Source organism: Mobula hypostoma, chromosome 12 (assembly GCF_963921235.1).
Source record: "Mobula hypostoma chromosome 12, sMobHyp1.1, whole genome shotgun sequence".
Classification (NCBI taxonomy): domain Eukaryota; kingdom Metazoa; phylum Chordata; class Chondrichthyes; order Myliobatiformes; family Myliobatidae; genus Mobula; species Mobula hypostoma.
Genome location: NC_086108.1, coordinates 46,268,621 through 46,412,799, shown reverse-complemented (window position 1 = coordinate 46,412,799; position 144,179 = coordinate 46,268,621). Strand labels below are relative to the sequence as shown.

Below are 144,179 nucleotides of genomic sequence, written 5' to 3'. Positions count from 1 at the left end.
AAGTTGCTGATGGTGGATCATTCTTGATCTTTTACCTTCACAGCTGGGTGTCTCTGCTGTCCACTGTCCTGCCGCCGTGCACTGGAGACTCTGTGACCCTTGCAGTGTGAACCCTGGAATGCAGTGGAAGTCACAGGTGGAGTTGAAGCTGAAGTTTCCAAGAGGGTGGTTGCACAGCATTTTTGCTTGGACAGGAGCACTCAAAGTGTCACATTGCTTAACTGGCCAGGAAATATGGCAATAATATATCAGTTATGGAATGAAATAATAAAAGTCAATGATAAAAAAATTGCTGTGATCTAACATCTAAGTATTCAGATTAATATCTTATTCAAGGACAGATCAACAATTTTTATCCAGACAAGCATAGATTTCAAGATCTACAATGATGACTGGAGCCATAAGCCTTGAGATGTTTTAGAGAGTTTTGCTCACTGTCAAAGAACCAAACTGACCATTCATAACCTGAACGCGCTGTTTCATCATTGGATTACCTCCCAATTCCAACACAAAGACTGTCTAAGTGGTACCACCCTCCTGATAAAACCTGGCCAATGACCTCACTGCCACATTCCAAATTTGATTTGGCCGACCCTCTTCTAATCAGCTTCCAGAGGTCTGTTTTCCATAAATGTTAGCAGTCGATGTTTTTACTCCTCACCCTGACCTCCCCGATCCACGAGCATCTAATTTAGTCTTCTCATTGTTGTTCGGCTGAGTTGCTGACGGAAATCATCCCGATATCTGAACTCTATCAGGTAAATAATCCTCCTCTGTATCCCATTATTTCTTTTACATCAGTCTTCAGTCTTCACTCCCTCTTGGCCGTCCACCTGGAGCTCCAACTCGAGGGAACCCGGGTCACACTGTCTGATTCCCTCGAGGCCTCAGAATGTTGAACGCAATAGCTAGAGTGAGATTCAACAATGTTCACCTGTTCAACAACTCACCCAATTCACACCGCAAACCGTAGAACCCTTCGTCGCAACGGCATTTGTAATATCCGACAGTTTCCACACATTCTCCTCGATTATTACAGGAGTTAGGCTTGCACGAGGCTATCGAAAAAAGCAACACAGTCTCAGAATGATCGCTCACTAAAATATTTACATGATTTTCCTCACATTATCGTCGTTTACATCAGCCAGACACGCTGGTCCTCTAGCACAGCACCTTAAGTGTTCTACCTTTCGAGGACAGCCGCGGCGCCAGCGATCTCAGCCTCCCACAGCCTGCCCGGGTGCACAACGCCCCGGCCCTACAGTGTGAGGTGAGCTGCCCCGCTCTGCCCGCCGGACAGCATCATCGCTCCTCCACCCAGCCACCAGCCTGCCGGCGAATACTCCGGCCCATCAATCCAGAAGTTAATTCTGGAAAAAAAAACCGACAAGTCTTCGGCCGCTGATATAGTGTAAATTTGTACACATTTTGTCACAACCATGGACTCTGCCGCGGGGTCTGTGCGCCCTTGCAGGAGTGTTCGGAACGAGGTCGATTAGTGTTTCATTGTGGTTTTATTTAACTCCCCTCCTTTCGTTTCTGTCTTGTCGAAACTTGACCAAAACCACAGCAATGTCAACGCTTCCTGCTCACCTTAGTCCTTGCTCCGGGAAAGAAGACTACCATTTAGATTCACGCTGTAAAGGAGCGGTATTTATTTCGTATTAAGTTACTGGTTCCGAGCCGCATTGTCGATGTTAGCTTTCGATCCGAGAGTTTTAGTTAAAGGCCCTGTTGGCCTCGCGTTTATTGTTTTTATTCTTTTAATTCTGCGCATTTCTTATTAAAAGTCGGTGAACTGTTTATCTGCTTCGGCGTTTCTCCTTCTGCACTCGGGCCAGAACCAAACATCCTTGTCATAAATACTGGATTTTGGTATTACCTCTATTTTAGTGATGTGGTATAAACCTACAAAATTTGCTTAAGGATGTGAAAATGACTGATAATGGATTGTTGTGAATTTGTTTTGCTACATAAACAAAAGAACGAATTTATTTAAGCAAAACTGGTTTAATACCCAAATGAAAACAGCATAAACCGGTGTCTCCTTCGGAGGTTCGTGGTACTAGATGCCCAGCTGGAGGATAAGGATGGCATTTATTTGCTATGATTCACAGAACAGAGTTCTCTGTTTTATTTTGGCACCATTGTGTTAGGCTGGAAATTGGGGAACGGAGGAAAGTTCTGCATAAAGCCCAAGAATGTGACAACTGCGTCTCCTGCATTGATTTAGGTAAAAGGAAAACAGTGAGGATTCCTGCTTTCTACCCTGGCTCTCCTGGTGTCTGTGCGCAGGGGTCCATATTCTTTGGAGTCATTGTGACGATAGCCCCATTCAGCCCATCCGCTCTAGGCTACCACCTACAGGGATCACGATTTTATTCTCCGCCACCCCCCCCCCCCCTTCCCAGTATTTCCATCGTGATTCTATCAACCATCTACACAGTTGAAGCCATTTACAGTGGCCGATTAGCTCACAGTCCACAATCCTTGGGATGTGGGAAAGAAAGAGAGAACCCACATTCGCAGACAGCACCAAGGGTGAGGATTGAACCCATATTGCGGCAGCAGCTTTACTAACTGCAGCAAGCAGCTGAAGCTGGCTGGCAGTATGAGATGCCTCTGCAGTTCACCGGGAAGGTTTTGTAACAGCAACATGATATTCAGTTATTCTATTTAGGAATTCATGTCATCTGCTAGGTTCACTGTAGCGTCAGATTGTAAGGATTTATCACTGCAAGCTGAACCCACTGTCTCTTCTAAACAGGGATCTCACCATTTGTGTTCTGACATTCATTGCCTCAGAGTCCAGTCATAGACCAGGAACTCACAGCTCCTGAAGCTGTGATGTGTTAAATCAGGATAGAGAGGGGCAGTAAGTTCAGTGTACTGGTGGATTGGTAGCTTACATACCTCCAAATTTATTTAGATTAGGTAATTGGGTTTTTTTGTTTCATTGCTTTTTAAATATATTTTCAATTTTCCTTTGGAACATTCAAAACCCTTCATGATTCTGACAGCCACCAAAGCTTATGGCAGGTCTTAGTAGGCTGTCAAAAGTTTCACTTACACGCATTTCATGGATGAGGTGTGTTCTAGTCTGCCCAGATACTGTACCTTGCAAAGTCCCCTGCCTCCCAGGACAGAGTCTGTGGAAAGGGTAAACTGGTACTTAAAATGCAGGTTAACAGCAACTGGGCGGCTGCCAACTGGCCTCTCATAACAATGCGGAGAAAGCTTCCCTCAGAAATGTGCAAGTTTATTTAACTGCCTCAGGGGTTTCACTTCGTAGCAGGGTGCAACAAAGATATACATCTGGATTGATTACTTCATTTATAAATAAATCCCTTGCATATTCTTGAATGTACAGTGGTTTCACTCACCAATGACTTTAAGAATATTTTTTCCAGAAAGATTAAGCATTGATTTCTCCTATTCAGACATGATGTGCAGTAACCACAAAGCAAAATGGTTGAAAATGATTAACTATTTCCTCACTTTACTGAAAATGAACTGATAATCAGGCTGTAGTCAATCAGATTGTGGTAAATAAGCTTTAGAAGATAATTTATTATGAACTTAGAGATTAGCCCTGCTTCATGGTGATTTTATTATAATAAGACCTCACGATGAAGTTGTCAGCAGGCACTATCTTAAAAATTTTAACTTGCTCCACAGAGACCGATAGATATTTATAAATGTGCTGTCTTAGCACTTCAAATAATTTATTTGCTTTATTCATAGATTTAGACAATATCTAACTTTTTAGTCAAAGATGATAGTCTCAATAATATGGTATCTGTTATAACATGAGGTGTAGATTCAATTTTTAGGTAAATTTTCAGGTAAAGTGGTATGTAAAAAGGACTGCTGAGTTGCTCTCGTTTATTTTTCATGATAGTAAATGTCCAGATTAGTGCCCCCAGAGAGATGAGGAAAGAGAATCAGGATCAGAAACAGGTTTAATATCACTGGCATATGTCGTAAAATCTGTTGCCTTTGCGGCAGCAGTACAATGGAATACATAATAATAGAGAGAAAAAAGCTGTGAATTATATATACTGTATACATATATATAATGAATTAAATAATAGTGCAAATATAAAGATGGAATCACTTCTAGTCACCTGGCTTCTTGACCAACATTCCCTATAAAGAGACAAGAAGCGAATATTCTTAAGTAGAATTTCTATCTGTTTGCTGTCAGTGTTCTATACCCACTTCGTCCGAATCAGTTTTAAAATCACCGGCATATATTGTGAAATTAGTTAACTTTGTTACAGCAGTACAATGCAATGCATAAAAATAGAGAGAAACCATGAAATACAGAAAGAATATATATAATTGTTTAATTAAATAAGAAGTGCAATAAACAGAAATAAAGAAAAGAAGTAGTGAGGTAGTGTTCATGGGTTCAATGTCCATTCAGAAATCGGGTGGCAGAGGGGAAGAAGCTGTTCCTGAATCATTAAGAGTGAGGTAGTGTTCATGGGTTCAATGTCCATTCAGAAATCGGGTGGCAGAGGGGAAGAAGCTGTTCCTGAATCATTAAGAGTGAGGTAGTGTTCATGGGTTCAATGTCCATTCAGAAATCGGGTGGCAGAGGGAAAGAAGCTGTTCCTGAATCATTAAGAGTGAGGTAGTGTTCATGGGTTCAATGTCCATTCAGAAATCGGGTGGCAGAGGGGAAGAAGCTGTTCCTGAATCATTAAGAGTGAGGTAGTGTTCATGGGTTCAATGTCCATACAGAAATCGGGTGGCAGAGGGGAAGAAGCTGTTCCTGAATCATTAAGAGTGAGGTAGTGTTCATGGGTTCAATGTCCATACAGAAATCGGGTGGCAGAGGGGAAGAAGCTGTTCCTGAATCATTAAGAGTGAGGTAGTGTTCATGGGTTCAATGTCCATTCAGAAATCGGGTGGCAGAGGGGAAGAAGCTGTTCCTGAATCATTAAGAGTGAGGTAGTGTTCATGGGTTCAATGTCCATTCAGAAATCGGGTGGCAGAGGGGAAGAAGCTGTTCCTGAATCATTAAGAGTGAGGTAGTGTTCATGGGTTCAATGTCCATACAGAAATCGGGTGGCAGAGGGGAAGAAGCTGTTCTTGAATCATTAAGAGTGAGGTAGTGTTCATGGGTTCAATGTCCATACAGAAATCGGGTGGCAGAGGGGAAGAAGCTGTTCCTGAATCATTAAGAGTGAGGTGGTGTTCATGGGTTCAATGTATTTTTAGAAATCAGAAAAGACAACTTTACTGTTCCAGGACTTTTCATCGAGTATGTCAGTTGTGCTTGGAGTTGTACAGATGTTAAATTCTTAGGAAGCACTCATCACATTCACCAAACTCTGAGAACATTTTTATCTTACCTAAATAGCAAATTGCCACTTTCATTTTGTTGCAGCTATGATTGTTCCATTTTCCTGCTTCTTTTTGTCACTTTATATAGATTTTCACACAATCCTCTCCCCCAGAAGTTGGTTCTCCTTCCGCCCAGTTTTCTGCTTTCTTGTCCAGTGATATATTTGTTCCAACCCAGGTCCAAACACCAGCAATCTTCCTTATTCCAATCCAGTAGTAAGTTGGATTTCTTGGTAATACCTGATTTAGATGATTAATTTCTTCTTGGTTCTGAATTGCAACCAGGTCAGTGAAGGATTTTTGGCAGTATTCCCTGGCATCTGCCCATGTCATGTTTGTATCTGAGTAGTTATATGTCCAAGTGTCAACTCCTTCCCAAATTACCAGCTCTGTGAAGAAAATTATAGTTCTTTGTGATGCCTGAACTAGTTTGGTAATAAACAAAGTGCAATTGACTTTATGGTCCCTATAGACTAGTAGAGCTGCTCTGTCGCAGCGTCAGTGATCCGGATTCAATCCTGATCTCTGATGCCATCAATGAAGAATTTACATCATTGACTCTGTGGTTTCTTCCCAGTGACTCAGTTTATTCCCTCATCCCAAAGGTGTGTGGGTTAAAGATTGCCTGTAGCATGTAAGGGAGCGCTAGAACCTGGAGGGAGTTGATCGATACGTTAGGAGAATGAAATGAGATTTTTGTATTTGGGTCTTTGATTGTCAACAAGGAATCTGTGGGCTGAAGAGCCCTTTTCTGTGCTGTGCAAATCTGATTCAAGCAGAATTCCATGAACTTGAACCCAGATCTTGACTGCATTGAGATTTCCAGCATTAGCATTAGAATATGCCAGAAGAATGTTACAATTAGAAGCAAGAGCAGGCCTTTTTCTCCCTCAAGCTTGCTCTGCCATTTACAACAAGATCTTTGATGAACTTCTACCTCAACAAAATTCTCCTGCCCAATCCCAATATCTCTCAATTGCCTTAATGTACAGTATCCTATGATTGTCGTCAATGACTAACTTTCCTCTGCCTCTGTGGGAGAGAAATCCAAAGATTCATCATCCTTTGACTGAAGAAATTCCTTTTCATTTTGGTCCCAAGTGGTCTTTTCCTTTGAGACAATGACCTCTAGTTCTGATTCCTTAGCCAAGGGAGGTAGTTTCTTGAGTCAACAGGTCATTATGTAAGCTTCGCCTCTCTTCCTTCCAAATTCTACATGATACTATCTTAGCCTTCACTAGTAGGCTAAGCTGAGACCCACCATCTCAAGAACCAGTCTGATACTTCATTGCTGTAAACCCTGTAATCCCAACTATCAGGTATATCTTTCTATATTCTCCAAGTAAAGGATCAAACTTGAACACAGCACTCACCAGAGCACTATATAATTATGGGGAACTCTCATGCAGATTAAAACGTAAAAACTACCGAAGAGGTGCCAGGCAGGCAAACATTAAAGTGCAAGATCATAATGAGGTAGATTGTGAGGTTAAGAGTCCATTTTATCATACAAGGGGTCTATTCAAGAATCTGATAACAGTGGAATAGAAGCTGTCCTTGAGCCTTGGTAGAATATGCTTTCAGGATTTTGTATCTTCTGCCAGATGGGAGAGGGGAGATGTGAGACCATCATTTTAGAATCAGTGAAATTGAATATCCTCAGTGGTGTACTAAAATGCAATTGATTGGGAAGTCTAAGCATATAGTTCAACATGCACAGACCCACACTACACTGACGTACAATGCATTGCCCATAATGCCAGAAAGGAACTAAAATGCAAAGCTCCTTCCCTGTACATCTGCTAGCTTGGAAAAACAGAAGCATGGAATAATGCAAGGGGCTCAAAAACTTGTATCTACTACCAGTAGATTCTGGTGAACTCAGGAACAGATCCTGACCTGAACAGAGTTAATGCAAAGTCCTTCAGTCACCCGAACGTGGACACTCATTCTAACAACAGGACAACCAAGACTTTTACAATCACACTCCCTCAACCCACCATCCCCCAGATCATTAAGGAAATATTTTACAAACTACTAATCAAAGCAGCTTTAATTTTTGCTATTGAATCCTCTTGGTAACCACTTCTGATGTTTTTGATTTGGGGAATAATTAGAGGTAATTTTTGTTTTAGAGGGGTAAATGTGATCTCGGCACATCCACTTTTGCAAGTTTTATTATTTTTGTGGTCGGTAGGATTTCAACGGTGAAAAGGTGTTCAGTAATTCCTTGTTACTGCTGTTGCTACCTGTGGACAGGCTTCAATATTTCATCCCAGTCTTCATTCCAGTGAAAACAGTCTAAGTATAAATTGAGTTGGTTCCTAAACTAACTGCAAAGCAATTGCCAGAACTACTGTCACAATGGGGTAATGGCCTGGAAATCATACTGTACCGTAGATGAAAACTAGAATCCAGAAATGATGGGTTGTTCTCTGAGGCTGTTGATGCCCCCATTGGCAATCGTAAGTTTCAGTGCAAGATACCTGTAGAAGGGAAATTCACCGTTATTCAATTAGAAAAATCTAGTATCCTGCATTAAAAAATATCCTCTACATGTCTTTATAGAACAGAGAAAACTTTTAGAAACATTTGTGCTTGAAGCTCCTGCTGTAATGTTTTTTACATTTGTTATTATGGCGTGTTCTAAAACAGAAAACGTATTGCCCAGTTTTCTCAGTGTTTGTGTTAAAGATTTATAGAAGGAACATGATGACTGTGAAAGATTAAAATTAAATATTAACTGAGAAATTAGCACTGCTGATAACTGCTTAAACAGCGCAATTCATGAATTTCCCTACATTGGATAAGATATTAACTTTGTTTAGATGGGCTACTACATGCATTAAAATTGCAGATAAAAATACTGTACAAAAGTATTAAGTTTAATGTGGTATAAATATTGCCACATATTTTCTAAGTTTTAGACATAACAAAGCTGACGGGTGGGTGTAATATTGCCCGATACATTTAATAATTGATTCTATTTGTTTGCATTTTTGTTTCCTCATCTCATAAATATCAATGTTGTTGCCACATACTCCAGAAATCAGTTCTGGGGATTCCTGCAGATATATGGTTAGTACCCGAAAGGTGCTTCGCACTTTTACGCATTTTACTCGAATAAAACACACAACTCCATTGTGATTTACATGTCAAGATATTATTCCTAATCTTATCATATTGAAATGCAGATCTAAATTATATTTATACAATGCTGCAGTGTTTTAAGTACATTTATTTTGTACTTCCATGTGTACAGTATGCATATATTTTAAAATATTGTGCTTTATGAATGAGCGTTTTTCCAATAAAAAATGCCTTACCATATTTTTTGTACTGCAAAATTTTGTTCTTGCTTCCTCCAATTTTCTATGCAGCTATCCACTGGGAAAGAAATAGAACAGAACTTATCACTTGCACCATGATTCTGTGGAGAACGTTTCTTTATAAACCAAGTCCTTCATTGTTATTCTTAGCCTTATCTACTTGGCACCAATATTCTGATGATGTTGTCAATGTTAGGTAACTCCGTGCTGCTAGTTATACTCCCAAGGCTTACAAAAAATAAACAAAGGAGATTTTATCAGCCGTCAGCATCCTATTCACATTAAAAGTTTTTTTTCTATGTGAAATTAAAGAATTTAAGAGAACTTTTATACCAGTGTTAAATGGAGGCACTGTTGGAAAGATCTCTGAAGGAGAAAACAAAGTTAAGATTAATTTTTTCATTAAATGTGCTAAATGCAAAGCACTTTGGGATCAGAAGGTTTAAGTTCCACATTAGCACTCCAGTAGAATATTAAGGGTATGCTGCATCGTTGGGAGATCTCTTTCTTTGTATGTGTTGTTTACCTGAAATTTAACCTGTCCGTTTAGGTGAACAAGAACAATAGACTTATAAGTAAGTAGGGTTGGACATTCCAGGGGGATATGATTGGATGGGTCTTCATTTGTGTGATCTTGCATCATTATTGTAGTTTTTTGAATGGATTTGCTATTCAGGAGATGACAATGTAGCACAGCATGTTAGAGAGGCAATCCTAAATATCATGGAATCACTTCTGCTCACCTGGCTTCTTAGCCAAAGTTTCCTATAAAGAGACAAGAGATGAATATTCTTAAGTAGAATTTCTATCTGTTCGCTGTCAGTGTTCTACACCCACCCACTTTCAGGTGCTTCGTCTGAATCAGAATCAGTTTTAAAATCACTGGCACATGTTGTGAAATTAGTTAACGTTGTTGCAGCAGTACAAAGCAAGACATAATAACAGAGGAAAAAAATGTGAATTACAGTAAATATCATTCTTTCCACTTCTGATCCCTCTATGAGGACTGGTGTGTGCTCCCTCAACTTGCCCTTTCTGAAGTCCACATTTAATTCTTTGTTCTTACCGACATTGAGTGCAAGGTTTTTTGCTGCAATACCATTCAACTAGCTGCTATACCTTGCTCCTGTACGCTTTATCGTCATCATCCGAAATTCTGCCAGCAATGTTTGTATCATCAGCAAATTTATAGATGGCATTTGAGCTGTGCCTAGCCACACAGTCATGAGTGTAGAGAGGGTAGAACTGTGGGCTAAGTACATATCCCTGAGGTGCGCTGGTGTTGATTGGCAGTGAGGTCAGTTGATTGTCTTAGGACAGAAGTGTTTTCTGATAACTACACAATAAGGGTCTAACATCCTAGATATTCAAATGCATTCCAATCAAACAGCCCCCTCTTCTCCCACCATCAGCATCCTAGAAGTCATTGTTGATGAGAAACAGGAACAGCCACCAAGAAGGACCATGACCTCAAGGCTTGATGTATCAAGTTAATTGCATCTAGACATGCACAGCTTATCAGAATCAGAATCGGGTCTATTATCACTGGCATGTGTTGTGAAATTTGTTAACTTAGCAGCAGCAGTTCAATGTAATACGTGATAATAATATAGAAAGAAAAAGGTAAATAAGTAAATCAATTGCAGTAAGTGTGTGTGTATATACAGTGTGCGTGTGTGTGTGTGTATATATATATATATATATATATATAATCAGTTAGATTAAAAATAGTGCAAAACAGAAATAATATATTTTTTAAAATGAGGTAGTGTTCATGGGTTCGATGTCCATTTAACATTGGCAGAGGAGAAGAATCTGTTCATGAATCCCTGAGTATGTGCTTTCAGGCTTCTGTACCTTCTTCCTGATGGTAAAAATGAGAAGACAGCATGTCCTGGGTGGTTGGAGTGCTAAGTAATGGACACCGCCTTTCTGTGGCACAACTCCTTGAAGATGTCTTAGATTCTATGGAGGCTAGTACCCATGATGGAGCTGACTAATTTTACAACTTTCTGTAGCTTCTTTCAGTCCTGTGCAGTACCCCCCCTCCCCACCTCCCATAGCAGACTGTCAGAATGCTCTCCACAGTACATCTATAGAACTGTTCAAATGTTTTAGGTGACAAACCAAATCTCCTCAAACTCCTAATGAAATATAGTCCCAATATATCAATGCTGCATTGATATATTGGGACTAGGTTAAATCCTTAGAGATCTTGACACCCAGGAGTTGCTCACTCTCTCCACTTCTGATCCTATTGCGAGGATTAGCTTGTGTTCTCTCATCTCACCCTTTCTGAAATCCACAATCAGCTCTTTCATCTTACTGACATGGTGTCCAAGTTTGTCGTCGTAACACCACTCAACTAGCTGGTATATCTCACTTCTGCACACCCTCTCCTCTCCTTCTGAGATTCTGCCAACTATAGTTGTATCATCAGTAAATTTAGAGATGGTATTTGAGTTGTACCTAGCCGCACAGTCATGGCTTTAGAGAGAGTAAAGCAGTGGGCTAAGCACACACCCCTGAGGAGCACCAGTGTTCATCATCAGCGAGGAGCATGTATTATCACCAATATGCACAGATTGTAGTCTCCTGGTAAGGAAGTCAAGGATCTAATTGCAGAGGGAAGAACAGAGGCTCAGGTTTTGTCACAAAATGATCAGGACTGTGGGACTGATGATGTTAAACACTGAGCTATAGTCAATGAACAGTATCCTGACATAGGTGTTTGTATTGTCCAGGAGGTCTAAGGCCATGTGAAGAGCCATTGCGATTGCATCTGCCATAAACCCAGTGTGGCGATAGGCAAATTGCAATGGGTCCAGGTCCTTGCTGAGGCAAGAGTTCAGTCTAGTCATGACCGACTTCTCAAAGCATTTCATCAATATAGATGTTAAGTGCTACTGGGCGATAGTCATTAAGGCAGCTCACACTAATCTTCTTGGGCACTGGATTAACTTTTGCCTTTTTGAAGCAGGTGGGAACTTCTGGCGGTAACAGTGAGAGTTGAAAACGTCCTTGAATACTCCTTCTAGTTGGTTGGCACAAGTTTTCGGAGCCTTACCAGGTACTCCATCAGGGCCTTCCACCTTGTGATGTTCAACCTCCTGAACGACGGCCTAACATTGGCTTCCAAGACAGAGATCCCAGGGTCACCGGGTGCGGCAGAGATATTCACAGCTATAGTTATATTCTCCCTTTCAAAGTGGGCATAGTAGGCGTTGAGCTCATCTGGTAGTGAAGCATTGCTGCCATTCATGCTATTGGGTTTCACTTTGTAGGAATGTCCTGCAAACCCTGCCAGGGTTGATGTGCATCCGACATCGCATTCAACCTCACTTGGAATTGTTCCATTGCTCTTGAAGTGGCCCTCTACAAGTCATACCTGGTTTTCTTGTATAGACCTGATATAAGATATCAGATATAAATCACTGATTTTCATGACCCGACTAGGAGTTGAGGATGCCATCGTCTACCTGCTGAACTGTGTCTACACCCATCTGGGCAAGCCAGCGAGCACTGTGAGGGTCATGTTTTTTGACTTCTCCAGTGCGTTCAGCACCGTCCGTCCTGCGATGCAGGTGGATGCTTCCCTGGTATCATGGATTCTTGATTACCTGACTGGCAGACCACAGTACGTGTGCTTGCAACACTGTGTGTCCAACAGAGTAATCAGTAGCACTGGGGCTCCACAGGGGACTGTCTTGTCTCCCTTTCTCTTCACCATTTACACCTCGGACTTCAATTACTGCACAGAGTCTTGTCATCTTCAGAAGTTTTCTGATGACTCTGCCACAGTTGGATGCATCAGTAAAGGAGATGAAGCTGAGTACAGGGTTACGGTAGGAAACTTTGTCACATGGTGTGAGCAGAATTATCTGCAGCTTAATGTGAAAAAGACTAAGGAGCTGGTAGTAGACCTGAGGAGAGCTAAGGTACCGGTGACCCCTGTTTCCATCCAGGGGGTCAGTGTGGACATGGTGGAGGATTACAAACGCCTGGGGATACGAATTGACAATAAACTGGACTGGTTAAAGAACACTGAAGCTGTCTACAAGAAGAGTCAGAGCCGTCTCTATTTCCTGAGGAGACTGAGGTCCTTTAACATCTGCCGGACGATGCTGAGGATGTTCTACGAGTCTGTGGTGGCCAGTGCTATCATGTTTGCTGTTGTGTGCTGGGGCAGCAGGCTGAGGGTAGCAGACACCAACAGAATCAACAAACTCATTCGTAAGGCCAGTGATGTTGTGGGGATGGAACTGGACTCTCTCACGGTGGTGTCTAAAAAGAGGATGCTGTCCAAGTTGCATGCCATCTTGGTCAATGTCTCCCATCCACTACATAATGTACTGGGTGGGCACAGGAGTACATTCAGCCAGAGACTCATTCCTCCGAGATGCAACACAGAGCGTCACAGGAAGTCATTCCTGCCTGTGGCCATCAAACTTTACAACTCCTCCCTTGGAGGGTCAGACACCCTGAGCCAATAGGCTGGTCCTGGACTTATTTCCTGGCATAATTTACATATTACTATTTAACTATTTACGGTTCTATTACTATTTATTATTTATGGTGCAACTGTAACGAAAACCAGTTCCCCCCTGGGATCAATAAAGTATGACTAATAATAACAACTTGTGTACAAAGCAGAACTAAGGAGTATGAAAATTTTAAACAACTGCAGATTTTGGAAATTTGAAGTAAAAAAACAGGAAGTTTTGGAAGATTACCAATTTCATATACAGTCAAGGGACCTTAACGTCCCTTTAATAGCCACCGTATTTCAGTCGATTAGAGAAATTCTCTTGTTTTCCTCTATTGACCACTCCCACCTTGTCCTCGATCTAAATTGATGGTGTTCTTTCTCAGTTTTTATGAAGAGTCCCAAATCTGAAACATCAGTTGTTTCCCGTTCGAGAGATGCTGCTGAACTTGCTGAGTTTTCCCAGCTCTGCGTGGGTACATAGTTCATCAGCAGCCCGGCCAACATCTAAATATTGATTTCCAGTACCACCGGTGCACAGTGGCTGCAGTCTGTGCAGCATCTACAAAACTCACTGCAGTTACTCATGAGGCTATTCTGAAAGTACCTCTCAAACCTGCCACCTCTACCATTTGGAAGAATACGGTCATCAATACATGAGAACACTACACCAACAAGTTCCCCTCCAAACTGTGCACCATCCTAATTTGGAAATACATTGCTTCATCATCTGTGGGTCTTAATCCTTGAACATCCTGCCCAATAATGCCATGGCGGTAGCTTCACAGTGGTTCAGGACCTCTCTGGGGCATCCAGCAATGCCCAGATGCCAAATAATCCCTTTTCAGGATAATCCCATCTCATAGCAGTCTCAAGAACAGCATTAGTGTGGAGATACAAGATGGTCAGAATTCTAAGGACCAAGAAGGGCTCTGCGACAAGAAGCAAAGTGGGGTCAAAGAGGGATCTTTGGTTTAAATGCTTTTGATGGTGATTTGAAAGTGAGTCAAAAATCAGCTTTTGTTTTGTAATATCTCACTCACTAAAGGAACAAAAATCCCTTTGGAACCTTGGATTGTGTTAGAAAGGAAATGGCTTGCCAGCAACATTAATATGAATTCAATTTTTGGAACCATTTGTTAGCTGTTGACAAATGCCTGTCAACATATTAACGTATCAATGCATCTAACATTCTAAAATGAATTTACATTTTAATGCTCTTGGTAAGCAGAGCAATTTTAGTCGGCAGAAATCAGACATCTGCGTTTTACTCACACAATCATTTTGCTCTTGGTTTTGTGTCTGTAGTGTTCGGCAAGAGGAGGTCTTTCATTTCCAGTTCGTTAAATGCAGATTAGAGGTTGTTCTTGATAATGGAGCCAAACATGTTGCAAGAATTGATAGCTATTTCTAGATTTCTCTGCTCAATATTTTATGCCGAGACTGTCAGATTGTTCTTCCTTTAAATAAAGTAGTTGTTACATTCTGTGGTTCATGATAAGCCATGTTCTAAGTTGCCTTTTAACTTCTCACACTTCTCTCATTGTAGTTGTCCTCGATCATGGCAGAATTCCCCGATCTCTTATTTCAAAATACTTGATACTTACTATCACCATGAGATGGCGTTAGATGATGTTTCATCTCTTGCATCCTTTATTTATTGAGATACAATGCAGGCTCGGCCCTTCCAGAACTTCAAGCTGCACTGCCCAGCAACCCCAGATTTAACCCCAGCCTAATCGCAGGACAATTTACAATGACCGGTTAACCTATCAACCGTTATGTGTGGGAGGAAACCTGAGCGGTCACAGGGAGAACGTACAAACCCCTTACGGGCAGTTAATAAGTTTCAAATTTAAATGTAGTAGAGACTCCACACTCCTAGTGTTCTTATGCGTTCTTGACGCATATTGAAATGCTTTATGATTGTGTTTTCAGCGTAAACATTAAACAAGCTCCGGTGCTGGTTGGGGCACCGGTCTCCAGACCTGCTCACTGTTTATTTGGGCCTGACTGAGCAGGTGCACTCTTGTTCTGCAGCAAAGGCGGTAGCACATTGTCCGTATTTGGATTTGGTCTCCTGAACCTCTTGTGTAGTCTTCCTCAGATGACATCTATTTTCATGATAATTTCCCCTTATAAAGTCCAGGTTGTGACAGTTCTCTGAAGATCATTTGCCACCTTTCTCTTGGGAGCAAAGTTCAATTGGTCTTCTGACTTATAGCATTTTCTCAGCTGTCCCATTCGTCTCTTTCTCTATCCATTTATTCCAGCAGGGATTCTAGATATCAGCTAGCTTGGAGCAGTTTTATTCTTGCTCAGGGCTTCATCAGTCATTTAGAAGTGAGCCCACCTAATATTGAGATGTTTCTAAGTGCAAGAGCCTGTGGCGTGATTCAGTGCATGCTTCCGTTACCCTTCGCAGAAGGCAACATGACTGGTTTTTAGAGCAGGCCCAGCCTTTCCATTGGATTGGGAATTGTGTGGCGATGATATCGTCTCAACTTAGACACTGAGTGCAAACCCATCTGCAACAAATTTTAGGCCATAGAGTGTTGCAGCCACACCTGGAGTGCTGTATTTAGCAAACTGAACCTTTACCTTGTGAATGACAGCTGATAATGTAGTTGAATCTATTTCCAGCAAGTTGAGAAAGTAAGCATCCATCCCCAGACTAGTTTGTACCTTCTGCTATGAAGGGAGTCCATTGTCCAAAGTACATCCAGCACCTTCTCCCTTCGTGGATTTTTGCACCTCTGCTCTGGAAAGCAATCGGTGGGAAGAATTGAGCTCAGCGCAAATGTGAAAGTGCCCAACAAGACCATGTCAGAATTCCTCTGTTTCTCTGGCCTCTCGTAACAAATATGTACAATTATCATTAGAGTATCCCTTCCTGCAGTTTTTTCATCATGGTTTTGTAATAGACAGATTTTTGGGCATATTTACACTCTGTTTCTTTTTGTTTGCAGTCTGTCTTTACTGCAGGAAGATGTTTACAACACAGTGTGCCAGCAATCCTACAGTTTAGATGGTGGTCAATCTAGCAAAAGAACCACTTATAGTTTATTTAGTGTGTGGTTGAAATTCTTCATCACAAAGTATTCAAGATCTGCTTGAACAACTATACATCTCCATAATTGCCTTCATCCTTCCTGTATACCTGTTTGAGCTGCAGTAACCAGATGACACTTGAAGGCAACGTTTTTGCTTCCTTTGGACTTTGATTACTTTCCTTTACATCTGTACGTGAAGGCGCTCATCTATCACTTTCTTTCTCCTCTGACGTCTAATCTTCTTCAAAGCTAAACGTATCACCAGCTTTGCTCCTTGCTCCAGGAAATCTTTCATGCAGCTGAACTAACCTTCTCTAAACTCTGGGTACAGTGTTAATCCCAAGGGGTATCCTTGACCACCAATATCTCCTAAAAGATGTTGAAGGTCATTAGAATTGAACACCCACTATCCATATCTACATCCTAGAATTATACACACTTTCACCCACTGTTTTCACATAGAGTTTCTCAAAGAACAGTAATTATTCTAGGCAAAGCCTCATTTAAGATCAATATAACATGCTCATCTTGTTTTCTAACACATTGTTATATTCGGCTCTAGGAGCTCATTTGCCATTTTAATAAAGTAAGCCTTGTAGAAAAGTATTCATGTCATTGTTGGGGTCACATCATATGATGTCTTTGTGCTACTTTACAAGATGGGGCAGCAGGCTGAGGGTAGCAGACATGAACAGAATCAACAAACTCATTCGTAAGGCCAGTGATGTTGTGGGGATGGAACTGGACTCTCTGACGGTGGTGTCTGAAAAGAGGATGCTGTCCAAGTTGCATGCCATCTTGGACAATGTCTCCCATCCACTTCATAATGTACTGGGTGGGCACAGGAGTACATTCAGCCAGAGACTCATTCCACCGAGATACAACACAGAGCATCATAGGAAGTCATTCCTGCCTGTGGCCATCAAACTTTACAACTCTTCCCTTGGAAGGTCAGGCACCCTGAGCCAATAGGCTGGTCCTGGACTTATTTCATAATTTACTGGCATAATTTACATATTACTATTTAACTATTTATGGTTTTATTACTACTTAATTATTTATGGTGCAACTGTAATGAAAACCAATTTCTCTCGGGATCAATAAAGTATGACTAGGACTACGACTATGACTAAGATGCACCCAGGTTTCTCCGTCTTTATGAAGAATTCTGAAACTTGCCCTCGCTGTCTGATATTTACAATCACTGTAGTGGCATGGGAAGACACTAGGTGGTGCTACACTCCATAATTGTCATGGTTTTGCTGAACAGCTTACTTTAGAACAAATATTGAATTGAATTGAATTGACTTTATTTCTTACGTCCTTCACATACACGAGGAGTAAACATATTCATGTTACGTCTCCATCTAAATGTGCAATGTGCAATCATAATAATTTATAATAAATACAACAGTCAAAGTAACATAGAACTACACTTAAATCAGTGTGAGTTAATCAGTCTGATGGCCTGGTGGAAGAAGTTGTCCTGGAGCCTGTTAGTCCTGGCTTTTTCCCATTTCCCGGATGGTAACAGCTGGAACAGTTTGTGGTTGGGGTGACTCGGGTCCCCAATGAGCCTTCAGGCCCTTTTTTCACACCTGTCTTTGTAAATGTCCTGAATGATGGGAAGTTCACATCTGCAGATGTGCTGGGCTGTCTGCACCACTCTCTGCAGAGACCTGCGATTAAGGGAGGTTCAGTTCCCATACCAGGCAGTGATGCAGCCAGTCAGGATGCTCTCAGTTGTGCCCCTGTAGAAAGTTCTTAGGATTTTGGGGCCCATACCAAACTTCCTCAACCATCTGAGGTGAAAGAGGTGCTGTTGTGCCTTTTTCACCACACAGCTGGTGTGTACAGACCACGTGAGGTCCTCAGTGATGTTTACGCCGAATAACTTAAAGCGGTTCACCCTCTCAACCCCAGATCCATTGATGTCAATAGGGGTTAGCCCGTCTCTATTCCTCCTGTAGTCCACAACCAGCTCCTTTGTTTTTGCGACGTTGAGGGAGAGATTGTCTTCTTGACACCACTGTGTCAGTGTGATGACTTCTTCCCTGTTGGCCACCTGGTTATTGTTTGAGATTAGGCCAATGAATGCAGTTTCTTTGGATGATTTTTTTTCTTTCACTATCTGCTTGAAATGTGCCTGTAAGTGACAGAGCTGAAGGTGAGATGTGTACCTTCTCACTCTCCTAATTTGCTGAATTGATTGGGAACTCTGTTGACAGAGTATATGAGTAAAACCCAGTGTGCTGCTGGAAGCTGCGAGACTGGGTCATGTTTTATCCAACCAGTCACCCACTAAAATTCTGTGGCTGTGATGGTGAACCAGCCTGAACATTGGGTTATTTCAGAGTACAGCAATGGGAATGTATACAACCAGAGCCACGTTTATACTAGATTATGAAGAAGTACAGGTTTTCTCCTGCAAGCAAAACCAAAGTAGTCTGATAGTTTAACTTGCTTCATTATCCAGGATGCTCACATCACTTACAGCAAAATACTCATTCCCCGACCACTCCTAGTGCTTTGTGTTTGACTCTAAACCACTTGTTTTGGGCAACTGTGACCTTCAAGATGTTAATGCTAGGTTATTTGATACTTCTAATGGCTTTGACTGTCAAAGGAGGCAGCTGGTTCAGTCTTGTTAGAGAGATGTCTGCTTGGCATCTGTGACATCAAGATTACCTGCAACCAGAGCCGAATTTAGTGGGGTCAGGGCCCCTGGGCTGGAGGCCCTGATGGGCCCCTACCGACATCGTAAAATGCTGCTGTACCAAGCAAAACAAGGCAAGAACAAGAGCAAAGGTTGTACTGGTCTAAATATCAAAGCTGTGGACCAAGACATTGGTTTAGTACAATACGTAGGCTATAAACTTACAGGCCTTAAAGGGGAGGACAGAAAGTAATACAGGTTCTTAGTTTGAAGGACAGCATCTAAGGCACTCAAAAATTGACCTAGGCTTAGTTGGCTTAGTAAAGTTATGAGGGAGACGAAGTATGATGTACCCAATCTTAAATCTTTATTTAGCTGTTGCTGCACATAGCATAGGCCTTATTTCTCAAACAATGCCAAAGCATTTTTATCCAGTATTTTTCTCAACCGTGTGTTCTGAGAAAGTAAAATGGAAATGAGAGACAAAAAGGCCAAGAGAGATGGCACTATAGCAAACTAGGAAACTTGGCAATACTCCAACAATCTTTTCGAGAAATGAGATCTAGCACGTACTAACCTATTGCTGTGCTGTGTGGCTTGCAGAGTAAAGACCACTTGTTACTTACTAGGTTTGTAAACAGTCAACTGTTAGCCTATTGCCACAAAAACAGGAACAGCACTGACACACAAGCCTAGATATTTACAAAGTCAGATGCTTGTTTTTCAAAATTAAAGCCTAGTTCTTCTGGATTTCTTCGCAGCAAAGTCCTTGATCAGATCACTAAAATCCAGTTTCCGAACAAGATCCCTTTCAAGTGACATCAGAGTAAGATGATTCAGCCTGTCCTGTCCCATTGTGGATCTGAGCCTGTTCTTCACTAGCCTGAGCTTGGCGAAAGATCACTCACCACTTGCACTTGTGACAGGATAAAGCCTCAAAGCAATGCTTACATTTGGGAAGATGACCTGCAAGTTTTTTTCTCTGAGGAAGCATAAAAGTTCTGTTGCGAATGAAATATCTTTTCCACTTACAAATTCCCTGAAATGGACAATCTCCTCCACGCAGTTTAACTCTAGGTCAGCTGAATATCTGCTTTGGAGATCAGATGCTCTCTTGCGCAGATCTTGTACAGAGAGAGAAGTAGGGTTGCCAACTTTCTCACTCCCAAATAAGGGACAAAAGTAGCAGTCAAATACGGGACACTTGTGAAAGACTACCATGACCAAGAAGCCTTGCGCGGGCACCTCTGTGCACATGCGTGAGATGCGCCTATGTGACATGCGCATGTGCGTACATGCCAATCTTTTCCCCCTACAAATCGGTTTTGGCTTAATCTTCCCGACTACACTGTACATACATTATTTCTATTTTATATGGGCTGTGTATTTAACATATCATTCCTGCTGTTACTATATGTTAGTGTTATTTTAGGTTTTATGTGTTCTTTGGAACGATTTGGTAGGTAATTTTTTGGGTCTGGGAACGCTCAAAAGTTTTTCGCATATAAATTACTGGTAATTGCTTCTTCGCTTTACACCATTTCAGCACGAAAGGTTTCATAGGAACCCTCTACCTTAGCGGGGGAAATATGGGACAAGGGCGGTCGTGTATGGGACAAACCAATTTAGCCCAATATACGGAATGTCCCAGCAAATACGGGACAGTTGGCAACCCTAGAGAGAAAGGATATTGTTTAGGATGCCAAATGTGTTGTTAAGGTCATTATATGATGCCAATCTGCAATCAATTTCTGCAAGTAATCTATCCATCACGACCAAAAAAACAGTAGCTGAAAAATTTTCTCTGGCTGACAAGCCAACATCAGGTGTTGTGGATTCACCCAGAAAGGCTTTACGTTTTCTTTGTCATTGGGTGTCTTCTTTGTACACTTGTGAGACTGTTGGAGACATAGTTTTAGCCTGGGTCTCAAAAGTATAAAATTGATCACGCAAGATTGCTAAGTATCCCCGTAGTGATCTCACCAAGTCCACAGCATTATACAGGTCTAGATTTACAGCTTGCAATGCAACACTTGCACTTCCAAAGTGCTGAAGAATGCACAGCCGGTGGAAGGGGAATATAAGAGTCATTGCCTCGATATGTACTCACCAGTTACGAGCTTGCATTTGAAGTGAAATTTGGAGAAAAAACGTCTCTGTTGTCTGTATACTCGTTCCGAAGCTTTGATATCCACATCCTTATTCTGGCAGGACTCCGGCCCTTTCTTAGCCCAGTATGCTCGGACTGAATTATCTAACGTTTTCTTTCCCCAGTGAGCAGGATCAGTGCTGTAACGATCCTCAGTAGCGGTTACGTTAACATTAATGGCGGCCCGACTTGGTTGTTCGGAGGCCTGTGTGGTTGGGAATCCCAAAGTCATGCTCTCTGCCTCTTCAACGTTAGCTGCTGACTGTGGCAAGGACGGTGGTCCTGTGCTAACGCTGGTGCTAGCACTAGCTGTTGAACAAGTCTCCATTTGTCCACTGGTCTCAGACTGTGACAAGAGCGATGGTACTGCTGCATCATCGAGAACAGGTTTAAAAAAATTCTGTCAATTTGAATGGCTTTTTAATGCTTCTTTCTCACGGTCCTCTTTCTCTTGTTTCTTTTTTCTTTTCTGTGCTCCGCTCTCGTATTTTTTTTGTCTGCCATTATGATAGCTACCTATTTTGGGCCCCTCTGCAGCTTGGGCCCCTGGGCTGCAGCCCAGCCTAGCCCTGCCTAAAGTCTGGCCCTGCTTGCAACTCTCAGTCTAAGCCTGATGATGACAAGATGGATATGGACTGCTTTATTACTGCAGGAGTTCAGCTCAGGATGAAAAGTTGGAAGCAATACTTTCAGATGAAGAGAATTCATCAGTGAAGCAGTTGAATCTGGTTAGGCTCTGGACATGACTCTGAGAAATTCCTGCAGTGATATCTTGGGCGATGAGATGATTGGCTCCATCAGCCAGAACTATGTTCTCCATTGGTAGCTAAAACTTCTAGCCAATGGGAGCTTTCACATTGAACTCAAACTTATTAGGTTTCCTTAAAACTATACAAATACAATTGCCCTGGTGCCAAGTGAAATGTTATACTTGCAGTACCATTGCAGGCACATCAGTAGAGACAACACAAAGAAATAAACAATATATAAATTATACCTTAGTAAACAAGACTGTGAAGAGAAAGAGAGGAAAAAAGCCTGTGCAAAAATTACCTTAATGCAAAAAGAGACACCATCAGATACAAGTCTAAGGTAGTGCAAGATTTGACTCGTAATGTTCCATACTGATGTAGGGTCAGGCTTGTGCATTTGGTTTAAGAACCTTTTGTTCACAGGAAAGTAGCTTTTCTTAAACCAGATGATAGTGGGCTTCTGTACCTCATGTCTGAAGGTGGGAATCCTTAGTGACAGATGCCACTTGCTAGAGACAGCAGCACTTAAAGATGCTGTCATTGGTGAGGGATGGCTGTGCCTGTGATGGACGAGGCTGTTTTGACATATTTTTGCAGTCACTTGTGTTCCCGTGTGTTGGAATTGCTGGATCAGGCCAGGATACTTTCAACAATGCATCGGTAGAGATTTAGTAGAGTATCTGATGACACACCAGACCTCCTCAAGTTTCCGAGAAAACAAAGGTGTTAGCATGCCTTTCTCGTGAGTGTTGGACGGCTCACATCCAGGAATTCAAAGTGGCTTTTCCTCTCTACTTCTTACCCACCAATTAGAATTGGCACGTGTTCTACTATCTTTTCCTTTCCGAAGTGAGTAATAAGATCCTTGGTTTTGTTTATGTTAAGAGTGAGATTGTTGTGGGACTACTCAACTACATGTTCTGTCTCCTGTGCACTGATTCATCACAACACACAACTCAGCCAACAATACTAATATCATTGCCAAATTTATAGATGGTACTGGAGCTGTGCTTAGCCACACAGTTGTAAATATAAAGAGAGTGGGGGCTACGTGCGCAGTCTTGGGATGCATCTGCATTGTTGATCAGTGAAGGGGAGGTATAGTTAGCAATCTCTACTAATTGAGGTCTGCCAGTGATATTTGTGAAAGGATGCAGAAAGGCCCAGATCTTGGAGCTTAGTGATAAGTTAGGAGGAGAAGATATTGTTGAACATTGAGCTGTAGTTGATGAACAACAGCCTGACATATATGTACCTGTTGTTGAGACGATCCAGTTCTGAGTCAAGAGCCAGAGAAATAGCATCTTCTATTGACCTGTTGCGAGAGGTAAACTGAAAGGAATCTGGGTAATTTCTGAGGCTGGAAATACTGGCTCAGGTAGGCATGTTATAAAGAACGACTGCATAGGTTGGGGCTTTCATTCCTAGAGGGCTGAGCTTATAGAAGTACATAAAATCATGTGATAAAGTCATAAAATCAAAGATAAAGTGAATGTCACAGTCTTTTTCTCAGTGTAGGTGAGTCTAAAACAAAAGTGCATTGGTTTAATGTGAGAGGGGAGGCACTGAAAGGAGACCTGAGGGGTAACTTCTTCACACAGTGAGTGGTGGGTATGTGGAATGAGCCATATGCTAGAGGAAGATGTAGAAGTGAGTACAACTGCAGTGTGTAAAAGACATTTGGACAGATAGGAAAGGTTTAGAGGGATATGGGACAAATGTAAGCAAGTAGGACTAGTTCAGGGAAGTGAGTTGATAGGCTTGGATGAGTTGGGCTGTAGGGTCTGTTTCTGTGCTGTTTAACTCTATGCCTCAGAATCATGGCGATATCAAGGACTGAAACAGGTTTTCTGCCCGTTTACATGTCATCTCATATACCTGCAGTAGGTCCGTATCCTCCGTGCCTTGCCTGTTACGTACTTGTCTAAATGTCCATAGAATATAGGGAACATACATCAAAGTTGCTGGTGAATGCAACAGGCCAGGCAGCATCTCTAGGAAGAGGTACAGTCGACATTTCAGGCCGAGACACTTCATCACGACTAAATGAAGGAAGAGCTAGTAAGAGATTTGAGAGGGGGAGGGGGAGGGGGAGATCCGAAATGATAGGAGAAGACAGGAGGGGGAGGGATGGAGCCAAGAGCTGGACAGGTGATTGGCAAAAGGGATATGAGAGGATCATGGGAAAGGAGGCCCAGGGAGAAGGAAAAGGGGGAGGGGGGGAAAACCCAGAGGATGGGCAAGGGGTATAGTGAGAGGGACAGAAGGAGAAAAAGGAGAGAGAGAAAGAATATGTGTATATAAATAAATAACGGATGGGGTACGAGGGGGAGGTGGGGCATTAGCGGAAGTTAGAGAAGTCAATGTTAATGCCATCAGGTTGGAGTCTACCCAGATGGGATATAAGGTGTTGTTCCTCCAACCTGAGTGTGGCTTCATCTTTACAGTAGAGGAGGCCGTGGATAGACATATCAGAATGGGAATGGGATGTGGAATTAAAATGTGTGGCCACTGGGAGATCCTGCTGACCTCTACCTTGCCGAAACACAGCGACAACTCGCGGATACCTCCTCTTATTTACCCCTCGATCGTGACCCCACTAAGGAGCACCAGGCCATCGTCTCCCACACCATCACCGACTTTATCTGCTCAGGGGATCTCCCATCCACTGCTACCAATCTTATAGTTCCCAAACCTCGCACTTCCCGTTTCTACCTCCTACCCAAGATCCACAAACCTGCCTGTCCTGGCAGACCTATTGTCTCAGCTTGCTCCTGCCCCACCGAACTCGTTTCTGCATACCCCGACACGGTTTTATCCCCCTTGTTCAATCCCTTCCTACCTATGTTCGTGACACTTCTCACGCTCTTAAACTTTTCAATGATTTTAAGTTCCCTGGCCCCCACCGCCTTGTTTTTTTACCATGGATGTCCGGTCCTTATATATTTCCATCCCCTATCGGGAAGGTCTCAAAGCTCTCTGCTTCTTTTTGGATTCCAGATCTAATCAGTTCCTCTCTACCACCTCTCTGCTCCGTCTAGCGGAATTAGTCCTTACTCTTAACCATTTTTCCTTTGACTCCTCCCACTTCCTCCAAACTAAACGTGTAGCTATGGGCACCCGTATGGGTCCTAGCTACGCCTGCCTTTTTGTTGGCTTTGTGGAACGATCTATGTTCCAAACCTATTCTGGTATCTGTCCCCCACTCTTCCTTCACTACATTGACGACTGCATTGGCGCTGCTTCCTGCACGCATGCTGAGCTCGTTGACTTCATTAACTTTGCCTCCAACTTTCACCCTGCCCTCAAGTTTACCTGGTCCATTTCCAACACCTCCCTCCCCTTTCTAGATCTTTCTGTCTCTATCTCTGGAAACAGCTTATCCACTGATGTCTACTATCAGCCTACTGACTCTCACAGCTATCTGGACTATTCCTCTTCTCACCCTGTCTCTTGCAAAAATGCCATCCCTTCTCGCAATTCCTCCATCTCCGCCGCATCTGCTCTCAGGATGAGGCTTTTCATTCCAGGATGAGGGAGATGTTTTCCTTTTTTAAAGAAAGGGGCTTCCCTTCCTCCACCATCAACTCTGCTCTCAAACGCATCTCTCCCATTTCATGCACATCTGCTCTCACTCCATCCTCCCGTCACCCCACTAGGAATAGGGTTCCCCTGGTCCTCACCTACCACCCCACCAGCCTCTGGGTCCAACATATTATTCTCCGTAACTTCTGCCACCTCCAACGGGATCCCACCACTAAGCACATCTTTCCCTCCCCCCCCCCCGCATTCCGCAGGGATTGCTCCCTACACGACTCCCTTGTCCATTCGTCCCCCCCATCCCTCCCCACTGATCTTCCTCCTGTCACTTATCCTTGTAAGCGGAACAAGTGCTACACATGCCCTTACACTTCCTCCCTTACCACCATTCAGGGCTCCAGACAGTACTTCCAGGTGAGGTGACACTTCACCTGTGAGTCGGCTGGGGAGATATACTGCGTCTGGTGCTCCCGATGTGGCCTTCTATATATTGGCGAGACCCAGTGCAGACTGGGAGATCATTTTGCTGTACGCCTACGCTCTGTCCGCCAGAGAAAGCAGGATCTCCCAGTGGCCACACATTTTAATTCCATATCCCATTCCCATTCTGATATGTCTATCCACGGCCTCCTCTACTGTAAAGATGAAGCCACACTCAAGTTGGAGGAACAACATCTTATATTCCGTCTGGGTAGCCTCCAACCTGATGGCATGAACATTGACTTCTCTAACTTCCGCTAATGCCCCACCTCCCCCTCGTACCCCATCTGTTATTTATTTATATACACACATTCTTTCTCTCTCTCTCTCTCCTTTTTCTCCCTCTGTCCCTCTGACTATACCCCTTGCCCATCCTCTGGGTTTTCCCTCCCCTCCCCCATCTCCTTCTCCCTGGGCCTCCTGTCCCATGATCCTCTCATATCCCTTTTGCCAATCACCTGTCCAGCTCTTGGCTCCATCCCTCCCCCTCCTGTCTTCTCCTATCATTTTGGATCTCCCCCTCCCCCTCCCACTTTCAAATCTCTTACTAGCTCTTCCTTCAGTTAGTCCTGACGAAGAGTCTCGGCCTGAAACGTCGACTGTACCTCTTCCTAGAGATGCTGCCTGGCCTGCTGCGTTCACCAGCAACTTTTATGTGTGTTGCTTGAATTTCCAGCATCTGCAGAATTCCTCGTGTTTACATAGAATATAGGGATTTGGATTAGTTATGTGGACAGACAGGTGAGTTTTGTTTTATTGTTGAAACAAGCATCTGGGATCTAATCATCATTATCTTTATGATGTGGCTGATCATGGTGTTACCTACGATCATGATCATTCTTGGCAAGTTTTTCTACAGAAGTGGTTTGTCATTGCCTTCTTCTGGGCAAGATTGGTTACCCCAGCCATTATCAATACTCTTTAGGGATTGTCTGCCTGGTGTCAGTGGTCACATAACCAGGGCTTGTGATTTGCACCAGCTGTTCATATGACCATCCACCACTTGTTCCCATGGCTTCACATGACTCCGATCAGGGGTCTAAGACGGTGCTACCACTTGCCCAAGGGTGACCTGCAGGCAAATAGAGAGAAGGAGCATCTTAATCCTCCTTTGAAAATGATGTGTCTCCACCCCAGCACTCATGGGATCTAATCAAGATCTTTAAGATCATGAAAGGCATTGATAACAGACAGCAATGATGCAACAGTAGCACAGCGTTAACACAACACTATTACAGCTCCAGAATTCTGGAGTTCAGAGTTCAAATCCGGTGCTGCTCTGTAAGGAAACACTGTACATCCTCTCTGTGGAATGTGTGGCTGTCCTTATGTTTCCTCCCACAGTCCAAAGGTGTACCAGGTTTGACCGGTGGGGGTGGGGAAGGGGTGTTGGGGAGGCATGGCTCGAAGGGACAGAAGGGCCTTCTCCGTGTTGTATTGCTGAAAGAATAAGGGTGGTTGGCAAGGGAACCAGGAGTTACATGAGGAGACCACACGGAATGGAATGCCAGGGGTGATGCACAAATGGGTTCAATTGTGATATTCATAAGGGAGCACGATAAGTATATGGAAGGTAAGAATTTTCAGGATTCTGGGGATAGGGTAGGGAGATGGCACTCTCCTCGTTGCTTTTACACACAGTTGGTACAGATTTGAAATACCTTTATCCTGTATCTTTCAGGTCTTTATCCTGAATATTACAATTGCATCTATCTCCACATCGCCTCTATCAATCCGTTCCAGGCTCCAACCATTTTTTGTACAAAAATAGCTTTCCCCCAATCAAATGGCCTCCCTCCTAGCGGCCATCATACTGCCATTCCCATTTTAGTATAGATCTGATTTTCCCTTTAGATACACATGACATTAAATGTAATAACATGTTTAAAACAGTAACACACAGCTAACTATCTAAGCAGTGGTCAAGCTTGCAAATCATGTGAATGATTGCTATTCAGATGAAGATGACAACAGTGTGAATGAGTTTACCAGCGTTCATACTTCTCAGGCAGTGAGACTTTGTGTGTTTCGGCCATCGATGAGCTTGGCAGTGCGGCAAAACTCAAACTTGTCATGGCAATCAGTACATTTATGACCCTCTTTTGCTTTCTCCGTCTACCATCTGTTCATTGTGTGAAGTTCACTTTTTGTTGGAGCACTCATATTTTCTGCCTTTGCTGACGTTGCAGGAGGCCAAGCAAGTTTGGCTCACAGAACAATCCCATTTCCCCCATTAATTTTCCTTGTAGCCCATGCTCCCTCCAATCCCACCTGTTCTCCCAGTTTTACCACACATCTACAATTAGAGTAATACACTAAACTAACAGCCTGCACTTTGGGATGTAGGAGGGAAACAGAGCACCCGGAGGAAACCCCTGTAGTCACAGGGAGAATGTGTGAACCTTACACAGAGAGCACCAGCATTCAAGTTGAACTTGTATTGGTAGAACTATGAAGATGAAGCATTTCACCTAAACCAGACATCCCACCTCTCCTGGAAGTTCTGGGAGTCTCCCGCAAATTAATAGTGGCTCCCTGATGCCCTCAAATTATATACAATGTCCCGGAAATTGATTTTTTTGAGAGCGAGCATGAGAGAGCGCGTGAGAGAGAGCGAGCGCAAGAGCAAGAAAGCAAGCGCGAGAGAGCGAGCGCGAGAGAGCGAGCGCGAGTGAGAGCAACCACGAGAAAGCAAGTGCGAGAGAGAGAGAGAGCGAGAGAGAGCGAGAAAGCAAGCGCGAGTGAGAGCGACTACGAGCGAGAGAGCACATGCGATAGAGAGACAGAGAGCGAGAGCAAGAGAGTTCCAAAAAAAGTCAGACTGGCAGAACGTTCCAAAAAAAAGAAAATATGAAACGTACATCACCCCAGACTACACTAAAGTGTATCCCTGCCTAATAGGGGTCAAAATAATGACAGTGTTGCTCGCTGCGCTGTTTGCAACAATGACTTTTCTATTGCCCATGGTGGGTTAAGACTGTAAAGGACATGTTGAGGTGAGTTTAACGGGTGTCATTCGGTCATTAGCATAACTAATGTTATTTAAACTAGCTGACTAGTTGCTAAGGAGCTACTCTATTGCAAACATCCTACCTCTCCTGGAAGTTCGGGGAGTCTCCTGCAAATTGATGGTGCTACCTCCCTGAAGTGAGTTTTTGCAGTGTGGGATGTCTGCCTAAACTTAATCTTTCCCTTTAGAAACAGTATAGCTTCCAGCTAACTGCAGACATATCTCCCTATCTTCTGTCCTCTCCTATCAGATTCTCCCTTCCCCAGCCCTTTATCTCTTTCACCAATCAATTTCCCAGCTCTTTACTTCACCTCCACCCCCCCATTTCACCTATTATCTACTACCTTGTACTTCTTCCTCCCCTCCCCCCCACCTTATTACTGTGACTTCTCTTTCTTTCCAGTCCTGGTGAAGAGTCTTGGCCTGAAACATCGACTGTTTACTTTTTCCATAGATGATAGACAATAGGTGCAGGAGTAGACTATTCAGCCCTTCGAGCCAGCACCGCCATTCACTGTGATCATGGCTGATCATCCACAATCAGTACCCTTTTCCAGAGAATTGGCCTCCACTGCCTTCTGAGGCAGAGCATTACACAGAACCACAACCCCCTGTGTGAAAAAGATTTTCCTCAACTCCTTTCTAAATTGTCTACCCCTTATTCTCAAACTGTGGCCTCTGGTTCTGGACTCCCCCAACATCGGGAACATGTTTCCTGCCTCTAGCGTGTCCAATCCCTTAATAATCTTATATGTTTCAATCAGATCCCCTCTCATCCTTCTAAATTCCAGTGTCTACAACCCCAATTGCTCCAATCTTTCAATATATGACAGTCCCTCCATCCCGGGAATTAACCTCGTAAACCTATGCTACACTCCCTCAATAGCTAGAATGTCCTTCCTCAAATTTGGAGACCAAAACCGTACACAATATTCCAGGTGTGGTCTCACCAGGGCCCTGTACAACTGCAGAAGGACCTCCTTGCTCCTATACTCAATTCCCCTTGTTATGAAGGCCAGCATACCATTAACTTTCTTCACTGCCTGCTGTACCTGCATGCTTACTTTCAGTGACTGATGAACAAGGACACCTAGATCTCGTTGTACTTCCCCTTTTCCTAACTTGACACCATTCAGATAGTAATTTGCCTTCCTGTTCTTGCCACCAAAGTGGATAACCTCACATTTATCCACATTAAACTGCATCTGCCATGCATCTGCCCACTCATCCAACCTGTCCAAGTCATCTTGCATTCTCATAACATCCTCCTCATATTTCACACTGCCACCCAGCTTTGTGTCATCTGCAAATTTGCTAATGTTACTTTTAATCCCTTCATCTAAATCATTAATGTATATTGTAAATAGCTGCAGTCCCAGCACTGAGCCTTGCAGTACCCCACTAGTCACTGCCTGCCATTCTGAAAGGGACCCGTTAATCCCTGCTCTTTGTTTCCTGTCTGCCAACCAATTTTCTATCCATGTCAGTATCCTACCCCCAATACCATTTGCTCTAATTTTGCCCACTAATCTCCCATGTGGGACCTTATCAAAGGCTTTCTGAAAGTCCAGGTACACTACATCCACTGGCTTTTGCATGTCCATTTTTATCTATAGTTACATTCTCAAAAAATTCCAGAAGATTAGTCAAGCATGATTTCCCCTTCGTAAATCCATGTTGACTCAGACCGATCCTGTTATTGCTATCCAAATATGCCACTATTTCATCTTTTATAATTGATTCCAGCATCTTCCCCACCACTGATGTCAGACTAACTGGTCTATAATTGTCTGTTTTCTCTCTCCCTCCTTTCTTAAAAAGTGGGATAACATTAGCTACCCTCCAATCCGCAGGAACTGATCCTGAATCTATAGAATATTGGAAAATGATTACCAATGCATCCACAATTTCTAGAGCCACCTCCTTAAGTACCCTGGGATGCAGACCATCAGGCCCCGGGGATTTATCAACCTTCAGTTCGATCAGTTTACCCAACACCATTTTGTGCCTGATACGAATTTCCTTCAGTTCCTCTGTTACCCTAGGTCCTCTGGCCACTATTACATCTGGGAGATTGTTTGTGTCTTCCCGAGTGAAGACAGATCCAAAGTACCTGTTCAGCTCATCTGCCATTTCCTTGTTCCCCATAATAATTTCACCCGTTTCTGTCTTCAAGGGCCCAACTTTGGTCTTAACTAATTTTTTCCTCTTCACATACCTAAAGAAGCTTTTACTATCCTCCTTTATGTTTTTGGCTAGCTTACCTTTGTACCTCATCTTTTCCCCCCATATTGCCTTTTTAGTTATCTTCTGCTGCTCCTTAAAAGTCTGGTACTGTCTGAGATGCTGTCTGGTCTGCTGAGTTCCTCTAACATTTTGTGGGTGTTGCTTTGGATGACTTTCTCATGTTTCTGATATCTCCCTGCAGTCTGTCACAGGAAAATCATCATTGCAATTCTTCTCAGTTCCTCCTTACAATTGCCTAAGTGCTGCCTCCCAAATCATAGCGTGGCTCTGTCCTGTGAACAAGATCATCACTGTGTGACAACTCCAAGGAAAATGAAGGGAGCAACACCAGTACAACCTTTGATTACCTGAGAGAAAGGCTATTTGAGAATCAAGATCTTAGACAAGTGCAAAGCTCTTGATCCCTGGTTTCATGCATGCTTCTAAGATCTGCACCACCTACAGCACTGCAAAGATGCCATCTATGCTATTTCTACAAAATCGTTCAACTTCCTAAGGATAAGCAAACCAATGTCAGTGTCTTTACCACTTCCTACATCCCCAGCCCTGAGGTCCCAGTTACACTCACAGAGACACTAAATAGTTGCCCAACACCAGCTTGCAAGACATTCTATGGCAATCTAAAAAGACAATTGACAGTACAATGACCTTACGCACAGCATACATATTTTATTGGAAATATATTTACAACTTCTGTGTATATCAGGAAACATATGAAATGATCAGTATTAGATATACAAATAAATTATTCAATCATTTTATATAGTGATTTAAGTCTGTACAAACACTTTTAAACAAACTTTAAAGGGCAGTAGCTTTTCATTTTTACATAACTAAACTCAAACAATATTTAAATTATGTTAGTTTATGTTATTTTTATTGTAGTGATGGATAACTCTGCTGCAAATGGAGTCCATTCAAGGGACAATAGACCATAAATATTATGTTAACTTAAGATGATTTTTTTGTTCTGTATCAGATTCCCAGACTAGCTTGTTTATTAATTCCGTAGTCAAGTTATGAAGCTGTGTGGGAAATTAAGCTAAAAAAGATGATATGAATTTTGTTTTCATTCAAGTAATTCAATAGGAATAACGATAAAGCAAAAGGTGATCATATGTAGTGTTTCTTCACATTAAATTACTTGTGCCTAATTTTTATACTTCCATTAGATTAGAAGGAAGGATTGAGACAAATCCTACCACCTCATCAATCAAAGTGCATTTGAGCAATGAATTTGGAAATGAGAAATTGCTACAAGTTAACAAGACAACATCATAACGTAACACAGGTATGGAGCTATATGGATAACAAAAGATCACAACGTGATTCACCGATTTGTGCGGTCAACCTGATTAGTCAATTGGATAAATCTGATGAGAACACTCCAGGTAATGGTTAAACACATCCCATAGGGAGGAATTAAATAAATATTAATTGTGCATACATTCATACATCCAATTTGTACTGAGATGGGTGAATACAAACTGTGGAATATTGCAATACATTCTATCGTCTTCTGCTGTTTCACAGATTCCTGAGAGGACCCAACAGAATTATTCTTTGTTAATTCTGTTGATGTTAAGGAATGTTAAATAACTTTCCATTCAGCTTGTTCTGTACTTTACCAATTATCATTACTAGTAAATCTTTCCATCAACTGGGGTAGGCCACAACTAATAGGAAGATAATTGATTATTTTGGAGACAATGTTGAAGGTAGATATCATAACTTAATAGCTGATGAAATGGCTTTATATATCAATGATTGGGCCATTGGAATAGTCAGCCATTAATTTGCTCACAGTCTTAAAAGGCTGGGAGCATACGAGGAAAAAAATAGTAGGTAAGAGTTTGGTGTGAGAAAAAGGTAAGTGAAGACATTATTCTAGGTTAGATATCAAGGCTTAGGAAAATACCTAGATACATGCTGCCTCCTCACAGCAGCAGAAAATAATGTGTGGCATAGGGGAACCTGAATGAAAAGGCAAATGAAATTCCATCTTTATGGGACTATTGATTGTAAAACATTAAACAAATCCATTATCACGAGTAGTACATTACTTTGTTCTTCGGTGGTTTTGTATTTAACATGCTGTCATCGAAATCAGTAGTATTGTAAACATTACATATCATAAACATTGTAGCTATATAAATCTACATAGCACGCAATGCAAGGCTGGACCAAATCAAATTTGGCAGCAAATCCAGTAATTTGAAATTAGTTTGGGATCAACCATAGAGTTGCCTGTGTCTCCTTGATTTGGAGGTGTGGCAGTTTCAGATTGCCCAGTACCCATCTCTTGAGGCTTAATTCCATGAAGCCAAGCATGTAAAACAAGACTATAGAGGGCAAGTTTGGTATTTTGCCACCATTATCATTCAGAAAGATGGAAGACTCGTTTGAATGAAGTCAAAGATGATGCCCTGAGATACACCCATTCATAATGGTACCAGCTTGTCGAATGGTTGAATATGCAAATCCGGTGCTATTGGAATACATCTTCTGAATCCCTTCATTTCTGGTCATCCTTTGCATAAAGATATGAAAAGCCTGCAATAAGATATTAATTAGATGTTAGAGCTGCCCTATATAACTAACTTTAGAATTGCCATTGTTTTATTAGAAACTGTACAATGTTGGCAAAGTGAATACCTTAATGTTCATATTGAAAAGACTAATAATATGTAAAGATGATGAGTTAAATACTGGTCTCTCACCTGAACTGAGTTGTCACTATACTTCTTCATTCACTTTGTAAGTGCCCAATGCTTTATGTGTTTTATTGCTGTAAAAATATGGAAATAAAGGTTTCATTAGTATTAAAATAGAATTCTTAAATTTACTGAGATGTAATTGATTTAAGTTAACTGTATATTTTCCACCTTTTTTTTATAGTGCTGGCCCATAGCTGAACACCACTGAAAAGTTATCCCAGCAAGTTTTAAAATATGGGCCATACATAACTACTCAGCCATTCATAGATCCTGCAGGTCCCATGAGCAGAAATGAACCAACCATACTAGAATCCTATCTAATTTTCCTTTCTCAGTTTTGTCCAGCTGTTCCTAATAGTTCCAGATTAAACAGCTCAGACGAGTGACTGAAGCCAGAAGCTCCTTAGTTTAGAAGTCTCAGTTCCATACTGAATGCTGCTTTATCAGTGCATCAGGAAATGATTTTTATTTTTATGTGAAATGCTTGCATGTTCTGCTTCTGTAACTACAAGCTTAACATCGCATTCTGAGGTTACAAAAAGCCACAGATGATACCAATGAAAATAACGTATGTAACTAACGTTATGACAGGTCAGTTCCTAAAACTATTTACATTCTTACCTTAAAAGTGAGAATTTTTTTCTTTGTGCTGAAAAAGAAAGAGAGAAAGACCATTACTATTTTGTTCCCAGGGATGGATGCAGCACATTAGGTTAAATGAGTTGATTAGATTAAATGGATTGCTATAGAACATGATTGCTCAAGTGCTGCTTAAAACCAACACTTTCTCTGCCTTCAGATTCTCTTTGAAAAGAATGCTACATAAATCCCAAACTGTACACTCAATAAGTGTGAGAATTTGTAGGATCTGCCACACAGTGCCAGGTCATTTGCACCAGTTAATAAGAACAGCAGCATAGACAATCCAGAATTTTGTTCTCCCCTCGGGTGAAAATTAACTATCAGTCAATGATATATTGATATGTTGAATGCATCAGATTACATTGCAACCAGGGTAGTTGCCTGATAACTCTTGAATTTTTTCTTGACATGGTTATGCCCTTGGGAGATCTTCCTGTTCGGTTGATACTCTCACAATGAATGGGGTAAGTACAAATTAGATTTTGCAAACAAAAAAGGCAGTTTTCACAATAACACTGGATTTGGACTCTGATCCCAGTGAGGAAGATGCGTTTGTCCAAGCATTCCTCTCCTCACCTCTGTAGTGTTTTTTTCCTTTCTGTACTGTTTTTGATCAACAAGGTGGTTTTCTTCATCACAGATTTTTATCTACGTGTAATACTCCACCCTTACTGCAGGAAATACTCATTATTTATCAGCTCAACAACCTGAATAAGAGATGTTTGTACGCACGTACGATGTTTCTCAAATTAACCTCAAATGTAGGCAGTTAGTCGGAATAGTAAATGAATACTAGAATCATCATCATGTTTGGAGTAAATTTCTCTAAATGACATTAGAGTAACAGGGTACTTTTAACAGCTTGTTCATAAAATGAGCAAAATAATTTCCTTCAAGTAGTTCAGCCACTAATGTTACAGAGTACAATTTCAATCTCTGCATTTCCTGCTGCATTACATTTATTTAATATATTTTGTCATGATTCCCATACCCAGTCATAATTGTTATGTTTACTTATACCAGTCCAAATATCAGGGCTCTTTCACAAGCAGCAAGGCTGTCTACTAACATGGCGATTTTCACATAATAAGACATAATGAAATGACTCGAGATGCTCCCAGGAACACCAGGTAATAAAGGATGAGACCAAAACAATAGTGGGACATAAAGATGCCCATTTAGAAATCCTAGTTGTCAAATGGGTTTTAGTATGTCAGAAATTCCTGCAGTCTTCACAGACAGTGTGGTAATGACAATGTATTTCCAGCATTTTCTGTTCAAACTTTGATTTTAAGGAATATCATATAGAATGGAACAAACATTTTACAGGGAATTTCTGGAGCTTCAGGGTATTGGCAGTTGAAGCAATGGCTGCTGGTGACTGGGAGATAATCAACAGAGTAGAATTTGAAAACATCTTGGAGAATTATAAGATGTGAGGAGGTGAGTTGGGGACAAGATCATGGAAGAAACTGAAAACAAGGATGATTACTTTAGTGCTGAATTTTGAGTTATAACTTGGAGACAATTTACTTAGGTAACAACAAGAGCAATTAGTAAATGGGAATTTGCGCTAGTTAGAACAAACATGTGAGTTTTGGAGTAACTCACCCAAAATGCTGGAGGAACTTAGCAGTTCAGGCAGCATCTATTGAGAGGAATTTCTTTGTAGACCCTTCACACTACAAAAGGTCTCACCCTGAAACTGTTTATTCCTGTCCTCAGATGCTGCTTGATCTACCAAGTTCCTCGGGCATTTTGTGTGTGTTTCTCTGGATTTTCAGCATCTGCAGAATTTCTTGTGTAAATGAGTTTGGGATGATTTGTATGGAGTAGAATGAGCCTGGCATGGAGTGAGTGGAGACACCACATCTACAAGCAACAGAGCACAGAAAAGACTTTCAGCAGCGAGTCAGTTATCCCAGTCATGGTTTGAATGTGTTGTCTGAAGCACATAGTGAAGTCAAAGTATGGTGCTTAAGAAACAGAATTTATACTAAGCACAATCATTTGGATCTTACCAATAATTAACCAGGAAAAACACTAGTTTTTGGACTGGCAATTGATATTTTAGACATGGTGGAGATGAAAGTCTGGCCTGGAAATGCTTTCAGTGATTGGAGAACAATATGTGCCTAAGAACTGAATTAGCACACCAAGCAACTTGAAAGAGCATGCCATGAAGTTACAGGAGGGAGAAACTCGTTAAATGCTTATCATTCAAGTAGAAATAGCTTTGAATGGTAATCAATAGAGAGTCTAGAAAGCCATAAAAATATAATTTAAAAATATGAGACATTATTTACCCTTCTTCCTGAGTTGTCTCATTAGCCAGATGATCATTGTCAAAGCAGAGAAGCCAGATGCCATGGCAGATGCTACTAATATCGGTGTGTAGTTTTCAGGGAATGGTTGTGGATTGGAATCTGAGAACAGTCAGAAAATCAACATTGAAGCTATTATTGGATATTTCAACAAACTTCGCTATTCAATTTTAAAAGTTGTTTCCAACATATTCCATGTAATTCTTCCTAAGTTTGTTATGTAATCAACCTGTTTTTAAAATGAAATGTGCTGTTTCAACCTACCTTCACAGACTGGAATTGGTGCTGACCACTGTCCAAAGCTATCACACTGCAGAGTCACTGATCCGTTCAATGAGAAGCCCTTCATGCAACCAAACTCGCAAACTGAGAGGTAACTTAAGTTTCCTTTTGGGTGGGAGCAACTCATGTTCCCATTTTCAGGAATCTCCAGTACGTCACATTTCACAGCTGGAATGAAAGATCAAGAACTGAGTACAAATAACATCAGAATCATTGACTGCAAAATTACATTTGTGATTTAGGTTTATTTTAACCCCTTTCATGAATGCATCTGACAAAAGATGAGCCTTTGTCAAACCAACAGTAGCCTGTTTCTCTGGTGATGTTTGAGCCATCTCCACTATTTGCCTATTTTCCTATCACCCCTTTCTAATTTATGTAACACCCTGGATAAGAATGTAACTGCTGTGCTGTAGGTAGCTCATTTTAGCAGTTCTGTAAGAGCAGTCTGCACTGCCTTCAGCTTGTTTGGGTTTGAGTTGCGATAAGAACCTTTGTTGTTCAACTTAGGAGTGTGCTGTCAGCCAATTGGGATAGTGGAATTGGGAGAAGGTCTGGAGAATGCTGGGGTGCAGATCTTCATTGGTGGGAGCTGGGAGAAGAAAGGAGGGAAGATGGCTGAGGATGGCATCCTTGCTGCACAAGGTGCTTTTGAGCAGATGAATGGCTTCAAGGAGAAAGGACCAATACTCCCGTGGGAGACTCGTCTGTTTGAGATGGATTTCGAGTGACATTCGGAAGGTGGTGTGAGCTTTCACACGGACTAAGGGTCCAGCACAAGAGTGATAGACAACTTCAAGATGACCTCCAACATAAGTGTACATTTGACTTTTTAAGAGTAATGGACTCTTCCTGCTTTTTCTCTTTCTTTCATTTAATAATGGCTTGCTTAAATTAGCATTCTTAAATATACTTGTTTATAATTGCATGGAGTGTATGATGTGTTACTTCTTGCCAGGGACAGTAAATCACACAGCATTCACACAGTCCAGGGTTCGCGTGGGCGAGGCATCCCAACACCATGGATTTGGCGGGACCAAAGACGTACGAAACCTGACAGACGTGGTTTTATGGCCACAGAATCCAGTGAGGGGCTAATGAGCTGGGTTTCCAGAGAAGCCTAGTAACAAGGGGTTTCATTTAGACGGCACTTAAGTTGACCGTATCACAAACTTTGGCTATTTTCTTTTAAATTCCCGGGGATTTGTTTATCATGAGTAAAGTGAATCAAATTGGGAGAATGGTATATCGGGCTGAGAAGAATCATGGGAGGAAAATAGATGGATAAATGTCAGAACATGGTTGCGGGCGCTTTAGCCTTTAGCTCTCACATCGATAAAGGCACCTTAACTGGTGCTTTAATTGGGCCCATACATGAATCACCTTGAAGTAAATAAGATAAACAATTCAGATGTGGTTAGTTGAACAAACACGATGATACACCATGCTCCAGAGCCCAGTTCATTACTACCACACCCAAGATATTAGACATGCTCAAAATAGTACATTTTCTAAAGAGGAAATAAACATATTGGTCTGAAAAAGGACTTGTATTACCAATAACAAATCTGCAGTGATATTAATAGGGAGTTTATTTTTTAATCAGTCAGTCTCTGGGATGGGAATGTAAATTCTACATGAATTCTACAAGTCCATTCTCATCAACACACAATATAATTGTGCTAAGACTTCTTTACTCTTGTACTCAAACCTTACATAAAGTAGAGATTGATTTATCACTTCACTTCCTAACGGCCTGTTGCACCTGTTAGCTTTCTGTGCTTACAATATGTACAATGACACCCTGGTCCTTGTGAACAGCAGTTTGCAATATATCACCAGTTTAAAAATAACTTCTTAGTATTTTAATTTACTCTGCTAAAGTGTGTAACCTCACAGTTTCCACATCTGCCTTGTGGTTGCCCATATTCCCTTGTCACTTCTTTGCATCCTTTTCATTACTCACATTCCCACTGTGGCATTAGCATACTTGGTCCCCTGGCCAATGTAGACTATGAATAGTTAGGGTTCTAGCACTGATCCTCACAATGTCTTACTTCTTAGAACATGCCAAACTAAGAAGGAAGAATTTATGGTTAGTCTTTGTCATCTATCTTTTTAGCAATTGACAATCCACACTACCCATGTGCTCTAAATATGTTCAATGATCTCCTGTGGAAGTTCTTATGGAAAGCTTTCTGAAAATACATCACATTCACTGATTCTCAATTATCTACCCTGTTGGCTACAAGCTTCCATAGATTACAGATTATAGATTTGTAAAATATTAAACTAATGGCAAATCTATGACTATGCAATTAACTTTGGAGATCTATGGCTTTGGCTTTTTCTCCTTTAAGAGCTAATTAGTCATCTAGTACAATTTGTCTGTACCTTCACAGTGAGGGGTTGGCGCTGACCACTCCCCAGATGCTCCACACTCCAGTGTTTCTGACCCCCGGAGCTGAAACCCCTCAGCACAGCTGAAGTCGCACGTTGAGTTGTAACCGAATGGGGCAAATGGACCCGAGCAGGTCATATTCAGCTGTTCTTGCCCCTCCAGGTTTACGCATTGTACAGCTGCAAAAGGCAACAGAGAACTTATTGTTTTAAAACCAATTCAAAATACACTAATCTTAACTACTTCCTAATTTCAAGTCAAGATTTTGAAAGAACATATTGAGGTTAATAATCAGAACTTTTTTTCAATAGTTCATTAATCTTCAGTTACCTTCACAGTGAGGGGTTGGCGCTGACCACTCCCCAGGTGCTCCACACTCCAGTGTTTCTGACCCCCGGAGCTCAAACCCCTCAGCACAGCTGAAGTTACACGTTGAGTTGTAACCGAATGGGGCAAATGGACCCGAGCAGGTCATATTCAGCTGTTCTTGCCCTTCCAGGTTTGCACATTGTACAGCTGCAAGAAACAAAGGAGAATTATCAAGACTTAAGACTATGCCAGTCTTATCTAGTTCACAATTTCAAGACAAGATTTTGAAATAACATATTGAGGCAAATGTTCAGAGATGTTCTTCACTAGTGCACTAGTCTTCAGTTACCTTCACAGTGAGGGGTTGGCGCTGACCACTCCCCAGATGCTCCACACTCCAGTGTTTCTGACCCCTGGAGCTCAAACCCCTCAGCACAGCTGAAGTCACACGTTGAGTTGTAAATGAAGGGTGCAAACGGATCCGAGTAGGTCACAATCAACTGTTCTTGTTCCTCGAGTTTTGTACATTGTACTGCTGCAAGAAGAAATGGAGAATTTGTTTGTTTTAAAATCAATTGAAATTACATCAGACTTATCTATTTCACACTTCCATGGTAAGTTGCTAAATAAACATAGTGATGTAAATCTTAAGAGATTTTTATTCTTCATCATTGTCATAAATGTTCAGTTACCTTCACAGTGAGGGGTTGGCGCTGACCACTCCCCAGATGCTCCACACTCCAGTGTTTCTGACCCCCGGAGCTGAAACCCCTCAGCACAGCTGAAGTTACACGTTGAGTTGTAACCGAATGGGGCAAGTGGATCCGAGCAGGTCATAGTCACTTGTTCTTGCTCCTCCAGGTTTGCACAATTCACAACTGCAAGAAACAAGAGGGAACCTTTTGTTTTCAAACCATAACACCTCAGACCTGTGGGTTTCAAATCTTAAGGTAAGATTTTAAATAAATATGATGATGTAAGTAATCAGAATTTTTTTTTCACTGATTCATTAATCTTCTTTGCAGTGAGTGATTTGTTCTGATTCTCTCCAAATTGCTAACTCAGAAAACGGGTTAGTTATAAAATTAAATCAAAATGCACCAGAGCTGTCCGTTTCACAATTTCAAGGCAATACTTTGAATGAGCATTTAGGATTTCTTTTGACCAAACGTCAGTAATTTTCTAATTAATGCAAGATCTTGACCAAAATGTTGATAATTCACCCGCGCCCCCCCCACCACCTTCCACCGATGCTTCTCCTCAGCGTGTAGTCTTTATAGATTCATTACTTATTAAATACTGAATAACTTCCACTTGTATTTTCTCATTTACTGAAGGCAGAGCTTCCTTCTGACGTGTGGTATTAGTTGACTAAAGCTAAGGCAGCAGTAAATACTCAAACATTGGGCCCATGTTCACATGAGTGATATTGAGGGGAATAAGTTGAATCAGATTGCCTTCTCTCTGCTGAAAAATGATGGGCAAATCCATGAATGTGCCCTTTTGGATTTTGTGATAACAAATGAAGAAACACCAGTTGGACTATAAGACCTTAAGACGTAGGTGCAGAATTAAGCCGTTCATTCCATCAAGTCTGCTCTGCCATTTCATCCATTTCCCTCTCAACCCCATTCTCCTGCCTCATCTCTGTAACCTTTCACGCCCTGACTAATCAAGAACCTATCAATTTCCACTTTAAATACACCCAGTGACCTGGCCTCCATAGCTGCCTGTGGCAACGAATTCCGCAGATTCACTGCTCTCTGGCTAAAGAAATTCCTCCACATCTCCATTCTAGATGGGCGTCCCTCTATTCTGAGGCTGTGCCCTCTGGTCCTAGGCTCACCCACCGTAGGAACCATCCTCTCCATATCCACTCTGTCGAGGCCTTTCAACATCCAATAAGTTCAATGAGATCTGCGCCCCCCCGCCCCTTCTTCTATACTCCAGCAAGTAAAGGTCCAGAACCATCAAATGCTCTTTATACATTAATCCTTTTATTTCTGGAATCATTCTCGTGAACCTCCTCTGAACCCTCTCCAATGTCAACACATCCTTTCTTAGATAATGGAACCAAAACTGCTCAGCAGACTCGTGAGTGCCTTATAAAGCCTCAGCATTACATCCTTGTTTTTATATTCTAGTGGTCTCGAAATGAATGCTAACATTGCAGTTACATAGGAAGTGACAGAGGTATGGCAATAGCTAGGTAATTATAGGCAGTAACAGTATCACCAGTAACATGTGCAAGATGTAAAATGTACAGCCAAATAAGTCTAACAGCTCCTTTGATTGAAAACTATGATTTTGAGCAAACCATGTACCTCACAGATGGGTGGAGCTTAGGAGGATAATGGCACCTAACAGTGACTCCTTTGCTTATATCTTTGGGGTTCTAACATTTAACTGTCAATCATTCTTTGGGGCACTCCTCTGTTTTCGTGGATGGTTGCGAAGAAAAAGAATTTCAAGACGTATATTGTATACATTTCTCTGACATTAACTGTACTTTTGAAACCCTTGAACCGTAATAAATCATTGTGTTTTATACAAGTCAAATCATACTGTCTGTAAAGGCACTTACCATGTTCACACTCTGGTCCGTAGAATCCATCATTGCAGACACAACGGTAACTTCCAATGGTCTCTACACACTCTCCATTGCTGCTGCATGACGTCTTACTGCATGAGGCTTAAACAAATAACACAAATTAATCATTATTAACAACCCAGAAGATGTTTAAATTATTATCAAACAAGATAGTGATCTAGTGTAATGAGGAAAATTATATACTCATGCAGGTTCATTTCATCATGTTTATTGTTTAAGGAACAAGGGAACTTTCTATGTTCAAATTCCAAATTTGGTTATTATAATTGCTACTCTTCCATTTTGTCATTCTTAAATTCTTGTTTTTTTTTGTTTAAAAGGACATAATTGAAGAACTCGTATTGGATTAGAAAAGTCTACCAATAACTATCTTAGCAAAGTTTTAATATAATTTCAGAATTTAAAGTTGATTGTGATGATGATATAGACTACTTTATATTTTTACCTGTGTAACACAAAGGTTTTTTCTTTCTTCTGCAGTCAATATCATTCCACTTCCCTGAGTCAATGTCTCTCTGAATGTACATTTCTACACAATCTTCATTCCCAGTTTTTCCACTATTATTGGGCTCACCAGTAGCCCAGTTCTCTGCTTCTTTACTGAGTGGCTTCTCAGTGCCAACCCAGGTCCAAACATCATTAATTTTCCTCAGTCCAATCCAGTAGTAACTGTTTGATTTTGGTATGTTATTATTCAAATACTCTATTTCTTCTGCATTCTGGATTGCAACCATATCAGTATATTTGCTTTGACAAAAGGATCTTGCATTTTTCCAAGACATATCTTCAATAGTGTAATTGTACTTCCAGCCATGGATTTCACCCAGAAGCAATAGTTCTGTAAAGAAAGGGATAATTTTAAAGAATCATTCCCACTGTTTAGCTCAAGTTATTTTCTTGTTTTGTCCTTCATTTTGTACTAGTTAAATTTATTAACACCATCAAATAAATTGTAGATGTTGGATACTTAAAGTAAATAAAAACAGAAAATATTGGAAATAATCAACAGGTCAGTATGTGTCAACAGGAAGAGACAGAGACTAACATTTCAAGTTGAAGGTCACTGATTGATCTGAAGCATAAGTTGTTTCCCCTGTTACATATGCTGTCTGATTTGCTGAGTACTTAGAACATGTTGTATTTTTATTTTAGGTCATTGCTATCGTTTGGAAAATTGAATTATTCTATTCCTAGCACCCAATGGCTGCTCCAAACCATCTGGAATCTGCCAGAAGTTAGGAAAAGCTATTTCTATTCTGTTCCAATTGCAGCAATGAATCCTTCCATACCTGTGTGACATGCTTCCCTTTTCCTACATAAGGCTTTCTACGGCAGTTTGGAGTGAGATTCCAAAATAAATGTAATAGCAAAAAAAAAAGCAAAATTAATTTTGAATTGGATGCATAAGGAATTAAAGTGAGATTAGAAAAGTTTATTCATTGGGGCCTGAATAGCCATCAAACAGAAGAATTTGGGAGAATGTTTAACCTCAATATAGAAGTGAAAGCCCTTCATCTGACTGGCTGATACACCCACCCCAGGCACTTCCCTTGTTTGCCATTTGTGACTATAGCTTGCTAATATCACATCAGTAATGGCTTGACTTGCACAAAAAGAATGTAAGCACAATAGATGCCATCTTTGTATTAAAAAGCAGTATACTGTAATTGCTCTTATATTTTATATCACTCCTTTCTTACCAAGAATAATTATAGCGACAAACTGCATTCGACATCCCGCTCTCAGAATTTGTGGGGTTTGTTGGTTTACCATTTTTGCCATTCTGTTGTATCTATAGATAATAAGATGTTATTTATAATCATTATCGAATAGAATAACCAAAGCAATCTTGAATATTTACCACTCATGCTAAGAAAGTGATTACATGCTGTTTATGAGGCTCATTCTTCATGTATGTTAAAAATAAAATTATGGCATACGATGTTCACATTTCAAATTCTATCAGTTCCTTCTATTCTATGAAAACATGTCAATGTTGTGATTTCAAAATCATGATTCTCAACATGACATACAGTGCTAAGACTCATTTCTTCTACTCACAGTAACATCATGCCTTGGGATGGAACAGCCTTAATCCTGAAGGGCCTTTTTTGTTATTTTCCTAAGAAAAACTACTATCAAACAAAAGCATGCTTGCTCTGCTCTTCAAGAGATATAGGCAACGTGAAGCAAGTTTTAAACTTCATAACTTTTTTAATCATAGAAGGAAACTAATCCCCCCTTAACTAAATACTAATGCTAAAATTCAGCTCTTACCTAACTACTGGGTAAGTGAAACTTACAAAGTCTTCTGTTTCCCTGCTTCTACCAAGATCTATATCTGCCAGCATTACCCGAGGCTATGTTCTAAGGAGGTACTAATCTGTTCTAAAGATGGTACTTTTGTCCTGAGAGCCTGAGGTCCTCCTGAGATTTATACAGTATATTTTCTGGATTGCTACACTATTAATTTTATTCTAAACCTGAAATTTTGCCTCATTGTTCATCAATGTACTAAACAAGTTGCAACCCATAAAAATAAATTCCAAACGATTATTAAGTTAGAGGCTACTTATTATTTTATGGAGAAAAACTTTATCAAAGCTAATTTCAAAGAAGACTTTTTTAGATTGAACTGTAGCTGAAATAAATTGACAGTATCAGAATTAATTATAATTTTGCTTTTGGTTGCACAGGGTTCACTTTTCCCACCTGTGGCTCAATCATTCTTCTTAACATGAATAGGTTTCATGTTGAAGTCCCACTTTGGAGTGTTAAACCCATTCATGTTGGCTGACACTTTGGGGCAGTGAAAGAATACTACGCCTGGGATAATTTATACACACTTCAGATAGCAAGAATGGTCTGAGCCCTTTCCTGCAATCTGATGTGTGTATAAATTGTCCCAAGGTTCCTGCTCAATGAATACTCCTCAATCACCAATCTAAAATCTAATCACATGATCCTTATTGAACTGGGGAACTTGCCGAGTTTAATTTAACAACTATGCTTCCTACATTACACTAACAACCACACGGTGCCTCATTGGTTGTAAAGTACTCTGAGATTGTGCCAAAGAGGCTCGATAAAGGCATTTCTTTAAGTGCTGATTGTTACAGATTGGGAGTCAGCTAGTTTAGAGAAGTATATGTAAGACAATGTGGTACAGTATTAGTACCCTCTCTTACCATCTTCACAAAGGTAGCAAGACCTAAATGGCAATTGTTTACACATAAATTTAATTTAACTGGTCTTTTTATGTGCTTTCCTTCTGAGGAAACAATTTTGCTTTCACTAAATATAAGCAGTCTTTTTCTCTGGTTCAATCAATGTCCAATGAGGACAGACTGTGCAACTGTCTCTGAAATATGAATTAAAATAAAGAATTATCATATTTCAGAAATTAGAGTATTGCAGTGTTAGTATCACTATTCTCTTCCAAATAAAATGTTATAACATATTATTTTTTTGTGCAGAAGACACAGTTACTTTTAAGATGATACCTTACCTTACCTGATCCCAATCCAAATGACTGCAATTGACTCTGGTGTTCACTTGAAGAAAGAACTCAGCTGTGTCTTTTCAATTGCTCTGGAAAAGAACACTGCACTTTCATTGTAGCAGAGGGCCTTATATCCTCAGTCACAGTTTCCTGGCCATTTCCGGAAAATTTCCCTGTGACATTAACTGATTAGAATAAAATAGACGGAACCGCCTTTTCAATGCCAAGTGTTAATGGACAGACATCAATGATTTTATCTGTCGCCTGCCAATAAGTCAGTATTCCTGTCAGCTCCTGTATCTTTCATCCCAGGCTTGCACAACCCTGCGACTTTTCACCTATTTAAATTAGACAGTGGAATTTGTTTTCCAAAAATATTAGCTGTGGTGTTGCGTCCGGGTGTTAGGGCTGACCAAGCTCTTGTACTCCATGTTCAGCCTCAGCAAAATTACTAAGTGACCATAATGCACTAATCTTTCTTTTCTTTCGCATTCTGTCTGTAGCCTTTAACACTGTTGGTGGTATCATCTGCCACCACCTTCTCCATATTATCCAGCCATGCTTAGAAGGTGCTTTTTCACTCCATATATATTTGGTCATAAGAAATGGTTTGCCTCTCCACTGCTTCAACACGGAGCAATCCTCAACTCCTTCCTATTTCTTATGCTCATTGCATCCCCAGATCTGAAGGTGTATCAGGTGCCACTGGTGCCGCCTGTTTCAAATATATCTTATGACATTCATTAACAACAGGAATTCTGTGGATGCTGGAAATTCAAGCAACACACATCAAAGTTGCTGGTGAACGCAGCAGGCCAGGCAGCATCTCTAGGAAGAGGTACAGTTGACGTTTCAGGCCGAGACCCTTCGTCAGGACTAACTGAAGGAAGAGCCAGTAAGAGATTTGAAAGTGGGAGGGGGAGGGCGAGATCCAAAATGATAGGAGAAGACAGGAGGGGGAGGGATGGAACCAAGAGCTGGACAGGTGATTGGCAAAAGGGATATGAGAGGATCATGGGACAGGAGGCCCAGGGAGAAGGAAAAGGGGGAGGGGGGGAAAAACCCAAAAGATGGGTAACGGACCCAACGCAGACTGGGGGACCACTTTGCTGAAACTTCCGCCACCTCCAACGGGATCCCACCACTAAGCATATTTTTCCCTCCCCACCCCCCTGCTTTCCGCAGGGATCGCTCCCTACACGACTCCCTTGTCCATTTGTCCCCCCTATCCCTCCCCACTGATTTCCCTCCTGGCACTTATCCTTGTAAGCAGAACAAGTGCTACACATGCCCTTACACTTCCTCCCTTACCACCATTCAGGGCCCTAGACAGTCCTTCCAGGTGAGGTGACACTTCACCTGTGAGTCGGCTGGGGTGATATACTGCTTCCGGTGCTCCCGATGTGGCCTTCTATATATTGGTGAGACCCGACGCAGACTGGGAGACCGCTTTACTGAACACCTATGCTCTGTCCGCCAGAGAAAGCAGGATCTCCCAGTGGCCACACATTTTAATTCCACGTCCCATTCCCATTCTGACATGTCTATCCACGGCCTCCTCTACTGTAAAGATGAAGCCACACTCAGGTTGGAGGAACAACACCTTATATTCCGTCTGGGTAGCCTCCAACCTGATGGCATGAACATTGACTTCTCTAACTTCCGCTGATGCCCCACCTCCTCCTCATACCCCATCCGTTATTTATTTTTATACACACATTCTTTCTCTCACTCTCCTTTTTCTCCATCTGTCCCTCTGACTATACCCCTTGCCCATCCTCTGGGTCACCCCCCCCCGTCTTTCTCCCTGGGCGTCCTGTCCCATGATCCTCTCTTGCCAATCACCTGTCCAGCTCTTGGCTCCATCTCTCCCCCTCTTGTCTTCTCCTATCATTTTGGATCTCTCCCTCCCCCTCCTACTTTCAAATCTCTTACTAACTCTTCCTTCAGTTAGTCCTGACGAAGGGTCTCAGCCTGAAACGTCGACTGTACCTCTTCCTAGAGATGCTGCCTGGCCAGTAACTTTGACGTGTGTTGTTATTGCATTCATTGCCTGTTTGAATGAGATCCAGCATTAGTTGAGATGAAATTTTTGCCAATTGGATATTGCAAAGTCATAATGTTTGGTTCCTGTGTTCCCTACCCAACAATTCCATTCCCTTTTCATGCCAGTGTCTTAGTCTGAACTAGGCAATTTGAAACAGTGATATCCAAATTTACACTTTAACAATCCTCCAATCCAATAACATTGCCATCTCAGATCTGCCTTAATCCATTTACCATAGTTCTGAGAGATTGCTTGGGTTCTCCAAAGGTGGATTTTGGTCAATCTTATATCCTACCATTCACCATTGATGGACATTAACGAATTTAACTCCAAATTTCCTTCAGATTCCTCCTTGTCTCTCATTTCCCTCACTCTTTTTAAAAAACGTCCCTTAAATTCAGCTTTTTGGCCAATCTTTTGATCAACTAGCTTAAATCTTGGGATAAGGATCAAACTTTTTCAGTGATTTGACTTAAGAAGCTTGGGGTATTTTATCATGTTCACGACTCTGTTAAGGAAAGAATGTGACTGTTGTAATCAGCAAAGCTTTGTGGTGAGCTGTACCAGTTGAACAATCAGAGGAACAGCATTACTACACCAATTGATTGTACAATCACACAGCGCCATCGCCATAATGTCTGATCGCGTGTGCCAACAAACAATCATCACATAGGCAGCATCACCATATCCTGAAGTGACAAGCAGGAGTCAGTTGGTGCCGTGGCAAAGCTTGAAGTCGCCAGATTTCTTCCTCCTGAGGTGGGAAATTTCCATTGCCATCTTGGCTGAAATGCCTTGTCGAGACTGTCCTGTGTGTATTCATTTCAGACTGGATGATGCATTTTCCATTGTGACATTGGAGGAGCTGCCTTCTTACTGGATGCTTAAAAAAAACAGATGTTGACAGAAGACATTTCCTCTGTTTGATAATGATTTCCAGACACAGCCAAGAACTGTTTTATTTTCTGATAAGGAAGGGAAATGCGTTTTCTGTCCAAATAAATGCCTCTATACCCATTTCCTGTTGGACATCCTAGCGCTACATGCAACTGGAGCTGAAATGGTAGCTGATTACTTAATCCCTTTAGGTTAGGGTAGGGTTGAGATAAATATTTTTGTTGATATTGTAAGCAGCAGGCGAGAACTAAAAATGATATGATATACTGAACATCTGTTTCTATTAGTTTTAGTGTGTGTTGAGTTCTCAAAGGTAAGCACAATTTATCTGATGTTCATTTATAGAGAGCTCTCTGCCAGCTCAGCATAAATGTACAGTACTCAGGGTGGTGTCAATGTATCTGATCCTGTTAACTAACCTACCAGCAGATACACATGTCCTGTAGAAAGCACATTTGGCACATTTAAGGGGTAGGTAAATCAATTCATGTAGGGCAAAGAATAGAAGGATGTGTGAATGTGTGGAGTCTAGGGGCCTGTGCAGATTGGTTAGGTGGATGACCTGTTTCTGTGTGTACTCATCTAGGATTACCTACTCACTTACCACATAGAACATCCAGCTGAGTACCAAGCATAACATTTTTGATTCACCAACTTTATCCATATTCTTGGCCTCATTGTGGGAGCATAATTCCAGCAGTGTAGATTTCTGAATTTACATTTGCATCTCACCCATGCAGTGGAAGAATATCTTAACCCACCCCTAATACATCATGCGAGTCTTTTTCATCTCACTATCATCTCCAGTATCCATAGAGGTGAATTTTGAAATTGGGTACTCAAAGAGAAATGAACGTTCAATACATAAAGGAGAAAGAAAAGTGGGTAAGCTAATATGGAAACGTCAAGAGTGAGGGACCAGGTGGATAGTCCTTTCAAAGAGCCCATGCCAGATTGATGGACTAGAACATTTTTCTTTCTGTTTGGTTCTTCCAACGTAATGGTGAAAACCCCATAACTAACTCCAGTTCTTCTCCCAGATGGGATTGTTAATTTTATCCTATACAATATACTTTGGGCTTCCAAAGGTGTGTTGAAATGAGAGTGGCCCCAGACACATGAACAACAGAAGGAAGCACTGAGTAGGGCCCCTGAAGCTTGGAAGTTATGTGCCTTAAAAAGGAATTGATCTTTAAAAATCAATGCAGAATAACGAGGTGGTGCAATTTGAGAAAGATCCCCAACGAAGGACACATTGGGCCAGGCAGAGGAAATTATGAAGCAATGAGTCAGCAACAGAGAATAGGTGAAGGATGAACCTTGAAGGGCCATGTTCCATAGTCAATGAGGCACGGCAGAGTACGTACTCACACCAGCCTTGATGCAGGGTCTTGACCCAACACATCAACAATCCATTTCCCCACAGATGCTGCTCAGCCTTCTGAGTTCCAACAGAATTGTTTTTTACCTTCACATGCAGCTTGTATACTTTAGATACTACTATACTCCTAGTTTTAACCATCTTATTGCACATTGCCAGCGTCTCCCATTTATTTCTTCTTATCTATGCCCAACAAAGTGGAAATGACGCAGAAGAACCATGCAGGATGCAAATTAATACGAGAAGATGCATTTTGATCAAAGATTATGAGAAATATCCTTATTTGGATGACTTCTTTTATCATTTGAAACCTTTTTTTAGCAGAATGTGGTAATGTTTGTGACATCATGAGATAAATAATTGCTTATATAATGTTGTTTCACTATATTAGCAGCTTTATCTTTCACCAAGTTTTCCAATTCATCACATATGTTAAATTATTCACCGGATGTTGAGGATGTAATGCGTCTGCCACAGAACAGCGGATCTGGAACTATACCTCACAATGAGTCCTCACCCTCAGCAGGGAAAGGACAAAAGTTCCCATACGGATAAGCAAATTCACATTCAGAAGAATATTTGTGCATAATTGAGAAAAAAAGCTTCTATTTTTCATTTACTAATTCTATGATCCCTTTATTGAACATAAGAAATAGGAGCAGGAGTAGGCCATCTGGCCCATTGAGCCTGCCCCGCCATTCAATAAGATCATGGCTGATCTGTCCGTAAAGTCAGCTCCATCTACCTGTCTTTTCCCCATAACCCTTAATTCCCTTACTATGTAAAAATCTATCCAACGGTTTCTTAAATATATTTAGTGAGGAAGCCTCAACTGCTTCCCTGGGCAAAGAATTCCACAGATTCACCACTCTATGGGAAAAATAGTTCCTTCTCATCTACATCCTAAATCTTCTCCCCTGGATCTTGAGGCAATGTCCCCTAGTTCTAGTCTCACCTACCAATGGAAACAACTTTCCTACTTCTATCTTATCTATTCCTTTCAAAATTTTATGTTTCTATAAGATCCCCTCTCATTCTTCTAAACTCCAGAGAGTATAGTCCCAGGTGACTCCATCTCTCCTCATAGGTTAACCCCTTCATCCCTGGAATCAACCTGGTGAACCTCCTCTGCACTGCCTCCAAAGCCAGTATATCCTTCCTCAAGTATGGAGACCAGAACTACACACGGTACTCCAGGTGCGGCCTCACCAGTACCCTGTATAGTTGCAGCATGACCTCCCAGCTTTTGAATTCAATCCCCCTAGCAATGACGGCCAACATTCTGTTGGCCTTCTTAATAACCTGTTGTACCTGCAAGCCAACGTTCTGCGATTCATGAACAAGCACTCCCAAGTCCATCTGCACAACAGCATGCAGCAGTCTTTCACCATTTAAATAATAATCTGCTCTTCTATTATTCCTTCCAAAGTGGATGATCTCGCTGTATTCCAATGCTGTATTCCACCTACCAGACCTTGGCTCACTCACTAAACCTATCTATATCCCTCTGCAGACTCCTCACATCCTCTGTACAATTTGCTTTTCCACTCAGTTTACTGTCATCAGCAAATTTTGCTACGCTACACTCAGTCCCCTCCTCCAAATCATTAATGTAAATGGTAAACAGCTGCAGGCCCCGCACCAGCCCCTGCGGCATCCCACTCGCCACAGACTGCCAGTGTCAAATGTTCACTTACAGATTCAAGGAGGCAATTTTTTCCTCACCTTCCCTGTCTCCTGAAAGTAGGATTGGATTTCAGAAATGTTAAGTACACAAAGGATAATCAGGCTGCCCAGGACAAAGGTGAATAAATTGAGACATTCTGGAAAATAGATCAATGATAGAAAATGACCTCATGAGTAAATCTCATCATAATCTGTGCAGATTGGTGACGATGTCTCCTCCTTGCTGACAATCAACACTGGTGCACCTCAGGGGCTTGTGCTTAGCCCACTGCTCTACTCTCTCTATACCCATGATTGTGTGGCTAGACATAGCTCAAATACCATCTATACATTTGCTGATGATACAACCATTGTTGGAAGCATCTCAGGTGGTGACGAGAGGGCAGACAAGAGCGAGATATGCCAACTAGTGGAGTGGTACCACAGCAACAACCTGGCACTCAACATCAGTAAGACGAAAGAGCTGATTGTGGACTTCAGGAAGGGTAAGACGAAGGAGCACATGCAAATCCTCATGGAGGGAGCAGAAGTGGAGAGAATGAACAGTTTCAAGTTCCTGGGTGTCAAGATCTCTGAGGACTTAACCTGGTCCCAACATATCAATGCAGTTATAAAGAAAGCAAGGCAGTGACTATACTTCATTAGGAGTTTGAAGAGATTTTGTATGTCAACAAATACACTCAAAAACTTCTATAGTTGTACCAGGCAGAGCATTCTGACAGGCTGCATCAATGTCTGGTATGGAGGGGCTGCAGCACAGGACTGAAAGAAGCTGCAGAGGGTTGTAAATTTAGTCAGCTCCATCTTGGGTACTAGCTTACAAAGTACCCAGGACGTCTTAAAGGAGCAGTGTCTCAGAAAGGCAGTGTCCATTATTAAGGACCTCCAGAACCCAGGGAATGCCCTTTTCTCACTGTTACCATCAGGTAGGAGATACAGAAACCTGAAGGCACACACTCAGCGATTCAGGAACAGCTTCTTCCCCTCTGTCATTCAATTCCTAAATAGACACTGAACCCATGAGCACTGTCTCACTTTTTAAATATATATTATTTCTGTTTTTTGCATGATTGTTAATCTATTCAACATATGTATACTGCAATGTATTTATTTATTTATTTATTTATTTCTTCTTTTATATTATGTATTGCATTGAACTGCTGATGCTAAGTCAACAAATTTCATGACACGTGCCGGTGATAATAAACCTGATTCTGATTATTTATCATGACTTGTGATGTTTTCTATCAATGTACCGACATAAGATGGCAGGCTCCTGTGCAACACTTCTGGGAGTTGCTTTAAAATTCCTCTGTCTTAATCTCTTTTTTGAAATACTCCTTAAACCAGCTAATTTCATTAAGCTTTAGGATTTTAATAGATTCATTGCTCTGTATTCCTATTTAGTGGTATCTTTCTGAACACCTGCAGAAAAAGGGATTTCCATCTTTATTAAGAAATGCTTAAAAAAAGACAGATTTATTTCTTTAGGAGGTCTGGCCATAATTTCAGCTTGGGCCCTTGGAAGATTCTCCTTCTGTATTCAACAGTATGGGAATCTGGGACTCCAAGTCTGCTGCAGCCAACAACATGCCGGATCCTCTGATGGCCAGTGACACAGAAAGGTATACACAGTCTTTTGTCAGAACTGTTAACGTTTGGGATTAGTAGAGATTCTGCTCTCAGAGTCTTCTCTGCATAATTGAACCTGGCATTTCCCTATTCCAGCCCAAGTTCTACCCCTCTAGCACACATTGTTGCTCTGTTTCTTGTCCCAGTAAAGAGAAGATCCCTTTGTTCCTTAAATCTATCCAATTAAAGTTCAAGGATCAAGGGCAAAACAATCTCTTTCAAACTTGAGTGATTAAGGAAGCTCTTTTCTTTCTTCTGCTTCTTCTTTATTCTATTTTCTTCTTTCATTAGGATATATATCCACTTTGATACTAAATTTATTTTGAACTTTGAACTTTGAGACTGAATTTTATTCCAGTTTTGTGGGATCTGAGGTGACTGATGATATCCTGATGATAAACACAGGCTCTTCGACTTCACCTTTTATACAGGGCTTCTGTATGCTCCCAAGGCAGGGGCATAACATTGTAAATACCTTTCCAAATGCTCCTCCTCTAATTTTGCCCTGTCATTGGCCAAAGCCTTTGAGTCAGTAGAGATCTTTGAGCACATCTTCAGGTCATTTTCTCTATACTCATGGTAATCTCTTCCTGTTAAGTAAAGATAACAACTGTATAATTATGTTTGCTTATGACCAGAATTTTATCAGTATGTAGAGATACTTGAGCAAGGATAGACTTTTACAGTTGAACTGGAGTTCTGCAAGGTAAGCTTGACATAAATGATATTGTGAGGGGATCCTGGAGTGCCCCCATTAACTGTTTCGAGAGAGACATTTATCATTGATGGTTTGTTTGGAAAGGAGAGAGAGACAGAGTTACTTACCACTGATATGTTGCTTTTGAAAAGAGAGAGAGAGAGAGAGAGAGAGACGAAGATCAACAGTTGGACTGTCACTTTAAGGCATTGGAAGTAACTTTGGACTTCTACTGAGTTTGGAGTTGGAGACAGCACCAAGCAGCTCGAAGGTTGCTATGGTGACCAAAGGCAGATTGTTCATGTTACTTCCAAGGACTTGGTGCCTGCTTGTGCACTCCTTTACAGACAAAGGACGGAGGGACTCTTTGAATGACAGGTGATGCTCAGCCTGGTGAAATAAATGAGAGGTCAGATGATACAGACCTCAGACACATGATCTGGACACTGAATGAGCATTGTTGTGCCCGCAGAGAAAGTGGATTTTGGAGGATTGATCAGGCAGATCAATCCAAATTGCTATTCCAACGGTGAAGAAGGAGTTGACTGGTGGGGAGTTGTCTATGTGTCCATCCTCACCTGGGTGATAGCTCCACCACAGAAGACCAGTCCCCCTGGTTAAAGTCACAGTCGGTGACTTGTAAAGGATTTCTGAGGACGACGAGAAGATCGACAGCATCAGCTCACCTGAAGACTCAACTCTCTCTCTCTCTCTCTCTCTCTCTCTCTCTCTCTCTCTCTCTCTCTCTCTCTCTCTCTCTCCATCACTACTCAACTAAATAGCACGAACTGAACTGAACTGAACTTTACTCAACATCGTAAGACTGTATCTTTTTACCCCTAGACTTAAAGAAGCTTAGTTTTTTCATATATATATATTCCACACTTACTTTTATATATAATCATTGCTAACCTGTTTGATTTATCTACATTTATATTACTGTATTGTGTAGTTACTAATAAATATTATTAGTTTATAGCAATACTGGACTCCAAAGTGTTTTCCATCTCTGCTGGTTTCTTAACCCCCGTCACGGGGTACGTGACAGATATAGTTTCAACTTAATAAAAACATCTTTTGCCTCATCTGATAAGCTCACAGATTTCTGTTTCAGAACCACATATGTCTCCATCATTTCCTATACTTCATTTCCCTTTCATTCCAGCTAGGAAGAGAACAAAGACTTTCCAACACAGTGGACTTGAAGCATTTATTGAAGAACAAAGTCAAGCTAATTTACTCCCATAGTCTTTGGAGAAATAACATCCAAGCTTGTTTATTAGAATTTAATTCTATTCTATGTTGCCTTGATTTTTTCATTATATCTTTATGAATAAACCATGTGTCAAATGTCATACAGAAATGTCTTTTTCCTTGCAAAAAGTGGTCAGTGAAATCCCAGAATACCTATATGTAAGACATAAGACATAAAAGCAGAATTAGGCCATTTGGCCTGTCAAGTCTGTTGCACCATTCGATCATGCTAATTTATTTTCCCACTCAACGCACAATTTCCTGTCTTCTCACTGCAATCTTTGATGCCCTTACTAATTAACCTCTACTATAAACGTACCCAATGACCTGGCCTCCACAGCCAACAGTAGCAATGAATTCCACAGATTCACCACCCGCCTCCTAAAGAAATTCCTCCTCATCTCTGTTCTGAAATGACATTTTTCTATGCTGATTTAGTACTCTCCGATCCTAGACTTTCCAGTCTTGGAAGAATCCTTTGTAGGCCTTTCAATGTTCATTTCGTTTCAATGACATCCTACTTCATGCTTAAGAACCCCAGTGAGTATACAGAGCCATCAACCAGTCCTCACATTAATCCTTTCATTCCTGGGATCAATCTTGTAAACCTCTTCTCAACCCCTCCAATGCCAGAATATCCTTTCTTAGATATGGGGCCCAAAACAGCTTACAATATTCCAAATGTGATCAGACAAATGACTTATAAAATCTCAGCATTATACCCTTGCTTCTATAGTCTAGTCCTCTTGGAATGAACGCTAACATTGCTTTGCCTTCCTTACTACTGACTCAACCTACAAAGTAACCTTTAGGGAATTCTGCCATGTATCTCCCAAATCCTTTTGCACCTCAAATTTCTAAATTTTCTCCCCATTTAGAAAACAGCCTACACTTTTATTCCTTCTACCAAAGTACGTGGCCATACACTTATCTGCAGTGTATTCCATCTGCAATCTCTTTGCCTATTCTCCTAATCCATTCAAGTCCTTCTGCAGATTCCCTGCTTCCTTAGCATTACTTGCCCTCCGCCTGTCTTTATATCATCTGCAAACTGGCTCACAAGACCATCATCCAGACCATTCACGTACAATGTGAAAAGCAGCAGACCCAACACCAGCCCATGTGGAACACCACTAGTCACCTGCAGCCAACCAGAAGATAAAACCTTTTATTCCCATTCTTTGCCTCCTACTAGTCAGCTAGTCTTCTGTCCACGTTCCTGTACCCCTGTGGTCTCTTATCTTGTTCAGCAGCCTCATTTGCGGCATCTTGCTGGTAATGAAAGAGAAATCTATAAAGCTGGAGTCAAGCAATTCTGATGTGGGTCTCACATGTAGAATTAACTCAAAGTCACGGAGTCATACAGCACAGAAACAGGTCCTTCAGCTCACCCAGCCCAACGAGCATATATCAATCCTGTTAGCTCCCCCTGTTTTCCACCACTCACTAATACTCAAAGGGCAATTAATCTGTCAGTCTATAAGACCATAAGAACATAAGACATAGGAACAGGAATTAGGCCATTTGGCTCATCGAGTCTGCTCCGCCATTCTATCATGGCTGATCCTATTTTTTCTTCTCCTCAACCTCATTTCCTGGCCTTCTCCCTGTAACCTTTGATGCCATGTCCAGTCAAGAATCTATCAATCTCTGCCTTAAATATACCCAACGACCTGGCCTCCACAACTGCACGTGGCAACAAACTACACAAATTCACCACCTTCTAGCAAAAGAATTTTCTTCGCATCTCTGTTTTGAAAGGACACTCCTCTATCCTGAGGCTGTGCCCTCTTATCCTAGCCTCCCCCACCATGGGAAACATACTTTCCACATCTACTCTGTCTAAGCCTTTCAACATTCGAAAGGCTTCAATGAGATTCCCCCCTCATCTTTCTAAATTCCAGTGAGTACAGACCCAGAGCCATCAAACATTCCTCGTATGATAACCCTTTCATTCCTGGAATCATCCTTGTGAACCTCCTCTGGACCCTCTGTAATGACAGCACATCTTTTCTTAGATGAGGAGCCCAAAACTGTTCACAATACTCAAGGTGAGACCTCACCAGTGCCTTGTAAAGCCTCAGCATCACATCCCTACTCTTGTATTCTAGACCTCTTGAAATTAATGCTAATATTGCATTTGCCTTCCTCACCACTGACTCAACCTGCAAGTTAACCTTCAGGGTGTTCTGCATAAGGACTCCTAAGTCTCTTTGCATCTCAGATGTTTGGGATTTTCTCCCCATTTAGAAAATAGTCCGCACATTTATTTCTACTACCAAAATGGATGACCATGCATTTTCCAACAGTATATTCCATCTGCCATTTTCTTGCCCATTCTCCTAATCTGTCTAAGTCCTTCTGCATCCTACCTGTTTCCTCAACACTACCTGCCCCTCCACCGATCTTCGTATCATCTGCAAACTTGACAACAAAGCCATCTATTTCATCATCTAAGTCATTTTTATACAGCCTAAAAAGAAGTGGTCCCAACACCAACCCCTGCGGAACACCACTAGTCACTGGCAGACAACCAGAAATGGATCCTTTTATTCCCACTCGCTGCCTCCTTCCAATCAGCTAATGCTTTAACCATGTTAGTAACTTTCCCGTAATACTACGGACTCTTAACTTGGTAAGCAGCCTCGTGTGTGGCACCTTGCCAAAGGCCTTCTGAAAGTCCAAATATAGAATATCCACTGCATCCCCTTTATCTATCCTGCTTGAAATCTCCTCAAAGAATTCCAACAGATTTGTCAGGCAAGATTTTCCCTTAAGGAAAACTTGCTGACCTTGTCCTATCTTGTCCTGTATCACCAAGCACTTCATCACCTCATCCTTAACAATTGACATCTTCCCAACCACTGAAGTCAGGTCAACTGGTCTATAATTTCCTTTCTGCTGCCTTCCTCCTTTCTTAAACATTTGCAATTTCTAGTCTCCTGGCACCTTGCCAGAGTCTGAAGATTTTTGAGAGATCATTTCGAATGCCACTACAATCTCTAACGCTACCTCTTTCAGAACCCTTGGGTACAGTTCCTCTGGTTTGGGTGACTTATGTACCTTTGGGTTTTTCAGCTTTTTGAGCACCACTTCTCTTCCTTTACACACTACAACATCTGGCACACTGCTAGTGAATTGAATTGAATTGACTTTATTTCTTACATCCCTCACATACATGAGGAGTAAAAATCTTTATGTTACCTCTCCACAATGTGCAATGTGCAATCATAGTACTAATTTATAATAAATAGAACAGTCAATGTAACATAGAATACACTCAAATCAGCGTGAGTTTATCAGTCTGATGGCCTGGTGGAAGAAGCTGTCCCTGAGCCTGTTGGTCCTGGCTTTTATGCTGCGGTACTGTTTCCCGGATGGCAGCAGCTGGAGTAGATTGTGGTTGGGATGACTCAGGTCCCCAGTGACCCTTCAATCCCTTTTTACACACCTGTCTATGTAAATGTCCTGAATAGTGGGAAGTTCACATCTACAGATGCGCTGGGCTGTCCGCACCACTCTCTGCAGAGTCCTGCGATTGAGGGAAGTACGGTTCCCATACCAGGCAGTGATGCAGCCGGTCAGGATGCTCTCATTTGTGCCCCTGTAGGAAGTTTTTAGGCTTTGGGGGCCCATACCAAACTTCCTCAACTGTCTGAGGTGAAAGGGGTGCTGTTGTGCCTTTTTCACCACACAGCTGGTGTGTACAGACCACATGAGGTCCTCAGTGATGTGGATGCCGAGGAACTTAAAACAGTTTGCCCTCAACCCCAGATCCATTGATGTCAATAGGGGTTAGCCCATCTCTAGTCCACAACCAGCTCCTTTGCTTTTGTGACATTGAGGGACAGGTTGTTTTCTTGACACCACTGTGACAGAGAGATGACTTCTTCCCTGTAGGCCACCTCATTATTGTTTGTGATTAGGTCAATCAATGTAGTGTCGTCGGTAAATTTAGTTAGCAGATTAGAGCTGTGGATGGTGACACAGTCATGGGTATGTAGGGAGTAAAGGAGGGGACTTAGTACACAGCCCTGAGGGGCCCCTGTGTTGAGAGTCAGAGGGGTGGAGGTGAGGGATCTCATTCTTACCACCTGCCGCTGATCTGACAGGAAGTCCAGGATCCAGCTGCATAAGGCAGGGTGAAGGCCAATATCTCTGAGCTTCCTGTCAAGCCTAGATGGAACTATGGTGTTGAAGGCTAAACTGTTGTCCAAGAACAGCATTCTCACATAAGACAATAGACAATAGGTGCAGGAGTAGGCCATTCGGCCCTTCGAGCCAGCACCGCCATTCACTGTGATCATGGCTAATCATCCACAATCAGTATCCAGTTCCTGCCTTATCCCCATAACCTTTGATTCCGCTATTTTTAAGAGCTCTATCCATCTCTTTCTTGAAAGCATCCAGAGACTTGGCCTCCACAGCCTTCTGGGGCAGAGCATTCCATATATCCACCACTCTCTGGGTGAAAAAATTTTTCCTTAACTCCGTTCTAAATGGCCTATCCCTTATTCTCAAACTGTGGCCTCTGGTTCTGGACTCACCCATCAGTGGGAACATGCTTCCTGCCATCAGCGAGAACATGCTTCCTGCCTCCAGCGTGTCCAATCCCTTAATAATCTGATAACCTGAGTCCTGACGAAGGGTCTCGGCCTGAAACGTCGACTGCGCCTCTTCCTATAGATGCTGCTTGGCCTGCTGCGTTCACCAGCAACTTTGATGTATGTTCCCTTAATAATCTTATATGTTTCAATAAGATCCCCTCTCAGCCTTCTAAATTCCAGAGTATACAAGCCCAGTCACTCCAATCTTTCGACATATTACAGTCCCGCCATCCCGGGAATTAACCTTGTGAACCTACGCTGCACTCCCTCAATAGCAAGAATGTCCTTCCTCAAATTTGGAGACCAAAACTGCACACAGTACTCCAGGTGTGGTCTCACCAGGGCCCTGTACAGCTGCAGAAGGGCCTCTTTGCTCTTATGCTCAATTCCCCTTGTTATGAAGGCCAGCATACCATAAGCTTCCTTCTTTTCCAGATGTGTAAGGATGGTATGTAGAACAGTGGCTATTGCATTGTCTATCAATCTGTTATGTCGGTAGGTGAATAGTACTGGGTCCAGTTTGGGCGGTAGCATGCTGCAGACATAGTCCTTGACCAGCCTCTCAAAGCATTTGCTTATTATTGAGGTGAGTGCAACAGGATTCCAGTCGTTCAGACATGTTACCTGGGTCTTTTTGGTACAGGGATAATGGTGGATGTTTTGAAGCAGGAGGGTACTCTACACTGGGAGAGGGAGAGATTAAAAATGTCTGTAAACACACCTGCCAGTTGTGCTGCTCACACCCTGAGTACCCGCCCTGAGATGCCGTCTGGTCCCGCAGCCTTGTGACTGTCCACTCGTTGGAGACATCTGCGTACCTCAGCCTCAGAGATGACCAGGTTGCAGGTTGTAGCGGTGGCTTTCCTTTGAGGCTCAGAGTTAGCGACATCGAACCGAGCGTAAAAACAATTGAGCTCATTCGGGAGACAGGCTGCAATGTTGGCAGCACCACACCATTTGGCTTTGAAGTCTGCGATGGTATGCAGCCCTCACCATAAGTCATGTTTGCCATTCATTGTGAATCTTGACTCCGTCTTGTCCGTGTATTGTTATTTCACAGCTTTGATAGCTTTACACAGATCATAGCTGCTTTTCTTCAGTTCCTGCTGATTTCCGGCAGTGTAAGCTCTATGTTGTGTGGTAAGTGCTGCTCGCACGGAACTATTGATCTGGAGTTTCTGGTTCGGGAAGACCCTGACCGACAACACCATTGATACACTTCCGGATGAAGCACGTGACTCCATCAGTGAACTGGGAGACATTCCAGCTGACGTCACTGAAGCAGTCTTGCAGCATGGAGGCTGATTGGTCGGACCAACAGTGGATGGTTTTAACTACGGCCGCCTCTTGTTTCGGCTTCTGCCTGTACGTCAGCAAAAGTAGGATCGAAGAGTGATCTGGTTCTGCAAAAGCTGGGTGAAGGAGAGCTTTGTTAGCATTGCAGAAGGGAGTGTAACAGTGGTCAAGTGTGTTACCTCCACGAGTGCTCACCTGGATGTGCTGGCAAAACTTCGGAGAGACTTTCGTCAGCAATGCTCGATTAAAACCACCGGCTACGATGAAGGCAGCCCCTGGGTGTGCAGTCTCCGGTGTGTTGATGGTCTCGTACAGTTCCTTGAGAGCCAGATCAGTACCAGCCTGCAGCAGAATGTACACCACTGTGATGATAACAGCCGTGAACTCCCTCAGCAGCCAATAGATTCTTGCACAGTGAAGACTGATGCAAAGTACCCATTTAGTTCATCTGCCATCTCCTTGTCCCTGTTATTTCTCCTGCCGCATTTTCTCGTGGTTCTATGTCCACTCTCATCTTTCTTTCATTTTTTACAGACTTGAGAAAGCTTTTACTATCCACCTTGATATTATTTGCTAGCTTGCTTTCATATTTTATCCTTTCCCTTCTAATGATATTTTTAGTTGCTCTCTGTTGGTTTTTAAAAACTTCCCAATCCTCTATCTTCCCACTAATTTTTGCTTTGTTGTATGCCCTTTCTTTTGTTTTTACATTAGCTTTGCCTTCCCTTGTCAGCCATGGTCGTACTATTTTGCCATTTGAACATTTCTTCATTTTTGGAATACACCTTCCTCACTTTACCCAGAAAATCCAAATGTCTTTGGGATGTAGGGAGAAAGGAGCTCCAGGGGGAGAATGTGCAGACTCCTCAGAGGAAGCATTTGAGATCAGATTGAACCCAGGTTGCTGGAGCTGTAAAGCAGCAGCTCTATTGGCTACTGTTCTGTCCTAACTTGTACATTTTTAATCCTAAATATCACATATTTTGTTTATACAAAGCAGTTTTTGTCATATGCTGTTTCTTTTTGCAAATCAAGTCAAAAAATCACTTCAATAGGACCTTGCTACAACCAGGCTGGGAAAGAAATGTAGATAATATGAATTACAGACTTATAACGTGCCTTCTTAAAGCATCTTTACCGTTAGGACACTGTGGAAAAATGAACAGAATATTGCCCATGGTTCAGGGCACTGAGATTGTGATCTAACTTTGGTGGTTTACTTCTGCTTTGTCCTGTGTACCCGCCAAAATGAAAGTGCATCAAAATAGTAACATTGCATTCAAGTAGGGGACGGTTTCTCAAAAAGCAATGAGTTTCAGTAGTTGTAACCCAACTGAGATTGGCATACCTCATTAACCCACAAATGCCACTTCCTTAGATTGGTAATGCCCAGTTATAGTCATAGAAAGATGTGTGTAACCCAATTGCAATTGTATATCTTATCAGTTTCCAGTTTACAGATGCGATGAAGTATTATCTCCTCCAAACATCTCTTCATTCTGCTTTATTTCCATATTGATTTGTTACCATCACCTTCTCCAAATTCTGATTATTTTTAAATGAGCAGAAAATCAAACACAACTGCACATGCGAAAATTTGATTCTAAACTTATTGAACTTGCACGTAATGATACATAAAAGTAGAGTGGGGTTTGATGAGGAATTAGTGGGTAAAACCGGAAGAGCTACTTACAGATTCATTTACCGCCATAAGACCAGGGCTTGGTGTCTTCAGTGCCTCTGGTATATCATTCAAGCTTTACTAAAGAGAAAATTAAGAGAAAGCTCTGTCTTGGCAAAACGTCTCAACAAAGAGAAACACAGGAGATTTTGCAGTTGCTGGAAATCCAGAGCATCACACACAGAATGCTGGAAGAACTCAACAGGTCAGGTTAAATTTATGGAAAGGAATAAACAGTCAATGTTTTGGGCTGAGAGTTCTGATGAAGGGTCTCGGACTGAAATGTCAACTTTTTATTCCTCTCCATGGATACTACCTGACTTGCTGAGTTTCTCCAGTATTTTTGGTATGTTGTTCAGCAAGGAGAAAGACTGATGTAAACTGTGTTGAGGTAATAGCAAAAATATTAAACATTAATTGTGTTGGCGCGTGGCCAAGTGATTAAGGCGTTGGTCTAGTGATCTGAAGGTCGCTAGTTCAAGCCTCAGCTGAGGCAGCGTGTTGTGTCCTTGAGCAAGGCACTTAACCACACATTGCTCTGCGACGACACCGGTGCCAAGCTGTATTGGCCCTAGTGCCCTTCCCTTGGACAACATTGGTGGTGTGGAGAGGGGAGACTTGCTGCATGGGCAACTGCCGATCTTCCATACAACCTTGCCCAGGCCTGTGCCCTGGAAACCTTCCAAGGCGCAAATCCATGATCTCACGAGACTAACAGATGCCTAAAAAAAAACATTAAATATTGTGTCTTCCATATGCAATATACTGCCTGACTTGCAGAGTGTTTCCAGAACTTCTGTTTTATTAAAGGAAAATCAAATTGCTTTTTCTGATTTTCTTTTGAATGCAGCAATATCCTCAGTAGATCCTACAATAATGAAGGAGGGAAATTGGAAATAATGAAGTTTTTGAAGAAAGCATCCAAAATGGACCAACCATAGTGTGTGGTTTCGTTTAAACCTCCTGGTATCTTCCTGTTATTTGAGTTTTTGCAGCATATCAGATCTTGTTCATCTGAGGTTTCAACATTTTGTTGATACACAAAACACAAGAAAATAGGAGAAGGAGTAGACTATCAGGCCCTCAAACCCATATGATCATAACTTATCCATGCTGCCTTTTATTTTTCTGAGACAGTTCCCCACAATCCTCAATCCTTCAATCCTTAATTCCTCAATCTTTCTAATTTTTTTCTAGCTCCACCCTAAATATACCTGGTGATCCTGCCTCTGCCACCCTCATAGACCAAAAATTCCAAAGGTTCACTACCCTCTGAGAAGAAATTTCTGCCTATCCTTTTTAAATGACTGGCGGCTTGTCTTGTTGTTATGTTGCCTTGTGTGTGACTCTCCGGCGAATGAAAGCATTTCAATATTTACACTGTCAAACACCACATTCTTCTGAACTTCTAACAGCACAATCCTCTCACCCCAGGAATTAGCCAGACTAATCTCCGAAGGACTATCTATCTCCATGCTACTTTATCCTATTTCATGTAAGGGGACTAAAACTGTCACAACATTCTAGGCATGGCCTCACCAACACCCTTTACAATATTTTCAATATTTTCTTATTCTTAAACAATCCCTTTGCAATAATGCCCAGCATATTATTTACCTTCTTAATGCTATTAGACCTGCCTGGCCACTTCTTGTGATTTATGCACCAGAATATCTGGAGCACCCATTTGCAGTTTATCTGATCAGATGATAATCCACTTTTTGATTGTATGACCTCACATTTCCCCATGTTAAACTCCATTTTCCCAATTTTTGCCCAGTCTCATCTTCGGTCTATATCCCTCTCCAGCAAAACTATGTCCTACCATCTATTTTCCTATTGTTTGCAAACTTCATCCCTCTTTCTCTGGTCATTAGAAAATGGCAACACACATCAAAGTTGCTGGTGAATGCAGCAGGCCAGGCAGCATCTCTAGGAAGAGGTGCAGTCGACGTTTCAGGCCGAGACCCTTCGTCAGGACTAACTGAAGGAAGAGTTAGTAAGAGATTTGAAAGTGGGAGGGGGAGGGGGAGATCCGAAATGATAGGAGAAGACAGGAGGGGGAGGGATGGAGCCAAGAGCTGGACAGGTGATTGGCAAAAGGGATATGAGAGGATCATGGGACAGGAGGCCCAGGGAGAAAGAAAAGGGGGAGAGGGGAAAACCCAGAGGATGGGCAAGGGGTATAGTGAGAGGGACAGAGCGAGAAAAAGGAGAGAGAGAAAAAAAAAGAATGTGTGTATATAATAAATAATGGGTGGGGTACGAGGGGGGAAGTGGGGCATTAGCAGAAGTTTGAGAAGTCAATGCTCATGCCATCAGGTTGGAGGCTACCCAGACGGAATATAAGGTGTTGTTCAAATGGGCCCCAGTAATAACATTTTACCAGCCTGAAACTTGATAAGTAGTTTTAAACTATGACTTGATAAGAATCACACAGTCATAAACGTAGGTGAATAGTTCACTGCCTGAACACATTGGTTTGTTTTGAGTCAACAGTTCAAATTACTCAAATAGCACATGAGCAGATTACATTAGAAACTTTGAGATTATTTGAGCTTTGTCTGTTCACTCTGGTTTGTGGTTAAGCAAATTGCAATGCAAATAAATTCATTGAGCATACATATCTTACAGAACTGATAGAATGCTGTTAGTGCGATATTCTTTACCTCAGAGAAAGAACTACTCATGTTTTCTTACACCATGAAAGAAAGCCATTCGGCCCCTCCAGTCTATGGCAACTCTCAGGACAATTCTTCATCCCTGTTTCCTCCTTTATTCCATGTAATCTATTTTCTCACACGTACCATCATTTACCACTTAATTGGCCAAATACCCGCACATTAGGGGACAGGGGATGTGCTGGTTGGTTAAGGTGTACGATGAATCTATTAGCATATGTTTGGTATGGGGTAGGAAACTGGAACACGGAGATTCATGGGGACTGTACAAACTCATAACCCAAGGTTTGCATTTGTCCTGCATCACCGGAGCTGTCTTTTGTACTTTCCTCTTTTGTTTCCCCAAAGTAAGTTGTCCAATATGAATTTTCTTCTTTTTTTGCTTGGCATTGTCCAACAATTATTACATTTTTAGCTCAGTTTTTGTCTTCCATCTTGAGGCAGTGTTGGACATGGTGCAGTTATTTGCGTACTTAATGTGCAAAAGAGTTGACCTGACATTGTTCCGAGAGTGGACAATTGCCCCCCAATTTGCCAATACTTCCCTAATTTTGGCTAATTTTGAATTTATTTGTAAACTTTCACGTTTCAACCACCACCTTGATTTATACTACTTCTGATTTTAATTACCTTTTGTGGAAGAATTTAAGACTCTTTGGATATATAGGGGTTAACCTAATAGCTTGTGAATGCTCTTAAAATTCAGCTAAGGTTCCTGCTCTTAGAATTTAGCTGAAAGTCCTTGATTATGTCTAAAGAAAAATGTTATGGAGCTGCATTTACGTAATGCTCTTTGTTGAAATTTAGGCCGTTCAAGGTCACGTTGTTTTTACATTTTAGGCCTAAGTTCACAGTCAAGCAATGTTATTGATAAGTGCTTTTAGTTACGTACGCTGTGTCTATATAATGAAGCGTGTCTGAAAGCTAACCAGAGCTTCTGAACACCGCTTTTAGGAAAAGAGGCTCTCCGTTATATAACGTGTAAATAAAGTCCTTTAGTCTGAAACAATTCTGAGTCGGCCTGATTTGTTCTGTCTGCTGCTCCTGAGATTTTTCCACAACAGAATGGCGATGAGGATGGGATTGCTATAGGATACACTTGAGCGGAAGCAAGACAGCTGCTCTTACGCAATTCTAGGAAAAGAACCCTAAGCGGATAAGGAGAAGCAAGACAGAAAGGTGCCTTCCAAGTTGGGAAGGAAAATTAGTCTCCTAGCTGAAAGTGGGAGACAGGTGTCCTATGGTAGACCCATAGTTTCTGCCTGCTTCTGTCTTCTGTCCCACCGAACTATATGCCTACCTGGACTCTATTTTGTCACCCATAGTTCAGTCCCTCCTCACCTACATCCGGGATACATCCCATGCCCTCCACCTCCTCAATAACTTCCAGTTCCCAGGTCCCAACCACTTCATTTTTACTTTGGATATCTAATCCTTATACACCTCCATTCCCCATCAAGAAGGTCTCAAAGCCCTCCGCTACTTCCTGGATCATAGACCTCACCAGTTCCCCACCACCACCACCCTCCTCCGGTTGGCGGAACTGGTTCTCACACTTAATAACTTCTCTTTTGGCTCTTCCCACTTTCTTCAGACTAAGAGTAGCTATGGGAACTCGCATGGGACCCAGCTACGCCTGCCTCTTTGTTGGTTATGTGGAACAGTCTGTGCTCCAAGCCTATTCTGGTACTGCTCCCCAACTTTTCCTTCGGTACATTGACAACTACATTGGTGCTGCTTCCTGCACCCATGCTGAGCTCGTTAATTTCATCGATTTTACTTCAAACTTCCACCCAGCCCTCAAATTCACTTGGTCTATCTCGGACACTTCTCTCCCCTTTCTCGAAGTCTCAGTCTCCATCTCTGGAGACAGACTGTCCACTAACATCTTCTACAAGCCCACTGACTCTCATAACTACCTCAACTATACCTCTTCCTACCCTGCCACATGCAAAAATGCCATTCCCTATTCCCAGTTCCTCCGTCTCCGCCACATCTGCTCCCAGGATGAGGCTTTCTGTTCCAGGACATCTCAAATGTCCTCTTTCTTTAAGGATCGTGGTTTTCCTTCCACCGTCATCAATGATGCCCTCACCCGCATCTCCTCCATTTCTCGCACTTCCGCCCTCACCCCATCTTCCTGCAACCACAACAGAGACAGTCCTTACCTACCACCCCACCAGCCTCCGGATCCAGCACATTATCCTCCGCAACTTCCGCCACCTTCAGCAGGACCCCACCACTAAGCACATCTTTCCCTCTCCACCACTCTCCGCTTTCCGCAGTGATAGGTCCCTCCGTGACTCTCTTATCCGCACATCCAACCCCACGGATCTCCCACCCGGCACTTATCCCTGTAAGCGTAAGTGCTACACCAGTCCCTACACCTCCTCTCTTGCCACCATTCAGGGCCCCAAACAGTCCTTCCAGGTGAAGCAACACTTCACTTGTGAGTCTGTTGGGGTCACCTATTGCATCCGGTGCTCCCGGTGCAGCCTCCTCTACATCGGTGAAACCCGACGCAGATTGGGGGACCGCTTCGTCAAGCACCTCCGCACCGTCCGCCACAACAGACAGGATCTCCCAGTAGCCACCCACTTCAACTCTGCTTCCCATTCCCATTCAGATATGTCCAGACATGGCCTCCTCTACTGCCAGGATGAGGCTAAACTCAGGTTGGAGAAGCAACACCTCATATACCGTCTAGATAGTCTCCAGCCCTTTGGTATGAACATAGAATTCTCCAACTTCCGGTAATTCTCTCCCCCTCCCTTTCTCTATCCCTATTTTACTCCGCCCCTCCCCCAGCTGCCTATCACCTCCCTCATGGTTCCGCCTCCTTCTACTACCCATTGTTTACCTGCCTATGACGTCCCTGCTTCCCCTCCCCCACCCCTTTGTCTTTCAAATTACTGGTTTTTCAACTGAACATACAAGCATTCTTCAAATCCTTCCCCCTCCTTCTTTGTTCAGTCCTGACGAAGGGTTCCAACCCGAAACGTCGACTCATCGTTTCCACTGATGCTGCCCGGCCTGCTGAGTTCCTCCAGCATACTGTCAGTGTTGCTTTGACCCCAGCATCTGCAGATTATTTTGTGTTCAGATGTCCTGTCTCCTAGCTGAAAGGGGGGGCAGGTGTCCTGCGTCCTAGCTGAAAGGGGGACGGCAGGGGGTGCTCGTGGGAGTACCAAGGTAGCTTCCGATCAATTCCATGACTGAACTCAGAGACCTGTGGAAAATCAGAGGGAGCACACCAGTGAGTGCTCATTGTGTACACAGTGTGCATAAAGAAACTTTGTGCTGTCTTAACTGAAATTAAAATCCTAAACAGGAAAAATGGGAAGTGCCAGCAGCTGATCGGCTAGCGCTGATCCTGCTAATAAACCGAAGAGTTCCGGAGGTAAGACGAAGGCTTTGAACACTCAACTGCAGGTAGGAAAAAGACCGCCAAAAAAGATTAATAAGATAAAATGGCACCACCAGCAAATGTGAGGCCCCTTAGTCCCGCCTGGATCCCCGGCGGATATGGTAATCAGAGAGACCAGAGATGATCCTTATGCCGTAACACTCAGTAGTGAGTGGTCACATGGGGATTGGCCGTATAGGGGAAGTTTTAATTTGAGACTAATCTAACACTGGGACGATACCACCCGAAATGGGGACGGCAACCCAAACTGGGATGCTGATTACATGTTAAGACGTTTTAAATGATGGAAGGAGGTGGCTAAAAGACACCAACCTCCAAAGAAAAAGGAAATTAAGCAGCCCGAAACAGAGAAGGCTGGGGCTGAAACGGAACCTGCCACGGGACTTTATCCCCAACTCCCCGTACCGGCCAGTGCCCCATTGGCACCCAATAGTGAAATAAATGATTTAATAACGACAACGACTGCCTTGGGATGACCCGCACCCACTCCTTCCAACCCCCATGCCAGAAGTTCAGGCACCTGACACCCCCTGGGAGCAGACATCACTATAACAAGAGAAGGGTCTCAGGAAAGAGGAACTGAAGCTGAGGGAGCTGAAGGGAGTGTTAGCAGCACTAGAGATGACTTTAAAAAGCGCCCGAAAAGGAAAAAAAAAGGCAGGAAAAGAGAAAAAGAGAATGAAGGGTAAGCTTTTAACAGACACCTTCATTATATTTAAAACAGCCCCGCTTCCCCTGCTGGGTCCGCAGACCCTTTGTAAATTAGGGGCAACACTGCACTGTACAGCTGAAGGTATATACATGGAGCTTCCTCAAAATAGGGTCCCTCAAATGCTAAAATTAATGAATGGGTGAGAAAAGGACAGTTCAGAACCCATTCTATAGTGTTGGCAGCTCGATAGCAATCTCTATGCTTGGCAAGTTCAGAGACTGTATGACACATTGATAAGACCAGCCAACCACTACACGCAAAATCTGCAATACTCGATTAATAGCAGCCGAAGGAAGAAGCAGCTCCATTGCACAGTCTATTGCACTTTACAAACTGACCCACACTATGATCAGGCTGCACACCCTTAAAGCTGAAGGCAACACTGTATGTATATTTTGGTCCCGAGGGATTAGAGATCCTGGTAGACTTAGTGGAAGATCAGAAAAAAAGATTCCGATTAGGGGACTCCTCAATGCCTCATTTGACAGTGGCCATTAAACCACCAGAGAACCATAAAGATATTGGGACGATGGTAAAATGATTGGCGAAAGAAACGAAGGCCGTTAATACTATAACTGCTGGTACTGGGACAGGAAGCCCGAATAGACGTCTTTAACGAAAAGGAAGGGAAAATTAAGTTAAAGTCCAAGAGCTGGGAAACAACCCTTGAAAAGCAACAGCCACCACCAGAAGACCCTCTACTTCCCCCTAGAGCCTTAGCACGGGTTCCAGGGAACCTATGGGCCCAACATAGCAATCATGTGGGAAAGGCCCAAACAGCCCCAGAGTATAAAGTTACTCTAAAAAGAAAGTGCCACTGCGCTGTATTGAAGCTGAAGAAGGTGTCGCTCCAGTAATTGACACATTGCAGCAAGGGGTGCTGGTGAAGACACAAAGCATGTATAACACCCCTATTTTACCTATCCCAAAAACAGGCCGGAGAAATTAATATATAAAAGTTGCTGGTGAACGCAGCAGGCCAGGCAGCATCTCTAGGAAGAGGTACAGTCAACGTTTCGGGCCGAGACCCTTCGTCAGGACTAACTGAAGGAAGAGTTAGTAAGAGATTTGAAAGTGGGAGGGGGAGGGGGAGATCTGAAATGATAGGAGAAGACAGGAGGGGGAGGGATGGAGCCAAGAGCTGGACAGGTGATTGGCAAAAGGGATATGAGAGGATCATGGGACAGGAGGCCCAGGGAGAAAGAAAAGGGAGAGGGGAGAAAACCCAGAGGATGGGCAAGGAGTATAGTCAGAGGGACAGAGGGAGAAAAGGGAGAGAGAGAGAAAGAATGTGTGTATATAAATTAATAACGGATGGGGTACGAGGGGGAGGTGGGGCATTAGCGGAAGTTAGAGAAGTCAATGTTCATGCCATCAGGTTGGAGGCTACCCAGCCGGAATATAAGGTGTTGTTCCTCCAACCTGAGTGTGGCTTCATCTTTACAGTAGAGGAGGCCATGGATAGACATGTCAGAATGGGAATGGGACATGGAATTAAAATGTGTGGCCACTGAGAGATCCAGCTTTCTCTGGCGGACAGAGCGTAGGTGTTCAGCAAAATGATCTCCCAGTCTGCGTCAGGTCTCGCCAATATATAGAAGGCCACATCGGGAGCACCGGACGCGGTATATCACCCCAGCCGACTCACAGGTGAAGTGTTGCCTCACCTGAAAGGACTGTCTGGGGCCCTGAATGGTGGTAAGGGAGGAAGTGTAAGGGCATGTGTAGCACTTGTTCTGCTTACAAGGATAAGTGCCAGGAGGGAGATCGGTGGGGAGGGATGGGGGGGGACGAATGGACAAGTGAGTCGTGTAGGGAGCGATCCCTGCGGAAAGCAGAGGGGGGGGAGGGAAGATGTGCTTAGTGGTGGGATCCCGTTGGAGATGGCGGAAGTTATGGAGAATTATATGTTGGACCCGGAGGCTGGTAGGGTGGTAGGTGAGGACAAGGGGAACCCTTTCCTAGTAGGGGGGCAGGAGGATGGAGATTTTAATTCCACACATTTTAATTCCACGTCCCATTCCCATTCTGATATGTCTATCCACGGCCTCCTCTACTGTAAAGATGAAGCCACACTCAGGTTGGAGGAACAACACCTTGTATTCCGTCTGGGTAGCCTCCAACCTGATGGCATGAACATTGACTTCTCTAACTTCTGCTAATGCCCCACCTCCCCCTCGTACCCCATCCGTTATTTATTTATATACACACATTCTTTTTCTCTCTCTCCTTTTTCTCCCTCTGTCCCTCTCACTATATCCCTTGCCCATCCTCTGGGTTTCCCCCCACCTCCCCCTTTTCTTTCTCCCTGGGCCTCCTGTCCCATGATCCTCTCATATCCCTTTGGCCAATCACCTGTCCAGCTCTTGGCTCCATCCCTCCCCCTCCTGTCTTCTCCCATCATTTTGGATCTCCCCCTCCCCCTCCCACTTTCAAATCTCTTACTAACTCTTCCTTCAGTTAGTCCTGACGAAGGGTCTCGGCCTGAAACGTCGACTGTACCTCTTCCTAGAGATGCTGCCTGGCCTGCTGCGTTCACCAGCAACTTTGATGTGTGTTGCTTGAAATTCCAGCATCTGCAGATTTCCTCGTGTTTGCGGAGAAATGAATGGCATTTTTGTGCAGGACCTAAGAGCCATTAATAAGATAGTCATCCCTATCACTCCGCTGGTGCTGGACACCTACATCATGTTTATTTCTATACCTGCGGGAGCTCGTACCTTTACTGTAGTCGATTGGTGCCCAGCATTTTTCTCCATACCTTTGCGTGAGGATAGCCAGTACTTATTTGCCTTTGCTTATAAGAATGAGCAATATATACGTGGGCACGTCTGCCTGGGATATACTGAAAGCCCCACAGTTTATGCTGCAGCAGTTAAAAATGATTTGGCTGAATGCCAGCTGTCCAAATATTCCACGCTGACTCAGTATGCAGATGACATCCGGATAGCTTCTGCTACAGGGCCACAATGTCTGATCAATTCGTTAACACTCCTTGAACTTTTGGCGAGAAGAGGGCACAGGGTGTCTGAGGAGAAAATGCAGTTTTGCCAAGAGACTATCCAGTACCTTGCATTCCAGCTCAGTAAAGGTTGGCGAAGTTTGGGAAGGGATCGAATAAAAGCAATAAAGAAGATCCCAGTCCCCAAAACAAAAAATTCCATTCTTTCTTTCCTGGGCACGGTAGGGCACTGTTGACAGTGGATTCCCGAAAACCGGGAGAGGGATGCAGTAATGCGTGCTGCTACAGTGAAAACGGAGCCCCTCATTGTGGACTGGACACCCGAAAGGGAGAAAGCCTTCCATGACCTAAATGTAATGGTAGAAAAACCTATTCCTATTGTATTGGATCACCCGTGTACTGTGATAGTACCCCATGCCGTAATGCCCCATGCTGCTACTCAGCATTTTACCACAGCCAGAAGGACAGGTTATGAGGTGATTCTTCTCTCTCGATCCAACTGTACGTTCAAAAGATCTCCGGCTATTAATCCAGCTACTTTTGTACCATTACCATCTGCACAGCAGGATGGGAATGACTATGACTCTTTGCTCGCAGTGGAAGCCACTACTATTCCCCCACCAGATCTGAGAAGCGAACCTATTGATAACACTGATTTAATTCTTTTCACAGATGGCTCTTTGCACTGCCCAAGAGATGATCTGTTGCTGGCAGGGTATGCTATAGTAACTCCCCATGAGATAGTAGAAGCTTATGCCTTGACAATAGGAATATCAGTGCAGGCAGCAGAACTCTATGCCATTACCTGAGCTTGCTTCAATTTTGGCCTAAGGAAAAGCTGCCAATGTTTATTCTGACTCACGTTATGCGTTTGGGATAGCACATGACTATGGGCGATTGTAGAAAAATGGAGGATTTATCACCTCGTCAGGGAAAGCGATTAAACACGCCTCCTTCGTACTGAACCTTTTAGAAGCTATACAGTTGCCACAGACTTTAGTAATAATTAAGTGCGAGGCACACACTTCAGCCGAAAGTAAGGTCTCCAAGGGAAACCAGTTTGAAGACATGGTAGCAAAACAGGTGGCCCTACAGCGAGAACCTGTGCCACAGACCCCTCGGGCTGAATCGGGAAGGAAGGAGCTCCCTGTGTGTATGGACATCCAGAGGTTGCAGGAAGCCCAAAATCTTGCCTCACAGCAAGAGAAATGTACCTGGAGCAAATCTGCATGTTACCGGAATACCGGGCTATGGCGTCATCCAGACGGCCGAGCAGTGTACCCGCATAATTTATTTTTGCCCCGGCTCACCTGGCACATGGCCAGGCTCACATGGGCAAAGGAGGGATGCAGCATGCCATCACTCAACAATGGTACACCCCAGAGAAAACAGTAACTACCAAGAAGGTAGCACAAACTTGTTTAGTTTGCCAACAAAACAACAGAGGAAAGACGCCCGCTAAATTTGATCACCTGCTCCAACCTGGAAATTATACCTAGATTTGGAATTCCCCTAGGGGTAAGTAGCGACATGGGAACCCATTTTACAAATAAAGTAGTACAGGGACTGAAGGAAGCCTTGGGGTTCCAGCAGAGATTGCATATCCCCTAAAAGCCTCAGTCCTTGGGTATGGTGGAAAGAGCAAACGGGGAAATAAAAGCAGCTTTGACAAAAGTTTGTCAGCAAAACGGTCTCAGACGGCCAGAGGCAATGCCCCTAGTAACGTACACTCTGCGAAAATCAGAAGAATAGAAATACAGGACTTAGCCCTCATGAAATTTTGATGGGGCGGCCTATGACAACAGGAACTAAGCCCCCATGACCCCAGAAAAGGTAGCGCTAATATGGAAAGATGAGAAGACACTGAAATATGCACAGGCATTGTGTCAGAAGGCAGGGAAATTGTATGAGAGGGTCCGGCAAGCCCAGGCACCTTTAACTGAAGGTAACCTGCATCCGTAAAGCCGGCAGATAGAATATATGTGAGATCAATGAATAAAGATTCTTTCTCTCCCAGGTGGAAAGGCTCCTACCCAGTGCTGCTAACAACTCGAACAGCGGTAAAGGTTGAAGGAAAAGGAGAATGGATTCACACTACTAGGTGCAAACTGCACCAGGAGTTGGAAGACAAGGAAGTATGAAGCTGACAAGCCAGATGCTTTTATGGGGACTGATACTGGGGGGAGTTAGTATGGCCTTATCCAAAAATACCTTTCTGTCTTTATGTCACACTTGCACCAGTCAACAAAGTGAAGAGTTGGACACTTGTTGGGTGTGTGTAAAGATACCTCAGCATGCCGCCCAGGGAATGTCCCTAGAATGGGTCACCCTGAACGGAAGTGAAATGTTTTCTGTGAGACTTAGGAACCAATTTAACACATCTTATTCCAACTTTAGAACAAGAGATTGGCAGAAGATGATAAAGGACTCTGATGTCAATGAAGGGGATTGTGGGTGTACCTGTTTCAAAGGATGGTGCCTCTGGACCCCGATGGAGGGAAAAAGGATGCCCTCCTTTGAGTTAGTAAATACACAGAAAACTGTAAATGGAATTTGTTATCGTAATACGGCAGGGGGAAATGGGACATTTTGGGTAATAGCTCTTGTACTAAACAGAGGCGGTATGTGGGGAAAGAGCTTATCCTTGGTTTCCAGGGCCGCCAGGCAAAAATGGGAATGTGTCCCCAGGAAACTGGACGGGCTGTTGTTATTTGGCCTATATAGTGCCCTCCATGCATGCTATAAAAGATATATTGCAACACCCTTATTTAAGGCGAAGTAAGCGAGGGATAACGGAAAGTGAAAGGTTTTGGATGGTAGCATTTCCCCCATTTGGTGTGACCCGAAATTCGCGAGAAAGTATTAATATGGCAGCCGCTCTAGAGAAATTGGCCAATGACACTACTGATGCCCTAACTGACGTGCAGACGCAAGTGAAAGACCTAACAACAGAAGTAGTTGCCCTTACGATGGTAGCCTTGCAAAATAGAATGGCTCTGGACCTACTCTTAGCTGAAAAAGGAGGAACATGCGCTGTGATAGGGCAGGAATGTTGTACTTATATTCCCGATGCCTTAGAAAACATAACTGACTTTAGTCAACACATAAGAGGAAAAATTGAGGAGATTAGAAAGATAAGGAAACAGCTTAAGAATTTTGGTTCAGGAACGAAATGGTGGGAAATAATAGAGGGATGGTTTTCTGGCTGGGGAATCTGGATTACCCATGGGATAATTATAGTGGTAATGGTTTGTGTTTTAGGGTGCTGTGTATGTGGAGCATTACGATTGTGTTGTTACCAGTTAATGAAAAGAGCCTTACTCGGACCTGAAAATGTCCCTATGGTACCCCAGATGGTGAGAGAAATGCGCAGTAGGTGAAACTGGTGGGGAAAAGAGGTACATCCTGGCAAAGAAAGACCCTTTCCAGAGGGATATGAATCCCCCTATGAGGAAGAGGAGTAAATACCTCATGAGGAATGTTGATCTGAAAGGATCAACAAGGAGGGAATTGTGGAAGAATTTAAGACTCTTTGAATATGTAGGGGTTAACCTAATAGCTTGTGAATGCTCTTCAAATTCAGCGAAAGTCTTTGCTCTTAGAATTTAGCTGAAAGTCCTTGATAATGTCTGAAGAAAAAAGTTCTGGCGCCGCATTTACGTAATGCTGTTGTTTGTTGAAATTTAGGTCAAGTTCAAGGTCACGATGTTTGTTACATTTTAGGCCTCAGATCACGGTCGAGCAATGTTATTGTTAAGTGCTTTTAGTTATGTACCCTGTGTCTATATAATGAAGCGTGCCTGAAAGCTAACCAGAGCTTCTGAACACCACTTTTAGGAAAAAAGGCTCTCCATTATCTAATGTGTAAGTAAAGTCCTTTAGTCTGAAACAATTCTCTGAGTCGGCCTGATTTGTTCTGTCTGCTGCTCCTGAGACTTTTCCGCAACACCTTTGGACCCTCCTTTGCAGGTCTGGCGTCAGGAAGCTTGACCTGCTTCTTGTGTCTTCTCAGCCGCAATCTTAAAGCATCAGGTGGAGCTCCTGCTCCAGGAAAATTACCCCTAGATAAACAATCTGGTTGTCAGTTTTTCTAACTGCCGTGTTTGAGATTAAGAACTATTGATGTAAAACAGCTCAGGAATATAAAGTAAAGAAGAGCAAATTTCCTTTGGCACTGTGTCTGAGTTGGCTGTTACTTTTCTTACAAGTTGCTTCAATGTGAAGAGAAAAAATATTCATGGATGCCAGAAGAAGAGGATGAGAGTGTGCCTTCGAGAACATACCAGCCATATCCAAACCTAAAACCGTGGATGAACGAGGAGATCTGTAGTCTGCTGGGGGCTATATCTGTGGCATTCAAGACTGGTGATCCGGAACTATACAAGAAGTCCAGGTATTATCCATGGAAAACCATTTAAATAGTGAAAAAACAATACTTTTGAGCACATTTACATGAAATGCTGTTGTGGGAAAGCAGCTTCCCTCATTGGGGACCACCACCACCCAGGACGTGTTCTCGTCTCACTGCTCCATCGGTTGGAAGGTATAGGTGCCTCAGGACTCACCACCAGGTTCAGGGACAGTTACTAGCCCTCAGCCATCAGGCTGTTGAACAAAGGGGAGAACTTCACTCAACTTCACTTGCCCCAACTTTGAAATGTTCCCACAACCAATGGACTCTTCATCTCATGTTCTTATTGTATAATTATTTATATTATTGTTTGCTCTTTTTGCATTTGCACAGTCTGTTGTCTTCTGCACTGTGGTTGATAGCCCTAGTTTGGTGGTCATTCATTGATTCTGTTATAGTTACTATTCTATAAATTTCTTGAGTATGCTCACAAGAAAGTGATTTCTCAGGGTTGTATATGGTGACATACACTGTTTGTATTTTGATGATAAAATTTACTTCAAACATTTAGCTTTGAGTAACAATTATTTCATTCTTCTTTACACTTGTGTGCTGGAAATTACATGAAACAATCTTAAATCTTGAATCTTCTGTGCATGTGGCACAGTCCTTGAATAGAAAAGCAAGCTTAAGCTAAAGGACAGAAGCCATTCTGGCATTAGCTGAAGGGCCAAAGCTTTTGAACCCCCTACAAGAGAATCCCAAGGGCATCATTCTGTGGCTTGATAGTCTTTTTTAACTTCTGTCTCTTGGACACACTTCTCTACCCACCACCTCACTTCTGAAAAGTACTTCCTAAATATTAGGCTGGGAATTTCCACAAAAAGGAGAAAGCTATTTTTACATTACTGATCCAAAGTTACGGTAAAGTTAGAGCTTTGGCTACATATTATGGAATTGGACTGTAAACTGTGCATGACTTGTCATAATAAAAGGTCTGCCTCATTTCCTGTAGGGAATTTTCAGCCGGAAGATGAGTCATTATTGCTTTTAAAGTGAGAGCCCAAATATATGACCCCTTGGTCTTTTCATGAATGAAACAAATGAAATACATGAATATTCCTGACCATTTATTGTAAATATAGGGGAAGGATAGCTTTTATTAAGGTGTGGTGTAAAAGTAAAAGAGCCGAATTTAGTTTGGAGTAATGCAGACTCCATGTCGCATTCATAGCAAAATAAACTATTTAAATACATATATGCCCTTGATGTTTATGGGACACACTTTAAATATTCTGTATAGGGAAAGAAACGTTAATCAATATTTGTGGGTACACTGTACAAATTCTGTACAGGAAAAGAAATTTAATTCAATGTTTGACTAAATTAACAATGTTAATCACCATTATTCTTAATTTTTAAATATGTGTAATGAATCACTAATATAAGGCCAGCAGTTTTCTGCTAGTGAAATTCACATCACTGCACTTTTTAAACTGATTCCGTTACCACTAGTAGTTTAGTTCATGCAGATTCTTAAAACTAAATCAAATAAACTTTAAAGCAGAAGTGGAAATTTCTGCTTCTGATGAAAGATCTTCAGCCTGAAACATTAACTCTGTTTTGCTTTCCACAGGTGCCGATGGGTCTCCTTGGTGTTTTGAGTAACATCTGGCCTCCAGCATCCACCGAAAGCCAAATGCTGCTTTCATGTTAATTCAGTTGCTATTTGGTAAGTGCAGCTTTGGATGGGTTGGGAGAACTTTAAGGGATAACGCTAAGGTTTCTCTGGTAGGAACACTTCTGTGGTCTTGTAAAAGTGACTGCAGCCTTTCCTTTGCTGAAGAGTATCACAGATCATGGGTGCTCTTTTTTCTGCATTCTTGTTTACACTCCTGTAGTATGCACACTGAAGCAGAAGTCAGTGCCAATGAAGTCTCGTGGGAGGCGAACAATAAAAACACAAGCAATTCTGCAGATGCTGGAACTGAGAGCAACACACATAAATTGCTGGAGAAACTCAGCAGGTCAGGCAGCATTTATGGAGAGGAATAAACAGTCAATATTTCAAGCCAAGATACTTGAAGTTATTTTTAATTCATGAGCAGGATCCTTCTGGAATTATTCAGCTTTAGGATTCATTTGCAAGACCTGGAGGTATGATTAGCAACTTTGTTGCGGGGGAGGGGGTGACATGGGGGTTCATAGTGTTGCAGGTAGCAAGGAAGGTTGTCTAAGGCTACATTAGTTTATGGATCAGATGAGAAGTTGGTCAGAGCATTAGCAGATGGAACTTAATCCAACCAAGTGCAAAGTGATGCATTCTAGCCTCTGTAGTATCCAGACATCTTCAAGGAGCAGGGGCTCAGAAAGACGGCGTCCATAATTAAGGATACTCATCACCCAGGACGTGCCCTCTTCTCATTGTCACCGTCAGGAAGGAGGTACAGAAGCCTGAAGGCACACACTCAGCAATTGAAGAACAGCTTCTTCCTCTCTGCCATACAGTTCCTAAATGGACATTGAACCTATGAACACTACCTCTCTTTTTTCCTATTTTTGCACTATTTTTGATTTAACTAATTATATATATATAGTAGTCGATTGATTAATTTTTATATTTATCATATATTGAATTGTATTGCTACTGCTGCTAAGTTAGCAAATATCACTACATATGCCTAGGATATTAAACCTGATTCTGATTCTAGGAATGAAATTGGAAACACAAGTGCAGTCGATAGAGCTTTGAGTAAGAAATACGGCAGGATTGCCATCACAGGTCAGGGATAGAATATAAGAGTTGAGATATTATAAATTGAGAGTTATGATGCAAATTTATAAAACACTGGGGTTTGTTTTCCCAGGAGTGAAAGAGGCTGAGGAGTAACCTGATTGAGGTACATTAATTTTTGGAAGACATGAGTCAGGTAGAAGATTGGGTCTTTTTCCTGGTGGCAAAGGTATTAAAAAGAGGGCGGAGGTTTAAGGTGAGTGGAAGGGACTTTAAAGGGGACATGAAGGTAAAAACTTTTTTCTTACAGAGAGTGATTGATATCTGGAGCTTGCTGCCAGAAGAGGTGATAGAGTCAGGGACATTCACAAAGTTTAAGTGGCACTTAGGCAGGCATTTGAATAGGCAAGGAATAGAGGGGAGCAGGCAATAGGATTAGAGAAGGTGGGCAAAAGATTCACCATGAACATAGTTGGCTGAAAGGCTTGTTTCTGTGCTCTATAGATCTATGATTCTATGACATGTAACTAATTGTAACAGTCCTTTTAGCTAATTGAAACCGAATTGGAAGCGATTTGAGGTTAGTTTCAGAATCATTTTTGACATATTTAATAAAACAATTATTCAATTATGCCTTGCTCCTCATTTCTCTGTCACCCTCCCTATGAATGTGCAGTGCAGACTGGGGCAGGATATATTGGTGACCCACTTGTTTGAAACTGTGAGGACAACAGCTCTGAGGCAGTGAGACTTTGTACTGTACTGTACTGATTCATGTCAAATTGCGTTTTCATTTTCATTGGAGTGAAATCTCCAGTATTGACGTGAGAACTGTTGCCATTGAGTATCTGAGGAATGTTGAGTTGGCATTCCACCTGATTGTCATTCGTCACTTGCCCATTCACACACACCTTCATGAAGACTTCAGGTGGGAATTCGACCCAGCTGTTCCCCTTAATATCCAGATGTGTTAAAGTAGAATGGGGCCAAACCACTGTGGACCTTGTTGAGATGGTTTAACTCAAAGCAGGGATGGAACTTTGAATCAGCTTGGTTTCCTTTTTAGTCACAGGTTAAACTCATTCCTGAATCAACAATCCCTGATTTAACCGTTGTGACGACAAACCAAGTTATCAGACGATTGATGCTAATGAGAGAGATAAGGGAGAAACGTTCAAAATGTTAATGAGAGAGGAAAGAGAGATAACGGAAAAGAAACACAATTCAGAATATTGACAGACCGGTTGCTTTGAACCTGAACTGTTTGAAGTTTGATGGACAGGCGATACCCCAGCAGAGGGATAAAAAGAACAGGTTCACTAAGGCGCGGGGACACATCACGAGATAACGAGACCCTGGAAGAGCGGTGTGCCCCCACAAGTTGGTGGCAGTTTGGAGGTCCGGTGCGCGGGAACCGACCATAGACACTCAGGGTGCAAAGGTATGATCGGTGGGAGCCTGGTGTGTGTGTCCGCCCTTGCCCGGGTGCCGGGTTCACCGCGGAAGAACGGTCGTATCCGGAACGGAGGGGTCACAGTCGGCGACCACAGCGGGATAGAAGACATAAAAGGGTCCGCCCGAAACCAATTGCGAAGAACATCAAAGGTCTACCTGAATCAAATTTGCATCTCTCTCTCTCTCTCTCTCTCTCTCTCCAACGGCACAACAGCGATTACTGTGAACTGCACTAAACTGAACTGAACTCTGCGTCACTTAAGACTGATCATTTTACCCCTGGACTGTGAGAGAGGTTGGTTGATTCCTATTACACTAGTTCTGTGTACATGTGTGTTTTATCATTGCTAACCTGTTGCATTTATATCCTTATGACTAGAGTACTGTGTTACTTATTTCTTTAATAAAATTTTATTAGTTTCTAGTAATCCAGACTCCAATGAGTGGTCCATTTCTGCTGGCTTGGCAACCCAGTTACGGGGTACGTAACACCGTAAACTAACCAATGGATCATTTACCATGATCAATTAACCTACTAACTGGTAGCACATCTTTGGACTGTGGGAGGAAACTGGAGGACCTGGAGTAGCCCCACGCATTCCACAGGGAGCACGTACAAGCTCCTTACAGAGCAGGCTGGGATTGATCTCCAAACTGTGACGGCTGAGCTGTAAGAGTGCGTGCTAACCACTACGTACCGTGGCTCTATTCACTCACATGTATTCACAGACCCACCACACCACCTATCTTCTTATCTATCCCTACATTAACTCCACAGTGTTAGAAGTGATAGCAGTGAGTAGTAATCGAGTTAGATGATTTTGTAATTTTGATATGATTAGACAGAATAATTTAGAGCAAAATATTGCATTATTTATAGACAGCAGTGGACTGTCGGAATGTTACGTTATCAGCTTCTTAGGAGAATGGGAATCCCTTTATTACACAACAGTGTTGAAAGTGTTTGTTTAATTACTTGTACTTGCCCACACCCAGCAACAAATGCGATAAAATCTAATTCACATTATTCATGCTTAGTCTGTGAACAATGCATGAATAATACAGGAAGTTTAGGCGAATTGTTTCCGTTGGTATTACACAATGGAAAGGACTTAATTACCTTCAAAGGAATCATCACAATGGAAAATCATTCATAATCTCATTATTTTTAATTAAAGGTTCAGCGTAGTAATAGGTCCTTCTGGTCCGAAGAGTTTGTGTTACCCAGTTATATCCATGTGACCAATTAACCTCCTAACATGCATTTCTTTGGAATGTGTGAGGAAGCTGAAGCACCCCTATGGTCAGGGAGAGAACGAAGAAACTCCTTACAGACAGCATTGGAACTGAACCTGGGCTGCCAATAACGTTATGCTAACCACTATGCTACTGGTACCACCCACACATTTGCAGCGCACACCCCACGCCTAGAGACTAACATATTTTAATCTATAATTCCTTACGTTTGGAGAATTGGGTCAGAATTTCCATCAATTTGTGAGAGTTACCTTGCTCTGCAGAAACTAATACTACATTTGACTATTGCACTTACAGTCATAAAGGGGCAGAGCACAGAAACAGATATTAGTGCTACGCTAACCCATTTTATATTCCCACCAAGTTCCCCAGCTTCTACCACTCACCTTTGGACATGTTTCATTGGCTCTGAAGTGCTTTAGGAAAAGTTCCAGCAGTCAGCCTTTTGCATTTGTTGGGCTCCCTCGGCTTTAAGAAGGAATATCATAATGGCAGGGCAATGGGGGAGGAATCAGAAAGTTACATCTGCTGCATCATCCTGACATAACCTTTGCAGGTGGATTTAAGTGGGTCTTTTTCCCCGGATTTTAATTCAGAATGACTTTAATTTTCATTGGTTGCTTCTGAACCAGAAGATTCTGTGTTACGGTCTTAATCTTTAATATTTGGCCTGCTCTCTGCAAGACTGAGGGATTCCCACATTCTCAAAGATAAAGGTGAGGCATTAAGCTAAAGCTCCGTCTGCTTTTGCTGAGGACATAATGGCACTCCAGTGAAGAAGAACAGTGGACTGATCAACATAATTGGTATTCTACATGGTGCTGTATTCCCATGTTACAACACTGACAAGATTTCTAATATATTTCCAGATTTCCATGTGTTTTGTGATTTACTTCAGAAATGAATGTCTTTTTTCCTCTTGTTTTTTTGATAACTGAACATGATATGATTAAACAATGCATCCTAATGATGAGTATTTGACAAACCTTGGCCCTGTCCTTGAAAACGAAATACCGATGTATTTCAATAGCTTGCTATGCAGTTAACATTTCATGCATCATGTTAGAGTTAGTTTTTAAACCACTACCTTAAATGAGATGCTTTATCCTGAGCACTGAATCAGATCCCGCTGCACACACGTGTACATCTAAGAGAGACAACTGGAGAAGAATCAGGAGCTGGTTCATTGAAAGATCTAAAGTAATTTAACCGGCACTGTGTATTACCTGTGAAGCTTTATGGATGAGACATTAAACCAAGCCCCTTGTCTTTACTTTGAGATGAACATAAATGATCTCATGCAGCTCTTCAGCGAGTTTTTCCTAATGTGTTGCTCAATATGTATGTCTTACATGATCCTTAAATAGACAATTCCATTCATTATTTCATTTCTGTTTTGTGGAACCTTGATTTGTGCAAAAAAAAAGTTGCTATATATTCTACAGTACACCACACTGATTATGTTCCCAGCTTCACTGGTATACATTTCTGTCAGTAAAGAGCATTTCAATCAAATATTCAATATTTCAGAAGGATTGGAAAGAAATTAAAACAAAGTATGGAGCTACATGTCAAGCTGCATTTCAATCTGAAGATGTTCCTTCGAAATTGGTTATGAGGGACCAGGAAGTTGCAATGAATAGGGAATGGCTGATATTAAAGGCACCATTACAAGAACCATAGCAAGTAAACATTCCTCTCTAATGCAAAAACAGTTCAATATAAAGATGAGACATGCAAAGCTGTAAGAAAAAGAAATAGACTTAAGTTTGGCAGACTTCAAATTCAGCAAAATATAATTGAGATTAAAATATTAAAATAAAGCTTGAGAGCAAATTTCCAGGGCAAAAGTCTAAAAATCTTTCAGAAGGGTGTAAAAAGAAATAAAGTAGCAAAACCAAATATAAGTCCATCACAATCAGAAAGGGGAAAATTTATAATGGGAAACAAAAAAAGACAGAGCAATAAACACACAAACACAAGGAAATCTGCAGATGCTGGAATTTCAATAACAGATCCGTTATTTGTTTATATACACACATTCTCTTTCTCTCTCTCCTTTTTCTTCCTCTGTCCCCCTCACTATACCCCTTGCCCATCCTCTAGGCTTCCCCCCTCCCCCTTTTCTTTCTCCCTGGGCCTCCTGTCCCATGATCCTCTCATATCCCTTTTGCTAATCAACTGTCCAGCTCTTGGCTCCATCCCCCCCTCCTTTCTTCTCCTATCATTTCGGATCTCCCCCTCCCCCTCCCACTTTCAAATCTCTTACTAACTCTTCTTTCAGTTAGTTCCGACGAAGGATCTCGGCCCGAAACGTCAACTGTACCTCTTCCTAGAGATGCTGCCTGACCTGCTGCGTTCACCAGCAATTTTTATGTGTGTTACAGAGCAATAAACAGATACTTTTGTTCATCTCCACAGAAGAGGTTACACACAACTTCCCTGAGATAACAGGGAACCAAGTAGCTAATGGAAGTGAGAAGAGAAAGGAAGTTGATATTGGTAGATGTTAACTTCCGTCCTTGGACTCACTTTACATCGCATGCTGTCGGAGCAGTGCTGCCAGGATAATCAAGGACACAACCCATACAGCCAATACACTTTTCGTCCCTCTTCCCTCCGGGAGAAGTCTCAGGAGCTTGAAGATTTGTACGGCTAGATTTGGGAACAGCATCTTTCCAACTGTGATAAGACTGCTGAACGGATCCTGACCTGGATCTGGGCCGTACCCTCCAAATATCCGGACCTGCCTCTTGGTTTTTTTGCACTAACTTACTTTCCCTTTTCTATTTTCTATTTATGAATTATAATTTAATTTTTTAATATTTGCTATCGATTTGTACTCCAGGGAGCGAGAAACGCAGAATCAAATATCGCTGTGATGATTGCATGCTCTAGTATCAATTGTTTGGCAACAATAAAGTATAAAGTATGTTAATGGGCTGATGAGTTATATATCACCAGGATGTAGTGATCTAGATCCCAGATACAAAAGTTGTAACCAATGGAAGTAATAGATTGTACTGCATTGATTCGATTGATTATAGAAGGGCTCCTGGAGATTGGGGTCAAAAAGAGTAATAAATGCAATTCCAATATTTAAAAATTATGGGGAATAAAACAGTAAACAATAGAGCAATAAGGCTATCATCAGCAGACAAGAAAATGGCAAACTATGTGATAACACACATCAGTAGGATTAGATAAAGTCAATATAGATATTAAGAAGGAAATCAAACATACTGGAGTTGTTTTTTGAGAACTTAACTGAATTAACTAAGAGAAAACCAGAGGATATGGTGTATTTGGATTAGTATTAGATCTTTAACAAAATCCTATGTAAGAGGTTAGTGTGCAATATGGAAACATTAAGACTGGCACAGATTAAAAATTGATTATGAGCCAGAAATAAATGGGATGGCAGGTGGTGGCTAGTTGGGCACCAAAGGAATCAGCGTTTGTCTGCAAACTATTTACAATAAACCGTATATCACTGATTTAAATGAAACAACTAAATGCAGTCTTTTTAAAGTTTGGTGATAAATAAAAATAGGTGGAATTGTGAATTGCGAAGCAGATGCAAAGAGGCTTCTGGTCGATTTAGACCATCCGAGTAAATGGGCAAATACATGAAGCAAATGGGACAATATGTAAATGATCATGGTAGACAGAAAGAGTATTATGAAACTTGTGTTAGATTGGTAAGCATTGATATGCCAGGGACTTGCGTATATTTGTACACCAGTTGCTGAATGCAAACATACAGATGAAGCATACATTTAAGAAAGCAAGTAGGAAGTTTGTCTTCATTGTAAAATATTTTGAGTGCAGAAGGAAGTATATCTTGTTTCATTTATACCGGTCCTGAAGAGACCACACCTAAAGAGTTGTGTGCAGTTTTCATCTCCTTAACCACAAAACGATGTAGTTGTTACAAAGTAAGGACAACAAAAGTTCACTGCTCCAATTTATGGGATGGAGTGATTGTTGTATGAGGGAAAATTGGCCCAACTAAGTCAGTATTCACCAAATTAAAAGGAAAAAGAAGGAATTTAAGCTTAATAAGGCATTAGTCAGATTACATTTGGAGTATTGTGAGTGATTTTGAGCTTCATTTAAGAAAGGATGTACTGGCATTGGAGAGGGTCCAGAGGAGGTTTATTGGAATGATCTTGGAAATGAAAGGGTTAACGTATAAGGAGCATTTGATGTAGCTGGGCCTGTGCTCACTGGAGTTTAGAAAAATGAGTGGGGCGATATCATTGAAACCAAATGAATATTGAATGGCCTGGATACGATGGACATAGAGAGGATGTTTCCTTTAGTGGGAAAGACTAAGATCAGAGGGTACAGCCTCAGAATGGAAGTCAGTTTAGAACTGAGATGAGGAGGAATTTCTTTAGCCAGAGAGTGGTGAATCTGCGGAATTCTTTGCCACAGATGGCTGTGGAGGCCAAGTTATGGGGTGTACCTAAAGCGGATAGGTTCTTGATTAGTTAGGGAGACAAAGGTTACGGGAGGAGGCAGGAGAATGGGGCTGAGAGGGAAAATAAATCAGTCATGGTTGAATGGTGGAGCAGACTTGATGGACTGAATGGGCTAACTTTTTGCCTAGATCTTATGGTCTTACGGTCTTATGGAATCACATCTTTGAGGCCCTATCCTAGTCAGGGTTGACCATGGATGTTGCATCCCAGTTGTCTATGTGGTTTACAAGCCAGGGCAGTACGATATGGAGATCAAGCTCTTGCCTGTGTAGCAGACTCCCCCTCCACCCAGATGATGAATCCAAATGAACGCCAAAGACCAATACAGTCCGGCACCAGCGGCGTCACAGGCATCGCTAACTAGTGTTGAACTTAACATGGGACTACCTTAGGGACTCCACCTTCGGATTTTTACTCAGGGTTTACCCCCAAAGTCTTCCCAATGCCTGGGTATAGCCGCATCACAGCGCAGGTTTGAGATCAGAGTTTTCCTTTTCCTAGGTGAGCTGAGGACCATGGCCGGTAAGCCCCTCTGCCCAAAGCGAATGGTTTTACGCTGCCAGCATCCCATTTTTGGCCCTCCTCCTGTCAGTAGAAATGTTTCTGCTGGGCTTGGTACCTGAGTCACACGTGAAGGCCAGGAGCTGGACTTGGTTGTCAGAGTCTATTTGAGATGCACGCCATTGGGAGCATTTAGTAGGTAATGGGAGCTTGTCCCCACTATCACCCCTGGGGAATCACATCCAAGCATACAAATTTCTGGCAGGTTATTTCAAGCTGAATGCAAGGAGTATGTTTCCTTGATTTCTGCTGAGAACCAGGAGACACAGTCTTTGGGTGCAGGGTGAATCATTTAGGACTGAGATGAGGAGAAATTTCTTCACTCAGAGAGTGCTGAACGTGTGGAATTCTCTATATAGTAGATGGTGGAAAGTGAATCACTTGATATTTTTAAGAAGCAGATGGATAGATTTCTGGATACAAGGAGTATGCGTTTGTCTATTGTCGACGTCGATGAGGACCTCAACACCATTATGATGGTGTCGAGACTAGCGCGTGATTTGGATTTAAGTGAGGGAGAGTTGCGCAGCGTCAGTCTCACTCTCTCTTCCCAATTCCCATCTGGATCCAGTGGCAAGACAGAGTCGAGGCGGCTGGAGATGGGACTAGGTGCAGTGGATGACCAGGACATCTTCTGTTGTCTTGTCCTGCTCTACACGTTCCACGACGCTTGCAGAGACCACCTTCTTGACCGTTGGAACTTCCATTGGTCTCGTCCGCTCAATCCGCCAGAGTCTGTCTTCACATGCTGAGATAGACAACTCCCTATCTCACCGAGGGTTTGAGACCCGTCGGCTACCCTCACCTGGTTTAGCTGGCTTGTTGAAGCTGTTGCCCGGGGTGTGGCCGCTGTCACATGCAAACAGCTACGGGGAGCCACAGGTGAGAGCTGAGTGCCAGGTGGGGACCAAAGGTGGACTAACCGCCTTGAAAAGGACGCGACATGTTCTCCCACCAGAGGTGCTACGCCTCCCTGACACCCCATACCAAGAGTATAGAGAGTAATGAGATAGCGGACCTGTCATGATCAAAGTGAGCAGAGGAGAAAACTTACAGGAACAAATAACCCGTCCAATTCCCATTTTCTATGCTCCTGTGTCTCCGCCAGCACCAAAGATATGAAGATTGAGCCTTGAGCCTCCTCACCTCAACTACTTATGCTGAAAATTGTCAGAGTACCTCTCAGTTAGACGTATGTTAACCCTCAGACGATTACTGAGAACAGCACAACCGTCTGCTGAGAGGACAGAATCTTAAGTCATCTTTCTGTTTCAGTCTGTCAGTCTGACCTTGAAGAATTATAAGGGCCACCTGCCACACTACTAAATCATCTATTTCTAGTAACTGTTTTCAATAAGATTAAAACCACTTTAGTTCCTGTCTGGTAAGTAACAGCAGTTTTAATTCTCAAAAGGTGTTCTCAAACTTTAAAGTTCTTTGTAGGGTTTTGGTAGCTAGCATTTATAGTTCATCCCTAACCTTCCTTTCTACAAAAGTTGTCTGACCTACTGTATTATTCATTTTGATTTTTAATTTTAAGTCATTAGATTCAGATTTTTCAGATTTGAACCCAGATCATTATTTAAGCCATTAGATAACCTGACCAATAATATAACAAACAGGGGTCAATTAGCCATTTCTGTACTCAGATAATTCTTGTGGAAACCAGCCAATGAAACAGTATTGCCTACAACTATAGCATTAGTTTTTGTACAATGTAGTAGCATTTTAACCTTAATATTTAAAGTATCCTTGTTTTACTCACTTTAGAATTACTCAATTTAGAAAGTATGAAGTTCACCCATTATAACATTTCCTTAAGTAGTGTTAAGAAAATTCAAGTCCAATCTCCAGTGGGATGATTCACTGAAAATATCACTGTAATATTTTTACCCGTCTCTAAGCTTCTCCTGTTAATATACAGAGATGAAAAACAGACAAAGAATCAAAGTCTAGTGCCTGGAAGCTATGTGATGTCTTGGAGACAGATTCAGCAAATTTATGATCTTTCCTGAAAATTGTCACACACAATAAGCAGATGTTATCTCTTGCTGCCTCTTGCATTTTGTTAGGTAGTCAAGTCATTGTTCAGCAATCCTGCTCTGTTTCCTTCATTTATGTCTCAGGCACATTTTTTTCACAACTGTCTCTCGTGAGCCTTCTGAGCAAAGAAAAACAACAGCACATGCAAGAAGCTGAAATCTCTGAGCAGCACCTACAGTTGAAATACAATTAGCAGAAGAGGAGGTGGCTTTAAAGACTTCTCTTTTCCTCTTAGAACTTATGTTGAAAACAAATATGTTAAAAGAAATTTCCTTGATCTCCGGTACAGCTTTTAGCTGTAATTCTCCAGTGCATTCTCAAATATAAATTAATTCCTGTTATTAACTCATCTATTTAACCTTAGTTCACTTTGCCCAGCAGCTCTAGAACACAATAGCCTGGATATTCTGAAAAGCAGAGATTAATAAATTTAATCAGAATACATTTCTCTTCCACACAATGTCCAAAATACTAACGGGACAGATGATGTTCTAGTTTGCAAGCAATGCTGTTTCAGATTGTAGACACAGATTTAATTATACCTGATGATAGCTAGATTAATACTCTAATTGAATGCATTGATTACTGGAGCAAACACTAATGTTCTTTTTAAAAAATTCTATAGCCCTGAACTTAAAAATCTTCTTTGGGAAACCATAATAGAATCAGAACTGTTCCATTTATTCTGCATAAGCAATAAGAATAGTACTTGACTAAGTCTGAATTTTGATTCTGAACCCAGGTGAGTGAACTATGGATAAAAAAGGAGTAAAGTGGATTGGATCAGTAATACTCTTGGAGCCTGATCTACCATGAGGTTATAGTTGATCTATGATTTAACTCCAAACCTTTGAATTAACAAAATACAATCGGTCTCAAACTGAGTATTAACATCAGATGGAATTTGCAGCAGAGAGTTTTTGATATCCACCAGCTTTTCTGCATGGAAGTAATTCCTAATTTGTCTCTTGAAAGGCTTGACTGTAAGTTGAAGTCCATACCGTTCAGTCACAGACTTTCAATCAGGTTTCTTTTTATCCATGAATCTACTATCTCTGTACCTTAATCACTCTTTAATTCTTCTAAATTCCAGAAGATATAATCCTCATTTGTGTAATTTTTCTTCACAATTTCACTCTTGAAGCTGAGGTGTTGTGTTAAATCGACACCAGCTTCCTAGACCGAAGTGCAGGTACCCAGAAATGCTTCCAGCCTCCAGCTGTGGCGGAATTAGGGCTTTCTTTAGCTGCACTATTCCCTATTTTCAGTCCTCTGAAAGGCTAGTATTTCACATGGCTATTTTATAATGTATGTTTTAAAAATGGCTGTGAATCTTCCATAATCTAAATGCAAGCAGGCTTTTTCCTACTGTTGTGTGGGACTACAACTAGATGCTATGGGTTAAGGGTGAAAGGTGAAAAGTTTAAGGGGGACATAAGGGGAAACTTCACTCAAAGGGTCATAAGAATGTGGAATGAGCTGCCAGTGCAAGTGGTGCATGAGAGCTCGATTTCAACATTTAAGAGAAATTTGAATAGGTCCATGGATGGGAAGGATATGAAGGGTTATGGTCCTCGTGCAGGTCAAAAGGAGTAGGCAGCTTAAAGGGCAGGGCATGGACTAGATGGGCCAAAGGGCCTGTTTCTGTGCTCTACCTTTTTACGACTCTATGACTCTTAACGCATGCATTACTAAATGATAATAAAAGAGGACTGTGTGTCTTCATAATCTAATCTGTTCTGTTAAAATATCCATAAGGTACTTCTGATCTCCACTGAAAGCAGCTTTTCATCATTTAAAAAGTACTCCATTCTATCCTGTATAGGTCCAAAGATAATGTTCTTCTGATGAAATTGGACCAATTTATTCCTTTTCAGTAACTTAATACTTAAATTTCAATAGCTTACAAGATCTTCCATCTTTCTCTCATTGGTAAATATGGATCTTTTAATATCTATCTTTTTTTTAGTAATTAGGCGAGTGGTGGTTGCTGTCATAGATCCTTATGGGGCATTACTAGCAACAATCTGCCTGTTTGAGTGCATGTCCATCTGAAAGGACATTTTAGTGTCCTGTCATTTGATTAGTCTTTTGGTCATGTCAATATGCGCCTGCATGCATATTCTGGCTGGCTGCCAGTTACCAGTGGTGTTCCACAGGGGTCCGTGTTGGGGCCACTTCTTTTTACATTGTACATCAACGATTTGGATTATGGAATATATGGCTTTCTGGCTAAGTTTGCTGACGATACGAAGATAGGTGGAGGGGCCGGTAGTGCTGAGGAAACAGAGAGTCTGCAGAGAGACTTGGATAGATTGGAAGAATGGGCAAAGAAGAGGCAAATGAAATACAATGTTGGAAAGTGTATGGTTATGCACTTTGGCAGAAGAAATAAACGAGCAGACTATTATTTAAATGGGGAAAAAATTCAAAGTTCCGAGATACAACGGGACTTGGGAGTCCTCGTACAGGATACCCTTAAAATTAACCTCCAGGTTGAGTCGGTGGTGAAGAAGGCGAATGCAATGTTGGCTTTCATTTCTAGAGGAATAGAGTATAGGAGCAGGGATGTGATGTTGAGGCTCTATAAGGCACTGGTGAGACCTCACTTGGAGTACTGTGGGCAGATTGGTCTCCTTATTTAAGAAAGGATGTGCTGACGTTGGAGAGGGTACAGAGAAGATTCACTAGAATGATTCCGGGAATGAGAGGGTTAACGTATGAGGAATGTTTGTCCGTTCTTGGACTGTATTCCTTGGAGTTTAGAAGAATGAGGGGAGACCTCATAGAAACATTTTGAATGTCAAAAGGCATGGACAGAGTGGATGTGGCAAAGTTGGTTCCCATGATGGGGGAGTCTAGTACGAGAGGGCATGACTTAAGGATTGAAGGGCGCCCATTCAGAACAGAAACACGAAGAAATTTTTTTTAGTCAGAGGGTGGTGAATCTATGGAATTTGTTGCCACGGGCGGCAGTGGAGGCCAAGTCAGTGGGTGTATTTAAGGCAGAGATTGATAGGTGTCTGAGTAGCCAGGGCATCAAAGGTTGTGGTGAGAAGGCGGGGGAGTGGGGCTAAATAGGAGAATGGATCAGCTCATGATAAAATGGTGGAGCAGACACGATGGGCTGAATGGCCGACTTCTGCTCCTTTGTCTTATGGTCTTATGGTCTTATGTCTTCAATTCTATGGGTTGTCACTTTAGCTCAGTTTTTTTGTGAAGTACTTCATCAAATGACTCTGAGAAGTTAGTTAACTAATGTCTGTAGGCATTTTTACCACTACATTAAACACTCCTTGAATAAATTAGTTTATCAGAAGTGATCTGCCCTTTACAGATCCACCCTGATGTCACATTCAAAGTCATCAAAAATCAGCAAAACCCTAAAATCACCTACCAGTCTTGCAAGTAATCCAATTCTTTTCGAAGTTACCAACTGCAGCTTAATCTTTAAACACAACCTTTGGACTTCTATGAAACTATTTAGAGGTTGGTTCTGCTGTTTTAATCCAACTGGTTAAAAATACCAGCAGTGAGATGGTTTCCGAGCTCAGTGAGGGAGCACTCCACATTGTTGGTGGTTGATTTGAAGGCTTGTGAAGGCAGGGGTAAAAGCTAGTGCAGGTGCTTGCACTAGCAAGATAAAATTCGCAAGATATGCAGCACTTGCTCTGAATAAAGGAAGTTATGGGGAGAGGAAGCAACATGGAAAGATTTGAACTCTATCAATCTTTTGGCACCTGTTTACAACTATGCTGAAATAGAGAATGTAGAAAGCATTGAGATCTTCCTCATATTTATAGTTTCACTAAAATTATTTATAGCCAAATAAAATAATTTCTCTAGAAGCCAAATCAATGTCGAATATTTTTACATATGTTTTTGACATGGTGGATTAATTAGTAAAACTTTTAAGGACAGTTTATCTGTGTCATAAGCAAAGGAATCATGTCACTCAGTCATATTTCAGCCCTAGTTTGGTAAATTAGTAAATTGGTTTATTTGCATCACAAGTACTGAGGTACAGTGACACAAATGCCATTTACACAGATCAGTTCATTACAACGTTGAGGTAAAACAAGGTAAAACAATTACAGAATGTAGAATAAAGTTCCAAAGTTCAAAGCAAATTTATTATCAAAGTACATATACAGCATGTCACCATATCGAACCTTAAGATTAATTTTCTAGCAAGCATTCACAGTAAATACAAGAAACACAATAGAATCAAAGAATGACCACACCCAATTCCAACGCACGAAAGACAACATACTGCAAATATCAAAAGGGAAAAAGAAAGGATACTAACTTCTGACACAATTTGCTTCAAGGCTTAAGAAAATCGGCCAGACAGAACTCTCAATACTGAAAATATAACAAAGGAAATAAACACTTTCTCAATACTCATATTAATGTATTCTTTTGACATAATATCTTGGTCTGAAACCGACCTGGAGATTTTACAAAGAAAAATAAGAACTGAAGTGACTAATTTTTGGAAAACACTATGTACACTCAGATTAACACTACCTAGGACAGAAGGAGGAAGAGGAATAACAGACATTAAAAAATTACACAATAGTCAGATAAAACTTCTAAGGATTTCTTTTCATTAACGAAAACATGATTCAGCACTCCATGTTAGCATACACAATTCCAATAAGAAGTACACAGCACTAAACTTAAATGAAAGCACAGCCCAGAAAAACGAAGAAATTATCAGTATAGAAGAAAAAGTTAACCAATGGAAAAGCATGACCCTCCATGGAAGACATCCCCATGATCTGAGCAGAATAGATATTGACAAGGAAGCATTAAACGCCTAGCTCAAAGTTGGAGACCTCTTCCCAGAAACAGAAGGGTTCCTTTTGGCAATATAAGTCCAGGTGTTAACACAATAATATCAACAATACATAATAAAAGACCAAGAAATTCACAATAAATGCGAAAAATGCCAAGGGACACCAGAAACAGGATCCTGCAGCAGTTTAACTCAATCTGATTACTTGCACAGGAACAATCAAATGGCAAACATCATTCACCAAAATCTTGCTTTAAAATACAAACTCATAGAAGAAACCATACCTTACTATAAATACAAGGCTGATCCAGTTTTAGAGTCAAGAGTTCCACAAGTTACAACTGCTCCATTATTACAGATAGGTCAACCCATAATAACTGTTCAGATATAATAATAAGACCATAAGACAAAAGAGCAGAAGTCGGCCATTTGGCCCATTGAGTCTGCTCCACCATTTTATCATGAGCTGATCCATTCTCCTATTTAGTCCCACTCCCCTGCCTTCTCACCATAACCTTTGATGCCCTGGCTGCTCAGACACCTATCAATCTCTGCCTTAAATACACCCAATGACTTGGCCTCCACTGCTGCCCGTGGCAACAAATTCCATAGATTCACCACCCTCTGACTAAAAAAATTTCTTCGCATTTCTGTTCTGAATGGGCGCCCTTCAATCCTTAAGTCATGCCCTCTCGTACTAGACTCCCCCATCATGGGAAACAACTTTGCCACATCCACTCTGTCCATGCCTTTCAACATTCAAAATGTTTCTATGAGGTCTCCCCTCATTCTTCTAAACTCCAAGGAATACAGTCCGAGCGGACAAACGTTCCTCATATGTTAACCCTCTCATTCCCGGAATCATTCTGTGAATCTTCTCTGTACCCTCTCCAACGTCAGCACATCCTTTCTTAAATAAGGAGACCAAAACTGCCCACAGTATTCCAAGTGAGGTCTCACCAGCGCCTTATAGAGCCTCAACATCACATCCCTGCTCCTATACTCTATTCCTCTAGAAATGAAAGCCAACATTGCATTCGCCTTCTTCACTACTGACTCAACCTGGAGGTTAACTTTAAGAGTATCCTGTACGAGGACTCCAAAGTCCCGTTGCGTCTCAGAACTTTGAATTCTTTCCCCATTTAAATAATAGTCTGCCCGTTTATTTTTTCTGTCAAAGTGCATAACCATACACTTTCCAACATTGTACTTCATTTGCCACTTCTCTGCCCATTCTTCCAATCCATCCAACTCTCTCTGCAGACTCTCCGTTTCCGCAGCACTACCGGCCCCTCCACCTATCTTCGTATCCTCAGCAAACTTAGCCAGAAAGCCATCTATTCCATAATCCAAATCGTTGATGTACAATGTAAAAAGAAGTGGCCCCAACACTGATCCCTGTGGAACACCACTGGTAACCGGCAGCCAACCAGAATAGGATCCCTTTATTCCCACTCTCTGTTTCCTGCCAATCAGCCAACGCTCTATCAGGATAATGCAGGATAAAAAATAAGAACAATTTACTTAATAGATAGAGCCCTTCGAAACATACACAACATAGAGAAATGAATAAGTGAAAAATGACAGAAGTATGCTAAATTAAAAGAGGAAATTGGAAAGACTGGAACATGAACAGGGTATACATTTTCCCAATAGTAATATCTACAACTAGTGTCAACCCAAAGTCACTACACAATAGCATTAAACAATTAAGCCTACACAGCAATATTTATATACAGTACAGTAAATCTCCAGAAAGTCATAATACTAATGACTAATTGAATAGGCTGAATGTTCCTAGAAATTGAGAAATGAGTGTGCTTGGCTATACCTCAAATTTTACCAGCTTGAGCTGAGAAAGAATAAAAATACAATAGCTATAATCTAATAAATAAATAAACAGTCAATATTGAGAACACGAGATGAAGAGCCCTTGATAGTGAGTTCATAGGTTGTGGGAACAGTTCTGTGTTGGAATGTGTGAAGTTATCCCCTCTGGTTGAAGAGCAGTTATGGATAAAGTGTAGTACTGGTAGTCAATAAGATGCAGCTTCATAACAAAGTAATTTGTTAGATCCAGAGTGCATCTTAACATACCAGGGAACCTGTAATATGCTGAGCTGGGTCCACAACTTTCTGCAGTTTCTTGTGATCATGGGCAGTGTTATTGTAATATGAAAACTTGATGCATATAGAGAAATGCATCACTAAAAATTGGTGAGGATCAAAGTGGACATGCCAAATATCTTCAGAATCCTAAGGACGTAGACGTGCTGGTGCACTTTCTTGGCCATGGCATCTATGTAGATAGACCAGAGCAGGCTATTGGAGATGTTCATTCCCAGGAACTTGAAGCTTTCAACCTTCTCGACCTCTGCACTGTAAATGGAAACAGGATCATTTGCAGCTCTTCTCTTCCTAAAGTCAATGGCCAGCTATTTTGTTCTATTAACATTGAAGGAAAGGTTACTATTTGCATCCTGTACTCTGACTTATTGTTATTTGAGATACAGTCTACTACATGTTTGTGTAGCCTCATCGTGACAGTAGAGGAGACCACACTCAGGTTGGAGGAGCAGCACCTCATGTTCCCTCTGGGTAGCCTCCAACCTGATGACATGAACATTGATTTCTCAAACTTCTAGTAATGGGCCCCCCTCCTTCTCTATTCCCCATTCCCATTTCCCTCTCTCACCTTAACTTCTTGCCTGCCCATCGCCTCCCTCAGATGCTTCTCTCTCTCTTTCTTTCTCCTATGGCCTTCTGTCCTCTCCTATCAGATTACTCCTTCTCCAGCCCTGTATCTCTTTCACCAGTCAACTTCCCGGCTCTTTACTTTGCCCCTCCCCCTCTCCCGGTTTCACCTATTACCTTGTGTTTCTCCCTCCCCTCGCCCCACCATCTAACTCTGACTCCTCATCTCTTTTTCTCCAGTAAGGGTCTCAGCCTGAAACATTGACTGTACTCTTTTCTTTCAATGCTGCCTGGCCTGCTGAATTCCTCCAGCACTTTGTGTGCGCTGCTTGGATTTCCGGTATCGGAAGATTTTCTCTTGTTTGTGAAAGAAATAAAGGTCTGGTTAGGTGCTATTGGATCATCAGAATCATTTCCTGAAATTTTCACGTACAAATCCTTAACCTGACTTTCATGCCATCATCAATACAAAATGAGTACAATCAAATTGCTCTACCTCAATATTTCAATCAACAGAATAATTCTGCCCGTATCTTCAGAATTTAGGGACAGTTAAATGGTCTAAAATATTGTGCATCTCTTTAAGGGTCTTAATTGAGCAATCCTGAATTCAGGATATTGCAAGTAATCTTCTTTCTGAATTCAATTTTCTACTTTGAAATTCTTTCTTAAATAAAATAATTAAGAGTGTTGCTTCCAACTACATAGCTGCAGTTTAAAGTATCATGGCATATTTCTACAAATTTATTGCGCGTGTTGTCAACAAACTGCTTGATTAAAAGTTGGTTTCTGAATATAAATGATTTGGTAATTGATTAAAACTGTGTTCAGCAGCAATTGGTGCTTAACTTTTCTGTTGCAGAAACATTTTCTTTCACCAAGTCTGCAGGAAGTTTTCTCATTAGAGAATCTGATGACAGGGAGGTTTCATTCGTGGTCAGAGACATCAGACTCACCAACAGTCACTGTGCTGCTCTGAGTTTCTGTACAGGCAACATAACATGAAGCTCTTATAACTATCAAAACACCAACAGAGGGAAAAGCAGGGAGAAGAAATCAAAGGCAGAACTTTTCCCTGAAATGGTAGGTTTTATATATTATTTTGTCTCATTTTCTGTTTCAGAGGGTTTTTAAAATGGATTTTTGTTATTTGCATAGCAGCTGCTGGGATTAAACCAGTTTCTAATTTGTAACTCATTTTCTGTTTTAGAAGGTTATATTTTGTTAAATAGATCATTGTCATTTTTCTTAACTGCCGTTGAGACTAAATCAGTTCCTATATATGGGACTTAGGAAGAGTTAGGGCAAACTGGTGCCCACTTTCCTATAGCTGGCAAAGTAGTGAAATTTCATTGTTTCCTATGGCGAGGAGGGCCAAGCTGATGTATCTTTGACCATGTCCTTAAAAGGCAACAGGCACTGAATTATAGGCATTCAATGGATTACCTACATCATTTTGGGAGATTCTTTAAACCTTTGAATGATCTTGTACGAGTGGCATCTGTAGCAGTTACATTAGCAGCAACTATCATGGGATTACAAAGGCATACGAACAGGCGACAAGCTCTCTCAGGTGCCCAGGCTCACTCATGCCTCTTCCTGTACTTCTTCATTTAAATCCAGCATTATAAACCCTTCTCCAGTGTGACTGTACAGCCTCCTTTTGCATAGTCTGCTTCTGAGCTGCTGCTTGGAGAGGATAGATGCAATGGCACAAGATGCCCTTCTGCACCATCTCAGCCTCCTCTGGGGCAGCCTGGTTTTCTCTGCCTGATTGATAAGGGCAGCATATCTAGTATGGTCATAGGGAGCGTGCAGTAACCTGGCGAGGGGTGTCCTGCGCACGCTTTAGATTGAGCGCTCATTTCAATATAGGAGGAAGGCCTGTGGAAGGAGCATAAGATGATTACCTACCATAGAGATAATAAGCTGCTCTGCTGACACCAGCACAAGGGGGTAAACCACTGGGATGTCCATGAGGAAAGTCTCGATCCAGAGATGTGTCACTCTCTGACCCAGAGAGAATCCTACTTCTGCCCTGAGTGTTAGAGGGCAAATTTAGAATGAGACGAAGGGGCAGAAGGTGAGTGAGTTGATGAGAATTATCTTACAATAACTGTGTGCATTGCTGTGGCTCTAAGCAAGTGTTTGGAGGGGTTTCACAGTCTGTCTGTGAGTGCAGGAGCGGGTTGTCACTCCTGGAGAGAACGCAGGGTGGTGACTCTGCCAGTGAGTGTGGGTGTGGGTTTTGTTGAGCCCAGGGAGGGGTGTGATGAAACTCCCGGTGAGTGTGGGGAGGGGTGACACTCTCGGTGAGTGAGGGGAGGGCTGTAATAACACTCAGTGAGTGCAGGGAAGAGTGTGGTGACACTTTTGTTGAGTATGGGGAAGGATGTGATGAAGACATTATTATCAATGAGTTTGAGGCGTAGAATGTAGTGTAAAATTTGGTTAATACATCAAGATAAATAATATATAATACCTGTATGTATTTTGCAATGTTATGTATATGTTTTGTTCATTTATTATTTACATGAAGAAATTTAATGTTTTTTTTCTTTCAATAGGCGTTCCGTGTCAAAATCTGGGTTCAGAAGAGTGTTTCTCATGCTGGGCTTTTGGTTGTCATATATGGTACATTATTACTTTTCCATTTCTCGGAAAATATTGTGATTTTGGCATAGATTCTCTCTTTTTTGAAACAGGAAAAGAAGTTAAAATCAACACATTTTCCTTGTTCATATCTACGTAGCTTCATATCCTGTTTTGAGCTCTGAGGGTAAAATCCAGGCTGAATCTTCAGCATAGCATCAAGAATATGCATGAACCTTCTGTTAGAGGCTGTCATAATTCATAGGATCGTAGACCACTACAACCCAGAAACGGGCTCTTTGGCCCATCTTTTCTGTGCCAGCTTAGTTTCTACCTAATCCCATCTATCGGCACCCAGTCCATACCCCTCCATATGATCATAATAAATGGCGGTGCAGGCTCGAAGGGCCGAATGGCCTACTCCTGCACCTATTTTCTATTATATCTTTCTTATCTGTATACCTATTCAAACTTTACTTTATACTTTATTGTCGCCAAACAATTGATACTAGAATGTACAATCATCACAGCGATATTTGATTCTGCGCTTCCTGCTCCCTGGAGTACAAATCGATAGTAAATATTAAAAATTTAAATTATAAATCATAAATAGAAAATAGAAAAGGGAAAGTAAGGTAGTACAAAAAAACCGAGAGGCAGGTCCGGATATTTGGAGGGTACGACCCAGATCTGTACTGTTCTCAAATCTGGCCGTACGAGTCTTCAAGTTCCTGAGCCTTCTCTCGGAGGGAAGAGGGATGAAAAGTGCGTTGGCTGGGTGGGTCGTGTCCTTGATTATCCTGGCAGCACTGCTCCGACAGCGTGCGGTGTGAAGTGAGTCCAAGGATGAAAGATTGGTTTGTGTGATGTGCTGCACCATGTTCACGATCTTCTGCAGCTTCTTCCGGTCTTGGACAGGACAACTTCCATACCAGGTTGTGATGTACACCAGAAGAATGCTTTCTACAGTGCATCTATAAAAATTAGTGAGGGTTTTTGGGGACAGGCCAAATTTCTTTAGTTTTCTCAGGAAGTAAAGGCACTGGTGGGCCTTCTTGGCAGTGGACTCTGCTTGGCTGGTCCAAGTCAGGTCATTTGTTATATTTACCCCGAGGAACTTAAAGCTTTTGACCTGTTTCACTTGCGCACCACCGATGTAAATTGGGTCATGCGGTCCGCTACTCCTTCTGAAGTCAACAACCAATTCCTTCGTCTTGCTGATGTCGAAGGATAGGTTATTGTCTTTGCACCATGCCACCAGGTTCTTAATTTCCTCTCTGTACTCAAACTCATCATTACCCGAGATACGGCCTACAATTGTTGTGTCATCAGCAAACTTATATATTGAGTTCAATGGAAACTTGGCTACACAATCATGGGTGTACAGTGAGTACAGCAGGGGGCTGAGTACACAGCCTTGTGGGGCACCGGTGCTCGGAGTGATTGTAGAGGGAGAGCTTCTCTTAAATGCTAAAATTGAACCAGTGTCTACCACTTCTATTGACAGCTCATTTCACTCTCACACCACCCCCTGAGTGAAATAGTTTCCCCTCAGATTCCTCTTCAATATTTCACTTTTCACCCCAAACCTAAGTCCTCTAGTTCTAGTCTAACCCAACATGAAGAGAAAGGGCCTGTATGTATTCACCCTATCTGTACCACTCATAATTTTTATACCTCTAAAAGATCTCTCCTCATTCTCCTACGCTCCAGCGAATAAAATCTTAAGCTATTCAGCCTTTTCCTATAACTCAGGACATTATGACCCAGCAACATCCTTGTAAATTTTCTTTGTACTCTTTCGAGCATATAGATATATTTCTTGCAGATAGCTGACCAGAACTGCACACAACACTCCAAATTTGGCTTCACCAATGTCTTATACAATTTCAATGTAACATCCCATCTCCTGTACACTGTGCTCTGATTTATAATGGGTGTAAAGGCTTCAAAGGAAAACTTTAAAGAAGAGAACGGAAATTATCCCCAGTATCCTGATCAAGTTTTAACTCCCATAAGAGCACAGAAATATGAGCAGGAGTAGATAATCTGACACACTGAACCTGCTCCATACTTCAATATAATCATGATAGGCCGCTCTTTGGTCTTTACTGCAACAATGACCACAATCCATTGGTTTCAGATTGCTTTGATATGTATAGAGGTCATGGAAAGTGCTTTACAAATATGATTATTTCATTATTTCCCTTTTTAATGTTGAGCTCCATCATACTGAGTTTCTCACCTCAACAGATTCTGCGACCACCCGTCTTGTTGCATGTGTTTCATCGTTTTTTTTTAGATCAGATTATGAGAACAGTCAGTCCTCTTTTATTGTCATTTAGAAATGCATACATGCATTAAGAAATGATACAATGTTTCTCCGGAGTGATATCACAGAAAACAACAAACCAAAGACTAACACTGACAGAACCACATAATTATAACATATAGTTACAGCAGTGCAAAGCAATACCATAATTTGATGAAGAACAGACCAAGGGCACAGTAAAATGTCTCAAAGTCCCGAGTCCCTGATAGCAGGCGGCAAAAGGGAGAAACTCCATAAACCTCCAGGTACCGTCAGCTGGCTGATGCCTTGGAAGCAGCCGACCACAGCCGACACTGAGTCCGTCCGTCCGAAAACTTTGAGCCTCTGACCAGCCCCTCCGATACAGCCTCCCGAGCGCCTTCAACCTCTCCCCGGCCACTGAAACACGCAAAGCCGAGGATTTCGGGGCCTTGAGCTCTGGAGATTCCGGTTACCACACAGTAGCAGCGGCAGCGAAGCGGGCATTTCAGAAGTTTTCCAGATGTTCCTCCGTACTCTCACGTCTGTCTCCATCAAATCAGAATTGTGCACGGTCCCCTACTCGACAGATAACATGTATTCATCACTGAAGTGGCCGCGCGCACTGCCGTCACGCCGCCATCTTCTCCCCCTCCCAGGTTATCAGTTGTGACTTTCTTCCTCTTGGACACCAGAGTGTTTCCTCTTTAATGTGATTGGCTCTTCAGATGGCTTGCTGTCATTCGAGTTGTAAGGAATCCCTTCGAATCAATTTTCAACAGCAGATCATGTTGGAGAAAGGGAAGACCGCACCATGTACAGTAGGTCACTGAGACTATTTCAAGGCCAGCTCTGCTATTGGTGCAAAATCCAAGACACAACTTTTTACTTTACAGATGCTGTTGAATCTCTTGTCTATGCCCAGAATTCTCAATTTTATTGCAAATGTTTTTGCTTTCACAGCATTTGTAGGTTGGGAGGGAGCCCAGACATGGAATTATGAATATTCACAATCAAATATGACATGGCCAGAGGCCAGAGTATACTGCCAAAACCACTACACCGACCTGGTTGCAATTCAGAACCAAGAGGAAATTAATCATCTAAATCAGGTGATACCGAGAAATCCAACTTACTACTGGATTGGGATAAGGAAGATTGCTGGTGTTTGGACCTGGGTTGGAACAAATAAATCACTGGACAAGAAAGCAGAAAACTGGGCGCAAGGTGAACCAACTCCAGGGGGAGAGGATTGTGTGGAAATCTATATAAAGAGAGACAGAGATGCAGGAAGATGGAACAACGATCCCTGTACAGAAAGACAGAAACGAGCTCTATGCTACTTGGGTAAGATTCTGTTGGCCTAGTCCTTTTAAATGTATTTGGAGTTTAAAATTAGTTACGAAAAAATTGAGCATGCAGTGCCAATTTGATGCCAGGACTGCCAATTGGATCTTAATGCTCCAGCTTTCTTAACGTTGGTCAGCTAACTATATATTCAGCAGCAGCAAGTAGATCAGCATGCCATTAGTGAAGGGTAGTTGCTGATTAGTTTTCATTAAATGTAAGATGTTTTCCTAAGCTGCTAATGTGGTGTGATAACTAATGAAGGGCCTCAGGCAAGAACTTGTAGCTGTTTCAAATTTATAAATTAGATTGTGATTACTTAGTATAGATATCCCAAGGGCAACTTATTCCATAAAATCTGATTCAACCTCACAGCAAGGCCCTGTGCTATGGTCGCAGGATGTTGTCCAGCTGGTGTGTTTGGGATGTTTAGTTATGTACGCTTCAGTAAGAACATCCTAGAGGAAGCTTGCCTCTTGATCCAGCCACAACTGTAACTGCTTCTTCTAAGCCGGCATTGCAGATTTTGCAATTTTTCACTTATTCTTCTTTGAGTAGTTTTTCAAAGTTTCTGTTTTCAATGAATTTCATCAAGAAAATACTGAATATTTTAAATAATTGTATTCATATTTTCTTGACATTCCCATTTTCAATTTGCCTTTGGTGTATAAATTTTCTGTGTATGTTTTCAAAGGCAAGTGAGGATAACAAAAATTACTGGGTTGACAAGAGGGCAACAGAAAAAAAATCAACTAATGAAATATAATGGGCTTTGCATTATTATTTTTTTCACTCTTTCACTTTATTTTCAGTACAGTTTTAATGCTTCAAAAATAATCTATTTAAAAATATTTATTAATCACCCTGTACTCTTACATACAGATCATCCTCCTAGTTACCAAATACCTAATTTATGAACACGTCCACATACAGTACATTTGAGCTCCCATGATATTATTAAAGTAAAATTAAAGTACATTTGTTCTTATGATCAGCAGAACCAGCTTCTGTGCTCTCTCTACTTTTAATAATTGCTCTTTCTCGTCAGACCTGTGTGCTTTTGATATCATTCATTACAATAGTCTGGAGGTACTATATAGTTAGAATAACAAGTGATTTTCCGACTTATGGACAAAATCAACTTATGGCATCTATAAAAATAGAACCATTTTGTTACACTGGTCAGCCTGTAATGTTGACACATACATTTTCCTGAAGATTTCACAGAGTAATGACAAGAAGAGGTTTCGATATCATTCCTAGTTTTACTTCCATTTTCATGATGAAGATTCAAGTTCAAGTTTATTGTTCTACATGGCGTATAAATGCCATAATACCATAAGACCATAAGTGATAGAAGCAGAATTAGGCCATTTGACCCATTGCGCCTGCTATCCCATTCCATCACGGCTGACTTATTATCCCTCTCAACCCAATGTCCCCCCTTCTTCTCCATAATCATTGACACCCTTGCGAATCAAGAATTTATCAACCTCCGCTGTAAATATACCCAATGATTTGGCGTCCATAGCCATCTGTGGTAATGAATTCCACAGATTCACAACCCATGAAAATGAGCTTTGTGCAGCACAGTACATTACAAGATGAAGACAAACATAACTAATGTAAATGTAAATTAACAAATTATACATAACTTGCATGTATGCAAAATAAGCAACAAAATAAACATAATGACACAATAAAGACTGATAGTTAGTGGGTCTAATTCTATTCTAATCTAATCACACAGTGAGTGCTTAAAAATCTGCGCTTATTTATTCCCCTGTGGAGATGCTTACAAATATATTTCTTAACTTCAAGGATGTTAAATGGTAGGATTAATCTTTTAGGATAAGTGAATGAAATTGATCAACTTTTATTGAGTGCAAACAGAAATATAAGATGGTAGACTTCAGGATTAAGTAATGAAAATCAGGATCAGCACCCCAATCAACAGAAAATAAACATTTTATTACACCTGGAAAAAATAGTATTAGGACGTTGCTTTATTAATAAAGGAGACCCTTCACTCTGGGAGTACACATCGGAAATCTGGGTCTACACTGTTGATGTCTTTACAATTTTTAAAGTGTAGTTTTGGAAATTTGGGCAGCAGACACTTGAATTTGGCAAAATGTGCTCCGATTATGGTTAGTAAAATGGATATGTAAAGAGTCCTTCTTTAGGATTGTAGTTTCTGTGGACATGTACATGTCTTGTTTTCTCTTGACAGCTTCATGCAAACCTACTTCGTGTGAAAATGGAGAATGTGTGGAAACGATAGGAAATTATACCTGCCAGTGCAATGAAGGGTTCAGTGGGTCAGAATGTGAACATGGTAAGCACAGAACCTCTGTCAGGACATGTCAGAGACCATTTAAACAGAGAACCGTATTAGCCTGGTCAATGACTGCAGATTCAAGGGTGGTTCTCATGTGTGATATTTCAGTTACAATCCAATTGCAAATATAATTTTATAATTAACTTGCAATTAATTTTATAGTTTGGAATAAACCTGATTTATGTCATTAACAGTGGAAGTGAAAGTGCTGCTATTTACCCTCATCATTCCAACAGTAACATTTTGACCATGTAAAGATGAACACAAAAATCCAGCTGTTGTTAATAATCCAAAGCTCTTTCATAGACTGTGTTGCTTTCAGATTTCCCCACTGCAATCTGATAGATGTCACTTGTACTGAATCATAGAGTCATTGAGCATGGAAACAGCCCCTTTGCCCCAACTCATCTACGTTGACTGTGTGGCCCATAGTCTGGTCCTATTTGCCCATATTTGGCCCATTGCTCTCTAAACCTCTTTTATCCATGTGGTTATCTAGATTCATTAAGATTCCCACCTCATCCATGATTTCTGGCAAATATGCACCATATGTAAAGAAACTGCACCTGATGTCCCATTTAAATCTCTTGTTCTTAGTATCCTGTCCCTGGGAAAAAGAATATGTGCTTTCAATTTGTCTATGCCTCTCAGGAACTTATATAGTAAGTCTATCAGGTTACCCCTCCCCTGCCACCCCAAGCTCCTACATTCTACGGAATAAAGTCCTAAGTATGAAGGTGGTAGTCACTCTAGACTCACTACCCTCCAAGTCGTTCTAGTTGTGGTGGCTGCTCCCATGATGCACAGCTTTTCCCCCTTTTTTTGAGCTTTGGGCTGAGTGATACACAAATCTCCAGAAGTATATCAAGTAATAAGCTACAATTCTGTGGAGCTTTGGTCTTTCCTTCAGAACCAAGACCTCCAGATGATTCATAAGGTTTATCTCTCCCTCAGCGCAAGCTCTCTGTTGACCATGACAAACTACTACTCATGCACAATGCTGTGTAGGCAAGGTCTTCACACAATTCTTCAACCATCATGTTAACTACCATTCCTCAAGAGAGGACCATATCTTAACTTCTGACTCTTGTCTATATGCCAGCAAATACAGATCAGTGTCATTAGAACAATGGCCACTGGACTAACCCCAATCTAGAAGCCTAGAGGAGAATGCTATAGGACTCCAGAAAATGAGACTCTGATCTGACCCTTGTGGGGGTGCCTGCAGTAGAGAGAATCAGATCCCTCACTGTTATCCACTTAATCCTCCACAGCTTCACCATCAGAATCACAGATTGGCTACCGTATGGTCAGTTTCTGTTTAGTCCAATGAGATCGTGCTATCTCTGTGCAAGAGGAGTTCAGCCTGTGCTGCTTCCTGCTCTCTCCCCACAACACCACAAATATTTACCTTTCAAGTAAGTGGACTAAGCCTTCATCAGTACAGAGTGGAGGCTGTGAAGATTGTGAACCAGTGCACACCCTGCAATCTACTTTCTAAGCTCATCATAGGGAGAAAATAAAAAGATGGTATCTGCATTATTGCCTACTGTATTAAAGTCTAAAGACAAAACCAATAAAGACAGTTGCCCTTTCAGCTGAAACATTTCAATTCCCATTCAGGAAATCATTTGTGTTTCCAGATGGTGAGGAGTGTACTCAGTGTAATACAGAAGAAGACACTGCCCGATCCATCCATAAGCTTCATCTCACTGAAGCACCTTCAATAACTCCAAAAGACTGAAGTAGGGTAAATACTGAAAGGCTTTTATTCTCTGTAAAATACGACTTCCATGCTGACTGTCTGCCCCCGGACTGAGGGGGAGGGGCAAGGCGAAATCACCTTTATTCCAGGAGCTGTGGGAGGAGCCACAGGGGCAGTCAGCAGAGGGGCATGTCCAGATAGTTAACCCAGTTACAACATATATATGGTTTACCACACTCACTATGCTAGTTATTCCTGTTTACTTTGTCATCAGAATCCCTTCATCTCTTTCACTCCAGTTTATTTTTATCTCCATGGAAGTTTACAACTCAATCCCTCCAAGGGAAGGCCTCACAGAATGTGGTTGCTTTGATTCTGATGTCTCTGAAAGAATAAAGTACAAGAAATCAGCCTTGACTCAGAGTATCACAACATGCCACTGTATGAACAAATGGCAGAGAGTTCACTTCTGCCTTTGGAGCAGCTCATATCGCCGCTGAAAGGAAGGCTAAGGTGTCTCTGGTAACTAACCAAGTGATCTCCACTTCAGATACGGCCAATGAAAACCTATGCAGAACCCCTTCTTTCCCAAGCATCTCAGGACACTATATCTGCACATGTCATTTGTTAGGCTAAATAAATGACCATAGAACTTAGAACATTGACAATAAAGGATATATGTGATTGTATTTTCATTTAAGATAGCCTTTCACTGAGCTTTTGGACTTCTGCTTCTATGTATCAGAGCACTAACCTTGGCACATCTTGTAAGTTAATAACATTTCTTTCTGCATTGCAAAGCACTCCAGGAACTTATTCTTCAACCACTTCCTGGCACCTTATAGGCCTTGTATGTCTCACTACGACATTAAGATCAACATCAGTAAACAGGGAGCAATGCTCGCTCCCCTGCACCGCCTCTTTTTCAGTCATTTCAAAAGAAATCAACAGCACTTACACTGTCAATAGACTTGTGGCTTAGCAGACAATGTCATTGAGAGCTGGAACCCAGACAGCAATTAGTACAGCACAGCAGTAAGGTGTTTTTAAATTGTCAGTGACTACAATCTGTGCATTGGCAAGAAAAGAGCAGCAGGTCCACAGTGGAATAATGTTCCTTTGTACTGAGGCATGAATATATGTAGGCATACAGTTCCTTTTTAGGAGTTTCCATATTCCTCTTCTCCTAGCAGTTCATTCCACACTCATGATCCAGAATGCGCCAAGGTTCATATAATAGTTCAACGGATAGTTGCTAGCTAGCAAGAGTGTAAAAAAAATGCTATGAAAGTTTGATTTCCCGAGTAACATCTTTCTCCTCTCACTTCAAACCAATACCCTCTAGTTTTAGACGACTGCCCAGGTAGAAAGGTTGTGATAATTCACCCTCTTTATGTCCTTCATAACTTTATAAATTTCTATGTTCACTCCTCAGCCTACTTCACTTTCTGCTTAAAACTCAAGCACTCCACTCCCAGCAACATTCATGTGAATCTTCTCTCAGTCTCTCTAGTGGAATCACATCCTTCCCAGATGGTGGCCAGAACTGCACACAACATTCCAGGTGTGGCCTCACCAACATCTTATTCAGGTGTAACATGACATCCCGCCTCTTGTACTCAATACGCTGCCCAATGAAAGCAAGCACACCATGTGCTTTCTTCACCACTGTGTAACTATGTACTCGTACCCCTTGGTCTGCCTGTATTACGACAGTCACAGAGACACCACAGAATGTAGATACTAGTTTATGCAGCAAAAAGCTGGCCTCTGTGTGAACTCAGCTGGTCAGAAGGTACCTCAAAGGAGATGGGTAACATTTAGGGTCAAGTCCTGTACTCTGGATCGAGAGAAAGTGGGGAGATAGCCAGATCAAAGAGGTAGGGGACGGGTGGAGCAAGAGCTAATAAGTGACAGGAGGATGCAGACAAGGAGGGTGACAGGCAGATGGAGAAGGGAAGAATGAAAATAGCATCAGAGGCTGGGAGGTGGTAGCCCGAGTTAACAAAGAATGGCTGACGACAGCTTGACCGTTCACATAAAACAGATGCTAAAACAGTCAATACAGTGAAGTGTGGAGTGAGCTCCAGTTTACCCTCCTGTTTGTGACATCTGCAAGTGCAATGTGCTGATGCCTGGCCCCATGTAATAGGTGTCACTGCACTGGTGAAGTGCTTTGAGAATATCTTAAGCGCATTTATTACTCAAACATCCATGTTCCGTTTCAGCGGTGAGGTGTGATGTTCCAAAGCTTCCAGCGAAAGGATATCAGAACTGTTCCCATCCAGGTGGAGACTTCACTTTCCGCTCAGTCTGTGTTTATAGCTGTGCAGAAGGGTTTTCCTTGGTCGGGTCGGAGAGACAGCAATGTGAAAGCTCTGGAAAGTGGTCATCCCCTGTACCAACGTGTGAAGGTGATCTTTGATTAATCTGCATTTCCACAATTTTGTCCCTTTCCATGACAGTAAAACTCAACTTTGACTGTGATATTAGTACAGTTCTACTTCATTTCTACTTTTAATTAAGCCTAGTTGGACTTTTTTAAGTATCAGGAAACAAAAACAAAGCCTTCCAAAGACCTTTGACAGGTGCGAACTCTGAAAATTCAAGAGGTTCGATGGAGAGTTGCCAGCTAGCTATAGTATAGTACAAAAGCTAGCACATTGCTGATGCCTGCACTTAAACCTCTGTAGGGTTAGGTGCCAGCTCATCTCACCTCCCTCTCTTCCTCTGCATTCAGCACTGAGTTCACAGTGGGTGAGACCAAATGCATTTTGTGTGCAACCACTCAACATTTTCCCAGGTTTGACTCATCACATGCCCATACCAGTATAGACAGTGCATTCGTATTTGAATTGACACACTCATATAAATGAAAGGATGCTTTTCAGGTTAGATTTTACCTTATTGAATGTAGGAAGTCTTTCCAATGCTATAAAAGTTTTATTTCCCGAGTAACATCTTTCTCCTCTCACTTCAAACCAATACCTCTAGTTTTAGACTTGACTGCCCTGGTAGAAAGGTTGTGATAATTCACCCTCTTTATGTCCTTCATAACTTTATAAATTTCTATGTTCACTCCTCAGCCTACTTCACTTTCTGCTTAAAACTCAAGCACTCCACTCCCAGCAACATTCATGTGAATTTTCTCTCAGTCTCTCTAGTGGAATCACATCCTTCCCAGATGGTGGCCAGAACTGCACACAACATTCCAGGTGTGGCCTCATCAACATCTTATTCAGGTGTAACATGACATCCCGCCTCTTGTACTCAATACGCTGCCCAATGAAAGCAAGCACACCATATGCTTTCTTCACCACTGACAGTGTCACAATGGGGTGCTGGGAACAGACCCAAATGCGAGACACAGACTCTGAAGTACAAGGAACAGGACTTGACTAGAGTAGGGTCGTGACAGGATACAGGCAAGGAGCAGGGACAAGAATGCAGACTTGAGCTAGGGAAAGCAGGATCAGGACTAGAAACCATGGACTAGGAGACAAGGCTTCGACTCTGAGCCCGAGACTGGACAAGGACCCGGAACCTGGGTCTTGCCTCAGGCTCAGACTCAGAACCAGGCAAGGACATGACATGGCTTCAGGACAGGATGTGGCTGGGGTGTAGAGGCCTGAGCTTCGAGACAGGCTGTGGTCTTTGCTCTTGAGGCTTGTGTTCTTGGAGCTTGGCCTGGGATCTTCAAGGTTTATGTTCTTGAAGCATCTCCTGGGCAGGACACAGAACTTCACCCCACAGAGGCAATGGACAGGGAGGGACGGACCCAACCACAGGGTAACGGCAAATGGCCTGCTTACCCTACGGAGGCAAGAGACAGGAAGGGACAGAACCAACCGCAGGGTAACGGCAATCGGCCTGGCTTACCCGTCGGAGGCAAGGGACAGGAAGGGACAGAACCAACCACAGGGTAATGGCAATTACAGCCTGGCTTACCCAGTGGAGGCAAGGACAGGAAAGGAGCTCAATCCGGGGTGGCTCTGAGTCTTGGGGCAGCCAGCAATTTTGGCTGGCTACAGAAACGGCCGAATCCATACCACGATGACTGCTCTGACGAGTGGCAAACAGGCTTCATGAAGCAGTGGTCCTCCAACCAGGCCTAGAGATCACAAATGGTTTCACCAGCCTTTCATCAGCAGGTTGTTCCAAGGGGGACTGACAAGACAAACCAGCAGCCCACACTCAACCCCAAGGCCACTTATCTTCAAGCCCCAAGATGGGAATCAGGTGCCTATGATTAAGTCAACCAAATGAGGGACAGCTGGAAGACCCGAAGTCCTGAGTCCACGGACCGGACCGTGAACCAGAATGCGGACCACAATCCGGACCATGACGGACAGGGAACTATGTACTCGTACCCCTTGGTCTCTCTATACTACAACACTCACAGAGACACCAGAGATTGTAGATGCTAGTTTATGCAGCAAAAAGCTGGCCTCTGTGTGAACTCAGCTGGTCAGAAGGTACCTCAAAGGAGATGGGTAACATTTAGGGTCAAGTCCTGTACTCTGGATCGAGAGAAAGTGGGGAGATAGCCAGATCAAAGAGGTAGGGGACGGGTGGAGCAAGAGCTAATAAGTGACAGGAGGATGCAGACAAGGAGGGTGACAGGCAGATGGAGAAGGGAAGAATGAAAATAGCATCAGAGGCTGGGAGGTGGTAGCCCGAGTTAACAAAGAATGGCTGACGACAGCTTGACCATTCACATAAAACAGATGCTAAAACAGTCAATACAGTGAAGTGTGGAGTGAGCTCCAGTTTACCCTCCTGTTTGTGACATCTGCAAGTGCAATGTGCTGATGCCTGGCCCCATGTAATAGGTGTCACTGCACTGGTGAAGTGCTTTGAGAATATATTAAGCGCATTTATTACTCAAACATCCATGTTCCGTTTCAGCGGTGAGCTGTGATGTTCCAAAGCTTCCAGCGAATGGATATCAGAACTGTTCCCATCCAGGTGGAGACTTCACTTTCCGCTCAGTCTGTGTTTATAGCTGTGCAGAAGGGTTTTCCTTGGTCGGGTCGGAGAGACAGCAATGTGAAAGCTCTGGAAAGTGGTCATCCCCTGTACCAACGTGTGAAGGTGATCTTTGATTAATCTGCATTTCCACAATTTTGTCCCTTTCCATGACAGTAAAACTCAACTTTGACTGTGATATTAGTACAGTTCTACTTCATTTCTACTTTTAATTAAGCCTAGTTGGACTTTTTTAAGTATCAGGAAACAAAAACAAAGCCTTCCAAAGACCTTTGACAGGCGCGAGCTCTCAAAATTCAAGAGGTTTGATGGAGAGTTGCCAGCTAGCTATAGTGCAAAAGCTAGCACATTGCTGATGCCTGCACTTAAACCTCTGTAGGGTTAGGTGTCAGCTCATCTCACCTCCCTCTCTTCCTCTACATTCAGCACTGAGTTCACGGTGGGTGAGACCAAATGCATTTTGTGTGCAACCACTCAACATTTTCCCAGGTTTGACTCATCACATGCCCATACCAGTATAGACAGTGCATTCGTATTTGAATTGACACACTCATATAAATGAAAGGATGCTTTTCAGGTTAGATTTTATCTTATTGCATTTAGGAAGTCTTTCCAATGCTATAAAAGTTTGATTTCCCTGGTAACATCTTCCTCCACCAGTGACACCAGAGATTGTAGATGTAAGGTCATGCAGCAAAAAGCAAAGCCTCTGTGTGAACTCAGCTGGTCAGACAGCTCCTCCGGAGGGAAGTGGATTGGTAATATTTAGGGTCGAGACCCTTACTCTGGATCGAGAGAAAGAGGGGAGATAGCCAAAATGAAGAGGGGGGGACAGGCGAAGCAAGAGCTGATAAGCAATAGGAGGGTGCAGACAAGAGGGATGACAGGCAGATGGAGAAGGGAAGAATGAAAATAGCATCAGAGGCTGGGAGGTGGTAGCTGGAGTTAACAAAGAACGGCTGATTGTTCATATCGGAGGAGATGTTAAAATATTCAATGATGTGAAGTATGGAGCGTTCTCCAGTTACCTTCCTGTTTGTGAGATGTACAAGTACAATATAATGCAGGTTTCCCCACATACTGTGTGTCACTACACTGGATAAGATGCCTTGAGAATTTCAAATTTGGCACATTCTGCATAAGTGCACTTATTATTCAATTCTTAACTTTCCGTTTCAGCGGTGAGGTGTGATGTTCCAAAGCTTCCAGCGAATGGATATCAGAACTGTTCCCATCCAGGTGGAGACTTCACTTTCCGCTCAGTCTGTGTTTATAGCTGTGCAGAAGGGTTCTCGTTGATCGGGTCAGAGAGTCTGCAGTGTAACAGCTCTGGAAAGTGGTCATCACCCATCCCCACTTGCGAAGGTACTGTATTCTTTGTTTAATATGTTTTTGCACAATTCTGTCCCTTCCCATGACAGTAAGCTCAATCTTGACTTTGATATTAATACGCTCCTTCTTAATTTCTACTTTTAATTGTTTAGTTGGACTTTTTTAAAATGCCTTTTAAGTATCAGAAAAGAATACAAAGCTCTACAAAGACCTCTGACAGCAGTGAACTCTCAAAATTAAAGTGTTCTTCTTATTAACAAAACTCAAGAAAATCACGTCTTTGATAAAATATTGTATGGAAACCCAGCTTTATGCAGAGCAGTGTTTATGTTTTGATGAGTGATACCACTTTTCAATGGATGTCTTGAGTATGATCACAATACACTGACACTATAGCGTGACTGTATGCATGGAACCGAGTGATTCTCCAGTGCAGTCACGAAGGTCAGGTCTAATGTCAAGAGCACTATGAGTGAAGTGCTTTGCCTTGCAACCGCCCACGCAGAGCAGATGCTGAAATACCCGGTGGAATAAAATGCAAAGTCCACCAATTATTCTATTGTTTATGAGATGTGCAAGTACAATATAATGCAGGTTTCCCCACATAATGTGTGTCACTACACTGGATAAGGTGCTTTGAGAATTTTTAATGTAACACATTTTGCATAAGTGCACTTACCACTCAATTCTTCACTTTCTGTTTCAGCTGTGAAGTGTGATGTTCCAAAGCTTCCTGCAAATGGTTATCAGAACTGTTCCCATGTAGGTGGCAACTTCACTTTCCGCTCAGTCTGTGTCTACAGCTGTGCAGAAGGGTTCTCGTTGAACGGGTTAGACAATCTGCAGTGTAACAGCTCTGGAAGGTGGTCGTCACCCACCCCAACTTGCGAAGGTGGTCTTTGTTTAGTATGCATTTACATAATTCTGTCTATTTCCAGTTGAAGTTCTGGGTCATACTGGAGTACAGAAAAATATTAATTTTGCATATGTGGTTTCAAGAATAGTATGTAAAGCACAGAAGACACATTTGTATTTGAGACACAGCAGTCTGCAGATACTGATACTGTAGTCTGGAACAACAACCAATCTGCTGGAAGAGCTCAGTGAATCGAGCAGTATCTGTGTGGAGGAAGGACTTATTTGTCCTGACACAAGGTCTCAACCCAAAACATTGGCAAATTCATTCCCTGCACAGATGTTGCTTGACCCGCTAACTTCCTCTAATAGATTGTTGCTTCAAATTTATATTCATCGTTTCTTGATATTGTTAATCAAGTGTTTCAAATCACACCATGATTTGTTGTTGATGAGTGAGAAAAAGTGATGTCAGTTCATTTAAATATTATCATCATTGTCAATTATTTAGTAATTGGCAGATACATAGGTCTTCTCTCTGCTTTAGAACTGCACTATAATTACCTTTTTTTTCTAAGAATAATCAGGATCACTTTTCCAATAATTTATGCTGGTAGATATAATTTGATTTTCATGGTATACAATTAATTTTATAATTTGTAATAGGTCGGTGGTAATAATGAAAGCACAAGTGTTGCTCTTTGTCCTCATCTCGGCAGTAGTAACATTTTGAGCATGTAAAACCAAACATAAAAATTCAACTACTATCAGCAATCCAAAATCCTCTCACAAGCTCTGTTGCTTTCAAATTTCACCACTGCAATCGAACAGAAATCTCTTGGGTTTGATGTGAATGAAGGCTTTTTACCTGCCATTTCTAATGTAAAGGAACTTGTTATTGCTTAGCTAAGTTTCTAGCCTAAAATAGATAATTTTATGTGCAATGTAAGTCGCTTATTTGCATATATTAGAAACTATGACAAGAATTGAATTGAATTCAGTTTAATTAGACAATAAGACAAAGGAGCAGAAGTCGGTCACTTGGCCCATCGAGTCTGCTCCGCCATTTTATCATGAGCTGATCCATTCTCCCATTTAGTTCCACTCTCCCATCTTCTCACCATAACCTTTGATGCCCTGGCTACTCAGATACCTATCAATCTCTGCCTTAAATACACCCAATGACTTGGCCTCCACTGCCGCCCGTGGCAACAAATTTCATAGATCCACCAGCCTCTGACTAAAAAAATTTCTTCGCATTTCTGTTCTGAATGGGCGCCCTTCAATCCTTAGGTCATGCCCTCTCGTACTAGACTCCTCCATCATGGGAAACAACTTTGCCACATCCACTCTGTCCATGCCTTTCAACATTCGAAATGTTTCTATGAGATCTCCCCTCATTCTTCTAAACTCCAAGGAATACAGTCCAAGAGCGGACAAATGTTGCTCATATGTTAACCCTCTCATTCCCGGAATCATTCTAGTGAATCTTCTCTGTACCCTCTCCAACGTCAGCACATCCTTTCTTAAATAAGGAGAGCAAAACTGTCCACAGTACTCCAAGTGAGGTCTCACCAGCGCCTTGTAGAGCCTCAAAATCACGTCCCTGCTCCTATACTCTCTTCCTCTAGAAATGAATGCCAACATTGCATTCGCCTTCTTCACAACCGACTCAACCTGGAAGTTAACCTTAAAGGTATCCTGTACGAGGACTCCCAAGTCCCGTTGTATCTCGGAACTTTGAATTCTCTCCCTATTTAAATAATAGTCTGCCCATTTATTTCTTCTGCCAAAGTGCAGAACCATACACTTTTCAACATTGTAATTCATTTGCCACTTCTTTGCCCATTCTTCCAATCTATCCAAGTCTCTCTGCAGACTCTCTGTTTCCTCAGCACTACCAGCCCCTCCACCTATCTTCGTATCGTCAGCAAACTTAGCCACAAAGCCATCTATTCCATAATCCAAATCGTTGATGTACGATGTAAAAAGAAGCAGCCCCAACACGGACCACCGTGGAACACCACTGGGAACCGGCAGCCAACCAGAACAGGATCCCTTTATTCCCACTCTCTGTTTCCTGCCAATCAGCCAACGCTCTATCCACGTATGTAACTTGCCGTAATTCCATGGGCTCTTATCTTGATAAGTAGCCTCATGTGTGGCACCTTGTCAAAGACCTTCTGAAAATCCAAATATACAACATCCACTGCACCTCCCTTGTCTAGCCTACTTGTAATTTCCTCAAAAAATTGTAATAGGTTTGTCAGGCAGGATTTTCCTTTAAGGAATCCATGCAGAGTTCTGCCTATCTTGTCATATGCCTCCAGGTACTCTGTAACCTCATCCTTGACAATCGACTCCAACAACTTCCCAACCACCGATGTCAAGCTAACAGGTCTATAATTTCCTTTTTGCTTCCTTGCCTCCTTCTTAAACAGCGGAGTGACATTTGCAATCTTCCAGTCCTCCGGAACCATGCCAGAATCTATCGACTTTTGAAAGATCATCACTAATGCTTCCGCAATCTCCACAGCTACTTCCTTCAGAACATGAGGGTGCATTCCATCTGGTCCGGGAGATTTATCTACCTTTAGACTATTCAGCTTCCTGAGTACTTTCTCTGTCGTAATTGTGACTGCGCACACTTCTCTTCCCTGCCACCCTTGAGTGTCCAGTATACTGCTGATGTCTTCCTCAGTGATACTGATGCAAAATACTCGTTCAGTTCTTCTGCCATCTCCTTATTTCCCATTACAATTTCTCCAGCATCATTTTCCATCGGTCCTATATCTACTTTCGCTTGTCTTTTATTCTTTATATACTTGAAAAAGCTTTTAGTATCCTCTTTGATATTATTTGCTAGCTTCCTTTCATAGTTAATCTTTTCCCTCTTAATTACCTTCTTAGTTTCCTTTTTTAAGCTTTTAAAAAATTCCCAATCCTCTGTCTTCCCACTAATTTTTGCTTCCTTGTATGCCCTCTCCTTTGCTTTAACTTTGGCTTTGACTTCTCTTGCCAGCCACGGTTGCATCCTTTTTCCATTCGAAAATTTCTTCTTTTTTGGAATATACCGTCTTGCACCTTCCTCATTTCTCACATAAACTCCAGCCACTGCTGCTCTGCCGTCCTTCCCGCCAGTGTCCCTTTCCAGTCAACTTTGGCCAGTTCCTCTCTAATGCCACTATAATTTCCTTTACTCCACTGAAATACCAACACATCAGATTTCGGCTTCTCTTTTTCAAATTTCACAGTGAACTCAATCATGTTATGATCACTGCCTCCTAAGGGTTCCTTCACCTCAATCTCTCTAATCACCTCCGGTTCATTACACAATACCTAATCCAGTACAGCCGATCCCCTAGTGGGCTCAACAACAAGCTGTTCTAAAAAGCCATCTTGCAGACATTCTACAAATATTCTCTCTTGAGATCCAGTGCCGACCTGATTTTCCCAATCCACTCGCATGTTAAAATCCCCCACAATTATCATAACACTGCCCTTCTGACAAGCCTTTTCTATTTCCTGTTGTAATTTGTAGTCCACATCACTGCAGCTGTTTGGAGGCCTATAAATAACTGCCATCAGGGTCCTTTTACCCCTGCAATTTCTTAGCTCAACCCATAAAGATTCTGCACCTTCCGATCCTATATCACCTCTTTCTAATGATTTAATATCATTTCTTACCAATAAAGCCATGCCTCCCCCTCTGCCTACCTTCCTATCCTTCCGATACACCATGTATCCTTGGATGTTCAGTTCCCAGAGACATGCATCCTTTAGCCAGGTCTCAGTGATGGCCACAATATCATACCTGCCAATCATGTAGCTGTACGACAAGATCGTCCACCTTATTCCTTATGCTGCATGCATTTAAGTACAACACCTTAAGACCAGTATTTGGTACTTTTCGCTTTGATTTCACTGCAACTTTATTGCACTGCAACTCATCCCAATGTCTACAAATTTGCCCCATCACCTGCCTGTCTTTCCTGACATCTTTACTGCTCACTATCTTAGACTTATTTCTGTTTTCCCCTTCCTCCGCTCTATCATTCCGGTTCCCATCCCTCTGCCAAATTAGTTTAAACCCTCCCTAACAGCTCTATTAAACCTTCCCACCAGGATATTGGACCCTTCAGGTTCATGTGTAACCTGTCCATTTTGAACAGGTCATACTTCCCCCAGAAGAGATCCCAATGATCCAAGAATCTGAAGCCTTGCCCCCTGCACCAGTCTCTCAGCCACGCATTCATCTGCCTGATCCTACTATTCTTGCCCTCGCTAGCACGTAGCACAGGTAGCAATCCCGAGATTACCACCCTGGAGGTCCTGCTTCTCAGCTTCCTTCCTAACTCCCAGAAATCTCTCTTCAGGACCTCCTTTCTTGTCCTATCTATGTCATTGGTACCAACATGTACCAAGACAACTGGCTGCTCGCCCTCTCCCTTCAGAATATTCTGAACCCGATCTGAGACATCCCGTACCCTGGCACCTGGGAGGCAACACACCATGTGGGTATCTCTATCAGGCTCACAGAATCTCCTGTCTGTTCCCCTGACTCTGGAAGCCCCTATGACTACCGCATTCCTCTTCTCCCTCCTTCCCTCTTGCACAACAGCGCCAGGCTCAGTGCCAGAGACCCGGTCACCATGGGCATCCCCTGTCAGGTCATCCCCCTCAACAGCATCTAGAACAAGATATTTGTTGCTGAGGGGGACAGCCACAGGTGTGCTCTGCACCATCCGGGCATTTTCCTTCCCTCTCCTGACAGTCACCCAGTTTTCTGACCCCTGTAGCCTAGGGATGACTACCTCCCTGTAGCTCCTGTCTATCACCTCTTCACTTTCCCTGATAAGCAGTAGGTCATCAAGCTGCAGCTCCAGATCCCTAACACGGTCTCTGAGGAGCTGCATCTCGTGCACCTGGCACAGATGTGGCCATCAGGGAGGCTGGAGGTCTCCCAGGATTCCCACATCTGACACCTTGAACAAAGCACTAACCCTGCAGGCATGCTATCTAATTCTACAGGAATGAAACAGGAAAAATAAGTCTACTCACCCACTTACCTTGCCAAACACACAAACTTTTTAAACCGTTAGCTCGTACCGTTAGCTGTGAGAGCCCTGCTGTTCCTATCTGTTCAGGCCAATTCGCTAAGGGGGGGGGGGAAGAGTTGGTGCTTCGCTCTTGCCTCTTCCCGTTTACCGCCGAAGCCCGTTGAAGCCAAAGCCCTACACTCTGCTACCACTCACTCCGCTGCCCGCTCTGACAGCTGCCTGCTGTATAGGGTGGTCTCCTTTTTAAACTCTCTGCGCTGTCCTGTGTTGAGGGTCAGGGGTGAGGGAGCCCACTCTTGCCACCTGCCGGGCATCTGACAGGAAGTCCAGGATCAAGATGCACAAGGTAGGGTGAAGGCCGAGGTCGCTTGTCAAACCTGGAGGGAATTATGGTGCTGAATGCTGAATTGTCATCCAAGAACAGAATTCTCACATAAGCATCCCTCTTCTCCAGGTGTGTAAGGACAGTGTGTAGAGCTGTGGCTATTGCATCATCTGTCAATTAGTTGTGTCGGTAGGCGAATTGTACAGGGTCCAGTGTGGGTGGTAGCATGCTGCAGATCTAGTCCTTGACCAGCCTCTCAAATCATTTGCTTATTATTGAGGTGACAGGACGCCAGTCGTTCAGACATGTTACCTGGGTCTTTTTAGGTACAGGGACAATGGTGGATGTTTTGAAACAGGAGGGTACTCTACACTGGGAGAAGGAGAGATTAAAAATGTCCGTAAACACACCTATCAGTTGTGCTGCCCACATCCAGAGTACCCGCCCTGAAATGCTGTCTGGTCCCGCAGCCTTGTGACTCATTGGAAACACCTGCGTACTTCAGCCTCAGAGATGACCAAGGTGCAGGTCGCTTCAGTGGCTCTCCTCAGGCTCATTATTGGTGACGTCGAACCGAGAGTAAAAAAGATTTAGCTTACCCGGGAGAGAGGCAGCGATGTTAGCAGCACCCCTGCACTTAGCTTTGAAGTCTGTGATGGTGTGCAGACCTTGCCATAAGCTGCGTGCGTTGTTGGTGGAAAGTTGTGACTGGATCTTGTCCCCGTATTGTCATTTCACTGCTTTGATGACTTTGCACAGATTGCAGCTGCATTTCTTGAATTCTTGTTGGTTACCGGCAATTAATTGGGTTTCAGGTACTTTGCACAGACTTTTTTGCAAATAATGTAAGTGCAGCCATTCTGTAAATATTATGCAGTTCAGCAAATTCCACCCGGGATTTGAGGTTATGATTAGTTATTAAGAAATTGAGAGCATTTGTATGTAGATTGTACATCGTGCGATTTTCCTATTGTGCAATGCATGAAATGTCACAAGTGATAGGCTGTGAATAGCAATATTAGTCAGCTATTGTTGTGTATTTAATAATTTAAGTAATATTTGAGTAATCTTGTAAATATATTGTTTGACTGAGCCTTCCTGGTTGTTTCAATAATTGTTTACAGGTATATGCATAAATACATGAATTGCATACATTGTCACACTATCATGTGATATGTGTGTGCCTTGCTTAAAGTGAACACGAAGTTAGACCTGCATTCCTGAATTACTTTAATGTTTTGAAGTTACAAAACATAACAGTGGCAGTGAGGTATTTTAAAAAGAAAACCTGAGATGGCTATCGACCTGTTGAAGCGCAGTGAGACATTCGAACTAAAAAAAAGCAGTGAGGAATAGCAAGTAAAGAATACAGCCCAGCACGTGCAGAGGCAGTCAAGTTAAAAGCAGTGCAGCATGAGTTCTTCAGAAGGGAAGACATAATCAAGTATTAAAAAAAGGCAGAAAACAGATGAATTCATGGGTTCATAAAGGGTGAGTACCAAATGATAATAATCATAAATAATGTTAGAAATGGCTGGCTACATCAGAAAGATTTGTGAATTTGATTGCACAACAGATAACTAGATTTTATATACTGAGAAAATTGAACAGTATTTTGAAGCAAATTAAATCGCCTATGAGAAGCGAGAGCCAATGCTGCTAAGTGCATTTGGTTTAAAGGCAAACAGCTTGACTGCTCCAACCAAAGCAACAGATATGAGTTTTGCTGATACTGTCAAAGTAATGCAGGAACACTTACAACCAAAGCCACTGTTGATAGCAGAACACTTTAGTTTTCATAAACGGAATCAAAAAGAAGGAGAGTCCATTTCAGCATATGTGGCTGAATTGAAGAGATTATTTGAGCGTTGTCAGTTTGGAAAGGCCTTAATGATACACTGAGAGATCATTTAATGTGGAATCTTAGAAGGAAGTATACATGAATGGCTCCTAACTGAAGCACAACTTACGTTTTAAAAAGCAGTTGAAATTGCTGTTTCAATGAGAGGCAATTGAGTTACAGTCGGGAATGAAAGTAAGCATGATCAAAATTGCAACACCAAAACAGAAACCAGCCTGGCCAAACAAATTATGTTACCATTGTGGCATCAGCTCACATACACCAGACCAATGCAGATTTAAAGGTGAAATCTGCAGAAAATCTAACAAAGTAGGACACATACGAAGTGCATTTCAGGCTGATCAAAATAAATAGTGTGCGCAGGGAAGAGAAAAAGATAAAAAGTCAAGTTGCAGTTCCAAAATAGCATTAATCTGCATGAACGTTATGACACTGGTTCAGTTGTTTCAGTCATTCCACAAAATGAGTTTGAACAGCATTTCAAAGATATCAAACTGAAGCCTGCAGATATTCAACTAAGAACTTATATTGGAGAAAATATATGTTAACTCCAGTGGGAATGACATTCATAACTGTGAAATACAACAACCAACAAATCACATTAAGCTTGTATGTGGTGAAAACAGGAAAGTCAGTATTGTGGGGATGTGATTGGCTGAGCCAACTACAATTTATTTGGAGATCCATCCACCATTCGCAAGCCACATCCAGTGTAATAGAGTCAAGTGAAAGCGAATTGAGAAGGGTACTGGATGATGCCACGGCAGTGTTCAAGGATAGCACTGGAAAACTCAAACATATCAAGGGTAAAATAGTGTTAAATGAAAATGCCGCACAGAAAGTTTTGCAAAGCCTGTCCAGTTCCTTATACCATTTGTGATAAGGTAGCCAGCAAGCTAAATCACATGGAGGTTGAAGGAATTCTTTCCAAGGTTGACTGGAGCCCATGGGCAACACCATTGGTCCCTGTAGCCTAGAAGAATGCGTCTGTTGGGATCGGTAGTGATTTTATGGTCACCATCAACCCAGTACTGGAAGTAGATCAATACTCTCTACCCAGGATAGAGGATATCTTTGCAAACCTTTCTGGAGGGATGCACTTCAGCAAAATGGACCTATCTGAAGCACACCTACAGATGGAGATAGATGAAGACTCCAAGGTGTTTCTCATTATAAACCCTCACAAAGGGTTTTATCACTGCAATAGGAGTAGTATCTTCACCTGCACTTTGGCAGAAACCAATGGACTTGGAGTCACAAGGCTGCCCAGGAACTCAGTGTTACCTGAATGACATCATTGTTAACCATAAGGATGAAAGAAACATCTCCAAAACCTCAAGACAGTGTTAAAAGATTAGAAGATTATGAGCTCAGAGCATGACGCAACAAGTATGAATTCTTTAAATCAAGCATCACTTACTGTGGTCACACTATTGACACACAAGAATTACACAAGTGTGTTGAGAAAATTCAAGCAGCGGTGGATGCCCCAAGGCTAAAGGACATATCAAAGTTCTGGTCCTTTTTAGAATCTGCCAACTACTATAACATGTTCCTGCCAAATCCGGCTACTATGCTCCCCCACTTGAGCTCATTACTGCAGATCAGGAGGAAATGGCAATGGAAAAAGCAAAGTGTGAACTGGCTTTCAAAATGGAAAAGGAAATGGTGACCTCGGAGAATGTATTGACATATTATGACCCGCATTGTCCAGTGAAGCTTGTCTGTGCCGCCTTACCTTATGGAATAGATGCAGTCATGTCACATTTTATGCGTGATGGAAATTAACGCCCCATAGCCTTTGCATCACGTTCCCTTACCACTGCAGAGAAAAATTACGCACAGAAAAACCATGAGTCTCGTTTGGAGTGTAAAACATTTTAACCAGTATATGTATGGGAGAGAGTTTATCCTCATTACTGGTGATTAAAAACTACTGTTCATTTTCAATTCACAGAAAGGTGTTCCACTAACAGCAGATCACAAATGCAGAGCTGGGCTCTGTTACAGAATGAATTCAAGAGGATGACAAATCATGGAAATGCTAATGGATTGTCCTTGGAAGGAAATACCAGAAAAAAATTACAAAAATAGACTCTACTCTTGACATATTCTCCCTAACGCAAAGCAAAAGTCACCCTATTAAGGCAGAGATGATACAAAGGCACACCAGAAAAAACCCCATACTGTTTCAGGTCTACCATAATGGCTGGAATATGCAGCAGAAACTCCAGTTCCCCCATTTTTACCAGTGCCAAGATGAACTTGCCCTTCATGGACGTTGCCTTATATGGGGCTTAAGAGTTGTTGTACTATCCAAGTTGAAAGCTAAAGCACTGGAGGACCTACACGCTCCTAGGCATCATCTAGGCATGGTAATAATGAAGGTATTGGCCCAAAGCTTTGCTTTCCGGCCTGGTATAGATCAGCAGATCGAGCAGCTTACTATGCACAGTTTGGGATGCCAAGAGTAGCACTTGCCCATCCTTGGGAATGGCATGCATTGCTCTGGCAGAGGATTGATCTGAATTTTGCCAGACCATTCATGGGCACACATTTCTTGGTCGAAATGGATGCAGCTACAAAGTGGCCAGAAGTTTTCCCGTCAGCCTCCACTACAGCCATCCAGTGTTGATATGCTGAAAAGCATCTTCTCAAGGACTGGTGTTCCAGAACACGTAGTCAGTGACAATGGATCACAGTTTGTGGCGGAACATTCCTAAAAATGAATGGAATAAGACATATTACATCTGCAGCATATCACCCAACTACAAGTGGCTTTGATGGAAAGCTTTGTCCAGAGTCTAAAGAATGCACTGCGAGCAATGAGCAAAATACACTGCACTGACACGGAATTAGAAGCTCACCAGATTCCTCCTTGTATATCACAATGCAACACAGTCCACAACCAACAACTCATCAGTTACGCTGTTCCTGGGTCATCCATTGTGCTCACGCTTGGATCTCTTCAAATCCAATCTCAGAAGGAGTATTCGGGACAAACAGCGGGGGCAAACTGAACGCCCCTCAAAAAAGGAGGTTCAATGTTTCACTCCTGGACAAGGAGTCCTGGTGAAGGACTACAGAGATGATCAAAAGTGGGTACGCAGAAAGATTAAGGACGGAACTGGACCACTGTCCTACAAAGTGGAGTTTGCGTCCGATATCACCTGGAGGCAGCACATCAATCCACTAGAGGAGAGCAGAATCAAATGTTAGAAAAGAAAGCTGGTACCGCTGTCAGAACCACTTCCTGCAGTCTCAGAGTCAACAACTATAACCACCACAACCTGAAATTGTTTCACAGCCACAGGTCTCTCCCCTCAAGCAGATTGATCCCTTCCCCCTCCCCCCCCCATCAGAAAAGACATTATCCCAGAAGAGTAAGAAAGCCTTCACAGCAATTAAATCTTTAGGCCTGAATGGGACAATTAAAAATTTACTATGCTATGGATGTCTGTATATTGTAGTTGGGTTGCATATTATATTCTGCATATGGCTGAGATGCATTCTCTTTTGAGTTGGAGTTTATAGCTAAGCAGCAGCAGTGCATTTAATATTTAAATAATATTTCAGTAGTCTTGAAACTATCTTGTTTGTTCAAGCATTGCTCGTTTCAATAATTCATTATGGGGTACATGAAATACTCAAATTGCATGCATCACAATGCTACTGCATGATAACGTGTGTTTCACTTAAAGTAAACACCAAGCTAGACCTGCATTCCTGGACTCCTGTGTCTTCTTTTGAATTAATTTAATGTTCTGAAGTTACAAAACTTAACAGCTATCACAAGCAACACACATAAAAGTTGCTGGTGAACGCAGCAGGCCAGGCAGCATCTCTAGGAAGAGGTACAGTCGACGTTTCGGGCCGGGACCCTTCGTCAGGACTAACTGAAGGAAGAGTTAGCAAGAGATTTGAAAGTGGGAGGGGGAGGGGGAGGGGGAGATCCAAAATGATAGGAGAAGACAGGAGGGGAGGGGTGGAGCCAAGAGCTGGAGAAGGGAGAGGATCATGGGATGGGAAGCCTGGGGAGAAAGAGAAGGGGGGAGGGGAGCCCGGAGGGTGGAGAGCAGGCAAGGGGTTATAGTGAGAGGGACAGAGGGAGAAAAAAGAGAGAGGGGAAAAAGGGGGGGGGGAATTAAAAAATATTAAATAAATAAATAAGGGCTGGGGTGTGAAGGGGAGGAGGGGCATTAACAGAAGTTAGAGAAGTCAATATTCATGCCATCAGGTTGGAGGCTACCCAGATCGAATATAAGTTATAGAGTGTCATTCACACGTTATGATCTCCCGATGGGCACTGCAGTCCACAAAGAACGTTTGAAGTATAGATATTGTAATAATTAGGAACCACAATGCAGGAACAAATAAATTGCACACACCGAGTCTCAGAACTGCAACCAGATATAAAATACTTTAGGCGTTTTTAGGGATGGTATTTCACATAACATTGGGAAGGATGGCATGATATCCTCACTGTGCAATTCGAACTTTTACATCTATCTGGGAAGGCTGATAAAGCTTTGCCTCACCTTTCCTTTCTAGTCCTGTTGCAGGACTCGGTGTGTGCAATTTATTTGTTCCTACATTGTGGTTCCTAATTATTACAATATCTATACTTCAAACGTTCTTTGTGGACTGCAGTGCCCATCGGGAGATCATAATGTGTGAATGACACTCTATAACTTATATTCGGTCTGGGTAGCCTCCAACCTGATGGCATGAATATTGACTTCTCTAACTTCCGTTAATGCCCCTCCTCCCCTTCTTACCCCATCCCTTATTTATTTATTTAATATTTTTTAAAATATATTTTTTATTCCCCCCCCTTTTTTTCTCTCTCTTTTTTCTCCCTCTGTCCCTCTCACTATAACTCCTTGCCTGCTCTCCACCCTCCGGGCTCCCCTCCCCCTTCTCTTTTTCCCCAGGCTTCCCGTCCCATGATCTTCTCCTTTCTCCAGCTCTTAGATCCACCCCTCCCCTCCTGATTTCTCCTATCATTTCGGATCTCCCCCTCCCCCTCCCACTTTCAAATCTCTTACTATCTCTTCTTTCAGTTAGTCCTGACCAAGGGTCCCGGCCCGAAACGTCGACTGTACCTCTTCCTAGAGATGCAGCCTGGCCTGCTGCGTTCACCAGCAACTCTTATGTATGTTGCTTGAAATTCCAGCATCTGCAGATTTCCTTGTGTTTGCAGCTATCACAGGGTTTATCAATGCAGTACTATCTTGTGAATTGTAAGTTGTCTTCCAGCGGTTAGGAGTGCTTACTTCAGCGGTGTATTTTCCATCCTAGGTGCTCTCTTGAGGTCAAGGATAATTGGTTTCCGCTCTGTTTGAGGCCAGTAGAGGATCTCAGAATCAGCCACAAGTGGGATAGGAGATACTTGCAAGAACGAATGGGGTGGGTAGTTTGTGAGGTGCAAGACTCCTTTATCCTTTCATATTGGGCCTTTTGTTCTGTCAATAAATAGACCTGAGATTTTTTCCACCTCCTTGGCAGCCCCTTTTTAATTTTGCTCATGGGCTAAGGATCCACATGGGCCAATGGGAATGTTACATTTTTTCACTGAACCCCAGGAACATCTTTGAAATGTTTCATCCTATAATCTTACTGTTACTGGATGTGCAGGGGAAACATTTCAAACATGGTTTCAAATCTTAATGTTGCAGAGTGTTCTTTTTGTGACTTTGCTGTTAAGGCAACCAAATTATGTGGCCTACCTGTCAAAGGAAACAGTGCAATTTGAGCCTTGAGAGTCCGCTTGTTGTCCTGGGAGAGAACAGGACCATTTGTTCCTTTCTCCTGCTAGTGCCTTTAGTGGACTTTGCAGAGTGAATGTTGGTGATATCTCTACAATACTTTGTGGTGCCTTGTTCTCAGATGTACAATATACAAGAGGACAAGACCATTACTGACTTTGTATCAGATATGATGCCTTGATCGCAAAATGTTCTTTTGTTCAGAAAGCTGACTTTGCTGAGAGATGGCTCCTGAGATACCGGAAGTAATCTATCTCTTCCAAAGTCTCATCATGAACAGTTAAATCCTGTGGATAGTGTTGTCTACAGGGGTGAGTGACAGAGGATGTTTGCTTTGTACATGCTAACTATAAAGCCAATAGTATCATACGGCTCAGTCAACAAAGCAGCAGTGACTTGGAGCTCAGCCTTGGAGCATGTGTGTACCCAGGTGTTGACTTCATAGTGTAATGCAATGCCTGGGCTTGGGGTAACCTTGGTTCTGGAGTGGAGGTGACATACATTACACATTTTTCCATTGCCCTGTAGATTAGTTCAACTCCTCTTGGAAGTATATTAGAGGTGAATCACAGTATTGCAGCGAGAAAAATTAGGGAACATCATGAAGGACATGGTGGGCTAAAGTGTCTGTTTCTGAGCTATTCCTGTCTATGACTCTAAAGTATTGGGCTGATGACACAGCCAAGCATGACATCAACCTGCATTGACACCAGATCTCACCCTGTATGACAGACATTCGATAGAAACTATTTCTGCCAGAAGCCAAACTTTCAACTGCTACGCCATAGTCACTCTCAATTAATAGACCAGGAAAAAGAAAGACATGCAAGATAACTGATATAATCTTTGTATTTTATAATCTTTGCATAACTGATATAATCTTTGTAGTTATCTTGACTCCATTTTACAGCTGGATGGGAGCAACCTACATTGTACATTCTGTAACCACTGAGAGGAGTGGTTGAGAAGGACTCTGGCAATGACATTCCCTGTGGAAGACTGCAGGGAAACCTTTATATAATAACCACAACTGGATTTCTCTCATTCCTTCAAATTGATAACGATTACACTGCCTCAAACGTCCCCTGGCAAGTTGTCACTTTCACAGATGTGGGAGATGAGAATATGTGTTGTTATACAGTAATTCAAAGAATAACAAATCGAGGTTCCTGACTAGGAATGTTCTAGCTTTATGTTTATCTTGAAAGTTTATTTTTTGACTATGTGGGGATCAGGAGAAATAGCAGTCTTACTTTCTTTATTCATTAAACTTGCATTGAAGTACATTTATAAATTTCTAGTTTTTTTAATTACTTATGTGGTTGACTATTCTTAAATGTCCGTAAGTATCAGAAAACAAATAGCATTAAAACAGTCTATGACAGCACTGGAGATTTCAAATTGAAGTGTTCCACTTATTAACACAGTTTAAGAAAACCTTTCCTTCTGTAAGATATTGTGCTAGTTTATGGGAAACCTAATTTTGTGCAAGCCAGTGTTTAAGATATGTTAAGTGATGCCAATTTTCATTCGAGAGCGTGGGAATAATCGTAGCATGAATGGACCAGAGTGATTCTCCAGTGCAGTCATGAGGGTTGGGTGCAATGAGAATGTTCTATGAATGAGCTCTTAGTTACATTGTGCCTTGCATCTGCCCATGTGGGAGCTAATGGTAAAATACCCAATGCAATGAAGTGCAGGTTATCCTCCAGTTACCCTCTTGTTTGTGAGATTTGCAAATACAATGTGCTGCAGGTTTGTCCACATAATGTGTGTCACTGCGCCATGTTTTGCATGTGCAGTCATTACTCAATTTTTAACTTTTTGCTTCAGCTGTAAGGTGTGAGGTTCCAAAGCTTCCCAAGAATGGATATCAGAACTGTTCGCATGTAGGTGGAGACTTCACTTTCCGCTCGGTCTGCGTTTATAGCTGTGCAGCAGGGTTCTCGTTGAACGGGTCTGAGAGTCTGCAGTGTGACAGCTCTGGAAGGTGGTCATCACCCATACCAACCTGTGAAGGTAGTTTTGTTTAATGAGTCTTGGGTCATACTGGAATGCCAAAAAGTATTGATGTTTTCATCAGTATATGTTTTCAGAAATAGTGTAAAAAACAAAGAGACTGGAAAATAAAATCTATTAGAGGAACTCAGCAGGTTGAGCTGCATCTGTTAGGAGAAAGGTATTATCGATATTTGAGCATGAGATCCTGTCTCAGGAATTATTTGTTCCGATACAGGGTCACACTCCAAAACTTTGGCAAATTCTTTCCCTCCAAAGATGTTGCTTGATCCAATGAGTTCCTCAAGTAGATTGATTGTGATCTCAATTCGTCTTCACATTTTTTGATGGTAACAAGTTAATGTTTCAAATACCCGCATATTAAAACATTGATGAGCAAGTGGCTGTAATGACAACTGTTTAAACGTTATCATTATGGACTTTTTTTTGTAATTGGTGGAAAATATGTCCTCTTTTAGCTTTCGAACTGCACTGTAGAACATAGAAACATAGAAAACCTACAGCACAATACATGCCCGTCAACCCACAAAGCTGTGCCGAACATTTCCTTACCTTAGAAATTACCTAGGGTTACCCATAGCCCTTTATTTTTCCTGAGCTCCATGTACCTGTCCAGGAGTCTCTTAAAAGACCCTATTGTATCTGCCTCCACCACCATCGCCAGCAGCCCATTCCATGCACTCACCACTCTCTGCATAAAAACTTGCCCCTGACATCTCCTCTGTACCTACTTCCAAGCACCTTAAAACTGTGCCCTCTCATGCTAGCCATTTCAGCCCTGGGAAAAAGCCTTTGACTATCCACACAATCAATGCCTCTCATCATCTTATACACCTCTATCAGGTCACCTCTCATCCACGGTCGCTCCAAGGAGAAAAGACCGAGTTCACTCAACCTATTCTCATAAGGCATGTTCCCCAATCCAGGCAACATTCTTGTGAATCTCCTCTGCACACTTTCTATGGTTTCCACATCCTTCCTGTACTGAGGCAACCAGAACTGAGCACAGTACTCCAGGTAGGGTCTGACCAGGGTTCTATATAGCTGCAACGTTACCTCTTGGCTCCTAAACTCAATCTCACGATTGATGAAGGCCAATGCACCTTATGCTTTCTTAACCACAGAGTCAACCTGCGCAGCAGCTTTGAGTGTCCTATGGACTTGGATCCCAAGATCCTGGTGATCCTCCACACTGCCAAGAGTCTTACCATTAATACTATATTCTGCCATCATATTTGACCCACCAAAGTGAACCAGCTCACACTTATCTGGGTTGAAGTTCATCTGCCACTTCTCAGTCCAGTTTTGCATCCTATCAATGTCCTGCTGTAACCTCTGACAGCCCTCCACACTATCCACAACACCCCCAATCTTTGTGTCATCAGCAAATTTACTAACACATCCCTCCACTTCCTCATCCAGATCATTTATAAAACTCACAAAGAGTAGGGGTCCCAGAACAGATCCCTAAGGCACACCACTGGTCACCGACCTCCAGGCAGAATATGACCTGTCTACAACCGCTCTTTGCCTTCTGTAGGAAGCCAGTTCTGGATCCACAAAGCAATGTCCCCTCGCATCCCATGCCCCCTTACCTTCTCAATAAGCCTTGCATGGGGTACCTTATCAAATGCCTTGCTGAAATCCATATACACTATATCTACTGCTCTACTTTCATCAATGTGTTTAGTCACATCCTCAAAAAATTAAAGCAGGCTCCTAAGGCACGACTTGCCTTTAACAAAGCCATGCTGACTACTCATAATCATATTATGCCTCTCCAAATGTTCATAAATCCTGCCTCTCAGGATCTTCTCCATCAACTTACCATCCACTGAAGTAAGACTTACTGGTCTATAATTTCCTGGGCTATCCCTACTCCCTTTCTTGAATAATGGAACAACATCTGCAACCTTTCAATCCTCCGGAACCTCTCCCGTCCCCATTGATGATGCAAAGATCATCACCAGAGGCTCAGCAATCACCTCCCTCGCCTCCCACAGTACCTTGGGATACATCTCGTCCGGTCCTGGTGACTTATCCAACTTGATGCTTTCCAAAAACTCCAGCACATCCTCTTTCTTAATATCTACATGCTCAAGCGTTTCAGTCCTCTGTAAGTCATCACTACAATCGCTAAGATCCTTTTCCATAGTGAATACTGAAGCAAGGTATTCATTAAGTACCTCTGCTATCTCCTTCAGTTCCATACACACTTTTCCACTGTCACACTTGATTGGTCCTACTCTCTCACACCTTATCCTCTTGCTCTTCAGATACTTGTAGAATGCCTTGGTGTTTTTCTTAATCCTGTCCACCAAGGCTTTCTCATGGCCCCTTCTGGCTCTCCTAAGTTCTTTCTTAAGCTCCTTCCTGCTAGCCTTATAATCTTATAGATCTCTATCATTACCTAGTTTTTTGAACCTTTCATAAACTCTTCTTCTTGACTAGATTTACACAGCCTTTGTACATCACGGTTCCCGTACCCTACCATCCTTTCCCTGTCTCATTGAAACATACCGTACCTATGCAAAACTTTACGCAATATCCCCTGAACATTTGCCACATTTCTTCTGTACATTTCCCTGAGAATATCTGTTCCCAATTTATGCTTCCAAGTTCCTACCCAATAGCTTTATATTTCCCCTTACTCCAATTAAACGATTTCCTAACTTGTCTGTTCCTATCTCTCTCCAATGCTATGGTAAAGGAGATAGCATTGTGATGACTATCTCCAAAATGCTCTCTCACTGAAAGACCTGACACCTGACCAGGTTCATTTCCCAATACTAGATCAAGTACAGCCTCTCCTCTTGTAGGTTTATCTACATATTGTGTCAAGAAACCTTCCTGAACACACCTAACAAACTCCACCCCACCTAAACCCCTTGCTCTAGGGACATGTCAATCGACATTTGAGAAATTAAGATCTCCCACCACGACAACCTTGTTATTAGTACACCTTTCCAGAATCTGTCTCCCTATCTGCTCTGCGATGTCCCTGTTACCATTGGGTGGTCTATATAAAACACCCAGCAGAGTTATTGGCCCCCTCATATTCCTAACTTTCTCCCACAGAGACTCCATGGACAATCCCTCCATGTATTCCTCCTTTTCTGCAGCCATGACACTATCGCTGGTCAACAGTGCCACGCCCCCACCTCTTTTGCCTCCCTCCCTGTCCTTTCTGAAATATCTAAAGCCTGGCAATCGAAGTAACCATTCCTGCCTCTGAGCCATCCAAGTCTCTGTAATGGCCACAGCATCATAGCTCCAAGTACTGATCCACGCTCTAAGCTCATCCACTCTGTTCATAATATTCCTTGCATTAAAATAGAGACATCTCAAACCATCGGTCTGAGCGCATCCCTTCTCTATCACCTGCCTATCCTCCCTCTCGCACTGTCTCCAAGCTTTCTCTATTTGTGAACCAACCGCCTCTTCCTTTGTCTCTTCAGTTTGGGTCCCACCCTCAAGCAGTCCTAGTTTAAACTCTCCCCAAAAGCCTTAGCAAACCTCCCGGCCAGGACATTGGTCCTCCTGGGATTCACGTGCAACCTGCCCTTTTTGTACAGGTCACTCCTGCCCGAAAAGAGGTCCCAGTGATCCAGAAATCTGAATCCCTGCCCCCTGCTCCAACCCCTCAGCCACGCATTTATCCTCCACCTCATTCTATTCCTATACAGTGCTCACTGTCACGTGGCACAGGCACATAGAACAGTACAGCTCAGGAACAATGACTTTGCCCCACACAATGCCTGTGCCAAGCACAATGCAAAATTAAACAACTTGTACATAATCCACATCCCTGCATTCCTTACCTATTCTGTGTCTGTCTAACCGCCTCTGTCATATCTGCATCCATCCACCATATCTCACAGTGCAACACAGGAAGCCTTCGCTCTTTGTGCAAAAATAAATTCCTTACGTCTTCTTTAAACATTCCCCCTCTCAATTTAAATGTATGTCCTGTACCACAGGGATGCAAGAAAAATGGGAAGGGTTAGAAGGTTGTGGAGTAGGTTTATATTGCTTGGCACAGCATCATGACCATAGGGCCTGTCCCTGTGCTGCACTGTTCTAAGTCCTATGTACTTGCTATTTCTACTCTGCAATACAATTCTGATTGTCCACCAGCATTATTTATTACCTTTGTTTTCTGGTAGTAATCAGACCCTTATTTCTAATAATTTATGCGGCAGGAGCAACCATTTATTTTGACTTGATTTTTTTAATCAACAGCTGAGTCCTGACTTTTCTGTTCGGTCTGCACAGTCCCACATCATATCTCTTTATTTTACTCTAGATATACAGCAAAACCAATTTGTAACCAAGGTGGCCATTGGCACTGGAGGGGCCTCGGCTTTACTTTCCCTGCCTTTTATCGGATATTTAATTAAACTGCATCGAAGAAAAGGTAAGCCTCCTAAACTTTCTCTATTCTGTTCTTTATTGAGCTAGCAATACACACCATCTTGAGTTTGCACTGGGGCTGTTAATGTAAGTAGGAGAGCACAAATAACTGTATTCAGAGCTAACCAGGCCACGTTTCAGTGCTTCATAGCTGGTGTAACTCAATTTACATAGCTGGGGTTTTGCTATTAGAATCTCTGGTTTATTAGCCTCCCATGTGGCTTGGAGGGGGTTCCTAGAGCAAACTGTTGTTAGTACGCCCAAAAATACCACTACCCTGTGCACAGCACCTGGACCTATGAGAATATGGCAAGCAATGGTGTAGCTATTGGACTGAAGAATTTGTACTGCGGTGCACAGAGTCAGATCTAGAAGACACAATACTGTCCAATCAAGTGTAAGAAACAAAATTAATAGGGGAAAGAAAGTATTGAGTGAGAGAAAGGGAGGTGCAAAAGAAAGAAAAACAGTTTGAAGACTGAATACTGAATTATCACATTTACCTCCAATCTCCAACTATATTTTGCTGAAACATTGAGATCCATTTTGTCAAAGTTCATTTTGGGTTTAGGCAGGTTGTGTGTAATATTTAAAACTTAACATATTAAAATACCCCCCTAGTTTGGAATGGCCAACCAATCTCAGAAATAAACTTAGAACATATGCATTCCAATAGGACAGTAACTTCAGGTGGTCTACTAAATCTAAAGGAGAAATCTGGCCCCATTACAAAAAGCTTATTGAGCAGCAAGTTCTAGAGTTTTGCCTCAAACTGCCTCATTCCACTCACCAGACAACGTTGTCCAAATTGAACTTAGATAACAATGACCCTTTGTTTTTGGACCTGTTGATGAGCATTCCAGGGAGAAAACAAATTAAACAGATGCAGGAACCTTAAACGAAAACAGAAAATCCTGAAAGAACTCAGCTAGTCAAGCAGCATCTGTGGAAGAGAGACCAGTTAGTGCTTCTAGTCAGGAATCCTTCCTCAGAACTGGGGGAGGAAAAGAGAGTTGTCAGTTTTCAAAGCTGAACTGTGAGGAGGAATGAAGTGTAAGACAGAAAACCATATGGAGACTGGCATGAGCACTGGCCATTAGGGAACCATTTTATAGAAAAGAAATGAAGAAAGGACTTAAGCAGAACAATGGGAAAGAATGAGAGAACAGTTTACCTGAAGCTGGAAAATTCAGTGTCCATTCCAGAAGGTTGCAAACTGTCTGGACAGAACATAAGATATTGCTTCTCTAGTTTATGTGGACCCTCATAATGGCTGTGGAAGGGGTCACAGACAGACATGCCAGAGTAGGAGTGAGATGGAGAATTAAAGTGCGATGCAATAGGAAGTTCAAGATCAGCCCTGCAGACAGAGCGCCCGGTGATCATGAGGATTTTATGCATGGCACTCTCCAGTACAACATCTAAATGTTCATCCAAGTTAGTTATGCCAAGAATTAGCACCCTAAAGCATTTATTATCTTAGCATCAGTTTGTTCCTTTTCTGTAGCAACAGTGTCTAGTTTCTGTGCAAGATCAATGTTATACGAAATTATCTCAGTCTATTCTTTTGAGTGGAATCTGAGAGGTATTTTCTTTATTTATTCAATTATTCACTGAAGATTCCAGTGTCAAGGCCAGCATTTGTTGCTGATTTCTAATGGCCCTTGAGAAAGTGATGGCAAGCCACTTTCTTGAACTTCTGCAATCCCTCTGATGAAGGTATTCTAACAGTGGCATTGGATAGGAAGTTGTCAGGGTTTAGACCCAGTGACAAGTCCTGTTGATCTTGCCCTTTTTGGTGCCTGAGGTCATACAACTGAGCGGTATTATTGCAGTAGACCTGATAAATAATTACAGAGCTCTGATAGATGGAGTAAATGTTTAGAATGATGTATTGCATGCCAATCAAATGGATAGTTTTGTGCAGGATGGCATCAAGCTACTTAAGTGTGGCTGGAGTTGGACAAAGGGAGAGTGTTTCATCACAATTCTGCTGTGACCTTTATGGTTAGCAGAAAGATCCTGGGGTGCCAGGATACCCAGCCTTTGTATTTTTGCAGTCACAATATTGAGGTAATGAATCTATTTAGGTTTCTGGTCAGCAGTGAACATCAGAATAGTGGGCCGCAGTAGATATTAATGCTAATGAATGTTGAGGGTAGAGTTTCTCATATTGAAGATGATTATTGTTTGGCACTTGTGCAAGGCAAATATTCCTAACCAATTTTCAGCCTATCTATGAATGTTGTTCAGGTTTTGTTGCATGCAGGCAAAGGCTTTTGCATTTACTGGGAAGCTGAAAATCAGATCGAATATTGCACAATGATAAGTGAACATTGTTACTTCTGAATTTAGTGCAAGGATATGAATACACCAACTGAAGAGTTTTTTCCTCAAGTTCCATTGACGTACATTTTGCCAGGGTTCATTGAGTCACATTGAACCAGATGTGGGATGAAATCAAGAACAGTAATTCACCTCTGGCATTCAATTCTTTTGTTATATTTGGGCCAGGATTGAAAGGAGGTCTGGAACTGAGCGGTCCTATCAAAGCCTAAACTTCACACTTGTGAACAGTTGTTGATAATTAGCAACCTATAAGCATCAGCATTTGTAATTTAAAAACAATTGATTGGACCTCCTGTCCAGAATGGAGTTTGATAGCTGAAATTATTATGATCAATTAATGAATAAAGCAAGTTCAGTCCTGACTCTTAATACCAAATGTTTTCATGTTGTAGAACACAAGTAAAATGGAAATAAGTGAATGGACAGATTCCCTGATCTTTCTTTGTTTTGTAAAAACTGAAAGAGAAACATGGCATAACCTTCATTTAGGATATTTTATTCTGTGAAATATACAGAATAAGGTCCAAGCTTCACTTGCTCAGTCTGCTTTGCAATTTCTCATTTGTTCATAGCATAACCAGGATTATCTACCGTAATAAATCAGTTCCCAACCGACGGCCATTAAAACTTAGAAGTTGATAGAAAGTCTCTGAACTTTCGTTCAGATAATCTTAAATGTTAGCTCTTATTTTGCTCCCCACTGGTCAACCTGCTGAGTACAACCAGCATTTTCTATCATGGCAAGTGTCACGTGACCGACAACAATGAATTATCAATGGAGTCAGGTTTTATAAAAAACAAACAAACATTTATTAAACTCTCCTCAACAATAGTGAAAAGTATTCAGACGACTAACTTAACCGGAAGTTAACTGCTATACGGCCACTCTGGAACAGTTTTTAAAAGGATAAATTCGAAAGCAGTTCTTAAAGTGGTGAATTCGAACAGTCTTAAAATGGTAAATTCAAAAGTCCAAGTGACTTACACAGTCAATAAGGAGGGACTTCTTTGGAAACGGATTTCTTCAAAGACATGGAGTTACTGCGGATTCTCCAAAGGATTCACGACGAAGGAAATAAAACGGCTTAAAGGAACTGACCTTTTCCTGGAGAGTGAACACTGTACAACCTTCCCTGCTCTTGCAGAAGTTATCTCAGATACAGGTCACCATATTCTGAATTAATCCTCAATAAAGTCGATCCTTCATTAAACCACCGAACGACTCCAACTTTATTCCGATCCTTCAGGTTCCCGTCCTTTAATAAGGTTTTCACTCTTCAATACTACTGTAAAGGTAAATCAAAGATACACCAACAAAGCTGGCAACGATTCGTGAAACTGCCGGCACAACGATTTTACCTTACAATAGGAAGTAGAACTCCACTTTAAAACGAAACTGCGTCATGAGACGAATATGCAGCATAACGGAGTAACTAATGAAGCAAGCAACAACTCAACTGAAACTAACTGCATCACACCAGGGGTCTCTCTTTTATACCTGTTGTGAACATGTCATCACATGACCTCACATCGGTGGGAAAATTACATCATGTGACTGCACGCTGGCGGGAAAATTATATCACCCCACCATCACAAAACCATTACATCATGGTCATAAGACGGGGTATGTAACACAAGCAAACTCAGCAATTCAGTTGTCATTCAAATGAGATGTAATTGGTTTATTATTGTCACATATACTGAGATACAATGAAAAACTGTTCCACATGCTATTGAAACAGACTGTTTCAAAATGTAAGTACATCAAGGTACAATGCAGAATATAGTGTGACAGCTACTGAGAAAGGGCAGTGCAGAAAGACAATGAGGTGCAAAGGGCTACAATGAGGTAAATTGCAAAGTACATCTTTTTTTTAATTCAAATTTTTATTGTTATTTATTCTTATTTTACAAGCAGCACAGCATATCACAGAGCAGATACAGTGCAGCAAATTTACACAGCCATCCCATGACAGGAAAAGAAATAAAACTTAGAGACAGAAAGAAGTTCTAATTTAAGTTTAAATTAACGTACTGTCATGGTCCGGTCCGTGAAGTCCGCATTCCGGTTCACAGTCCGGTCCATCATATCTTATTCCAGGTTTTCCAGTTTTCCCCAGTTTCCGTTGAGCCACCTGATTCTCATTTGGGCTGGCTTCATAAATAGCTTCAGGATTCAGCCTCTGGCTACTGGACTCTTCCCTTCTCTTCCCCTCACCTTTCTCCTGAAGCCTTGCCTGCAACCTTTGCCTGAACTCTTGCCTGTGTCCTCACCTGTATCGCTGTCAAATTCTACCGCTGAAGCAAGACCGGAGCCTAGCTGTGTCTAATGTCTAGATAAGGAACTGCCTATCGTTGTTTGGAACTGTCTCTGTGCCCACACCTTCACTAGGTAGGTCCGGCCATTTGCCGCTACCTTGTGTTGGGAACCGTCTCTGTGTCCACGCCTTTGCTAGGTAGGTCCAGCCTTTGCCACTACCTTGGTTGGGAACTGTCTCTCTGTGTTCTGTGTACAAGTCCCGGCCCTATGTCCTGCTCCCTAGGAGGGGTCCTGACTCCGTGTGGAGCCCTGGCCCCAAGTCCTGTTCCCAAGGAGGGGTCCTGTCTCTGTGTTCCGTGTACGAGTCCCAGCCCTAAGTCCTGTTCCCAAGGAGGGGTCCCGGCTCTGTGTTCCATGTCCCTGCTTTCCTGTCTCCCAAGATTACCAAGGCTCGGTGTTCTGCTTTCCTGTCTCCCAAGATTACCAAGGCTCGGTGTTCTGCGTCCCTGTCTCCCAAGTCCAAGTCTTAGCTTCGTGTCCTCATCCTGTTCTGGTCCTGCATCCTGCCCAGGAGTCCCGCGTCCTACCGCCACGTCCAGTCCTGTTGCCTTGCCACGTCTTGTCCTCGCTTAGATCCGGAGTCTGAGCCCGAGTCAAGACCCAGGTTCCGGGTCCCTGTCCAGTCTCTGGCTCGGAGTCCTTGTCCAGGTTCCAAGTTCCTTGTTCCTCGTCCAGGTCCCGCTTTCCTAGTCTAGTCCTAGCCCAGACCCTATATCCTAGTCTTGTCCAGTGTCATTTCTTCCCCACTTCACTTGCTTTCTTGGCACACCTAGTCCTGTTCCTAGTACTTCAGTGTCTGTGTCTTGCATTTGGGTCCACCATCAATGCCCCCCTTATGACACATACAACCAAAATTGATCCTACCTGTCTTGCACTTTTCCCTCTCTGTTAATTCTTCCCAACATGCGTTCATATGATGAAATCTTAATCATTTCCTCAGTCCATTCCTTCACAGTGGGACATCTGGTTTTTTTCCAGTTTTGCAATATAATTCTTGTAACTGTGATGAGACCCACCTTTAAAATAGTAAATTTGTCATTGTTTACATTAGGTATCATTGTCCTATCACCCAAGAGACAAAGCCGTGGGCACAAGGGCAGTGTGGAACCCGACCAATTCCCCAACAGATCAAGAACTTTATACACCAAAATGGACGAACCATGGAACACTCCCAAATCATGTGAAAATATGTGCCCACCTCATTTTCACATTTCCAGCATAAATTATTATCAACAATCCCCATTTTGTACAGTCTAGTTGTTGTCCAATAATATCTGTGTGCTATCTTATACTGAATAAATTTCCCTCTCGCTTCCCTAATATGTCTACCCACATTTGATAAAGTATTTGACCACTCATTATCTTCAATATCGCTTTCAAGATCCTTCTGCCATACTGCTTTGAGATTGTTACACGATTCACCCACAGAGTGCTTGAACATTTTATAAAACACTGATGCTTTATGAACTTCCTGTGGTAATGTAGAGTATTCAGTTAAAGAGTTACTTTGTGGGTCATCGTTCTTAAATATGCTACTAATGCAAAGTTCATCTTTATCATATTAAAGGCCTTGAGGAATCTTTCAACAGTGAGACAGTAGCTGTTCTTGAGCTTTCAAGCTTTTGTATGGAATGGAAGAGGAGAGAAGCGATTGGGGTGGGAGGGTTTATTGATAATGTTGGCTGCTTTCCCAAATGTAGAAGAGTCAATGAGGGGATCCTGGTTTTTGAGCTGTTTTTAAATAATAATTGGTATCTATTTCTGCTTTTGCTTTCCAGCAAAGAATGAACGTTTGTCACTGTAAGGTAATGATGATTTGTCTGTATATCTCCACTTAAGATGCCTGGTGAAAAAATGGTAGTATTTTATTTATATTGCCATTCCCCTATTTACACCTTATTATTGTCTTGATTCTTAAATCTGTTAAAAGAAATGATCGTTTGAGCCAATAGTGTTCAGCACTTCTTTAGATCAGTATCTGAGAACTTCAAATCAGTTACCTGTTTTTAAGGCCAAAGTGATTAATCCTGGGAAACTGCCCCAGAAAGACATGCTCTCCTATGAAAACAAAGTACTTTGTTTCATAATTAACTTTGTTAAGGAATTAGTCATTTCAACATCAAACGCTATAAATGGAAAGAACTCTGTGATCACTTGAGAAATATATTCTGGAAAAAGTACAATTTGACTTTCTTTGCAATGTAATTTTTTTCTTTAAATTTTAACAATGGAGAACCACAAATAATTTTATATATATAAACAATTAACAGACAGCACTGTTAGATGACAGTTACTGAGGTCTTCTCAAGAAATGTGAGCATCATGTTTAAAATGCTATGCTAAAAATAGTAACAAATTTGTTTGCTTAATTACAGATCACAGAGAAAGTAGCAAATACAAGGCTGAACCAGACAAAATTGGAAAGCTTGAGATGTCTCTTCTTCACAAATGATATGAGGCTTTTTGTTATATTGATCACCTGAACAGAATAAATGGATTAAAATATTGAAGTACCAAATAATGTTATCATTTAAAGCTATGAACAAAGATTGTGTTTAAATATGATGTTGCAATTTTCAGAGTTTCCAATGGTAGCTGGAAGAAAATAGCAATGTTTATATCCCCTGCACTTAATTATTAAGGATCAGTTTTATAGATGCTATTTTAAATGCATAAAATATTGATAGAATTAACTTCCTTGTTTTAGTCATTTGCTTGCTTAGCTGACATGTAAAAATGAAACTGTATTCGAACATGTAGAACTTCCATGTATAAAGTGCCTCTAATATAGTAAATCATTGTCTCTAGCATGGAAAAAGATAACATTAAAATAAAAAGTATTCTTCTCCAATACAGTGGCATGCAAAAGTTTTGGCAACCCTGGTCAAAATTTCTGTTACTGTGAATAGTTAAGTGAGTAGAAAATGAACTGATCTCCAAAAGTCATAAAGTGAAAGATGAAACATTCTTTTCAGCATTTTAAGCAAGATTAGTGTATTATTTTTGTTTTGTACAATTTTAGAGTGAAAAAAAGGAAAGGAGAACCATGCAAAAGTTTGGGCACCCCAAGAGATTTGTGCTCTCAGGTAACTTTTACCAAGGTCTCAGACCTTAATTAGCTTGTTAGAGCTATGGCTTGTTCACAATCATCGTTAGGAAAGGCCAAGTGATGCAAATTTCAAAGCTTTATAAATATCCTGACTCCTAAAACCTTGTCCCAACAATCAGCAGCCATGGGCTCCTCTAAGCAGCTGCCTAGCACTCTGAAAATTAAAATAAATGATGCCCACAAAGCAGGAGAAGGCTATAAGAAGATAGCAAAGTATTTTCAGGTAGCCGTTTCCTCAGTTTGTAATGTAATTAAGAAATGGCAGTTAACAGGAACAGTGGAGGTCAAGTTGAGGTCTAGAAGACCAAGAAAACTTTCTGAGAGAACTGCTCGTAGGATTGCTAGAAAGGCAAATCAAAACCCCCGTTTGACTGCAAAAGACCTTCAGGAAGATTTAGCAGACTGGAGTGATGGTGCACTGTTCTACTGGGCAGCGACACCAGCACAAATATGATCTTCATGGAAGAGTCATCAGAAGAAAACCTTTCCTACATCCTCACCACAAAATTCAGCATCAGAACTTTTCAAAGGGACATCTAAACAAGCCTGATGCATTTTGGAAACAAGTCCTGTGGACTGATGAAGTTAAAATAGAACTTTTTGGCTGCAATGAGCAAAGGTATGTTTGGAGAAAAGAGGGTGCAGAATTTCATGAAAAGAACACCTCTCCAACTGTTAAGCACGGGGGTTGATCGATCATGCTTTGGGCTTGTGTTGCAGCCAGTGGCACAGGGAACATTTCACTGGTAGAGGGAAGAATGAATTCAATTAAATACCAGCAAATACTAGAAGCAAACATCACACTGTCTATAAAAAAGATGAAGATGAAAAGAGGATGGCTGCTCTAACAGGATAATGATCCTAAACACATTGCAAAATCCACAATGCACTACCTCAAGAGGTGCAAGCTGAAGGTTTTGCCATGACCCTTACAGTCCCACAACCTAAACATCATTGAAGATCTGTGGATAGACCTCAAAAGAGCAGTGCATGCAAGATGGCCCAAGAATCTCACAGAACTAGAAGACTTTTGCAAGGAAGACTGGGTGAAAATCCTCCAAACAAGAATTGTAAGACTCTTAGCTGGCTACAGAAAGCATTTACAAGCTGTGATACTTGCCAAAGGGGGTGTTACTAAGTACTGACCATGCAGGGTGCCCAAACTTTTGCTTCAGGCCCTTTTCCTTTCTGGTTATTTTGAAACTGTAAAAGATGGAAACAAAAAAGTAATCTTGCTTAAAATAATAAAGAAATGTGTCATCTTTAACTTTATGCCTTTTGGAAATCAGGTAATCTTTTACTCGCTTAGCTATTCACAGTAACAGAAATTTTGACCAGGGGTGCCCAAACTTTTGCTTCAGGTCCTTTTCCTTTTTTGTTATTTTGAAACTGTAAAAGATGGAAATAAAAAAGTAATCTTGCTTAAAATATTAAAGAAATGTGTCATCTTTAACTTTATGCCTTTTGGAAATCAGGTCATCTTTTACTCACTTAGCTACTCACAGTAACAGAAATTTTGACCAGGGGTGCCCAAACTTTTGCATACCACTGTATGTATTTCTTAATATCCATCTCTTTTTTCTCTGTGATTGATGTTAAAATTAAGAATCCTTATTAGCGTGACAGAATAGTCAAAGCTGGCATCTTAAATACACATATAGCTGAGCAAAAAGACCCAAATTCAATCCCTATTCCTATTCTATAATAGAATTCCTAATCTCTGTTGAGCTATTGTGCTAAAATGTGCCTGATCACTAGCATGTAGGAGAGAAATGAATGAGCAGATGCCATGTCCATGTAATATCTAGTGATCTCTAGTGAGGTGTTTGTGACAGGATCGGGGAAAAAGCTGACAATTACTGATTAGGCTCCACATTTACAGAGGCACCAAAGAGTAGTCACCACCCCTGAAATGCGACATGAGAATAAAGTAGCACACACTAGAAAATTAGTTAGAAGATAAAGCCTGAAGACAAACAACTGAAAGAAAGAAAATTGCAACAAAGCCATAGACAGTGTAGGAAAACCTATTTCTCCTTCTAATTATGAGAGAAGTGCAAGGAAAAGAAACATTGTGATTTGAATGATGTTCTGAAGAGAATTAGGTTGTTTGCTACCATGAAAGCTTCAAACACATGAGGAATACAGAACTCCAAGACAGATGTGCCTCATTGGTCTTAAAGATACCCTAAGGCATTATATAGATGCCAAACTGAATTTAATGTTTCAGGTAGTCAGGCTTTTCCTGTGATAACAATTTATGGGATCTTCCCTTAGTGTTTCACTTCATACACTTCTGCACATTGGCACAGTAAA

The 144,179-nt window shown here is 42.0% G+C and overlaps 4 protein-coding genes and 1 long non-coding RNA gene across 12 annotated transcripts in view; 3 read left to right on the top strand and 2 right to left on the bottom strand.

The window, feature by feature from the left end:
* dusp12 (dual specificity phosphatase 12) overlaps positions 1-66 on the top strand; it is a 20,054-nt gene extending 19,988 nt beyond the window's left edge. Inside the window, exon 7 of one of the 2 annotated variants that reach the window (XR_010019887.1) lies at positions 44-66. The gene's annotated coding sequence lies outside the window, so the exon portion shown is untranslated. The other variant, XR_010019886.1, reaches the window with a different exon arrangement.
* Positions 1-1,340, bottom strand: part of LOC134354767 (E-selectin-like) — a 7,757-nt gene extending 6,417 nt beyond the window's left edge. Inside the window, exons 1-2 of the mRNA XM_063063998.1 lie at positions 951-1,340; positions 36-221 (exon numbers count right to left, since the gene is read on the bottom strand). Coding sequence (XP_062920068.1) covers positions 36-180 — 145 coding nt within the window. The 5' untranslated portion in view covers positions 181-221; positions 951-1,340. The remainder of the gene's footprint in view (positions 1-35; positions 222-950) is intronic.
* LOC134354768 (uncharacterized) lies at positions 79-44,376 on the top strand. Of its 2 annotated transcripts, XR_010019888.1 has the most exons (5): positions 79-758; positions 32,230-32,348; positions 37,013-37,113; positions 40,594-40,682; positions 42,664-42,787. It is a non-coding gene; the product is annotated as an uncharacterized LOC134354768 (long non-coding RNA). The 2 variants fall into 2 exon arrangements; XR_010019889.1 differs by lacking the exons at positions 79-758; positions 42,664-42,787 and adding an exon at positions 43,496-44,376 and having other exon boundaries at positions 32,232-32,348.
* LOC134354764 (P-selectin-like) lies at positions 32,342-45,935 on the bottom strand. Of its 2 annotated transcripts, none has more exons than XM_063063989.1 (13): positions 45,852-45,935; positions 44,044-44,135; positions 42,789-43,181; positions 42,317-42,424; positions 40,425-40,610; positions 40,082-40,267; positions 39,754-39,939; positions 39,417-39,602; positions 37,005-37,190; positions 36,723-36,842; positions 34,396-34,423; positions 33,778-33,845; positions 32,342-33,610 (listed from the first exon to the last, which is right to left on the bottom strand). In XM_063063989.1, exons 2-12 carry the CDS (start codon positions 44,123-44,125, stop codon positions 33,794-33,796), a joined length of 1,713 nt encoding a protein of 570 aa, XP_062920059.1. In that variant the 5' UTR covers positions 44,126-44,135; positions 45,852-45,935; the 3' UTR covers positions 32,342-33,610; positions 33,778-33,793. The 2 variants fall into 2 exon arrangements, with proteins under 2 accessions (XP_062920059.1, XP_062920060.1); XM_063063990.1 differs by having other exon boundaries at positions 45,857-45,929.
* A 30,606-nt stretch (positions 45,936-76,541) lies between these two features.
* On the top strand, positions 76,542-143,259 carry LOC134354765 (E-selectin-like). Of its 5 annotated transcripts, XM_063063994.1 has the most exons (16): positions 76,602-76,669; positions 77,014-77,198; positions 78,793-78,888; positions 80,957-81,640; positions 98,051-98,271; positions 99,756-99,822; positions 103,034-103,417; positions 105,651-105,755; positions 109,692-109,877; positions 112,372-112,557; positions 113,632-113,817; positions 114,491-114,676; positions 129,487-129,672; positions 133,979-134,089; positions 140,533-140,559; positions 141,130-143,258. In XM_063063994.1, the coding sequence occupies exons 5-15, from the start codon at positions 98,269-98,271 to the stop codon at positions 140,556-140,558; spliced, it is 1,626 nt and encodes a 541-aa protein (XP_062920064.1). In that variant the 5' UTR covers positions 76,602-76,669; positions 77,014-77,198; positions 78,793-78,888; positions 80,957-81,640; positions 98,051-98,268; the 3' UTR covers position 140,559; positions 141,130-143,258. The 5 variants fall into 5 exon arrangements, with proteins under 5 accessions (XP_062920063.1, XP_062920061.1, XP_062920065.1 ...); XM_063063993.1 differs by lacking the exon at positions 77,014-77,198 and having other exon boundaries at positions 76,542-76,669; XM_063063992.1 differs by lacking the exon at positions 80,957-81,640.
* The last annotated feature ends 920 nt before the right edge of the window (positions 143,260-144,179 follow it).

Excerpts from the sequence above, each read along its gene's own strand:
- LOC134354764 (XM_063063989.1), bottom strand. The coding sequence starts at position 44,125 with ATGGCAAAAATGGTAAACCAACAAACCCCACAAATTCTGAGAGCGGGA. Across the intron at positions 40,611-42,316 it reads CGGACCAGAGTGTGAACATG|TTGTGAATTGTGCAAACCTG; the intron begins GTAAGTGCCTTT and ends TGTTTCTTGCAG. Across the intron at positions 39,603-39,753 it reads GCCAACCCCTCACTGTGAAG|CTGTACAATGCGTAAACCTG; the intron begins GTAACTGAAGAT and ends TGCCTTTTGCAG.
- LOC134354765 (XM_063063991.1), top strand. Across the intron at positions 112,558-113,631 it reads CCCTGTACCAACGTGTGAAG|CGGTGAGGTGTGATGTTCCA; the intron begins GTGATCTTTGAT and ends TTTCCGTTTCAG. Across the intron at positions 114,677-129,486 it reads ACCCACCCCAACTTGCGAAG|CTGTAAGGTGTGAGGTTCCA; the intron begins GTGGTCTTTGTT and ends TTTTTGCTTCAG.